Genomic DNA, 144179 nt, shown 5'->3' on the forward strand with positions numbered 1-144179 from the left:
GTCGAGACACAAAATGGCGGACTCTCCGGACTGTTTCGAATGTTGACAGACACCCAAGAGCCAATCAGCTTTCTGCTCGTGCATTTCCGTGGCACCCCGGGTGCGCTTACCGGTACGCGTACCCTAAGCGATCGAAGTGCGCATATAGATATATACATTTTTTTAAAGTTAATTTTCATAAAAACCACTAGAGCGATTTTAACTAAATATAGAAAAGGGCCTACTGCATACCAGCCCCTACCATTTTGCCAAGTTTGGTGTAATTCCGTTCAGCGGTGCGGGCTGTAGCCGTGTCTAATCGTCCTATGGAAAATTGCATGGGGAAAACACGTTTTTGGAACCCCCTTTTTTCTCTGCCCCGCTTGACGAATCCCCCCGAGACTTTCAGGGAAGGAGCGGAGCGTAACGGGCCATCTTCTTTGAGAAATTCACAAAGATTCATCAACCGGCGCCAAAGTTAATCCCAATAGAATGTTGCGGATTTCCTATGGAAAGTAGGTCCTAACTATAACTACCTACTGGCGACCGCCAGTAGGTAATATATAAAAATATATATATATATATATATATTACTTATTGGCGGTCGCCAGTAGGTAGTTATAGTTAGGACTAGGGGTGGGCGTAGTTCGCGAAGTAGCGCTACGCGAAGCTACGCGAAGTGCACTTCGCACTACGCGAACTTCACGTAGCACTACGCGAGCTGCGTAGTAGCATGTTCGCACTGTGCAAGATGCGTTTTCAATGATTGCACAGTGCGGACAAGCATCCGGCACTGTGCAAGCATTGAAAACGCATCTTGCACAGTGCGAGCTGTAGTTTTCTGCTGCTCGAGGAGATTATTACTCGAGCGGCAGCTTTCTCAACGCGAACAGGTAGTTTCTCATTGAGAGCGGTCGCGAGCATGCGCAACCACTCACAATGAGAAACCTGACCTCCTCGCGTTGAGAATCTCGCCGGGATGTCATTTTGCTTGCTCGCGGTCGCGAACATGACGTTCAGGACCGCGAACAAGCAAAAAATGAGCACTGCACTACGCTACGCTGCACTACGCATGTTCGCACTGTGCTACGTGCCGCTCGCGTAGTGCGAAGTTGCAAAAACTTCGCAAACTCCGCGAGCGGAGCGTAGTGCTTCGCCCAGGCCTAGTTAGGACCTATTTTCCATAGGAAATCCGCAACATTCTATTCCCAATACCTTTGGCACCGGTTGACGAATCTTCGCAAAATTATCAAAACTTTTGGCCAGCTCCCGTCCGCTCCTATCCTGAAAGTCTCGTGGTGATTCGTCAAGTGAGGACCGAGAAAAAAGGGGGGTCCCAAAACGTGTTTTCCCCATGCAATTTTCTATAGGAACCTATTGTCCCAGCTACAGCCCGAACTGCTGAACGAAATTACACCAAATTTGGCAAAAAGGTAGCCCTTCGTTCAGAGTTGTGCCTTTTTGTTAAATGGTGTACATCCGTTTAGTCGTTGCTGAGAAAATCAAAATTAAAATCACATATATATCTATGGGCGCGGAGGATCTGCGCACCCTCAGCGCACCCTGCCGAGCACGAGCTGCATGCTAATTGGCTGTCAACACTCCAAATCAGGAAGTGTTGGCAGCCATCTTGTGCCTCAGTAGAACCAAGGCACAAGAAAGCGGAGAAAAAATCGCATAAAATGCAAAAAGGGGGCAGGGTAGAAACACTCTGACCCCCCTAGGCCTGCTTAGGGGGTCCAACAAGGACCCCCTGTGCCCTCAAACAATAAAAAAAAATAATCAGCAAAATCCACGCAGGGAGCGTGGATCCTGCTGATAAAAAAACGAAGCATGGACTCCCGCGCTTCGTAGCTAATTAGCTCCCGGGCGGCCAAATTCAGGGGGCATGCTAAAAAAAAGTGGGGGGGCCCTATCCCCCCACACTGCCCCGGGGACCCCCACCCCCTGGGGCAAAGCATTAATACCCCGGCCCCCCGCAGCCCTGGGACCACCACCCCCCAGGGCTTGTTAATGAAATGTTGGGGGGGGCTCTAACGCCTCCCCAAGCCACAGGGACCGCCACCCCCCTGGGCTCGATTTAATTTTGATTGTAGGAGGGGCACACTGCCCCACCCGCAGCTCCGGGGACCTCCACCCCCGGGGCTGGTTAATGAAATGTTGGGGGGCTCTAATGCCCCCAAGCCCTGGAGACCTCCAACCCTGAGGCTCGAATTAATTTCGATTGCGGTGGGGCACACTGCCCCCCGCAGCCCCAGGGACCACCACCCCTCGGCTTTTTAAAAAAAAAAAAGCCTGTGTGGGGGGGCTCAAGCCCCCCCCACACTTCCCGGGGACCGCCACCTCCCCGGGGCTCTAAGTATTTAGATTGGGTGTCCATGACAGACCGCCCAGCCCCGGGAACCACCCCCCCGGGCTTTGAAAATGTGAGGAGGGGGCCACGCGGACCCCCTCCTGGAGCCTTGTCATGGCCCTATGGAACGCCACCCCCCAGGGCTGGCTCCTTCAGTCTCCCGGGGTGCCCACCCCTGGGACACTGTAGTTTGCTATGGCAGGACGGGAGCCTCATGGTTCCCGCCCTGCCATAGCAAACTTGGTTCGAATTTTGAAAGAGAGAGCAGGTAAACCTGCTCTCTCTTTCAAAATTCAAACCAAATTTCTTTTCCACACGGGGAGCTGCATCTTAGCAGCTCCCCATGTGGAAAAGCAATGCCGGCTCCTGAAGTATGCGGGGAGCTGGCAGGACTGTGGGGGGATTGAGGACCCCGGGGGATGGGGTCATTTGGGCTACAAGTGGCCTGGGAGGGGGGCCACACGGCCCCCCTCCCCAGAATGTAAACATAAAAAAAAGAACACAGGCTGGCCCCGGGGGATGGGGTCCCCGGGGCCATAAAGAACCTAAGGAGGGGGAAAGGTAGCCCCCCTCCAAAAAAATAAAATTAAAACACAATATGGCCATGCCCCGGGGATGCGGTCCCCGGGGCAGATTTTGACCTCGGGAGGGGGGCCACGCGGCCCCCTACCCAAAATTGTGGAAAAAAAATTGGGGGCAGGCCCTGGGAGATGGGGTCCCCAGGGCTAAGAATATTAGGGAAAGAAGGGGGGGCCACACTGCCCCCCTTCTTACAAAAAAGAAAAGGACAGGCATCACACGGGAGGCCACGTCCCCTACTTTAAGCACTCTGCAAATGCACCCCCTGGTGCTTTTGCAGAAGGGGAAAGAATTCCGCTTGAATACTGGGGGTCCTTGGGGGCCAACTAGCTCACCAGGAACCTCCAGTATGCGCCAGGGGGCTGCGTTACAGAGAGGTGCTCTGAGGCCATGCCCCTTTTTAAAATACTCTGCAACGCAGCTCTGTGGCGCTTACTGGAGGTAGCTGGTGGGCTAGTTGCGCCCCAAGGACCCACAGTATTCAAGGGGAGTTAATCCCCCAACTTAAAACGCACCACGGGGCGCGTTTGCACAGTGAGGAAGGGAGGGGGCGGGGCCTAAATTGACATGTGTGCAAACACACCGTGTGGCATGGATTAAGTTGGGGAATTAATTCATCTTCAATCCTGAGGGTCCCTGGGGGACAAGTAGACCACCAGGTACCTCCAGTAAGCACCACAGAGCTGTGATGCCGAGTGTTGTCAAAAGGGGCGTGGCCTCTGAACACCTCTCTTTAATGCAGCTCTCTGGCGCATACTGGAGGTACCTGGTGGGCTAGTTGGCCCCCAGGGACCCTCAGGATTGAGGAGGAATCAATTCTCTAACTTAAAACGCTCCACAGGGTGTGTTTGCGGACATGTCACATCAGGCCATGCCCCCTTCCTTCACCACTGTGCAAACACATCCCTTGGCATATTTTAAGTTGGGTGATTAACTCTCTTTTAATAATGACGGTCTCTGTGGGCCAACTAGCCCAACAGGTATCTCCAGTATGCGCCAGGGAGCTGCGTTGCAGACAGGTGTTCGGAGGCCATGCCCCTTTTTATGCCTCTCTGGAATGCAGCTCTGTGGTGCTTACTGGAGGTACCTAGTGGGCTAGTTTGACCCTAGGGACCCTTAGGATTCAAGGGAACTTAGTCTCTCAACTTAGAACGGCCGCAGGGTGCGTTTACACAGTGGTGAAGGGAGGGGACGGGCCCTGAGGTGGCGTGTGCAAACACGTCCTGTGGCACATTTTAAGTTGGGAAAATAATTCCCCTTCAATCCTGAGGGACCTTGGGGGCCAACTAGCCCACCAGGTGCTTCCAGTAAGCGCCACTGCACTGCGTTGCATTGCAGAGAGGTGGTGCAGGCCGTGCCTCTTTTTACACCTCTCTGCAATGGTGCTTACTGGACATACCTAGTGGGCTAATTTTCCCCTAAGGACCCTCAGAATTCAAGGGGAGTTAATGGCCCAACTTAAAATGGCCACAGGGCGTGTTTACACAGTGGGGAAGGGAGGGGACGGGGCCTGAGGTGACTTGTGCGAACACGCCCTATGGTACGTTTTAAGTTGGGGAAATAATTCCCCTTCAATCCTAAGGGCCCATGGGGGCCAACTAGTCCACCAGGTGCTTCCAGTAAGCGCCACTGCGCTGCGTTGCAGAGAGGTGGTCCAGGCCTTGCCAATTTTCTCTGCAACGCAGCTCTGTGGTGCTAACTAGAGATACCTGATGGGCTAGTTGTACCCAAGGGACACTCAGGATTCAAGGGGACTTTATCCCCCAAATTAAAACGGCCACATGGCGTGTTTGCACACGTCAACTCAGCCCCACTCCCTTCACCAGTGTGCAAACGTGCCCTGTGGCGTGTTTTAAGAGATAGATTTAATCCCCTTGCCCTATTATATACTAGGGGCTTACAGAGGAGGTCATGCTAATAACAGGGGTACCCCAATGCATAGTGTTCCCTAATGTATGTAGGTGTTTTAACGGTATTCTAAGTGTCTTTTAGCATAGCACTGGCTCTAGGACTGGTTAGTCAGAGTCAGTTTCCACCAGTACCCATCTGAAAAAATTGAGGGTACAGGATGATTTTGCAACAAGTCCCCTTTCTGCTCCTCTGTATGTTCTTTCTGCATGTCTTTCTTCTTCCTGCACTTTTCTTCGTGTTTGAGGACTTCTGTTGCTTCGTTCTGCATGCTTTTGCTTTTTTCTGTACATTTTTTCTTCTTTCTTCACATGTCCTACCTTTGTAGGCATAGTTAGAAACTAGCATTTAAAAAACCTTTGAAATTCACAGAAAAAACCAGAGGTTTCAGGCACGTTATAGTTAGGAATTAGCACTTAAAAAACCTTTGAAGTTCACTGAAAAAAACATAGGTTTCAGGGGCGTTATAGTTAGTTGGACATTTCACTCGTACAAAACCATAGAAATTCCCCCGTTATAGTTAGTTCAGCTAACTATAACTCGTGCGCCTGCAATGCACTGCTGATGATGTCACATATTATATCACTCAAAAAATGGTCGGTGACATCACTCATGACATCACTGATGACATCTCAATTGACATCACTGATGGCATCACTGATGACATCATCCAGTGAATGTGTGTTTTTCTGAAAATTAAATATGTTTTATATATGTATATCTCAAGCAAGCAGCCACGGCTGCGAAACGCGTCAGGTGGGTAATTGTGCCGAAATAAATTTCATTTGAAGAGAATGAACATGGGCTACAGCGTGTTGTTTCAAGATTAACAAACAACTGGTTAGTGGATATATATATATATATATATATTCATATACTACGCAAACACAAGGGCTGATGTCTTCAGTTTCATTAGAAAACTTAAGTTAAAAAAACTGTTCACTATAAAAGAAGGGGCAATTAATGAAAATCAAATCATTAGTGGACATCGTAATGATAAACCACTACAAGAAATACAAGCAGGTGATGCTAAAAGCTTATTGACTTTACATGACTTGGCAGGAACGAATAATGAGCAAGTTGAACAAATGGGAGAAGGAACATCTAATACACAAGAGCGACTTGGAGCTATTGATATACAACAAAGGGGTGCAGGAGAAAGCCCCTTTAAACCAAAAAGTGTTTTCATGCCTAGTATGCCAAAGGACGCCATTGACATATTTCACGAATGTACTATTGAAGATCTAAAGAAACTCAATCGAACTGTGCAAAAACAAAATTACAACACAAAGAGAAATTATAATGCGGAACAATATGCCAAGTTGATGAAAAAATTATCGGTAAATCAAGAGATCATAATAAATAAATCGGACAAAGGAGGCAACATTGTCTTATGGCCAAGAAATGATTATCTTAAGGAAGCCATGAGACAGTTGGGGGACACACAATGTTATTCTAAATCTAATGGACTGGAATACAAAAGGGCAAAAGGTGCAATAAAAAACTTCTGTATGAATATAAAAGAAATAGTTTAATATCATTAACAGAATGTACGTTTTTACATGTAGAACACCCAGTAATTCCAGTTCTTTATTTAATACCAAAAGTACATAAGATGGTCGTACCCACGCCGGGCAGACCTATGATTTCCGCAAATAACAGTGTGGCGGAACATGTGTCTCAGTATATAGATTTCTACCTCCAGGATCACGTTAAAAATCTCCCTAGTTATGTGAGAGATACGGGAAATCTTCTAAACAAACTTGGTAGCAATAAATGGAGTAGCGATTGGTGTCTGATTACATTGGACATTGAATCGCTTTACACAAGTATCGAACATGAGACAGGCCTACGTGCAGTTAGTTATTTCTTAGGAACCAGATCTTGTGAATATTATAGTCACAATAAGATGATTTGTGAACTAATTGCGTGGTGTCTGAACAATAACTACTTTTTGTTCAACAAAGAATATTGGAAGCAAGAACGAGGAGTAGCAATGGGATCCTGTTTCTCTCCCAGCTATGCGTGCTTGCACGTTGGCTGGTGGGAGAAACAGGTCCTCGAGAATACACCGAACAAACACAGAATTAAACACTGGCTTCGTTTCATTGACGAGTTTTTTGCTATATGGGAGGGAGATGTAGAGAGTGCAGAAAAATTTGTAGAAAGCTTAAATGTAAACTCCTGCAATCTACACTTCACATCCAACATCAATGTGTCTACTGTAGAGTTTCTTGATGTACGTGTTTTTGTCACTGATGAAAAGTTGGAAACAACTCTGTTTAGAAAAAAAACTGCTGGCAATAGCATTTTGCATGCCAGCAGTAGCCATCCCCGTCATCTTATTGAAAGTATTCCTGTAGGTGAGCTATTAAGGTTAAAACGTATTTGCAGCTCCCAACAGAATTATGAGGTATGTGCAAAATAAATGATGGAAAGATTAAGCAATAGAGGGTATTCTAAAACTACCCTCTTGAGAGCTTGGGATATAACTGAGGGTCGTTCCCGTGGTTCACTATTAGCTGATAAAAACACAGTGGTTACTAATGATAATGAAAGTCCAAGACTCATAACCACATTCAGCAAACAGGAAAGAAAAATTAAAGCCATCATTAAAAAGAATTGGCCGATTGTACTAACCGATGGTGTGCTTGCTAGCAGATTACCAGAATTCCTTCCAATTACTTTCAGACGAGCGAAATCAATGAGAAATAAATTGGTTAGATCGAGCCCGGAAATAAAATCTGACGGGACATGGCTAAAACAGAGGAATGGATTCTTCAAGTGTTCATCTTGCAGAGCATGTAGATTTGGTTAAAAATACACCCACTATATCACCCCATTTTCAAATGGGAGCATAGCCATTAAGGGAAATTATGGATGCCGCACTGAGTACGCGGTATATGTTCTGACGTGCACCTGCGGGCTTCGTTACGTGGGGAGTACGAAGCTGCAGGTGCATGTCAGAATATTGCAGCATCTTAGGGCTATCGTTAATAACGACGCAGCTTACCCAGTGGCAAGACATTTCAGAACAACACACAACAATGATCTGAATTGTCTGTCCTACTTTGATATAAACGCAGTAGCGCCCCTACGTAGAGGTGGGGCCAGGGAAAAACTGCTAAGGAGGCTGGAAACTTAAATGATACTTGAGTTAGACAGCAAAAATCCTAATGGGTTAAACAACACAGAAGATCTGCATCATTATCTATAGGATAATACAAGTCATTTTAAGAGATTGCATGAGAAAATGAAAAACTTTTTAGAAAAACCGAAAATGTAAATATTATATGAATGCATGATACAAGTAATGAGCCCCCTACCCTGTTCAGAAATTGTAATATTATTTTTTTTTAAAATAGAAAGAAAAATTTCAAAAAATCGTAAAAAATTTGTTTTTTTTGGGGGTATGTTTTCTACAAGAGCTAAAATTGTTTCTGCACTTTGAGCACTTTATAAATTCACTAACACTTTAAGCAGTCTCTCAGTTTGTTTTAACAGTGAGCAGCCTATTGCATTTATGCAGTAATATTAACTCTCGCAATATATAATAGACAAATCACTCCAAAGAATTATGGTTGTGCGGCAATATTGCAATTTTGTAAAAACATGTTTTAAATAGATAAGGAAATGTTCATAAAATCGAACTATTTAGCTAACATAGAAAATTTTTATAAATTGTTTTCAAGAAACACCTATATTTATGGTTTTATTAGATTACCTATATTTATATATGAAAAAACTCAATTGATTTGTAATGTTAGGCTAATCTATTCATATGTTATAACATGAGAAAAAATTGAAACAAATTGCACTAATATTTATTGCGTTTTTTTGCACAAAAATTCTTGAGAAGAGTTTGGGGTTAAAGTGCTGTCTTTTAAGGCATTTAAGCCGAATACGAGAGTTCATGTTTACACAAGTATGTTATTTACTGCCCTGAGTTAACTGGAGACGATTCTGTACTAGTATGTCTTCAATGTCCATGCTTAAAAGTATCACGTGATCATGTGCACAGGGGGCGGGCATTTGAAATGAAATTTAAATGTACCCTTTAGCTGCTTTGAACTTTGTGTGAGCAAGAGCACGGCTGTGCTTGAAATGCGTCGCAGCAGAGCGAGGGGAAAATAAATTACCTTCTTGTCCGGTTTCTCGTGGTCCGTCTCCTTCATTTTCCGGGAAGGATTTGTCTTGAAGGATTGTTTGCTACATATATATATATATATACATACATACATTCATACATATATATATATATATTCACTGAAAAAACCATAGGTTTGACATCATTTATAGTTAGCTGGAAATTTTACTCGCATAAAACCAATGAAATTCCCACGTTATAGTTAGTTGGACTCACTATAACTTGCGCGTGCAATGCACTGCTGATGACGTCACATATTACATCACTCATGACATCACTGATGACACCATCCAGTGAATGTGTGTATTTAAAAAAAATAATTATGTGTTATATATGTATATGTAAAAGTTGATGGAAGAATAAATGTTTAAATAAGTGTTTACATGGATGTTTAAAAAAAAATTTGATTGGTTAACTGGCTTATTAAGTGTATCTTAGTGAATACATATATTAGTGAGTAATGTTTAAATATTTAAATATATAGATTAGTGTTTCACTTTGTGTATAAGTGGCTGCATGGGTTGGTGAGTAGCTACATGTGTAGGTATATGGGTTATTAGATGTTTTTCTTAGCATCAGTATGAGTGTTTGTATGGTTTGGTGGGGGTATTACTTAGCACATAGATGCATGAGTGACTGACTCTGTTTGTATGTGTTTTGAAGACAGCATATCTGCAGGACTGTATGGGTGGATGAGTGTATATATGTGTGTGTTAGTGACTGAATGACTGTCTCACTAGTGTCTTTATCAGTAACTACATATGTTTCAATCTAATATATGTGAATATTGATGTATATAAGTGAGTATATGTGAGAGTAAGAAATTGTAAGAGTTCCTGTTTAAATAAGTATGTGTTTCTATAAGTGATTGTTTAAGAGAGTAAGTATGTGTAAGTTTCCTTAGAAGTAAGGTGGTTGTGTGTGTATAGCTGTATATGCAAATAAATGGATGTTCAATAGTTTATTTGCATGTGTGAGTATGTGTGAGAGTATCTTTTGGATGACTGTCGGTGTGTAACAGACTGTATAGGTGTATCACTACATATGATGAGTGAGTATATGTATGAGTGACTATATAGAACTGTTGGTCAATGAGTGGATGTGTATATAGATGGTGGAATTATTGAATTGGCTGTTGTAACTGGTATGGGTATCTCCATTTTTTGAAAATTTAAGTTTCTATTTTTGAATATGTGTTTCAAGGGTTACATTACAGTGAAAAGAGGTCTGTCACTCTGTCACAAGGATGGTGTCATCAGTGATGTCATGAGTGATGTCACTGACCATGTCATGAGTGATGTAATATGTGACGTCATCAGCAGTGCATTGCACGCGCAAGTTATAGTGAGTCCAACTAACTATAACGTGGGAATTTCATTGGTTTTATGCGAGTAAAATTTCCAGCTAACTATAACTGGTGTCAAACCTATGGTTTTTTCAGTGAATTTTATAGGTTTTTTAAATGCTAATTCCTAACTATAACTGATGTGAAACCTATGGTTTTTTCAGTGAATTTCATAGGTTTTTTAAATGCTAATTCCTAACTATAACTGGTGTGAAACCTATGTTTTTTTCAGTGAATTTCATAGGTTTTTTAATAGCAAATATCTATAGGTATGAAATGTAATATTTTTTATAATGAATGTTATATTTTATAATTATGTAATACTATTTTTTTAATGTATATTTTTTTTATTTTTTTGCCCCGGAGCGCTCCCGGGGCGCGTACCGATGTGCTCACCGGTGAGCGCATTATGAAATGTAATATTTTTTATAATGAATTTTATATTTTATAATTATGTAATACTATTTTTTTTATGTATATAAATATATATATATATTTATTTTTTTGCCCCGGAGCGCTCCCGGGGCGAGTACCGATGCGCTCACCGGTGAGCGCATTGTTACGCCGCGCCCCAGGGCGCGTACCGGTGAGCGTCCCGTTAGCGCTATTGCTGCGAACGAAAACAACATCGTGATGTATCGCGTAGCCGCGTAATGCGTCATATGACGCACGGCGTAAGCGCACCCGAGAGCATACGATCGCGCAACTTAAGCGCCGCCGGGCACGCACCGGGGCGCGTAGCGTAAGCGCGTCGGGTCATGTGATCTGAAAATAACACTTTTCATTGGTTCAGATCAGTTTTGGTTTCCAAATGATGAAAGCCCGGATCATGTGACTTGAAAATAACACTTTTCATTGGTTCAGAACAGTTTTATTTTCCAAATGATGAAAGCCCCCACCTTTTTTCCTCATTCTCACTTTGTTCTTTGAGTGAGGAAGACCTGCTTTTTTCTTACAGATATGGCTACAGTAGTATCAGCAGCTGGAGCATCTGCCCCACCACCACCACCATGACCACCACAAGGACCACCAGAAGATTACATTGGTGGCCAAGAAGAAGAGGAGGAGGAGGAGGAAGAGGAAGAAGAGACAAGGCAGTTCCTGCCTGAAGACAATCCCCCATACAAACCAAGAGAGCACTTCATTTGGGAGTTTTACAAAATCCCAAGGGGTTTCAAAAAAGTAAACGCTGCAAAGGTGACTTGTCTCATCTGTGGTGCTGTGCTATCCAGGGGGAACCCTACAAAAAAATATTCCTTTGGGAATCGTACTATGATTCGGCACATGCAGCGTTTACACCCTAATAACTATTCTGCAGCAGAGGTGAGGGAACTCTGCAAAAACCTACCCCAATCATCATCCAGAACCTCAACAACCAAAGAACCCACTCCATCGGGTCCAGAGTCAAGTGAGGTGATTCCAAATATACAAACAAAGTTTGGGGGATACAACATTTTTTGTATATATTGTAACAAAACAATTAGTTATGGTCAGTAAAGCATTACACTAATCAATGTTGCTATGGATAACCACAAATGCCCGAGGAAACCATAATTTTTCCTGATTTTTTTTGTGCTCCAGTTGAGCCATTTTCAATTCCCTGTTTTTTGTTTCTCCCCATAAAAAATACAAAAAAAATATAAAACTGTTCAGAAAAGCCAAAAAAAGTAAAAAATGTTCAAAAAAACAATAAAAAAATATAAAACAACAAAAAGAATTAAAAAAACAGTTCTTTTTAGAACTACCTCTAATTTATGTAAAAAAACTAACATTTTAAAAAAAACTCTGTCATTCTTTTTTCTCCAGGGTACGCGTACCGGTACGTGCACCGGGGCGCGCACCGATGCGCGCTCCCAAAAAAAAAGAAAAAAAAAAGAATGAAGGAGTGAGCATGAGGGAAAGGGACAGAGAGAGTGATGTTAAGAGAAAGAGAGCTAGAGGGAGAAACACAGAGGGACTGTGTATTAGATAGTAAAACAGTGAGGAAGGATTAGAAAAGAGCAGTGACTGTAAGTAAAGAGGGGTAAAAGAGGGTGGATAAAAGTGATTAAAGGTAAGACATGGGGAGTGACAGAGAGAAAGGAGAGAGAGAGTAAAGGAAGGAGTGACTGAAAGGTAGTGAGTGAAGCAGCAAAGAAAGGTAAATGAGGGAGTGTGGGTGAGTTGTAGGGAGTGAGCATGACGAAAGAGTATTGACAGAATGAGGGGAGAGAGACAGCGACGATAAGAGAGACAGAGTGAGCGAACGGAAGTGAGGAACTGTGAGGACAGACGGACTGAGAGAAGCAGTGACAGGAGTGAAGTAAATGATTAAGGGAAATGGAATGAGTGAGGGAGCAAAGGAAGGGAACAGAGGGTAAGGGAAGTAAAGCAGGGGGACTGAAAGAAGTTGAATGTGGGAGGGGAGTTAGGGAAAGGGGAGTAAACATGGAAGATAAGAATAAGTGAGGGAAGCAGAGTAAGGAAACAGGAGTGAGGTAGGGTGAGAGAATAATAGTGAGGTTAAAGCAAAGGGTGATGACAAACTACATTTTTTTAGTCACACTTACCATATAATTAATGTAACTTTAATTACATTTTTTTACTACACTTTGTATCTGTGAAAGAGAGAAGAAAAAATAAGTTATAATTAGTAAAATATATATTTTAAAATAAAAGATACAAATGAAGAGGTTAAAAATCATAACAGTGTATTAAGAAATAAAGTAAAAGTGAAGGACACAGAAAGAGAAATAAAGTAATGTAGAAGGACAAAAAGAGGGAAAAAGAAATAGAAGGAGAGCAAATTACTAAGAGTAAGGCATATAGATTCACTGAAGAGAGGAAGAGAAGAAGAGAGAAATGAACTGAAGGTAAGAAAGATACTAAAAGAATGTGAGTTAGCAAAACTAAATCAGGAAACAAGAGTAAGTAAAAAGATAATGACTGAGAGGGAAAAGAGTCTAATTAAGGATGCATTTAGAAGAATGAGGAATGGAAGATAACTGAGAGTAAGTGAAGGAGAGTCATAGAGTGAAGGGATGAAGGGAGAGAGGATAATATAGAAGGATTGAGGGAAAAGGAGTGAGGAAGTTAGTAGACAAAGAAACTAAGGGAAGGACTGAGTAAAGTGGAGTACAATGAGTGAGGAAAAGAAAATGAGTAAGGGAGCAAAAGAAGGAAAGAGAGGAGAAGAGGACTAAAACAGTGGTACTGAGAGAAAGTGATTCGGTGATGAAAGTAAAGAGAAGAACATTGAAAGATAGGAAATGAGGGGTAGTAATGGAACCGGACTAAAAGAAATGGGGTGAAGAACGATGAGAGAGGAGCAGTGAAGTTGTTGTAAGAGAAATGATAGAAGGTAGATAAACACAAGTGAATATAACACAAGGAGAGTGAGGGACTGAGGACATAGAGGTAGTGAACGGAAAATAGAGAGAAGAGGTAAAAAAAAGGAGCAAACAAAGATAAGCGAGGGAGAGTGGGTGAGTTATAGTGATAAAGTGCAACAATACTGGTGAGTGAGTAAAGAGGAATTACTAAAAGAGCAAAGGAGGAAAAGACGGAAAAGGGAAGTAAAACAGAGAGACTGAAAGCTGAAAAGTGGTGCAATGGAGAGAGGGGATGCAGACAGTTGAAATGGAAATGAGGGGTTTTGAAAGAAGTGCAGTAAAGGAATGGGTGTGAAACAGAGTGAGAGAAAGGAAGTGTGAGTGAGTAAAGAGAGCTAAAAGAGAGAGGAAAAAGGAAAGTGAGTATGAGACAATGGGAATACAATATAAATTACACAATACAAACTATAGAATAATTTATACAACATGTTAGATAGTTTATTTTTGCTGTTCTCAGAACATATTGAATTTCACTAAAACAGTGAGTTCAAACTATTCATCATATGACAGCGGGGAAAAAAACCCACAATCAAAAATATTGTGTTTAAAAAAAACATATAAACTTACAAATCACATATGTACACTAATCTTTGATTCACTTACTTTTCCTCTAGGCCAAATAGTACATCATTAAGGTCCTTTACGTTGGAAGGTACTCTGCTGTTCTCTAAAAATTCCATTTCATCGACTCTCTAGAAAAAAAGCTCCAAGAACATCTGAAATAAGTTTCAATGTTTTCATATACTCCTGTTCAGTCATGACTCTTTGCTCATTCCTTCACCTTTCCTTAAGGCCAAATAGTGTCAGATGTATCAGTATATTTTCAAATTACTTAAAACAAACTCTAAAATTACTGTTTTCCCGACGTTCTGAAAGAAAGGCTCAAACAACATTTTCACAATATTTAAATATTCATAATTCCATCTCTGGCTCTCTCATGTTGAACATTTCCTATAATACTGATATCACTTACTATGCGATCCACTTACCATACCTTTATGAGAACTATAATTTTTATATTATCTTCATCACTTTTACTCACAATATAATTTTAAACAGCAAACTAACTTTTATTAACTGCTCCCGTCTTCATAGGGCAATTACCTTTACTTAAATTTTGGTTCTAAAAACACTAGGTATGAATTTTTTAAGTCAAAAGGCAAACGTTGTTTGAAAGTCAAATGAGTGTCATTACAGTTAGTCCAACCTTTTCGACATTTTAAATAGCATGTGTAATGTCCTGATGTTGTTGAAGGACCGTTATGATAAATAATAGCTACAGTTGCAAAAGTGCTTCCTGATATTGATAACTGAGAAGCCACGAAATTTTTAATAGAAGTTGTCAATATACTTCCATCAGGTCTACATCGTTGGAACATTAAAATGACATACTGACCATATTTTGTATAAATAATGTGGACAGAATTGCAGACTTACATTGGGTACATACCATATTGTGATCAGCTGCTTTAACTAGATTACTAAAAGGCCCTGATTTGCAGTCTGGTAAAGTCAAATATATAAATCTTTCGGTGTCTATTGTAGTACTACTTGATAAACTACAGTTGTCGCAGTCATGCTGCCATTGATAAGAAAGGCTAAAAAGATTTTTTATATCTACACCTTCATCTTCCAATACATCAAATATATACATTAAAAATTCCTGACAATCCTGCTGAATATTCTGTGAAAATTGATTTTGACCAGAACATATGTCTAAAAGATTTCGAATTTCTGAAACACTTTCTATTTTTGCTCTATCACTGCTACATTTCTCAAACACAGAATTCAATAAACAGCAGAATGTTTGATCCCGATTTTCAACAATCTGTTCTTGTAAATTTTGAAGAAAAAAAACAACATTAACCACTACATTAGCATAGCAGTTGACACCAGAACGGTTTTCAAACTGAAATCCAACAACATCTTCAACAGAATCCTTTTTCTTTCTGCTTACAATTACAGTTTCATCTACTTTTTGTCATTTTGCTACTACCTCACTGCGATTATTCTCATTTCTTCTTTTTCGTCCTACCACACGTTTTTCAAACAGAGGATATTGAGGCAAATGTGGAGCATACTCTCTTCTTAACCTATTGTATTATTTAACACAATCTAGATCTGCACCAATCTTTGTTTCATCACACTCAATCAAGTACAATCCTGATAAAGTTCTGACTCGTGATAATGCCACATATGCCATACCCTCTTTAAACACAGAACTTCCAATGTTCACCAAAGCACTATCTACACTTAAACCTTGAGATTTATGAATTGTCCCCGCATATGCCAAACAAACAGGAAACTGTTTTCGGCAAACATATAAGTCTTTCACAAGCAAAAATCTAGCTGAACAACGACAAATTTGTTCTATTTCGTCAATGCCATCAAATTTAATTTTTAAAATTTCAATTCCATCTCTATTTTTGTAATTCACAAAATCAACAACATGACCCATTGCTCCATTTACCAGACCTCTTTCAACATTTAAATTCCTTCTCAAAATGATACGACAATTTAAACATACATTCAGAGTCTTTTCAAAACCAGCAGTTTTGGATATAGTCTTCTCTAATGAATCCAATTTTGATTTCAAATTTTCTGACAAAATAATTGTTGCTCCCATATGCTCTATTTTATCTATAGCTTCCAGTTTCACAATCACTTCATTTTCTAACTTTAACATTTTGTTGTTGAAGATGGAACATTCTTTCAGAGTTGGCATCAAACATATCCCAGATTTGTTCTCGTTAATTTTCTTAAAAATATTCTCTGGAAGAATGTTTTCATTTGGATACAAATTTGAAATTAATCGTGCATGTAAAGCTTCTTTCCCATGCTCACTTACTTTTCCGATTCTTACATCTTGTAGAATATTTTTATAATCTTCATCCTTTGCCTGTCGCATATTTTGAAGTAGTTCTGCATATTTGAAATTTAACCATATATTAACGTTTCCAATGCTTCCTAGGCACTTCCTGGTATCTTCATGCGTGACCATTTTAAACACTGGTTGTCCTTTCACTGTAATCAACTGCAGTAGATCTCCAAAAACAATAATGTGTTTCCCTCCAAATAACACATCATACTCTGTTCTAAGAATTTCTTGCATTTTCAAATGCACAAAAGCAAGCATTAGATTTGAGACCATGGAAACTTCGGAACACGCATCTCCAGATAGCTTGTGGTATTGCAATTTGTTATCATGCTCGACTGGTATCCTCAGTAAACGATGTAAAGTAATCCCTGTAATGTTATGAGCTGCCAGCCCAGTTGGCGCGGTAACAACACAAGACAGCGGTGATTCAGTCCTTTTCTGCAGATAAGTTGCAATTGCTTTAATCAGAAAACTTTTTCCAGTTCCCGCTTCTCCACTCACGTACAGTCGGACAGGCCTAAATGATGTACATGAACACTCTTTTTTCCCATGACTGACTCCATGTTCTATCTGTTCTGTGACTTCGTCATATATCTGTTTCTGCTCAAGGTTTAGTTGTTTCACCAAATCTTCTAAGTTAACTACATCATCTTGAGCTTGTTCCATAGCTCTTTCCACCTCATCCATGGCAGTGGCAGCTTCATTTTGAATAATTGGTCCTCCAAGTGGATCCTGACTCAATGAAGCAGAACTCTGACTGTCTTGAGAACTGTCTCTAGCAATCTCTACAGCAATTGTGGCTTCTTGCTCTATTTCTTTGTTCAACATTTGCAGATAATTTGGAAAAACAGGACATTCTATGGTATCCTTGGTTGCATTAAAAGAATCTTCGTAACAGAGAAAATCTCCAAGTAGTTCCTCTTCTGTACGCCATGGCTTAAAGAGTTGCAAAAGAGCTAAATAGTAAAATTCCCTTTTCTCTGGATTTTCGCAACTCAATTTTCGATGATTAATCAAATGGACTTTTCTCTGCTTCACTAGACATCCTTCACCCCCAATGACAGCATATATTCCATTATTGATATCTTCTCCGATGTTCCTCTTATAAATATAGTTTTGCAGAACTTCATACAAGCAACTGTTCTCAAGATGACTACTTCTATTTGGATAGTATGTATCCAACATGTTTGTCTTCAAAATATCTGTACTGTTTGGTTCTTTCTCCACCAAATACTCAATTTCTTGTACAGATTTCAAAACTCGGTTTCGTGTTGTAGCAAGACCTAGACTTGCCCAAATAATTGTTCTAGACTTGGCGTAGAGATTTGCTGATGATAACCGATCAGAACATTCATATGCTCCAATTTCCTGATACGACAACATCTTCAGACTGAAACTGTATAATTTTTTACTTATACTCTTTTCACGTGAAATGTCCTCCCACATTTCCTTCAGTTCTGTCTTTTCTTTTTTTGTGATGTAAGACGTCACATATCGAGCCACAGCAATAGAGTTGTCAGCAACAAACTGAATATCCATGTTAGCATTCCACATGGACAAAATCACTGGGTTGTAGTCGTTGATGTACTTGGACTCTTCGTTTCTTTTTAAATTGTATGTATTTTTTGGTGATTTTCTCGTCACAGTATGTCGCAGAGAAGACATCAAATTATTTACTCTTCCTTTATAAATCACTGGTCGTGGAATCCCGAAACGACATTTTGTGAAGAACTTGTCCTTGTTTCTGAATTTTCGACGACAGTACTTTCCACAACGATGGGATTGGAAGCGTAAAACTTGTTGCCTTAAACTGTTTTCTTCAGTAGTTTTCGGAACAGCACATGTTGAATACTCTTCAATGAAGCTCATCACTGTCTCATCCGAATCTGTTCCAAATTTGGGTGCATCTTTAATCCACAACAACATATGTATGTGAGGAGCACCTCTCGCTTGATACTCCTTTCTCCAAAAGAAATCCAAAACCTCTCCAAGGGGAGGATTTTTTTTGTTGGTAATAAAAGACATCATAGCTTCAAATCTATGATTGAAATATCTGCATACATTCACTGGATCCAAAGAACACAGTTCTCCAGGAGTTTTGAATTCTATATTTTGTATGTTTGCGTTTGCCTCTTGTAGAAATTGAAGTAAGTCGTCCCATGCATACTCAGCACAGCTAAGAGTGAGGAACCATGTAGGAGTTCCTAAGTTTCTTAGCATACATTTCAATTCCCCATGACGACGGAACCAATACTCGTTTGTTCCACGTTGATATGCCATGAGATTGATTAGCTGAGATTCCAAAATACTGTCTTGCAGATTGACTTTCTCCATGAAGTCCCTCGCCGAAACATTTTGCAGATGTGGTCCACTTTTCAATATATGGTTCACTGCATAAGAAAGCCCAGACAAGTCACTTTCCTACAGTAGATGAAACAAATAAGGAATGCATTGACGAAACCTTGGATCTTCAGCATATAATCTTAAAGTCCGGTATTCAGATGCAGGAATTTGAAGTGGTCGATCGTCATATCGTCCACCTTGACCTGTTGGAAATAACTGTGGAAAACAACGAGCTTCCAAACTTTCTTCCCATACACTAATGGGACTTCCTTTTGCTGCTTTCATTTGAAACAAGTCAATTGCATTCCCCATTACTTCTTTGGAATGCAAAGGATGAACAGTATAATGTTCATATATTTCTTCACTTCTAGACACATCAACTTTTTCAATTTGGCCGGCTGAACAATCACTGTCTTCTTCTGCAACTGTTTCCTCTGCTCCAACACATACATGTTTGTAGTACTCATTGTTTTTGACCAAACACAATGTTGCCTTTTTGACTTTCCTAACATCCACTAAATCTTGCCAGATTTTCTTACTCTTTGTCGGAACCCCATTAACTAGAATAACCAGAGGTTCCTCTTCCACTTTCTCTACACCAATTGTATCAATATTTTTCTTGAAATCTAGAGGCAAATAAACAACTGTTATGTATTAATCCACACGTAAAGTTGTAATAAAAAGGAGTTTATTCGTAAATGAAGAAGCACTCTCAGCATACACCCGGAGGCTCCAGTCGTTGGCAGTAACTGACCTCCAGTGACAGTTTATACAGTCATATATATCTTATAAACAGTAATCAGTAGCGAGACATGTATATTTAATTCACAACATAACACATGGAGAATTCAAAAGGCAATACACGCGCAGGTCGCGCACAATGGACATGCATAGAATGTTATAATGTGTGCGCGTGTAACTGGAATGTAAACGTAGGTGTAAGCGCGTGTATATTTGTATACATAACACACCTTCCTCCTTTATAAAATAATGAAGAAAAAAAAAAACACAAAAAAAAAACAATTTAACTCTTGCCAGATATGTAAGCAACAAAATCTGTTAACCATTTGGGTTTTCTTGTTATTCTTTTAGAAATAGATGCATCATTTTGAATATCAACTTTTTGATTGTTTTGATCGTTGATGTCATTGGTTTGACAAAAAGAACCTGTGGTTAAATTTTGTTCAGTGTAATTTCTGCTTGAACAACTAGGTGTGATAGATGTATTATCACCAACGTCACCTTCATTTAATTCTCCATCCAAAAATGACTTATCAGAATGTTCTGAATCTGGTTCTTTATGATAAACATTTTTTTCTGCCTTAAGAATGGCAATTCTACTGAGATTCCAAACTTTATTGTCTGATAGTCTCACTGAATTCTTTAATATCTCTGTTACCTCAAAAGGACCCAGGAATGAACTCTCTCCTTTTTTGACTTTCCATGTTTTTTTTTACCTTTACTAACATACCAATTTCTACTTTGGGGTCTACTTTTGAGCCAAACTTTCTATCAAAGTATTTTTTATTTGTACAATGAGTGCGAATCAGGTTTTCTTTAACTACATTCAGACAACTTTTGAAGATGTAGAACTAATCAACCATGACGGATTCACAGTAGTTCTGGGAATCCTTCCTCTCATAATTTCAAAAGGAGAATACCCAGTCATGGTATTTACACTTGTTCTGTACATCCATACTTTTTTAAATATTTCAATTTCCCATTTTTTTCATCACCACTGGTAAATTGTATGGCACTCTTGAGGACCCTATTGAATCTCTCTATAGTACCATTTCCTTTGGGATTATATAAGGAAGTGGTGGAATGAGTAATCCCAAGTCTGGTAAAATAATCATTGGCTTTTTTGGAACAAAATTGTACGCCATTATCAGAGATAATTCTAATGGGTAATCCTTCTTCAATAAAAACTCTATCTAGGAAATTTAATACAGAGTCAGTGTCTATTTTGTGTACAATTTTGATAATGGGCCATTTTGAGAAAATGTCAATTGCTGCAATGACATATTTGGATTCATGACCAATGGGACCCATGATATCTATAGCAATAGTTTCCCATGGATTGTCGGGAATGTTGTGTGTACTCATATTAGGTTTAAGAGTCATTAATGATTTATCAGAATTTGCACAAATAACACAATTTCTGATCAATCGTTCAATGAACATGTCCATACCTGGCCACCAAAATAAATTTTTAACTTGTTGTTTGGTTCTGACCATATCACTATGACCTTCGTGGCTCTGTAAAACTATATTTTTTCTTATACCCATGGGTGGAACAATGCGCTCCCCTCTTTTGATGATGTCTTTACTACATGAAAGCTCTGTTCTTATTTCCCAGAAGCTCTTTAGATCAGAATTCAAATATTTTTTTTCTGGCCAATCAGTGTTGATGTAGGTAGCTACATCCATCAAAACTCTATCTTCTTCGAATTTCTTTTTCCACAAAGATTGATCAATCGAAATGGGACCTTCATCGTGAATTAAAGAAATTTGGAAATCATCCCACTCATTATGTAAATCTTCTTGTATGGGCAGTGGCATTCTAGACAAGAAATCTGCAGAAACATTTTCTTTACCAGGTACATATTGTATATTATAAATGAAGTCTTGTAAACGCATGGACATGTGTGCAATGCGAGCTGAGGCTCTTAACATACCTTCTGTAGTGAGAAGTTTAACCAAAGGTTTGTGATCACTCCTTAGAACACATTCTTTACCCCAAACAAAAACTCTGAAATGCTTTAAGGCCCAGATACATGCTAATGTTTCCCTTTCTATTGTGGAATATTTTTCCTCAGCCGGTGTAAGTGCTCTGGAAGCATGTGCAATGACAACCTCTTTTCCCTTATCAGTCTTCTGAGTAAACACAGCACCTAAACCCTTCGAGCTGGCATCAGTAGTAATGATGTTTTGGAGAGAAGGATCAAAGCAGGAAAGTGCATTAGCGGAACAAATAGCATTTTTCACATCACAAAACTCTTTTTCACATTCATTTGTCCAGTCAAAAGCAACTCTGTTTTTGATTAATTGTCTGATATTATACGTTCTACATGAAAATTCAGGCACATACCTGGCGTAGAATTCAGCTAAACCTAAAAAAGATCTTACATCATCCTTAGACTGAGGATGGGGAGCGGATTCAATAGCCTCTAGAAGTGAAGGTTTTGGTTTGATACCATCTTCACATAGTTCATGGCCCAAGTAATTTACAGAATGAACACCAAATTTACATTTTTCATGTTTGATGGTAAGACCATGTGTATTGAGTGCACCTAAAACTTCTTCTAAAGCAGCAATGTGTTTATCTTTGTCATCATTAAACACCAAGATATCATCTTGAAAACAGATGGTACTCTTGCAATCCTTCAAAATATCTTGCATAACTCTCTGAAATATTGCTGCTGCAGATGCTAAACCAAAAGGCATTCTGTTGAATCTGAAGCATCCAAAGGGTGTAATAAATGCAGTTAGGTCCTTACTTTTATCATTTAACTCAATCTGATGATACGCTGCTGATAAATCAATTGTTGAAAAAAACTTTGATCCTCCCACAACAGACAACATTTCTGAAATACGGGGAAGTGGAAATTGATCAATAATAATATTATTGTTGAGATGGCGAAGGTCAATGCAAAGTCTTACCTTGCCATTGGTACGTCTGGCAACAACTATGGGCGAAACCCATTCAGATGATTCTATCTTCTCTATTATGCCTGCTTTGACTAGATTGTCTAATTCACTCTTAACCTCATCTCTAACGGCAAAAGGAATATTCCTAGCCTTGTGTATTTTTGGACAAGCATTTCCTTTTAAACGGATTTCATGTTTAAAGTTAGTTAGTTTCCCAATGTCTTTTGAAAAAACTTTCGGAAACTTATTCAACATCAAGGAAGATATTCCATTCTGTTCATCAATCAACATGACAGGGTTGGGGCTATTAGGATCAAGTACAATGTCGAGTTTACCACAATCAAACCAACTAAGTACTGAAGGACCCTTTTTTGAAACATATAACTTTGCAATACATTTCCTATTCTTAAATCTGAATACTAAGGTTCTGAAACCTAAAATGTCTATCCTTCCTCCAGAATATCCTTCAGGATTGATGTCACTTTTCTCTAAGTGATTACTTAATCTCGGTACAAATAGTTTTTTCCAAACAGATTCACAAACTATAGAATAGGGTGAACCAGAATCAGCATACATGTTGATCTTTACCCCTCCAATAATCATATCACATAGCGGCTTTTTTTAATACTAGTATCACTTACATTTAAAATTGTGGATTCCTTTATGTTTAGTACATAAGAACAGTTGTTGGAATCATCTGTAAAATTTTCATCATCACTATTGTCACTTAATTCAATACATTTTACTTTTTGGTTGGTTTTGTTTCTTCTGCATGCAGAGGTAAAATGCCCTATTAAACCGCAGTTTGTGCATTTTTGCTTTAAACCAGGACAATTTTTGCTATTAGCTAAATGTGATTTGCTGTTGCATCTATAACATTTTAAGTTATTTTTGAAATCTTCAGAATTTCCTTTGGAGGGAAATGTTTGTTTCTTTTTTGTGAAATCTTTATTTTTGTTATCGTATTTATGATTTATCTTGGAAACAATTTCTCTACTAATGGAAACGTCTTTATATTTAACCTGTTGTGCACTCCTACAAGAAAGTTCAGCTTTCCTAACAATGGATATTATGAAATCTAAATTTTCATCACCGTTTATCCACAATCTTTCTTGTATTGTATCATTATTGGAATGTATAACTACTTGATCTCTAATGAGATCCTCTTGTAAGTTACCAAATTTGCAATCTAATGCTAATGTTTTAAGAGAAGAAACAAAATTATCAACAGATTCTTCTTTTAACTGTTTTCTCTGAAAGAATTTATACCTCGAAATCCCTATGCATACTTTAGGGGAGCAGTATTTATCAAAGTCATATATAGCTTTGTCAAAAATATTCATATCACCACTTGCTTGTGAGGTAGGTAATTGATTGAAGGCTTTTAATCCTTCTGGTCCCAAGCAGTGTAAGAAGATGCCTTTCTTTTCTGGAGCTTTCATTTTTCCGTTGGTATCTAATGTCTCAATATAATTTAAAAAATAAGCTTTCCATTCGATCCAGGGCATACACGGAGAGCTACCAGCTGTCCAATAACTTTGTGGTGGTCAAAGGGTGTAACCCTGAGCACACATAATGGTGGAAAATCAATTCAAGATATGCAAAGTATTTATAAAATGTACCTTTTGTAATGAATTATTTTTGTTTTCTAATAAAAAACAGAATTGAATAATAAAGGTTACTTGTAAGTAGAAGGGTTAGTCCAACGACGTTTTGGAAATAAATGAGCGTTTTCTTGTTTCAAGCGATATAGATTCCCAATCGTGTAGTGTTTAAACAGGATTACAGCTTCTTTTTATGTGGGTAATCACCGTTGAAACGGGTGAAATTGAAGTCACCTCTTTAGTTTTAATTGTAAAATGAAGAGTAGCGTCTCAAAAGGAAGTGCAGTTCCCACTTCCGCCTGTTACGTTAATCAATCGCAGGGCGGATGAAAAGTTTCTTCGGCGTAGGAGTGAAGTTGTCGCATAGACGCTCTGCGAGGGAACTGTCACACAGACGCTCTGCAGGGAAGCTGCCGCACAGACACTCAGGAGAAACGAAAAGGTAATCCAGACCTGAGGTTGAACGTTGCTGTATTTGTTGCAGATATTAGGAATCGCTTAAGTTGAACAAGATGCTCTGACGATCGTGTAAAATGAAAATCCAAAACCGATCGTGAAAAACTGAAAAATGCTTCTTCTTTAAAGGGTTTAAAATGCTCATCCATCGTCGCCAAATTTGTTATGTATTAATCCACACGTAAAGTTGTAATAAAAAGGAGTTTATTCGTAAATGAAGAAGCACTCTCAGCATACACCCGGAGGCTCCAGTCGTTGGCAGTAACTGACCTCCAGTGACAGTTTATACAGTCATATATATCTTATAAACAGTAATCAGTAGCGAGACATGTATATTTAATTCACAACATAACACGTGGAGAATTCAAAAGGCAATACACGCGCAGGTCGCGCACAATGGACATGCATAGAATGTTATAATGTGTGCGCGTGTAACTGGAATGTAAACGTAGGTGTAAGCGCGTGTATATTTGTATACATAACAACAACTCTTCCCTTTAATCCTCTCTGTAAATCTGAAGGAGGCAATTTCCCTATCTTAGGCTCCATGCAAACAATTGCCTGAAAAGGATGGACACATTGAATCAAAATAGACTCATATCTATTTAAATCCATCAATTCAGGAGGAATGTCTACCAACTCAAGATTGTTATGAACAGCTCTAGCAGGCATTCTGTTTTGATTTAATTTATTATAACAATATTTACAAATACGCTGATCAGAATGCAAATCAAAAGAATTCTCCACCCACAAATAAGTTGCAAAATCCTTCCACTCATAATTATTTATCTTTTCACTTTTTACGTATAAATCAACTAATCTAGTTTGATGCTTATAATGAGTTCGTCGACAACACTCACAAGTAAAATTAGGCCTTTCACTTGATTTCACCTTAAACCTGGTAATTTCCTGGTCAAACTTTTCTGTACTTGAAATCTGTACATTGTCTTCCACATTACCTTGAATTTCTGTGTCAATTTCTACACTGTCCTCTTTTTCACCAAAATAACAAATCTCAATTTCTTCACAAATCTTCTTCACATTTAATTCAGTTCCATGCAAAAGAGCACTGTTTAATTGTTTAAGCTTAAGTGCTGGACCTTTTGCATAATACAACCTTCTCACTAATTTCCTCATTTTGTTATGATGCACTGCTAACATCCTAAAATGATGAAAAACACTCTGACAGACTTTTCTAGAAAGACAAGCCAGTGAATGCCCTTGCAAACCTGTGTTTTCTCTCACTCTGCAAGGATCTAAGTCTTGCAACCTCTTCATTTTCTGTTTTAGACTTTTCTTACTATATGTACGTAAGAAATTACGAAACAAATCGATTGAATCCTGTCGCACACTACAAATACTACTACACTTCCAAGTCTACACTGGACCCTTAGTACGTCTCCCTAAAACTTCATCAGTTAACACCTCTTCTGCTTCTCTAAGCACAAGTTTCTCTTTTTCAATCGGACAACCGTCTTTCACCTCATATGCTCGACCACTGGTGTCAACTGCATGCACTAAATCATTCTCCTGGAAGTAACTCTCCTCATTAAAAAATGGCTCACAACTTGAACTATGCATCCATTCTCCAGAAAAAACTTTACAAAAATTAGTCCGATTAATTACTCTTTTGCATCTACTGTTTGATTTGAAAACATCAATTGTCTTGTTAAGTGTCCTAATTCTATTGGTTATTAAAATAAATAATTTTTTCTTAAGTTCAAAAGCCTGATCAACAATCTTCTCTATACTTTTCTTTTTCTTATAAAAAACAGCTCTCTGTTTACCTTTTTTAATATTTTTTAACAAATTTAAAACCACCCTATTGCGAAACATTCGTTTACGAATGTCCCTAAATTGGTTTTGCCTTCTATTCCTATATATATTATTCTCTCCTGCTCCAGTAGTAACATTTTTGGGGGGCCTCTCCTTCCTTTTCAAATTTGCTCTCTCCTTCTCTTTATCCACATTCTGACAAACATTTTTTTTTATCTACACATGTTCCGTAAGAAAGACTTAGTTGTCTTACCAGGAGCTTTTTTCCTGTTTTTTGAAGTATTTGTTGTAGAGGAGTACTGTAATTCCGTTGCTGTTTTTGAATTTTTCCGCTTGACATCTTTTCTTCTCCTCTGCATTGAGGGCATATTTCCTTACTATTGAAATCTTGATTTCAATCTGTAGTAAAGAAAAATTATTAACACATTATAGACAACTATTACCAAACAACAAAGCAATGACAATAAGCAAACAATATAAACACTAGTTTACAACATATCTAAGTTTATATTACACCAACTATGTAACTAGGAGTAAGACAGAGAAAAAGAGCTAGAGGAACTAACACAAAAAGACAGAGAGACTCAGACAAAGAAACAGGTTGAGGGAGTAAAAAATAGGAAGGAGTAAGACAGAGAGAGTGTATAATATGTTGTTAGACAGAGAAAGAATGTAATAGGGAGAGGGAGTAAGTCAAAGAAAGGGATAAAGGGAGTAAGTCAGAAAAACGGTGTAACAGGGTGGAAGACAGAGAGAGGGTGTAAGAGAATATAAGACAGAGAGAGGGTGTTAGAAGGTGAGAGGATGTAAAAGAGAGCAAAAGAGAGAGAGGCTGTAAAAGGGAGAGAGAGAGCGTAAGTTTGAGAGAGGGTGTAAGAGGAAGTAAATCAGAGAGAGGATGTAACAAGGAGTATGTCAGACAGAGGGTGTAACACAAACAGAGGAAGGAAATAAAAAAGTCAGAAAGAGGGAGAGAGGCTATAAAATAGACAAATGATGTAATACGGATTAACTCTGGGAGAGAATGTTACAAAGAGAAAGGTTGTAAGACGGAGTAAATCAGGAAGAGGATGTAAGAGAAAGTATGACTTACAAATTGCTGTAAAAAAGAGAGAGAGGGAATAAATTAGAGACAGGGTGTAAGAGAATGTAAGTCAAAGAAAGAGTGTAACAGAGTGTAACACAGAGTCAGGATGTAAAAAGGAATAAGTCAGAGAGAGGGTGTTAGAAGGGGACAGGAGGAAAAATAGAGTAAGTCAGGAAGAGAATATAATAGAGACTAATACATTGTTAATAATCCTTGGTAAAGAAATGTTAGTGCATAAAAGTATTGTATTTTCTAAATGAGTGAGGTTTCACTAGTGTAATCAAATGCTTATACATATGACCTATGCTCTGTTTTTTAAATGTTATTTAAAAAAAGATTTCAGGCACATGAATTGGTTTTACATTATTGACAAGGATTACATAGTATCTACATGATTACAAATATATATTAGCACATTTCACAATCATGTTACCTGTGTTTCCTCAGATTAGTAAGCAGATTGTGCAGATGAGGTGAGGCCTGTCCAGGGGTGCAAAGGAGGTGAGGCCTGTGTCCATGAGTGCAGTGGAGGGGACTGACCTCCTCTGACCCTTGGACAAGCCTTACCTCATCTGTGTCCACTGTACAGGCCTCAATGTAGTGGGTATAATTGATAGTAACTGAGTGCAGATGAGGTGAGGCGTGTCCAGGGGTGTAGATAAGCTGAGACCTGTCTATGGATGCAGATGAGTTGAGATCTATTCAGGGTTGCAGATGAGGTGAGGATTGTCCAGGGGTGCAGAGGAGGTGAGGCCTGTGTTGAAGAGTGTAGTGGAAGAGAGGTCTGTCCAGGGGTACAAAGGAGGTGAGGCCTGTGTCTAAGAGTGCAGTGGGGGATAGGCTTCATGAAGTCTAGTCCACTGCACTCTTAAACACAGGCCTCACCACCTATGCTCCCCAGGAAAGGCCTCTCTCCCACTAGAGTCTTGAACACAGGTGTCACCTCCTCTGTACCTCTGGACAATCCTTAACTCATCTGCAATCCTAAATCGTTTTTTAAAGAGGCCTAAAGGTGACATCATTGTGAAAGGTTCAAAAATATTTATTTAATCACGAAGACACTATTTATTCCTTCTCAAAAATGTAAAAGTCATTTATTTGCCCCCAAATCGTTTTTTAAATAACTTTTTAGAAACAGAGCACAGGTCCTATGTACAAGCATTCAATTTCACTACTGAAACCTCACTATTTCACAAAATACAAATCCTCTATTCTGCAAGTGTTGATACCAAGCATTATCAAGAAACATGACACAAACCAACAAGAAAGAATCTCAATGTGCTTCCTAATCTGAGGTAACACAGGTGACATCATTGTGAAAGGTTCAAATATATTTATGTAATCATGCAGACACTATTTATTCCTTCTCAAATATGTAAAAGCCATTGATTTGCCCCATAATCGTTTTTCAAATAACATTTTAGAAACAGAGCACAGGTCCTATCTACAAGCATTCAATTTCACTACTGAAACCTCACTATTTCACAAAATACAAATCCTCTATCTTGCAAATGTTCATACCAAGCATTATCAAAAAACATGACACAAACCAACAGCAAAGAAGCTCAATGTGCTTCCTAGTATGAGGTAACACAGGTGACATCATTGTGAAAGGTTCAAATTTATTTCTTTAATCATGCAGACACTATTTATTCCTTCTCAAAAATGTAAAAGCCATTGATTTGCCCCAAAATCGTTTTTTAAATAACATTGTAGACACAGAGCGCAGGTCCTTTGTACAAGCATTCAGTGTCTATGAGTGCAGTGGAGAGGACTGACCTCCTCTGACCCTTGGACAAGCCTTACCTCATCTGTGTCCTCTGGACAGGCCTCAGTGTATTGGGTATAATTGATGGTAACTGGGTGCAGATGAGGTGACGCGTGTCCAGGGGTGTAGATAAGCTGAGGCCTGTCTATGGATGCAGATGATTTGAGGTCTATTCAGGGTTGCAGATGAGGTGAGGATTGTCCAGGGGTGCAGAGGAGGTGAGGCCTGTGTTGAAGAGTATAGTGGAAGAGAGGTCTGTCTAGGGGTACAAAGGAGGTGAGGCCTGTGTTTAAGAGTGCAGTGGGGGATAGGCTTCATGAAGTCTAGTCCACTGCACTCTTAGACACAGGCCTCACCACCTATGCTCCCCAGGAAAGGCCTCTCTCCCACTACAGTCTTGACCACAGGCCTCACCTCCTCTGTACCTCTGGACATGCCTCACCTCATCTGCACAATCTACTTCCTAATCTGAGGTAACACAGGTAACATCATTGTGAAAGATTCAAATATATTTATTTAATCATGCAGACACTATTTATTCCTTCTCAAATATGTAAAAGACATTGATTTGCCCCAAAATCGTTTTTCAAATAACATTTTAGAAACAGAGCACAGGTCCTATCTACAAGCATTCAATTTCACTACTGAAACCTCACTATTTCACAAAATACAAATCCTCTATCTGGCATATGTTGATACCAAGCATTATCAAAAAACATGACACAAACCAACCGCAAAGAAGGTCAATGTGCTTCCTAGTATGAGGTAACACAGGTGACATCATTGTGAAAGGTTCAAATTTATTTCTTTAATCATGCAGACACTATTTATTCCTTCTCAAAAATGTAAAAGCCATTCATTTTCCCCCAAATCGTTTTTCACATCACATTTAAGAAACACAGCACAGGTCCTATGTACAAGCATTCCATGTCACTACTGAAACTTCACAATTTCACAAAATACAAATCCTCTATCTTGCAAATGTTGATACCAAGCATTATCAAAAAACATGACACAAACCAACAGCAAAGAAGCTCAATCTGCTTCCTAATCTGAGGTAACACAGGTGACATAATTGTCAAAGGTTCAAATATATCTTTTTTAATCATGCAGACACTATTTAGTCCTTCTCAAAAATGTAAAAGACATTGATTTGCCCCCAAATCGTTTTTCAAATAACATTTTAGAAATAGAGCGCAAGTCCTATGTACTAGCATTCAATTTCACTACTGAAACCTCACTATTTCACAAAATACAAATCCTTTATCTTGCAAATGTTGATACCAAGCATTATCAAAAAACATGACACAAACCAACAGCAAAGAAACTCAATGTTCTTCCTAATCTGAGGTAACACAGGTGACATCATTTTGAAAGGTTCAAATATATTTATTTAATCATGCAGACACTATTTATTCCTTCTCAAAAATCTAAAAGCCATTGATTTGCCCCCAAATCGTTTTTAAATAACATTTTAGAAACAGAGTGCAGGTCCTATGTACAAGCATTCAATTTTACGGTTCCATGATGAAATATCGATTACTAAAACATCGACCTACAAAAATATCGCCACCATATACTTAAACAAGAAATTACACAAATATCGATATTTTTTTATCGACTACTCTAATATCGTTAACAATTATATCGACTACATAAATATCGACTACTACATTATCGACTATCTTTAAAATAACATTACCTTCTACACTAATATCGACTACACAAATATCGACTACCTTTCTACTTATATTAATATACAAAAAATATCGTCATTTTCTTTATAACCTTATATACACATTACCTTTCTATTATTCACTTTTTCATAATAATTAAAAATCAAAATAAGCTTTTCTAACATATATGAATATACACTATGTATGTTTTATTTATATATAATAATAAAAAGATACATTAGTAATATAAAGGATGTATGACGTTACAACGCATACTTTTACAACGCATACCTTTGCAACGAAATTTTTACAACACAAATACTAATACAACGCATGAATTTACAACGCATGTTTTTACAACGCAGGTACCTTTACATCGCATACCATTACAACGTAAGTATTGGTAAGTATATATTAATTTTGTTAATATAAATTAATTGAAAAAAATAAATTGTAAATTAATTTAATATAAATTCATTTCATTTAATTTTATTTTAATTTATATATAATTTTATTTTTTTCTATCCTGTACCCCTGTACCCCAAAAACTCAAAACTGACCCTGAACCCTAAAAATACCCCTTTACCCAAAAACCGAAAACTGACCCTGAACCCTAAAAATACCCCTTTACCCAAAAACTGAAAACTGACCCTGAACCCTAAAAATACCCCTTTACCCAAAAACTGATAACTGACCCTGAAGCCTAAAAATACCCCTTTACCCAAAAACTGAAAACTGACCCTGAACCCTAAAAATACCCCTTTACCCAAAAACTAAAAACTGACCCTGAACACTAAAAATACCCCTTTACCCAAAAACATAAAACTGACCCTGAAGCCTAAAAATAGCCATTTACCCAAAAACTGAAAACTGACCCTGAACCCTAAAAATACCCCTTTACCCAAAAACAGAAAACTGACCCTGAAGCCTGAAAATAGCCCTTTACCCAAAAACTGAAAACTGACCCTGAACCCTAAAAATACCCCTTTACCCAAAAACTGATAACTGACCCTGAAGCCTAAAAATACCCCTTTACCCAAAAACTGAAAACTGACCCTGAACACTAAAAATACCCCTTTACCCAAAAACTGAAAACTGACCCTGAACACCAAAAATACCCCTTTACCCAAAAAATTAAAACTGACCCTGAACCCTAAAAATACCCCTTTACCCAAAAACTGAAAAATGGCCCTGAACCCTAAAAATACCCCTTTACCCAAAAACTAAAAACTGACCCTGAACACTAAAAATACCCCTTTACCCAAAAACATAAAACTGACCCTGAAGCCTAAAAATAGCCCTTTACCCAAAAACTGAAAACTGACCCTGAACCCTAAAAATACCCCTTTACCCAAAAACAGAAAACTGACCCTGAAGCCTAAAAATAGCCCTTTACCCAAAAACTGAAAACTGACCCTGAACCCTAAAAATACCCCTTTACCCAAAAACTGATAACTGACCGTGAAGCCTAAAAATACCCCTTTACCCAAAAACTGAAAACTGACCCTGAACCCTAAAAATACCCCTTTACCCAAAAACTGAAAACTGACCCTGAACCCTAAAAATACCCCTTTACCCAAAAACTGAAAACTGACCCTGAACCCTAAAAATACCCCTTTACCCAAAAACTGAAAACTGACCCTGAACCCTAAAAATACCCCTTTACCCAAAAACTGAAAACTGACCCTGAACCCTAAAAATACCCCTTTACCCAAAAACTAAAAACTGACCCTGAACACTAAAAATACCCCTTTACCCAAAAACATAAAACTGACCCTGAAGCCTAAAAATAGCCCTTTACCCAAAAACTGAAAACTGACCCTGAACCCTAAAAATACCCCTTTACCCAAAAACAGAAAACTGACCCTGAAGCCTAAAAATAGCCCTTTACCCAAAAACTGAAAACTGACCCTGAACCCTAAAAATACCCCTTTACCCAAAAACTGATAACTGACCCTGAAGCCTAAAAATACCCCTTTACCCAAAAACTGATAACTGACCCTGAAGCCTAAAAATACCCCTTTACCCAAAAACTGAAAACTGACCCTGAACCCTAAAAATACCCCTTTACCCAAAAACTGAAAACTGACCCTGAACCCTAAAAATACCCCTTTACCCAAAAACTGAAAACTGACCCTGAACCCTAAAAATACCCCTTTACCCAAAAACTGAAAACTGACCCTGAACCCTAAAAATACCCCTTTACCCAAAAACTGAAAACTGACCCTGAACCCTAAAAATACCCCTTTACCCAAAAACTGAAAACTGACCCTGAACACTAAAAATACCCCTTTACCCAAAAACATAAAACTGACCCTGAAGCCTAAAAATAGCCCTTTACCCAAAAACTGAAAACTGACCCTGAACCCTAAAAATACCCCTTTACCCAAAAACAGAAAACTGACCCTGAAGCCTGAAAATAGCCCTTTACCCAAAAACTGAAAACTGACCCTGAACCCTAAAAATACCCCTTTACCCAAAAACTGATAACTGACCCTGAAGCCTAAAAATACCCCTTTACCAAAAAACTGAAAACTGACCCTGAACCCTAAAAATACCCCTTTACCCAAAAACTGAAAACTGACCCTGAACCCTAAAAATACCCCTTTACCCAAAAACTGAAAACTGACCCTGAACACTAAAAATACCCCTTTACCCAAAAACTGAAAACTGACCCTGAACACCAAAAATACCCCTTTACCCAAAAAATTAAAACTGACCCTGAACCCTAAAAATACCCCTTTACCCAAAAATTAAAACTAACCCTGAACACTAAAAATACCCCTTCAGCCAAAAACGCTAAACTGACCCTGAACCCTAAATATACCCCTTAAAAAACCCAAACATATTACATTTTAAATATAATTATATACTTACAAATACTTACGTTGTAATGGTATGCGTTGTAAAGGTACCTACGTTGTAAAAACATGCGTTGTAAATACATACGTTGTAATGGTTTTAGCGTTGTAAAAGTTAAGTTGTAAAGGTGGTAAACCAATATAAACATTACCAAACACTATCATACACTCTTATCGGATTACTTTAAATAACATTTCACTAATTTTAACATTGTAATAAATATTTACCATTAAAATAAAACACATATAATACATTTTGTAATTAAAATCGAAAACAAATATTGATGCTACAAACTCTTTACAAATTAACGGCTTTCAAATTCAAACTAATGTTCTCAGCCAATGAATTTAAAATATATGTAATTGAACCAATCAAATATAACAATTAATTAACTCACTACTATAAAGACAATTACAGACGTAACTTAATTTACCATTTTTTGGCCAAACTTGGATGAAAACGGTTACTTTGCTGAAAACAAGAGAATACACACCTACTACAACGACTACAACACAGCATACTAAAAATCAAGTAAGTGAAGTCCCATTTCATTAATCATACAAACCTGTCGATAACTAGCTAAACTCCCTAAACTAAAAAGATGGTCTTTTTATTTGTTTAAATATAACTACAACATCCTATCAACAACTACCACAAGATAATAATTAAATGAAATTATGAACTGCCTTATCCATGTGTACTTAGAAAGCTTTTAAATAAATTTAAAAAGTCACAAAGTAAACTTGCTAAAGACTTGATATGTTATTACCTACTAATAGATCCTAATACAATAAATAACACAATTTAACTTTCTTTTACAGATTATAGAAAATTCATCTACCAATCTACAACTAAACTAACAACATCTTCTACTACATTAAGTAAGTATACCCACTGTGTCTATTAATAATCAGAAAGTAAAAACAAACAACTATAAAACGAAATCATTTTTTTGTATTATTCTTTACTACAGAACATTAAAGAGTGAAAATCTACATATAAGAACAGAAAACATATAATTAGCAGGAAAACAACATTGGAAGTAAGTTTTTGCACTTTTTCCTTTTAACGTACACATGTCAAGAAATGTTTATCACTTTTACTTAAAAAAAATATATATGTCTTCACAGATCTACCTTAGACATGGCAACAGGAGCTACTTTTATTACTTCTCAAAAAGGGAAAATAATGCTGAGCTACATGGGTTACACCTACACCCAAGAAAGAATCAAAGGGAATAAAACGTATTGGAAATGTAGTAAATATTGCTCAACTGCATGCTATGGTAGAGCACAGACTGTTGATAACAATGTTGTAAATGTACATGAGCATAACCACCCACCCAATGTAACAGAAGTCGAAGTACGAGAAGCACTGGAGACATTGAGAGAAGCTAGTACAGGCTCACAAGAAACAAGCACCACTATTTTGAAAAATGTTTTAAGCAAGGTGCCAGAACATGTCACAGGACAGTTACCTTCAATACCCAACTTGAAAAGATTAATTGCAAAAACAAAACGAGCTTCTGATCCAACTCCACCAGCACCTAAAACTATTCAAGACATTATAATTTATCCTGAATATACTATTACACACAATGAAGATAAATTCTTAATGTATGATAACCACAGTCATGATAAAAGAATTTTACTTTTTGCAACAAATAGCAATTTGCAAAAACTAAAATCGTGTGAAACCTGGATGATGGACGGAACTTTTAAAGTATGTCCCAAACCTTTCTATCAACTTTACACCATCCATGGTGAGTACCAAGAAACAAATATCCCTTTAATTTATACACTGCTGACAAATAAAACAAATGCTACCTACATAGAAATTTTAACAACTATCAAAGAATTTACTGATAATTACTATCCACAAAGAATAATAATAGACTTTGAAATAGCCATGATTCAAGCTATACTTAAAATATATCCTCACACATCAATACAAGGGTGTTATTATCACTACAACCAAAGTATATGGAGACACTTACAAAAATCTACTTTAAGCATTGAATATTCAACAAACAGTAACTTTGCTTATCAGATTAAAAAGTTAATAGCATTGGCATTTGTACCAACAACAGAAGTTGCTAACTATTACAATTTACTACTTGACAGCCCTTTCTACCGCACCAATGAGACAAAATGAACTCCCTTCTTAGACTATTTTGAAGATACCTGGGTGGGAAGATTACATCGTTCGGGCCACCGCAGACAACCTAAATTCCAAATTCCATGGTGGAATGTGTATGCTAGTACTATGGCACAGAAAGCCAAAACCAACAACGCGGTCGAAGGATGGCATAATGCCTTCCAAGCCACAATAGGAAGAACACAACCCACACTTCATAAACTAATCCAAAGCATCAAAAAAGAGCAAAGCTACCAAGAACTAAGAATGGAGCAATCTCTATCTAAAATCGGCCCTAAACTAAGTAAACAAACATTAAATATGTATGAATACCTACAGCAAAAAGTCAGAATGTACCCAAGTATTGAAGGTATTGAATACTTAGAACTAATAGCAAAATCTATCCTTTAACAAGCAACACATAAAAACATTTCAAACAATAAATAAAACAAACCTTTTTATTTAATGTAGTTACATTATGTCATGTAAAAATAAATGTAATCTATTATAACAAGACATAATAAAACGACATTAAACAAAATTGCACAATATAGCTCAATCCACCCCAATCTAAAATATAATAATAACTTAAGTGTTGTGCAGCTGTAGAATGTGTTCCAAAAAGATGGTTTCAAGACGAATAGAACATAAATAAATCCACATGGTTTAAAAAAATCCCCACAAAATGGAAAAAAACAACTGTTTTATAAGGGTCCCACGTAGCAATCCTCTCGAGAACGGAACCATAAAAAACGAGAAAAATAATGACGATAAAAACGCTCCAAAACCCCGAAAAATCAAGAAATGTAGTTAAACATTTAGCTGTATTTAACCAAAATTACGCGATAAAATCCCTCAGCTCACCAAAACGAACACCTGTAAATAAATACAAACAAAACTCACCCACAATAAATACGAAAGCCACTAAGCCTAAACATAACATATAAAACATAGGAAAACACCTAAATTAATTCATTTACACAATACATAAACCTTAATTTCATAATAAATATCTTACAAAGTACGTTATCAATAAAGACCTTAAATAACACGTATTTTTCACATAAACTGTAAAGTACAACACATACCAACACTTACACAATACAACTAACTCTATAATGTCTTAAAATGTAGTTAAAAATAATGTAAAATAAACTTACATTCACCAACACGAAGCAGCTCCCAACCGCGAGGTTCCGTTTTCTGAATTGACCCAAACAACGATGTAGATAGACAAAAAAGTGAATTTCAAAAATTAAAATGGCAGCACAATAAAAACTAAAATAGGACTAAATCCCCATAATTTAAACAAAAATAGAGATGAATAGCATTATTTTTTCCATGTATTGTAATAAATGTATTATTGTTTGTAAAGAACCTTTTGATTAATGTAAAATATACAATAATATTTGTAATATTATTATATATTAAATAATTATAGTATATTAAAAATATGTTTTTGATAGTTAATTTTTTTTATATGTATAACACTGAACACAATTTTATGTACATACTGTAGAAAAATACAATTACATGTAAATTAATTAACATATTAAATTTTAATTTAAAAATTTAAAATTTAATATACTAATTAATGTAATATAACAATGTATATATGATACAAATTGCAATGTAGAATGTAAACAAATATTTGAAAAAAGTGTATTAAAAAATATGAAAATGTTTGCATCAACAACTGAAAAGTATGAATAAAAAAAGTGTCCAAAACTTTATTACCATTGTACTTAATAAATGTTGACACTTGTGATATATATATACAAATGTACAAAATAATCATAATTGTTTATTATTAAAAAAAATACAACAAAATTATATATCATAATAATTGTAAAATATAAAAAAAAAATTAATTTCTTTTTTTATAAAATATAAAATATGGAACATAACACATAGAAAATACTTAACAGTAAGCAAAAATAAATCACAATTTTAACTCCAATCCTACATAAGTCAGGTAAAGTGCTGGACAGGAAACAATAATATTTGTGATATTATAACACATAAACATCACTATATATATTAATAACCACTCTTATCTATTATACTACAAAATAGACTATTAAATTACAATCACACAATATTTTATTTAGAACATAACAATACCAAATTTTTTAACCAAAATTTAAAATTTCAAAAATCTAAATTTTTTAACAATTTTAAAAAAGTTTTAAAATTTTTAAAAATGTAACCCAAACTTTGTATATTTGTATTTTGACTCATTCTTAGCATATATCATAACAAATACACAAACATAAAATATTACACACTTGACTTATAATAATATAATTTAAAAAATAAATGTAAAATTTCAAATTTCAAATTTGAAATTAAAAATTTCCAAATTTCAAATTTCAATTTTGAAATTTAAATATTGAAATTTCTAATTTCGTATTATTTATAGAATTTATTTTATTAAACACTATATAAAAAAAATAACACTTAATTACCAAATTATTATATAATACATTCAATTTCAAATAAATTAAATAAATTTTAGTATTTCAATTTATAATTTATTTTAATTTAATTAAAATTTTATTAAACATATTTTAATATACTACCCACCCTTATCCCCTATATCACCAACAACCCGCTATTAAATCTTTAAAAAAAAACAATTCAATCAATAATTCAGTAATTTAAATTAAATTGAAAATTTCGCCATTGAAAAAAATTTCATTTTACATTTTTCAAATTTTTTACCATTATGTACATATTATTTACACTACTTTTATAAATTACTACCCACCCTTATCCCCTATAATACCAATAACCCGCTCCTAAAATATTTACTAATATTAAAAAAAAATTACATTTGTATCCCTATAATAATAAAAATAAACATTTAATTAATAATATTTAAACATAAAACAAATTTTTCTACACTTATATTACACATTCAATTATTTTTCGATATTATATTCAACGATATTTCTCTAAACGATATTCTATTCAACGATATTTTATTTTGACGATATTTTTGTCATTCTACAAAAACGATATTTGCAACAACGATATTTACTACAACGATATTTTTTACAGTCGATATTCTTACCTCGATATTTATGCTAGTCGATATTATCCCGTCGATATTCCTGCTTTATACCCAATTTTACTACTGAAACCTCACTATTTCACAGAATACAAATCCTCTATCTTGCAAATGTTGATGCCAAGCATTATCAAAAAACATGACACAAACCAACAGCAAAGAAGCTCAATGTGCTTCCTACTGTGAGTTAACACAGGTGACATCATTGTGAAAGGTTCAAATTTATTTCTTTAATCATGCAGACACTATTTATTCCTTCTCAAAAATGTAAAAGCCATTGATTTGCCCCAAAATCGTTTTTTAAATAACATTGTAGACACAGAGCGCAGGTCCTATGTACAAGCATTCAGTGTCTATGAGTGCAGTGGATAGGACTGACCTCCTCTGACCCTTGGACAAGCCTTACCTCATCTGTGTCCTCTGGACAGGCCTCAATGTATTGGGTATAATTGATGGTAACTGGATGCAGATGAGGTGACGCGTGTCCAGGGGTGTAGATAAGCTAAGGCCTGTCTATGGATGCAGATGAGTTGAGGTCTATTCAGGGTTGCAGATGAGGTTAGGATTGTCCAGGGGTGCAGAGGAGGTGAGGCCTGTGTTGAAGAGTGTAGTGGAAGAGAGGTCTGTCTAGGGTTACAAAGGAGGTGAGGCCTGTGTTTAAGAGTGCAGTGGGGGATAGGCTTCATGAAGTCTAGTCCACTGCACTCTTAGACACAGGCCTCACCACCTATGCTCCCCAGGAAAGGCCTCTCTTCCACTACAGTCTTGACCACAGGCTTCACCTCCTCTGTACCTCTGGACATGCCTCACCTCATCTGCACAATCTACTTCCTAATCTGAGGTAACACAGGTGACATCATTGTGAAAGATTCAAATATATTTATTTAATCATGCAGACACTATTTATTCCTTCTCAAATATGTAAAAGACATTGATTTGCCCCAAAATCATTTTTTCAAATAACATTTTAGAAACAGCGCACCGGTCCTATCTACAAGCATTCAATTTCACTACTGAAACCTCACTATTTCACAAAATACAAATCCTCTATCTTGCAAATGTTGATACCAAGCATTATCAAAAAACATGACACAAACCAACAGCAAAGACGGTCAATGTGCTTCCTAGTATGAGGTATCACAGGTGACATCATTGTGAAAGGTTCAAATTTATTTCTTTAATCATGCAGACACTATTTATTCCTTCTCAAAAATGTAAAAGCCATTCATTTTCCCCCAAATCGTTTTTCACATCACATTTAAGAAACACAGCACAGGTCCTATGTACAAGCATTCCATGTCACTACTGAAACTTCACAATTTCACAAAATACAAATCCTGTATCTTGCAAATGTTGATACCAAGCATTATCAAAAAACATGACACAAACCAACAGCAAAGAAGCTCAATCTGCTTCCTAATCTGAGGTAACACAGGTGACATAATTGTCAAAGGTTCAAATATATCTTTTTTAATCATGCAGACACTATTTAGTCCTTCTCAAAAATGTAAAAGCCATTGATTTGCCCCAAAATCGTTTTTCAAATAACATTTTAGAAACAGAGCGCAAGTCCTATGTACAATCATTCGATTTCACTACTGAAACCTCACTATTTCACAAAATACAAATCCTTTATCTTGCAAATGTTGATACCAAGCATTATCAAAAAACATGACACAAACCAACAGCAAAGAAACTCAATGTTCTTCCTAATCTGAGGTAACACAGGTGACATCATTGTGAAAGGTTCAAATATATTTATTTAATCATGCAGACACTATTTATTCCTTCTCAAAAATCTAAAAGCCATTGATTTGCCCCAAAATCGTTTTTAAATAACATTTTAGAAACAGAGTGCAGGTCCTATGTACAAGCATTCAATTTTACTACTGAAACCTCACTATTTCACAGAATACAAATCCTCTATCTTGCAAATGTTGATGCCAAGCATTATCAAAAAACATGACACAAACCAACAGCAAAGAAGCTCAATGTGCTTCCTACTCTGAGTTAACACAGGTGACATCATTGTGAAAGGTTCAAATGTATTTCTTTAATCATGCAGACACTATTTATTCCTTCTCAAAAATGTAAAAGCCATTGATTTGCCCCAAAATCGTTTTTTAAATAACATTGTAGACACAGAGCGCAGGTCCTATGTACAAGCATTCAGTGTCTATGAGTGCAGTGGATAGGACTGACCTCCTCTGACCCTTGGACAAGCCTTACCTCATCTATGTCCTCTGGACAGGCCTCAATGTATTGGGTATAATTGATGGTAACTGGATGCAGATGAGGTGACGCGTGTCCAGGGGTGTAGATAAGCTGAGGCCTGTCTATGGATGCAGATGAGTTGAGGTCTATTCAGGGTTGCAGATGAGGTGAGGATTGTCCAGGGGTGCAGAGGAGGTGAGGCCTGTGTTGAAGAGTGTAGTGGAAGAGAGGTCTGTCTAGGGGTACAAAGGAGGTGAGGCCTGTGTTTAAGAGTGCAATGGGGGATAGGCTTCATGAAGTCTAGTCCACTGCACTCTTAGACACAGGCCTCACCACCTATGCTCCCCAGGAAAGGCCTCTCTCCCACTACAGTCTTGACCACATGCTTCACCTCCTCTGTACCTCTGGACATGCCTCACCTCATCTGCACAATCTACTTCCTAATCTGAGGTAACACAGGTGACATCATTGTGAAAGATTCAAATATATTTATTTAATCATGCAGACACTATTTATTCCTTCTCAAATATGTAAAAGACATTGATTTGCACCAAAATCGTTTTTCAAATAACATTTTAGAAACAGAGCACAGGTCCTATCTACAAGCATTCAATTTCACTACTGAAACCTCACTATTTCACAAAATACAAATCCTCTATCTTGCAAATGTTGATACCAAGCATTATCAAAAAACATGACACAAACCAACAGCAAAGAAGGTCAATGTGCTTCCTAGTATGAGGTAACACAGGTGACATCATTGTGAAAGGTTCAAATTTATTTCTTTAATCATGCAGACACTATTTATTCCTTCTCAAAAATGTAAAAGCCATTCATTTTCCCCCAAATCGTTTTTCACATCACATTTAAGAAACACAGCACAGGTCCTATGTACAAGCATTCCATGTCACTACTGAAACTTCACAATTTCACAAAATACAAATCCTCTATCTTGCAAATGTTGATACCAAGCATTATCAAAAAACATGACACAAACCAACAGCAAAGAAGCTCAATCTGCTTCCTAATCTGAGGTAACACAGGTGACATAATTGTCAAAGGTTCAAATATATCTTTTTTAATCATGCAGACACTATTTAGTCCTTCTCAACAATGTAAAAGCCATTGATTTGCCACAAAATCGTTTTTCAAATAACATTTTAGAAACAGAGCGCATGTCCTATGTACAAGCATTCAATTTCACTACTGGAACCTCACTATTTCACAAAATACAAATCCTTTATCTTGCAAATGTTGATACCAAGCATTATCAAAAAACATGACACAAACCAACAGAAAAGAAACTCAATGTGCTTCCTAATCTGAGGTAACACAGGTGACATCATTGTGAAAGGTTCAAATACATTTATTTAATCATGCAGGCACTATTTATTCCTTCTCAAAAATCTAAAAGCCATTGATTTGCCCCAAAATCGTTTTTAAATAACATTTTAGAAACAGAGCGCAAGTCCTATGTACAAGCATTCAATTTCACTACTGAAACCTCACTATTTCACAACATACAAATCCTTTATTTTGCAAATGTTGATACCAAGCATTATCAAAAACATGACACAAACCAACAGCAAAGAAACTCAATGTGCTTCCTAATCTGAGGTAACACAGGTGACATCATTGTGAAAGGTTCAAATATATTTATTTAATCATGCAGACACTATTTATTCCCTCTCAAAAATCTAAAAGCCATTGATTTGCCCCAAAATCGTTTTTAAATAACATTTTAGAAACAGAGCGCAGGTCCTATGTACAAGCATTCAATTTTACTACTGAAACATCACTATTTCACAGAATACAAATCCTCTATCTTGCAAATGTTGATGCCAAGCATTATCAAAAAACATGACACAAACCAACAGCAAAGAAGCTCAATGTTCTTCCTACTCTGAGTTAACACAGGTGACATCATTGTGAAAGGTTCAAATTTATTTCTTTAATCATGCAGACACTATTTATTCCTTCTCAAAAATGTAAAAGCCATTGATTAGCCCCAAAATCGTTTTTTAAAGAACATCGTAGACACAGAGCGCAGGTCCTATGTACAAGCATTTAGTGTCTATGAGTGCAGTGGAGAGGACTGACCTCCTCTGACCCTTGGACAAGCCTTACCTCATCTGTGTCCTCTGGACAGGCCTCAATGTATTGGGTATAATTGATGGTAACTTGGTGCAGATGAGGTGACGCGTGTCCAGGGGTGTAGATAAGCTGAGGCCTGTCTATGGATGCAGATGAGTTGAGGTCTATTCAGGGTTGCAGATGAGGTGAGGATTGTCCAGGGGTGCAGAGGAGGTGAGGCCTGTGTTGAAGAGTGTAGTGGAAGAGAGGTCTGTCTAGGGGTACAAAGGAGGTGAGGCCTGTGTTTAAGAGTGCAGTGGGGGATAGGCTTCATGAAGTCTAGTCCACTGCACTCTTAGACACAGGCCTCACCACCTATGCTCCCCAGGAAAGGCCTCTCTCCCACTACAGTCTTGACCACAGGCCTCACCTCCTCTGTACCTCTGGACATGCCTCACCTCATCTGCACAATCTACTTCCTAATCTGAGGTAACACAGGTGACATCATTGTGAAAGATTCAAATATATTTATTTAATCATGCAGACACTATTTATTCCTTCTCAAATATGTAAAAGACATTGCTTTGCCCCAAAATAGTTTTTCAAATAACATTTTAGAAACAGAGCACAGGTCCTATCTATAAGCATTCAATTTCACTACTGAAACCTCACTATTTCACAAAATACAAATCCTCTATCTTGCAAATGTTGATACCAAGCATTATCAAAAAACATGACACAAACCAACAGCAAAGAAGGTCAATGTGCTTCCTAGTATGAGGTAACACAGGTGACATCATTGTGAAAGGTTCAAATTTATTTCTTTAATCATGCAGACACTATTTATTCCTTCTCAAAAATGTAAAAGCCATTCATTTCCCCCCAAATCGTTTTTCACATCACATTTAAGAAACACAGCACAGGTCCTATGTACAAGCATTCCATGTCACTACTGAAACTTCACAATTTCACAAAATACAAATCCTCTATCTTGCAAATGTTGATACCAAGCATTATCAAAAAACATGACACAAACCAACAGCAAAGAAGCTCAATCTGCTTCCTAATCTGAGGTAACACAGGTGACATAATTGTCAAAGGTTCAAATATATCTTTCATGCAGACACTATTTAGTCCTTCTCAAAAATGTAAAAGCCATTGATTTGCCACAAAATCGTTTTTCAAATAACATTTTAGAAACAGAGCGCATGTCCTATGTACAAGCATTCAATTTCACTACTGGAACCTCACTATTTCACAAAATACAAATCCTTTATCTTGCAAATGTTGATACCAAGCATTATCAAAAAACATGACACAAACCAACAGAAAAGAAACTCAATGTGCTTCCTAATCTGAGGTAACACAGGTGACATCATTGTGAAAGGTTCAAATACATTTATTTAATCATGCAGGCACTATTTATTCCTTCTCAAAAATCTAAAAGCCATTGATTTGCCCCAAAATCATTTTTAAATAACATTTTAGAAACAGAGCGCAAGTCCTATGTACAAGCATTCAATTTCACTACTGAAACCTCACTATTTCACAACATACAAATCCTTTATTTTGCAAATGTTGATACCAAGCATTATCAAAAACATGACACAAACCAACAGCAAAGAAACTCAATGTGCTTCCTAATCTGAGGTAACACAGGTGACATCATTGTGAAAGGTTCAAATATATTTATTTAATCATGCAGACACTATTTATTCCCTCTCAAAAATCTAAAAGCCATTGATTTGCCCCAAAATCGTTTTTAAATAACATTTTAGAAACAGAGCGCAGGTCCTATGTACAAGCATTCAATTTTACTACTGAAACATCACTATTTCACAGAATACAAATCCTCTATCTTGCAAATGTTGATGCCAAGCATTATCAAAAAACATGACACAAACCAACAGCAAAGAAGCTCAATGTTCTTCCTACTCTGAGTTAACACAGGTGACATCATTGTGAAAGGTTCAAATTTATTTCTTTAATCATGCAGACACTATTTATTCCTTCTCAAAAATGTAAAAGCCATTGATTAGCCCCAAAATCGTTTTTTAAAGAACATCGTAGACACAGAGCGCAGGTCCTATGTACAAGCATTTAGTGTCTATGAGTGCAGTGGAGAGGACTGACCTCCTCTGACCCTTGGACAAGCCTTACCTCATCTGTGTCCTCTGGACAGGCCTCAATGTATTGGGTATAATTGATGGTAACTTGGTGCAGATGAGGTGACGCGTGTCCAGGGGTGTAGATAAGCTGAGGCCTGTCTATGGATGCAGATGAGTTGAGGTCTATTCAGGGTTGCAGATGAGGTGAGGATTGTCCAGGGGTGCAGAGGAGGTGAGGCCTGTGTTGAAGAGTGTAGTGGAAGAGAGGTCTGTCTAGGGGTACAAAGGAGGTGAGGCCTGTGTTTAAGAGTGCAGTGGGGGATAGGCTTCATGAAGTCTAGTCCACTGCACTCTTAGACACAGGCCTCACCACCTATGCTCCCCAGGAAAGGCCTCTCTCCCACTACAGTCTTGACCACAGGCCTCACCTCCTCTGTACCTCTGGACATGCCTCACCTCATCTGCACAATCTACTTCCTAATCTGAAGTAACACAGGTGACATCATTGTGAAAGATTCAAATATATTTATTTAATCATGCAGACACTATTTATTCCTTCTCAAATATGTAAAAGACATTGCTTTGCCCCAAAATAGTTTTTCAAATAACATTTTAGAAACAGAGCACAGGTCCTATCTACAAGCATTCAATTTCACTACTGAAACCTCACTATTTCACAAAATACAAATCCTCTATCTTGCAAATGTTGATACCAAGCATTATCAAAAAACATGACACAAACCAACAGCAAAGAAGGTCAATGTGCTTCCTAGTATGAGGTAACACAGGTGACATCATTGTGAAAGGTTCAAATTTATTTCTTTAATCATGCAGACACTATTTATTCCTTCTCAAAAATGTAAAAGCCATTCATTTCCCCCCAAATCGTTTTTCACATCACATTTAAGAAACACAGCACAGGTCCTATGTACAAGCATTCCATGTCACTACTGAAACTTCACAATTTCACAAAATACAAATCCTCTATCTTGCAAATGTTGATACCAAGCATTATCAAAAAACATGACACAAACCAACAGCAAAGAAGCTCAATCTGCTTCCTAATCTGAGGTAACACAGGTGACATAATTGTCAAAGGTTCAAATATATCTTTCATGCAGACACTATTTAGTCCTTCTCAAAAATGTAAAAGCCATTGATTTGCCACAAAATCGTTTTTCAAATAACATTTTAGAAACAGAGCGCATGTCCTATGTACAAGCATTCAATTTCACTACTGGAACCTCACTATTTCACAAAATACAAATCCTTTATCTTGCAAATGTTGATACCAAGCATTATCAAAAAACATGACACAAACCAACAGAAAAGAAACTCAATGTGCTTCCTAATCTGAGGTAACACAGGTGACATCATTGTGAAAGGTTCAAATACATTTATTTAATCATGCAGGCACTATTTATTCCTTCTCAAAAATCTAAAAGCCATTGATTTGCCCCAAAATCGTTTTTAAATAACATTTTAGAAACAGAGCGCAAGTCCTATGTACAAGCATTCAATTTCACTACTGAAACCTCACTATTTCACAAAATACAAATCCTTTATTTTGCAAATGTTGATACCAAGCATTATCAAAAACATGACACAAACCAACAGCAAAGAAACTCAATGTGCTTCCTAATCTGAGGTAACACAGGTGACATCATTGTGAAAGGTTCAAATATATTTATTTAATCATGCAGACACTATTTATTCCCTCTCAAAAATCTAAAAGCCATTGATTTGCCCCAAAATCGTTTTTAAATAACATTTTAGAAACAGAGCGCAGGTCCTATGTACAAGCATTCAATTTTACTACTGAAACATCACTATTTCACAGAATACAAATCCTCTATCTTGCAAATGTTGATGCCAAGCATTATCAAAAAACATGACACAAACCAACAGCAAAGAAGCTCAATGTTCTTCCTACTCTGAGTTAACACAGGTGACATCATTGTGAAAGGTTCAAATTTATTTCTTTAATCATGCAGACACTATTTATTCCTTCTCAAAAATGTAAAAGCCATTGATTAGCCCCAAAATCGTTTTTTAAAGAACATCGTAGACACAGAGCGCAGGTCCTATGTACAAGCATTTAGTGTCTATGAGTGCAGTGGAGAGGACTGACCTCCTCTGACCCTTGGACAAGCCTTACCTCATCTGTGTCCTCTGGACAGGCCTCAATGTATTGGGTATAATTGATGGTAACTTGGTGCAGATGAGGTGACGCGTGTCCAGGGGTGTAGATAAGCTGAGGCCTGTCTATGGATGCAGATGAGTTGAGGTCTATTCAGGGTTGCAGATGAGGTGAGGATTGTCCAGGGGTGCAGAGGAGGTGAGGCCTGTGTTGAAGAGTGTAGTGGAAGAGAGGTCTGTCTAGGGGTACAAAGGAGGTGAGGCCTGTGTTTAAGAGTGCAGTGGGGGATAGGCTTCATGAAGTCTAGTCCACTGCACTCTTAGACACAGGCCTCACCACCTATGCTCCCCAGGAAAGGCCTCTCTCCCACTACAGTCTTGACCACAGGCCTCACCTCCTCTGTACCTCTGGACATGCCTCACCTCATCTGCACAATCTACTTCCCAATCTGAGGTAACACAGGTGACATCATTGTGAAAGATTCAAATATATTTATTTAATCATGCAGACACTATTTATTCCTTCTCAAATATGTAAAAGACATTGCTTTGCCCCAAAATAATTTTTCAAATAACATTTTAGAAACAGAGCACAGGTCCTATCTATAAGCATTCAATTTCACTACTGAAACCTCACTATTTCACAAAATACAAATCCTCTATCTTGCAAATGTTGATACCAAGCATTATCAAAAAACATGACACAAACCAACAGCAAAGAAGGTAAATGTGCTTCCTAGTATGAGGTAACACAGGTGACATCATTGTGAAAGGTTCAAATTTATTTCTTTAATCATGCAGACACTATTTATTCCTTCTCAAAAATGTAAAAGCCATTCATTTCCCCCCAAATCGTTTTTCACATCACATTTAAGAAACACAGCACAGGTCCTATGTACAAGCATTTCATGTCACTACTGAAACTTCACAATTTCACAAAATACAAATCCTCTATCTTGCAAATGTTGATACCAAGCATTATCAAAAAACATGATACAAACCAACAGCAAAGAAGCTCAATCTGCTTCCTAATCTGAGGTAACACAGGTGACATAATTGTCAAAGGTTCAAATATATCTTTTTTAATCATGCAGACACTATTTAGTCCTTCTCAAAAATGTAAAAGCCATTGATTTGCCCCAAAATCGTTTTTCAAATAACATTTTAGAAACAGAGCGCAAGTCCTATGTACAAGCATTCAATTTCACTACTGAAACCTCACTATTTCACAAAATACAAATCCTTTATCTTGCAAATGTTGATACCAAGCATTATCAAAAAACATGACACAAACCAACAGCAAAGAAACTCAATGTGCTTCCTAATCTGAGGTAACACAGGTGACATCATTGTGAAAGGTTCAAATACATTTATTTAATCATGCAGACACTATTTATTCCTTCTCAAAAATCTAAAAGCCATTAATTTGCCCCAAAATAGTTTTTAAATAACATTTTAGAAACAGAGCGCAAGTCCTATGTACAAGCATTCAATTTCACTACTGAAACCTCACTATTTCACAAAATACAAATCCTTTATCTTGCAAATGTTGATACCAAGCATTATCAAAAAACATGACACAAACCAACAGCAAAGAAACCCAATGTGCTTCCTAATCTGAGGTAACACAGGTGACATCATTGTGAAAGGTTCAAATATATTTATTTAATCATGCAGACACTATTTATTCCTTCTCAAAAATCTAAAAGCCATTGATTTGCCCCAAAATCGTTTTTAAATACCATTTTACAAACAGAGCGCAGGTCCTATGTACAAGCATTCAATTTTACTACTGAAACCTCACTATTTCACAGAATACAAATCCTCTATCTTGCAAATGTTGATGCCAAGCATTATCAAAAAACGACACAAACCAACAGCAAAGAAGCTCAATGTGCTTCCTACTCTGGGTTAACACAGGTAACATCATTGTGAAAGGGTCAAATTGATTTCTTTAAGCATGCAGACACTATTTATTCCTTCTCAAAAATGTAAAAGCCATTCATTTTCCCCAAAATCATTTTTCACATCACATTTAAGAAACACAGCACAGGTCCTATGTACAAGCATTCCATGTCACTACTGAAACTTCACAATTTTACAAAATACAATTCATCTATGCATTAAAAACTTTTTAGCAAGCATTTTCAAAAAACATGACACAAAGCAACATTAAAAAAACACAATTTGCTTCCAGATCTTCTCCATAGAGTATACAAGTCTCTATCTATATTAAATGAATCCTTACTCACCTTTACAAATGCTTTGGGAGATTGAGAACAGTGTCAGACACACACACCAATATTTCTTTAGCAGAGCAAAAGGTATGTACTCCAGGCACTGCAACCATGAATGGCACATAAAACCTCGAATTCTACAAACATATTCCTCATGGTAACCAATAAAAACTCTTCCCTCTCTATTTTCAAACCAACACCCTTCCCCCCCCTCAGCCCTTTCTACCTGTTACCATAGCAACTCCCTCCTCACTGAGCTCTCAGGTTTAAAAGTTTATTCTACAATGTTGCAAATGAACTTAGCAAGGATGTTTGACCTCTCAAGACACCAGCTTATCCGGTGCAATGTTTCTTTAAATGACTTTTTCTTAACCATTCAAATGACTTCTTTCACAAAACAGAACCATGCACCCTAACTTTCAGTTTTCAACTATCTGAATCCACTAATCATTGCTTCTGATTCAAGAGCACTGAAACTCCACAGTTTTTTTTTGCAAATTCCTACTGTTCCAACTGCCATTTCATTCCTACACTTCATCTGACTGCACCAGAACCTCCTCTCACCATGTATTCTGTCTGGATTATTGGACATAGCTACATCCACTGGGCTCAAAGGTATGCAGCTATCAGAAATTTTCACAACCTTGATTTCCCAAAGGTAGACATCAAGTGGATTGGCCAAAGAGAATTGAGATGTCATCAATTGATACAATTGGTGAAAACCTTTTTGCATCTGCCACACCCTCACCTCATAATTCTGCACTGTGGTGGAAATGACTTAGGCACGTTGACTGGGGTAGGTCTGGATATGCTTTTAAAGGACACCTTTGAGCAATTGATGGCACTTTTTCCTCAAACTGCCTTGGTATTTTCCAATATATGCCAAAGACAGAAATGGAAGTGGTCCAACCAATTTTGTCCACAATTTGAGAAAGCACGGAAACATGTGAATAAATCTGTTTCTGCTTACATGAGAGACTATGGAATGGGTTCAATATACAACAATAACTTGCGTTACAACATGCAAGATATCTACAGAGGAGATGGTGTGAACTTCTCAGATGAGGGTAATAGAATATTCCTCCTGAATTTAAGACTGTGCATTGGAACCTACTTGTAGGTACCTAAATCAGCCACAGAACCCAAAAGCTCTTTTCAGGGCTACCCTACCTCTGATCATTCAAAATGATTATTTTCCTCTAACTTTTTTCACTGTTTTTCACCAAAGTACGCTCCCCAGTACGCTCCCCGGTACGCGTACCGGGTGCTCCCCCGCGAATGATTTAAAAAAAAGTTTTTTTCGCCAATATGGGCCTCCTAAGCCCCCCTCAGAAAACATAGGGGGTGTCTACTGTGTCCCCTTTTACCCATTCCCAACGTTGTTTGTCCTCCATCTTGTGTCTCAAATCTACCGAAACACAAGATGGAGGACTCCCGTTGCGCTGCCGGAAAGCGTACCGGGGCGCGCACCGGTAAGCGCTCCCCAAAAATTTTAAAAGTTAATTTACATAAAAACCACTGGAGACACTTTCACCAAATATAGAATAGACCCTACTACATACCAGTCCCTACCATTTTCCCAAATTTGGTGGAATTCCATTGAGCCATTTGAGCTGTAGCACTGTCTAAATATCCTGAGGTAAATTACATGACAAAAACACATATGAAGTGTTAGAATTTACAACCAATTAAAATGTTACTTTCATTTTCTACTGTTTTTTTCCTGACATTTGATTGGTTATGTACATGAATATAAATGAAACATGAGAGGGAAACACAGCCATTTTGACTACAACTACCTGAGGTACATATTTAAAGAATTTTCTCCATTTATCTTCATCACCTTTTAATAAGGTAAGTTGTTAATTTGTAAGGGGCACTTTAAGTTAATTTGTAAAAATGTTTTCTGATAGTTATTTACTGTCCCTCTGTTATAGTTATAGATTGAGATAGGCTTCTCTGTTATAGTTATAGATTGAGTTAGGCTTCTCTGGTATATTTATGAAATTACTTAGGCTTCTTCACACATACTTTGTTGATATTTTTACTTCCTGCCTGATACCATACACTGCCCAAAGATAACTTCACTGTTAAAAACTCAGAAGTACCTGTCTAAACTTAAACCCAACACTGCCCTAACTCTACTGATATATTTTTTTTAATGCAATTTACAGCAAGAAAATGGAAGGAGAACCAAATATTTCTTTCAAAATTGTTCTGGAGAACAATCCTGAGGAAGACTTTGACTTTATGGCTCAGCCTCTGGACGAAGAGTTAGTTAATTGTGTGGAAGAAATGGAATCATGGACTCAAAATGAGGACATTCCTGATGATATAATGTTGGAAGTTCTTTTAAATTTTGAAAAATCACAGCAATAAATTTGTATTTAATAATTAAAAATTGTTCTAGACATTATTCTTTTTTATAAGTAATTCATGAAATAGTAACAAAATGAATATAATATAAAGTGAGACTTATAGTATACTGTGCAACTTTTTTGTGTTACATAGTAATTTTGCTCAAAGTTACTTCCTTTCTCCCACTATATTATCTCCAATGTGTATTTGACATCTCTTTTTCATCTCCTGCCTCCATGTTGTTTCTGCTTTCCTGACAGACTATGGTATGGATTCCATATACCACAATAACTTCTGTAACAACATGCAAATTATCTACAGAGGAGACGGTGTACACTGAATTTAAGACTCTGTATTGGTACCTACATGCTGGTACTTAAATCACCAACACAACACAACAACCCTATGCAAAGCTACCCTACCTCTAAGCACTTTAAATTATTATTTTACTGTTTCACTGGGTTTTCGCCTTGGTACGCTCCCTGGTACGCTCCCCGGTGCGCGTACCGGGCGCTCCCCCCGCCCTTTTATGGCCCCCACATCAAACCTAGGGGGTCAGGGGGGGTCTACCCTGCCCCCTTATGGTCATTTCCCCTTTTGTTTTTGCCACCTCTTGTGTCTCGATCCTACCAAGACACAAGATGGCGGCCGCTCCGGACTGTTTGGATTGTTGACAGACACCCGAGAGCCAATCAGCTTCCCGCGCGCGAACTCGCGTTACGCGCCGGGTGCGCTCCCCGGTGCGCGTACCGGGGCACGCTTATAGATATATATATTTTTTTAACCTAAATTACTCAAAGTCCTCTGGAGCACATATCTTGAGACATAGCAAAGGCACATCGGGCTACCAGTCCCTACAATTTTGCCAAGTTTGGTGGAAATCCATTCAGCCGTTCGGGCTAAAAGTGAGTCCAACCGCCCTATGGAAATTAACATGGGGAAAACAAGTTTTGGGACCACCCTTTTATCTCCGCCCCCGCTCAACGAATCCCCTCCAAATTTTCAGGGAAGGAGCGGAGCGGAGCTGGCCACCTAATTTGAGAAATGCGCGAAAATCCGTCCCCCGGCGCCAAAGTTATTCCCAATAGAATGTTGCAGATTTCCTATGGAAACTAGGTCCTAACTATAACTACCTACTGGCGACCGCCAGTAGGTAATATATATATATATATATATTTATATATATGTATTTATATATTTGCCTTTCCACCTCCTCGGAAGATGCCGGGACACTGCATGGCGGTGCAATACAGGGTCCGAGGCTTCCCTGTTTTAAATAAAGTTCCACAGTACATACGTACGTTTGGCACTCCTTCCAAAATAACAGCACCATCCAAGAGCTTGCTAAGAGTTTATTTCATTTCCAAGCCGCAAAACAACCCAACGCATTTCGGCGAAACCGCCTTGCTCACGGGTAAAGTAATTGATTTAACCCCTTGAACGCTCATCACGAACTCAGCTCGTCATGAGCCACGGTGCTCGTGTGCTCATGACGAGCTGAGCTCGTCATGACCGTTGGAACGCTCGCACGCTGGGCTAATTCCCCTGCTGTGCGAATGTTTCACACAAACGGGTGTGGTCATGACGCGCTCAGCTTGTCATGAGCACACGACCACCGCACTGGGGTGCTGTGCGTACCCCCCTCCCCCCCAGCACAGCGGGGCAATGAGCCCCGCATGTAAGGGGTTACATTTTGACATATAAACACTTTCAAGATTACGCTCAGTGTGAAAACAAACAGTGACATAAAAAGTGGATTTAATAGTTTCAACATCGTTTCAACTTGGTTTTGTTATATATCGGCCATCTTGAAATGGTGAAATGTGCAAAAATGTCTAACTTCATTAGACATTAATCATAGTCTGTTACAATACGGGTGATTTCACTCCCAATATGTTGCCTAACGCATACTTAGAACAAGATTGCTTATAAATAAAATATTTACAAACCTCGTAAAACTATTGCAATTTCGGATGCGTTTACGTATTAATAAACTATCAGCAACCGAATGGCCATGTCATGCCGAATGCAAATCCTATTCAGTGCACAGACTTAAACAATAAGCCTCATCACAGTAGCATTAAATTGTGGTTACAATGAGACAAAAATAATGTCAATAAATGGAAAAATCATAATAATAACAATACTCGTAATAAGCCACAGCTGCAAGGTAATCTGCAATTGTCAACCTTTGAGTTCATTAAACTGCACAATGTAATTCCCAAGTGGGTGAGTTTTACTACATAATAATATTTGCAATGCATGTTCCTCCAAACTCTGCATATTAACTTCAATTTGTGCAATATAATTCCCAAGTGGGATTTCTAAATAATCGTTCCATTTCAAAAGTGCTCCACCCAAGTGGGTAAATCAACAGATTACATAATAAGTATCTCTCACTCGCCCCCCAGGGCACATAATATAATGTTTCATGTTGATAATTCGCAACAGCTGTGGTATAATACTCCTTCTTACATGTTTTTCTCCATAGTGTCACACCACCTAGAAAAGGGGGAAAAAAACAACAAATACCCAAGTCATGGCTCAGACCAAGTTAGCTCTATTACAAAAACTAATAGTACAAACGAATAGATGTGAATAGTGCAATAAAAACAGTACGGGTGGAATTTCTGCCTGAGTGCTGAGATTCCACTATACACCCAGAAGGGAATCTCTGCCTTCAAGGTGGAATCTCTGCATTCGGGGCGGATCTCTGTCCAGGTGCGGATGTTCCAACCCGTAACTTATCCTTGTGAATACCAAAAAGTAGTCAAGATAGGCTTTTGGTCTAAACTTAGACCAAAAGGCTTGCTTTACCTTTGTGAATTGGGCCCTAAATGTTTAGTTTCATTCAGATTAGAGAATGCACACTCTTCACTCCGACAGACATAAGCCCACTTTAAAGAAATTGGCATGGAGATTATAGATATATATGGGGCCAAGGTGCTTCCTTTGCCGCACTGTAAGTATGTTTGACATGATAGATGTTTCTCATGGACACTTGTAAGATTGTTCTGTGCTAGACACTGTTTATTTAGCATTCTTTAATGGAGTCGGCACCATCAAAAATGGAGGCATATCAGGCATACTGCTTTGAGCATCATATTCAATTGTATCTTCTTCACACACATTACATTTCCAATTATGGGTTCTAATCTAACGTAGGCTCCATCATCAGGAAGGCCCCATCTGTCACCCTCAAAATTGAGTGGCAGAATGTTAAGGAGGACGAATAGGACACCTGCTGATTTTGCATGCACCCATTCAGAGACCTACTCAGACAGTCATGCACCCACTCAGAAAACTACTCAGACACTCACACACACTCACATGCCCACTGAGACACCCACACCCACTGGCACACCCACTCAGACACTAAAACACTTACTCAGAGACTCACTCAGGCACTCTTACAGCCACTGAGACCCACTCAGACACTCTCGCACCCACACACAGACCCACTCAGATACTGTCATACCCAGTAGCAGACCCACTCAGACACTCATGCCCTCCTTCCCAGATCCACTCGGACATTCTCACAGTCACTCAGAGACCTACTCAGACACTCACACACCCACTCACAGACCCACTGAGTCACTCATGCCCCCACTCACATAATGTCACACCCACTCACACACCCACTCAAACACTCTCTCACACACACTGACCCACTCAGACACTCATACACCCACTGGCAGACTCACTCAGACACTCATGCACCCACTCACAGACCCACTCGGTCACTATTGCACCCACTCAGGAACCTCTCAGACACTCACACACCCACTCAGGGACTCACACAGACACTAAGACACCCACTCACACACCCACACATTCACTCTCATACCCACTGAAAGAACCACACACCCACTCATACACCCAGTCACTGAGCATATAACCATCACACACCCATTCACACACTCATATAGCCACTTACACCCACTCTACAACAAATACAACCACTCATACACTCATCCTCTAAGGTTACAGGTTGCAATTACAAAAATATTATTTAAAAAACCTTTGAAATACACTGAAAAACAAAGATATAGAGATGTTATGGTTAGGAAACAACATTAAGAACTTAGAAATTCACTGTAAAAAAGCAAAGGTTATAAATGTTAAAGTTAACAATTAAAATTAAAAATGTTATAGAAATTCACTAAAAAAACAAAGTTTACAGGGATGTTATAGTTAGGAAATTACAAAAACAAATGTAGACATCCACTGAAAAAGATTGAGAACAGAAAGAACACCCTGCTAATAATCAGCGCTCCCAAGGCAGGTAAACTATCTTGTAAATAAAGACCTGAGGCAGCCTCCTCTTTAACCCCTTCGCTGCTGGCCCGTTTCCGCCGCTGTGTGGTAAACAAACGAACAGGGCAGGCCGTGACGAACCCCAGCCGTCATCAGCACACAAGCACCACGGAGCATGACGGCTGGGGTTCGTCACCAGCATGCAAGGGGTTAACACTGAAAAACAAGGATATAGAGATGTTATGGTTAGGAAACAACATTAAAAAACGTAGAAATTCACTGCAAGAAGCAAAGGTTATAAACGTTAAAGTTAACAATTAAAATTAAAAAAGTCATTGAAATTCACTAAAAAAACAAAGTTTACAGGGATGTTATAGTTAGGAAATTTAAAAAACAAATGTAGACATTCACTGAAAAAGATTGAGAACAGAAAGGACACCCTGCTAATAATCAGCGCTCCCAAGGCAGGGAAACTATCTTGTAAATAAAGACCTTAGGCAGCCTCCTCTTTAACTTTGAAATTCAGTAATATAAGGAGAGCCAAGCAAGGCAAATGACATACACCATTCCTTTTTTTATCAAAAATGTAAACTGATGACTCCATTGAATAAATCCTATTGTATGAGTAAACTAAGTCAACCAGTCTCATTGTCTTATTGTGATAGGACATAGAAATATACAGGCCACAGAGATTATCTTTCTTCATAACATCAAACAACCAAATATAAAACAGTATGTTTGGCTTAGAACGTGGCTAATTCTTGGTAGGATCGTGTCAACGTACATTTTGGTGACCAAAGTGCCTTCATCAGGAATGCCACGTATATAACCAAAATATACTATGGGGAAAGATAAACATCCAATAGGTGGGGCAAACACACACTGAGGTTTTGATCCCAGTCATGCTATACGGGACAAAGCTAGTATGTCACAGGATGAATCTAATCGCATCAGACTATAAAGACATCCAACTTCCTGCAAATAAATATGAACAAGTAAAATCTGATATCCAGGACAGTATTCAAGAAAAGACAGAAAATAGGAGGACCGTACTAGGACTGCTGTCCCTCAAGCAGTCCTGTTAATTGTATTCGAGGATACACATACTGTGAACATCTCCTCTTGGACTAGGATCAAACATACTGTTTTGTATTTGGTTGTTTGATTTTGTGAAGAAAGATAATCTCTGTGACCGGTATATTCCTATGTCACATCAGAATAAAATGATGAGACAGGTTGACTTAGTTTACTCATAGAGTAGGATTTGTTCAACGGAGTCATCAATAATCTGTTTTGATTTTAAAATTAAAATTTTTGATAATAAAAAGGAATGGTGTATGTCATTTGCCTTGCTTGGCTCTCCTTATATTACTGAATTTCAAAGTCAAAGAGTAGGCTGCTAAGGTCTTTATTTACAAAATATTCACTGAAAAAATAGAGGTCACAGGGATGTTATAGTTAGGAAATAGAATTTAAAAAAAACCTTAGAAATTCACTGAAAAAAACAAAGTTTACAGCGATGCTATAGTTAGGCTTAGGATGTCCACGTACAAATCCATAGAAATTCAGCAGTTACTTTTATCTGAACTAACTATAACTTATGCCCATGCAATGCACTGCTCATGACCTCACATATTACATCACTCATGACATGGTCAGTGACATCACTGATGACATTACTGATGACATCTCAAATGACATCACAGACAACATCACTGATGACATCATCCACAGAACCACTCACACACCCAATCACAAAGCCACACAACCTCTCATACACCCACTCACATACCCATTCAACCACTCACACAATCATTCACTCATCCATAGAGCAACTCACACATCCACTAATTTACCCATACAGCCACTTACAGCCACTCACTTAACCATACATCTACTAACACACCCTGTTATTTACCCATACAGCCACTTACACATCCACTGACTCACCCATGCATCCTCTCAACAGAACCACTCATACTCCTACATAACCACTTACATACCCATTCACACATCCATAAATGCACTCATGTCTACTCACTCACCCATGCAGCCACTCACATAGACTCTCGCTCTCTAATACAGCCACTTACACACCCACTCAGGTAACCAAACACCCAGTCAGTCACTCATTTACCCATACAGCCACTTACACAGAGTCACTCACCCATACAACCACTCATAGAGCCACTCAGTCACCCATGCAACCACTCATACACCCACTCACCCACCCATATAGAGACTCACACAGTCACCCAACCATACAGCTGCTCACAGAGCCACTCACTCACCCATCCAAACAGTTACTTCACACCCACTTATTCACCCAAACCAATACTCACACACCCAGTAATTCACCCAGTCACTCACACATGGATACACACAGTCACACAACCACTCACATAATATATGTTAAACAATGGAATCACTCATTAGTAGTGCACAAAGTATACTAATTTAACTTTTGCAGCACATTAATATATATGTGTATCACTCAGAAACCTTTAGAAAATACTCACAATCACTAGATAAGGTCATCAGTGATGTCATTTGAGATGTCATCAGTGATGTCATCAGTGTTGTCACCATGTTATGAGTGATGTAATATGTGAGGTCATAAGCAGTTCGTTGTGGGGCGGAAGTTATAGTTAGCTCAGGCAGCTATAACTGCTGAATTTCTGTGGTGTTATATGTGTACAATCTGTGCTTAACTATAAAGTCCATGTAACCTTTGGTTTGTTCAGTGAATATATATAGATATTTATACATAAAAGTTACGTAATGTGGAGTTAAGCGCACTTCCATACAAGCACTTACCACTTACCTTCTTGATATCTTGGTCCTTGATATTTAGCCTATAGTATTATAGTACAATGATATTCTTGAAGAGATATTTTGTCATACAAGCAAAGGTCTAATCTTGACCTGTGGTGGTCTCCACTGGGTAGTTATAGTTAGGTCTTTTTTGGTTTGTTAAAAACTTTGACAGTGTTTAATGAATCTTCACAAACCTTTCCAAAAGAGTGCTCTTTTGTTAAATTTCTTCATAAAAAATTTCAGAGTGATCCGTGAAGCTTAGAAATTCCTAGAAAGTTACTGAAATACCAAAGGTTAAGGTAACCTTATAGTTAGGTGAAGATTTTAGTGACATATTACCCCAATAAATTAACTGGAAAAACCTACAGATTAAAGGGACGTTATAGTTGGTAGTTATAGTTACAGTTAGTAAAACTAGACACTTAACTATTTTGTTCCTTTAAAATGTAGTTTTCTTTCAGTGAATTTATTATGTCTTTTCTTTTAAGATTTAAGAATACTTTAAATGTAGACGTAGCTTTAATGTCCTCTTAAACGTTGTTTTTTTAGTGAATGTAATTTTTTTTACTTAATGTGTTAAAAGGATTATGTTAAGGACATGATTATGTTCTTAATGTAAAGTCTGTTCAAAATATTTGTGCAGAACACAACATTTTTTTAACATTACAACTAATATAGCTGTTTGTAAATAATGTTTGCTATCCTAGAACGAGTAGAACATAAAAATATGTATCTAGGAGGGTGGTGGAAAGTTAAAAGAAAATCGTTAGCTTTGTTTTGGGTCAGCAGATCAACTGCAAGGCCAAATGCCTGACTCTGTAGTCTCCATGTGGTCAAACTACCCCTTTCTGGAACCAGGATAGATCCACAGTCCCGGCAGATTTTTATAAAGGTTGAGTTGCATATATAGGACACATTATGAGTGATATGGAGGTAAGGGGTTCCATAAAAAGTACTAGAAGCAAATATATTTTGAGTTATTTTGTGGTTTCATAACAGTTTTTATACAGTTGTCTGGATTTGCGGTGGTGCCACGATGGCACTGCGATAGCACAGCGTGTCCTATAACATATCAAAAGAACACTTCTGAATGGCTCCAATGTGTCGCCATTGATTCTGGAAGGGAGTTCCTACCCTTCCCAGTCATTTTGGTGCAGTACTCAGGTGGAAACACTTGTAGATCTTGGCCCTTCGATTTTTTTTCCTTTTTAAAACTGTTTGTAGGGAAGTGGGGTAGAAATGGATCCAGAAGAAAGAAGATACGAGAATAAAGAGGAAGAAGAAAATGAGCCACCAAAAAAGAAAGAGTTTGTGTTCTGGAAATGCTTCACTATTCCTTTAGCAGGGAAGAAAGTGGGGGGAAGATTGTCTAGTGCACCATCAGCTTGGCACTTCCAGTATGTGTAAGCAAATGCAGACTGCAGAGAGTAACAAAGTACAAATAACAAGGACAACTAGGGTGCTAGCTAGCATGTCTTCATTAACTTAGCACAACAAGAGAGAGAGAATACTTGTACACCATAGTGAATATTGCCTTACCTATTAATTAGAGGTAATTTATTTAAATTTTTCCACACAAAGGCCTTCATTACGATGTCGGGCGGACTGCCACTGACAAGTCATCAGGCGGTGGTCTGACTACCTGACTACAATGCCTGCGGTCGGAGCACATAGGGCAGGGGAAGGACCACCGCCTCTGACAGGTTCAAAGAGCTCCTCATAGCGGTGGTCAGACTGTAATCCATACAATGGGGGCACTTCTTGCGCAGGCACTGCCGTAGAGATTACAATATCCATTTCCCACAGGCTTTCCATGGCCATCCAACCGCCATGGAAATGCTGTCGGAAAGAGACTTTGGTGGCCCCTAGCAGGGCCTCTGTCCCCTGTGAGCCTCCACCATGTGGCCAGGGGAGCACATGTGGTGTCCCCCCAAATATCCATGTAATGTGTGCCAGACACCACATGGTGCTTGGCACACTGTGCATGGATGTTTATAAACATCCCCTTTTCTATTGTAGTTGTGCAGTGGCCCTTTTCTGTGACACAGCACAAGCCACAATAGAAATAGGGATGTTTCCGACCGCAGTCCTGCCGGTTACATCATAATCTGGCAGGTGGGACTGCTGAGTACTTGTCGGGGTCCCAATCCCGCTGTGATGGCAGTTGGATGACCTCGCCGGACCAGCATCATAATAAGGCCCAAAGTGACTGTTTCGTTTTTACTAGAAAATCGATCAAAAGGAAAAGAAAACTATTTTTTTAAACTGGTGTGCTGTTTATTCTGCCTAAATTCCTTTCAGACAGGTAGGGGATGTGCCATTTGCCTTTTGATTTATGTGAGGCATGTTGGGTAATGGCTGTGACTCTGATCACATCAAAATCGAAAGAGACCTAAGGGACCAGCAATGTACTGCTCCTGTGTCACTACATAATTTTAAACAAGTGTTTTGCACAGAGCATTGTTTACAATTTGTCTTTTATCTTCCTTGATATAGCTACTCCTGCTTGTCCATCTCAGCAGGATATAGCAGCCTTGCTCTGGCAGCAAAAGCCCGAGGCGATACGGACAAAGTACAAGTGGCTGTGGCCCAGGAAGAGTAGGCAGCTACCCAGGGTCCCAGCCAGCCGCCGGCCTCTCCAGCCTGTCAGCAACAATGACAGCATCACAGTCCACTGGCAGCTAACTGTTGTACCACAGCTGCTGCTCCCCAATGTCAGATCACACTTTCCAATGCTGTATCCTGCTGAGGCTGGTGCACATTGAAGGTAGGCAGGCCTAGATGGAGGAGCACCTCAAGAAGCTTCTGGTCCGCTGTGTCTAGTAGTTCGCTCTTCTTTACCCCCTTTCTTAATATTTGTTTTGGTGGGTGGGGCTTGTTGTGGGTGGAGAGGGTGGGAATGATGTTTGTTGGGACTGAGACTTTTGTTTGGACTTACGTTTTTTTCACTGTTGGATACTTTGGACATTGGTTGGGGACTCGGAGATTTGTGTAGGAAGAGGGGTGGGTGAATTGTGGGTGGAAGGGGTAGGTACTATTTTGTTAAAAAGGGAAATAAAGATATATTTTACGTTATTTATGCCTCAAATGTTTTTGAGGGGGGGTTTCTTCGCACTGCTGTCTTTTAGTGCAGCCTGTTTTTAAAATCTGCTTAGTTTATAACAACTAGTTATTTGGTGCCCTGGGCCTTGTCTTACTACTCTCTTAGTCTCTGCAGTCTGCAAAAATATTGACTACTGGGGGGTTGCCATTGCCTACAATGCTCTATAGTTCTCTTACCTGAATAGATAAAGCAAGGGCTACATGGTTCCCGAAGGTGCCACATTATGGTGGTGGTAGAAGTAGCAGGCTAACACATTAACAGTTTAGGATTCAGCACAGAAGTGAGGTCCCACTCCCACCTAGGTGAACTCCAACTGAAGGATTAATCAGAATGATTATTCATTGCAGGCAACTGAATTGAAATAAAAACACAAATCTAGTTGGCTTTATATTATATCATAGCTTTACAAAGAATTGAGACCAGACTACTTCACTACGAAAAATAGTACCTGACAGTGAAAATATATTAAAAAAAATCAAAATAGTAACTTCTTCTGAGCAATGGTGAGCTAGTTTTTTAATTAAAACTAAGGTTACAAAATCTTTGAGTGATGGGCAGTAGACAAAAGTCTGGAGTGGAAATGGTTAAGCGTTTTTGCAACACAAGGTCTGAATGATGATGCTAACAAATTATATTCTTCTATATCTAAATTATAGATCACTTTGTATGCATGGGGCCATTATAAACTACTGTTTAAGTAATAGAGCTGAAGATTCTGCACTGAGTTGGTGTTACATTCACAACATCTGCCCCACCAAGTGTGTGATCAATGTATGGCGTAAATTAAGTTACACCACAATAAATCACACAGCCCAGGGAAAGAAGGTTAGGGGTTTGATGGCGGGTTTGGGGAAAGGTACAACAAAGACCAACACTACACAAAGACAATTTTCATCTGGATGATGAGCAGCCAACCATCATCAATCTGTCATGAAAGAAAATTAATGAATGAGTATGACACAGTTAAGTGAAATGCATTGCAAACAGTCTGTCAGCCCCAGAGACCCAAGTTATTATATTATTTTATATATAAATGTTCTGTCACCTAGGTTTGAAAAATACTAAATACAAATTATGGAGGAGTGCAGTGAACCGACACAGTTCTAAAAAATGATTTGTAAAAGAAAAATGATTGGTGGCGAGGCAAGAAGGCATCCGGTGGCGAGGCAAGATGGCGTCCAGCTAAACATCACCGCTGTGATGCTCCGCCGAGCATCCCCTGATACTCCGGATAAACTAAACATTAAGGTATATAAAGGAGAAATAACGTTTTATGAACAATCGAAAAACCCGACAAGGGAATTCAAAAGCGGCATGCAAAGTATTCAGGAAGAGAGGCGGTTATCCTTCGCATTTACCTGTTTTCTGTGGTCTGACCGCAAGCATCCTCCACTGCGTCCGTGCCTTGAGGACGTGTATTGGGCTCTGACCTCCTGGATGTAAGCAGGTCTGAGCAAGCCCTCCGTGAGGCAATTGAGCGGCAGATCACTCCACAGAGCCGACGCGAGGTGCAGTCAGACGCCGAAACAAAGGATCGGCTCCACAATTCAGCAGAGAGGCAGACCGAACCTTGGCGGTTCCACAAGAGTCGGGCAGATCGTAAAAAGGAGAAACTCCACGGCGATTGCAGGCTACATTTCCTGTCAGGGAACAAGTATGTAAAGGGGGGCCGCGTTGTTAAGCCCAAAATTAACACTGGCAATTTATCTACCACCGCTCAGCTCGGATCGGCCTCAGCGCCTTCCTGACAGAAAAAGCAGGATGCACCTAAGCAGGATGCGCTGAGGCAGGACACGATGGCAGTCAAAGGAAAGGCTGGCGACAAGGTGGGAAAGAAAGATTCTATTGTAAGGCCCCCCAGTGAAAACGTTTCTGCCATCACTAACACTGTTAAGAGAACCCTGGGGCGTTCTGATAAAGAGCCAGATGATTGTCAGCCATTAATTACTGCTAGCTTTGGGACTCTGACGGGAGAAGGAGCTACTATTGTACAGAATAACCCGTCAGGGGGTACCACAAACAGCGCTGTGTCAGCTGCGGCAGGGCTAGAGTCGCAGGCGCCTTTGGCTGTGAAGTCAAGCGGCCTGGTCCTACCTTCCCTACCGGAACACTCCCTTGGGGCGGAAACATCGGATTCCACACAATTGTCTCACGCGGCAGGCAAAGTGCATCAAGAAGATACTCCTAGCACCCCAGAGAATCTGGATCTCTACTATTCTCTTACGGATGAGGCTGTAATGTCGGATGTAAGCATTTCCCTGTCCAGCGAGGAAGAGGAGAGAGGCAACTGGTACAATAGCTCTAACTCGGACCTACAGAAGCATCAGCTTTTGTCTAAAAAGTTACAAAAAAAGAAAGACAGAGATCGCCATCGAAAAGGGCATGACTTTTCAGATAAAGAACCTACCCCTGAGCTGAAATGGGACTACAACGGTACACCTCCATTCATGATTCGTTCCAACTCTGAGGATATCTCGGGGGGAAATCAAACAGTTATCAGCGCTGACGTTGAATTAAAGGAACCACTGGGTGAATGGAGCAAGGAGCCCGCTCTAGCTGATATCTTACACTCTATCAAGAGTTTCCAAGCTGAAGCCAAATCCGACAGTCGCAGGTCCCGCCTGGCGGCAAAAAACCTTCAAGAGGCAGTCAGGAAAGTGGGTAAAACCTGTGCCGAGATCGTTGATCGGATGGCGGCGGTGGAAGAAAGAATGGAGCAACTTGAGAAAGACATCACCTCCCTCCAAACCAAATATGAAGAGCACGAAGAGGCTGTTAAGGACATCATGTGGAAGCTAGAGGAGCAGGAAAATCGCCAGCGACGTACCAACCTCCGCTTCTTAGGAATTCCCGAAGGAATTGAGAAGGACGATCCAAGGAAATTTATGATCACGCTTCTCCTAAATGCATTCCCTGAACTGGAATCTTGGGATTTGGAAAAAGAGGTCCAAAGAGCTCATAGATTCCCTTTGATGGTCAGGAATCGAAACACAGCGCCTCAACAACACCCTCGAGCCATGCTCTTATTCTTTGGGAACTTTCTGCTTCGACAGGCACTTTACGACCTAGCCCGACGCACCAACAAATGATCTTTTGAAGGAGTAACCTTTTTCACCAGACCAGACTTCGCACATGCTACTGTTGAGCGGAGGTGGCAACTGAGGCAACTCTTCGACCCCTTCCAGAAACTAGGTGCAACAGTCTTTCTTAAAAATCCTGCCAGGCTAAATATTGTCCATCAGGGTCGAACCCGCAGTTTTATTTCTGAGATACAGGCCAAACACTATCTAGAAGCAATTTCAAGACACAAGTAATACATGATTTGAGGCAACTGTGAAATGTCTTAAAAAGCTATGTTGTCACGATTCAGACCTCCAAAGGAGATTGAAGACTGTATTGCAGCCTATTCTTCTCTTTGCCTGTCTCCTTCTTCATAGGGGCCCCTCTCCTTTTGTCTTCTATTACTTTTTCTCCTTTGCGAAGTATGTTGACTAGGTGCTATTAGGTTCTCTATCAGCTTTCATTTAATGATGGGGGGTATCTGGGCGAGCTCACCAGGTCCTGTTTGGCGGATGTCACACCCCTGGCCTGACCGGGCCAGGTAACCTCTATAGGTGGTGGTGGGTGGGGGGGGGGGAATTGGGCGGGGGGGAAAGGGAAGGTCAGACAAGTCTTTTTTTATATCAGGGAAAAGGGAAAGCTTAATAACCCAGTTGGATTTTTGACGAGGTTAGGAGTAGAATGGACTGTACCTAAAGAAAATCTTAAGTCAGGAAAATTTTATGTAAGGATGTGTCATCTAGTAAGATGGGGTTGTTAAAAGTTTTGTCTATTAACATTTGCGGGCTAAATGATATTAAAAAGAGGCAGGCTGTTTCGGTAGGTTTACAAACCCTGGGGGCTACTATAGTCTGCATGCAGGAAACCCATATTGAGGGTTCGCAACCACTTCTTTTAAAATCAGTAGGATATAAATTGATCTGTGCCACCTCTCAAGGAGCGCGGATAAGAGGGGTCGCGATCTTAGCTAAAGGAGTAGGATATAACTTCAAGCAGTCTAAAACGGATAAATTTGGAAGATGGGCAATCACAGAGTGTCAGGTCGGGCAAGCACAATCATTGACCATCCGCACAATTTATGGGAGCAATAGCGACGACCCTTCAGTGATAAACCAGATCTCCAATGAACTTACCCACTGGCCATTGCCCTTACTTATCTGTCGGGATTTCAATCTCAATCTTCCCCCTGACTGGTCAATGGGTGACGGCTGGAAGTATTATGGTCGGAAACCTAAAGTCTTCAGGGCTATAAAGCAGGTATGTCAAACGCACGGGCTTGTTGATGTATGGCAAATTTCAAATCCTAATGACCCTGGATACACTTTTTACTCAAACCCACACCACACACATGCTAGGCTTGACCATTTTCTGATATCTAACTCATTGAAATCCATATTACAAGTACAGAAGCTACCTCGAGTTCTCTCGGATCACAATCCTCTGTTATGTACTCCAGGCTTGTCCCAAATGAACCAGTCACAAAGAACTTGGACATTTGAGAAGGCCTTGCTTCTGGAGAAGGATTACTGTAATCATATGAGAGGGTGGATTTCCAACTTTTTAGAGGATAATATTGGGAGCACCTTGGTAGAATTTATGTGGGATGCCCTAAAGGCAGGGATCCGGGGTGAAACAATGCAATATTCACTAAGGGCTAATAAACAGGCTAAAGAGTCTTACAGAGTGCTACAGGAAGTCTTGAAGGGGCGGAAAAAGAACTTATTAGAGCAACCCGAGACTCCTTAACGGTAGAGGAAACTACCCACATTCAATACCAGGTAGCAATTGCCAAGGCAGCTATTATGAATACTTTTACAACCAAAGCGGTTAAAAAAGCCACTGCTCACAGCGAGAAGGTATATGAGGTCAGCGAGCTAGTGGGCCACCAGTTGGCTATACGCATGTGACAACAATCATCGCAGAATCTTATACATGAAATACAGGACCCAGTAGAAGGTCTGGTATCTGACTCGGGAAAGATCAGAGAGGCATTCTGGTGCTTTATAGCACTTTATACACAGAAGAGGGGAAGGAGACTTAGAGAAGATTAATGAATATCTGGATAAAGACGCATTCGATAAGTTCAGCGAGGAAGATCAGGAAGCTTTAGAGGAGGTCCCGAACATAGAGGAACTTATAAAAACAGTGAAAGATCTACCCCTAGGGAAAGCAACTGGATTGGACTCAATCCCCTCGGAATTCTATGTAGCTTTTCTAGACCAGCCTAAAAACATCTTAACAGATCTATATGTGCATATCTTTAGTGGGGGACAGCCCCCAAACTCTTGGTCAAGGGCTAAAATAGTTATCTTCCCAAAAAAATACAAACCTCCGGACCAGATGGGTTCCTACCGTCCAATTACGTAGATAAATGTAGATTGAAAAATATACTCCAAATTAATAGCAAATCGTATTTCACCAGTCTATACTACTATTATAAAGCGACAACTGGGAACCTTTGAGGCGGGTAAACTCGAAAAGTACACCACCAATCACAACACCCAATACAGCGTTGGAAAGGGGAGGTCCAGGAGATGGACATAGGCTATACAGCACCACACCATATACATTTAGGGGGGGAAAGAACGTTAGGGGAAAAGTAGTCCGGGCGTATGCATACAGTGATGTGCACGCGGCATTCCAGAGGCACAATGGCGTGTGGGGGTGGGTTTACGCAAACGCGGCGTTAGGTGTCTGGACAGAGCGCTGGAAGGAGCGCGGGACCGACACAAGCACCCAGCTGATGGAGTGGCGGGGAGGAGCGGCGATGCGGGTCAGTACTGTCGCGCTAAATGTTTGAAAGGAAACCGATGCGTTATGAGGCTGTGGAGTCATTCGCTGCAGCGGGCTGCAGGCTGCACATTTTCCAATAGCTGGAGTGCCCAGCGCGGGGAGGAGCGGCGGGGAGGAGCGGCGATGCTGGTGGGGGAGGAGAGGCGATGCGGGTCAGTACTGTCGCGCTAAATGTTTGAAAGGAAACCCATGCGTTATGAGGATGTGGAGTCAATCGCTGCAGTGGCCTGCAGGCTGCACATTTTCCAATAGCTGGTACACCTGAGCTCCTTCAGGGTGTAACTTGAGGGGACTTGGGTTTCAAAAAGGCATCATTTAAGCCCACGGTGTGAACTTGACAGGCTGTAATCAAACACACACTGTCTGCCCAGGAGGCAGCCCGGCTCCCTCCATCCGATCATATGCACACCGCAGTATGACAGGCAGCTGGGAAATATGTGGGGTTCTCATGGAGCGACTTTAGGATCCGAAGAAGCCAGTGGGCCGTGGTTCACGGAAATCGTAGCTGTGTGTTGTGTGCACGTGTTTTCTGTCACGCAGAACTGGCTGAACTCAATATCCTGAATGGACGTGGTTTGTGACGATGTTTCTGCTCTACTTTCACATAAACTACATTTTGCACAGATTTTAAAATGCGTGATTTTGGTGAGAAGTTTACGATTGGGATTTTTTTGCGGCGAGGCTGGTGAGGGAGGAGCGGCGATGCTGCTGAGTACTCTCGCAAAGCCTACCCGGACAACGTCGGGACGGGCTGCTAGTTATTCATAAAGTCAGATCTAAATTCCAACACGGCTTTGAGCCTGGAAGAGCAACCACAAACCACATCCAGCGAGTAATTTCTCTTCTTGACAGTACTGAGGTGACAGGAGACCCTATGGCATTAATCCTTCTTGATGCCGAGAAGGCCTTTGATAGGGTCTCCTGGCCATTTCTGTGGCTCACAATGTCCCGGGTGGGCTTCAAGCAGGGGTTCATCCAGGCTGTGCAAAAATTATGCATCAACCCCCGGGCCATGGTCATGGTCAATGGCAACCTCTCTAAAGAACTGGTAATATCAAAAGGAACCCAGCAGGGATGCCCATGCTCGCCGTTGCTGTTTGCAATTTACATTGATCCCTTTATACGCAGACTGGAATGCAATGGGGGTATAGCTCCCATATCAACTCAAGGTTACTTAACCAAGACCCTTGCTTATGCCGACGACATTGCCATTGTGACCTCTGATCCAAATATGACTTTGCCCTTCATTGAAGCAGAGGCCAAAGAATATGGGATTGTTGCAGGGTATGCACTTAATCAGGGGAAAACACAAGTGGTCCTGAATAACAAATGCGATATGATAGACCCCCGATTGACGGATAAGGCCACATATCTGGGTATTTGTATCACCTCTAAACTTGAAAACCTAGTTGATTTAAATGTAAAACCCATGCTGGACACAATGCAAAAAGATCTTCGTCGCGTCGATAATTTACATCTATCCCAGATCGGTCGGGCGAATGCACTGAAGATGGTTTACTTTCCAAAAATCCTGTATATGTTCAGAGCAATAAATTTAGAAATCTCAGATCAATGGTTTAAAGTGATGGAGCGTATATTTTCGAGCTTTATTTGGGCATACACACAACCCCGGCGAGCATATCAATTCCTGACTCTTCCCAAAGAAAGAGGAGGACTTGCCCTCCCAAATCTTAAGGTATATTACTGGGCTTCGGTGTTGCTATATAGTCATGAGCTTTTCCAGCTTGGTGGGATGGAGACCACCTTAGGTGAAGATGGGCCTTCTATCCACCAATTAATCCTGGGGGAAAAGAGCACTGGCTATCTCTGGCGATATCTCTACAATAGCTATCATGAAAAAGTATGATTGAAAACACTGTTGGGTGGATTTAAGGCGTGGAAATCCGTGAGGAAATTGTTGGGCATAGGACATCTGTCATTTTACACCCCTCTCCGAAATAACCCTGTCCTCCCAGAAATATTTTGTGATGTCCGTATTAATAGGTGGGACGCAGCCAGTATTACGCATATTGGGTGTCTTTTCTCCACGGAAGGGCTGCATTCTTTTGAGGATTTGAGAGAAAAGTATCAATTGGAATGGAGGGACTTCTTTAAGTATCTCCAAATTAGAGACTTTTTATCACAACGCTCCAGGGGCAACGCTCCTGTTGTCAAAATAGCCACAGCTGATACATTAAGTAATTCTAAAAAATTCACCAATGGGGCGGATGTATTCTCTCTTACTAGCACAACTTCCGGATGACCTCGGAAAAACAGCACAAAAATGGCAGAGTAAAACAACTATTACTCTAGAAGAATTTGATTATGCTTATGGCCTGGCTCAAACTATCCTCATGTCAACTAAACTTCAAACACAGTTTTATAAGACATGTTTCTTCATGTATTACACTCCGGACAGAATAGCTAAATGGGGTAGTGGAAGAGGGACGTGTTGCTTTAGATGTATGTTACCAAAGGCTGACAGTATACACATTTTTTCTTCCTGTTCAGGCCTATCCTCCTTAAAATCAAGCATTGAGAGGTTCTTGTCGGCAGTCTTAAAAACTGAGATAGCGTTGCCCAATGAAGTGGTGTTATTAGGAGCGACAAGTCTCACCAACCGTGGAATTGGGCATGAATTAGTTTTTATTGCAATGGCTGTTCTAAGAATCTGTATTGCTTCAGCATGGCTAGATCCTATGGCTCCATCATTTCAGCAGTGGTTCGCCAGGCTGTTAGCAATTTTTAATCTAGAGATGGCTATATACAAGACAAAAGGCAGGAAACGGCAGATTAGGGGGATAAGAATCTGGTCTCCTTTAATTGAATGGTCGCAAATTCAAAACAACCCCCAGTAGTGTATATTGTTAGGTACTCACAATAAGCTCCTGTAGGAAGACATTGGAAAAAGAGTGCCGGGCTGGGCTTAAACAACTGACGCCCAAAGGGCTTTAATACAGCTGAGTAACGTCTATTTAGGAATTATTTAAGAAGTATTTAGATGTTTCTTATTTTATCTTTTCTCTATTCTTTGAGTCATGTGCTTACCTTTTCTTTGTTTGTTTCTTTTTCTCATGACTTGTTTGACCGGGGGGGGTGGGATGGTGGGGGATTAATTAATTGCTGTAAAACCAAATAAAGATATTTAAAAAAAGTAAAAGAAAAATGATACTGTATTGCCGAATTGGGTGGTGCATCTACATTCTTCTTGAATTGTCCATCAATCTTGGATGTGTACCTGAAGTGGTCTGGTAAGATAAGCATGAGTGTTATGGTGCTTTCACCTTTTGTGCAGGAGAAAAGAAGACCTGTGGATTGTAAAACAGAAATGATATTGTAGAGTCAAAAAGAAGGACAGAAGGTAAGCTTCATGAGGAGTGTACCAAGAAGTATCAGAGGCAGAGCAAGAACATAGTCCTTTGCAATCATTAATTTTATGACTCATGTGTGATCGATTAAGTGAGAACAATTACAAAAACTAACAATGACAGACAAATGGCTGCATGTACCGGCCGAGACTGATCAAACTTACAGCTGTCATGATCATCATCATAATATTTAGCCTAGCTCATGCATAATGTGATGATGTGACATCATCACATGTCTGTCTCTAGTTACCTACAACAACAGGCCCCTCATCCACCCTCATAGTTTCAAATTTGAGCCAGCCAGCCACACCTTCTGGGCTGCATTACATTTCCCAAATCAAATAATCAATGCACCTCTCACCAGTCCACAGAGTTAAGTTTGCCTCTCAAAGTTATCACCATGTTGGTTTCCTTCAAATTGATAACTTCCTTCTTCTGGCGGTTGTTGAGGTAGTCAAGTCCTGAGCCCTTCCATCATCCTCCTGACTCTGAGTTACAAACAGTGGCGGTTTCTCCCCGAGGGCGTCGGGGCTCCGCCCTCGTTCCCAAAGCACTCGATCATATTTTATTTATTTTAAACAAAAAACATTTTCGTTTCTAATTTTGCCTCCGATGCCGTTAGTGTGAACACATGTACTGTCTGCCCGCAGCAGCAGCCGGCCACTCATCAATACTGCTGCCGTGACTGAAAGCGAAGCATGTCACGTGACGTGACTGACTCCCCTTCCTTCCAGAAACCTAAGTATTTGCCGGGCCGACAACCTCACATCCCTGAAGGCTGTGATGTCATCAGCTCGGCAAAGACCTAGCTTCAGGGCCCAGTCTCCACCCCCTGATGGCGTGGAGGGAAAGTTAGCCCCGGGCGTTTTCAGTCCAAGCCCGGTATAGCTAACCCTCCACATCAATCAGGGAGTGGAGACTGTCACCCAGCCCTTTCCCAACTCATTACAGGGTGTGGTGAGACCCACCCTGTGATGAGTTGGGAAAGGGGTGTGGCATGTGGGAAGCCGAGGATTCGAGTCTGCGCAGACTCGACCTCACACTTCCTGCGCGTGTCTGCACTGGTGGTGGAACTTTCTGGAAGCAACTGCGTGACATCAACTGTCCGGGCAGCTAGCTGTTGGACACGGACTCCAGGGATGACTCTGACTCGAGTTGAGTGCCCCAAGACAGTCCATCGACTCGACTGCAGGTTAGTAGGATAGTTATTTTCCCCGTTGTCGCTTCCTCCTTGTTGTAAGTGTGACCCAGAGAAGTGTGACCCAGATTGTCCTGTATAAATTGCTGCTGGGTTGGGAATGTTTACCCATGGGAGTGGGGCTTCGCTACATTATCGCTCTGTTCTTGTTCGTGATTTACAAGCAGTCCAGCATGAAAAGTGCTGCCTGGATGCCAGGAACGCTGAACGCGACTTTTCCTTGTTGTGATCGATGGATTTCAACATAAACTCACTGTTACATCTTGCAAACTCTGCGCTCGAGAGGGTGTGCTAGTATGAGTGTGACGGGAAAGAAAAGTGAAAACTACAGGGTTTCTGTGTGCTGCGCTTGGCCTGTGTGTGTGCATGGATGTCTGTAGGTGTCCGCATGTGTGAATTTATGTGTGCGGTGCTGTACACCTGCATGTGTGCCTGCAACATGCACACCAAATTCGAATTTATATGGCGCGGACATATCTGGGGTGCAACACTGATGGGAGAGGTGTAAAAACTGATTTAGGACAATAGTGCCACTACTGTATACTGGCTTGTCTTGGCTTGGCTGCCTTGTGAAGGGCAGGTGCTGGACCTTGTTTTTTCAGTGTTTTCGGAGCATTGATTTCGGTCAACATAATGGCATCCCGTTTTCAGGCCCCTCAACCAGCCTGCCGGCAGAGGAGCAATGGATGATTTCATGGTTATGCGTTGATTGTAGTTTGTTGATTGTAGTATAATGCAAAGCTGGAAACTGCAGTTAAATGCACAGAACAAATAAATTGTACCTGATTGAAAAGGCGCTAGAAGTACATTGAAGGAGTTGCTGCTATCTTGTTATAAACAGGGCGAGTAGGCTCAGGTGTCTCATGGAGTGAATCGAGTTGCCGGCATTAAAGGACTAACTAAATAATTAACCCACTGCTCTGTTCAGTTGATGGCGATATTAGACATATGCTTTTATTTTTTTCAATTAATTTGGTGCTGTTATCTAGACAAGTAAACCAGGGGAAATATATATTGAATCGCAAGCTTGTGCCTCATGATTTCGGCCATGCCCCTAATTGTGTTGGCCACGCACAATTAACAGGTTTGCCACATCATTTTTAGAGACCCCCCCAGTTTTTTCATCCCACTTAAAGCCCTGCCTCTTCCCCGTACTCTGAGGACATGGTCAAAGGACACGTCACTGCGCCTCCAGTCCGGCTGCCGGAACTCTGCTTCCCTCGATGCGCCTCAAATGCTGCGACCTGCATGCGCTCACTAAGGCATGAGCACTTAGACTTGCTCTGTAAATAGTACTCCACTTTCTTTGATGCAACAAGACACACCCATCAGTGCAAATACCCGCTTGCTGCAATCTATATTTGTCAATATACAATAGTTATATTATATTATAATAGACAATAGTTTGAGGTGGAGGCGGTGGTCCTTCGGGCTCGCGCGCCGAGGTGCCCTCCACCGTCAATTTTACATCCTACCACTTTCAAATGTCACCAGCCGCCACTGGTTACAAATATGTCCAAATCCGTTCTGACTCCTGACCCAAATGAGAGCGATCGACGTGTAGTGCAATGCTGTTCATGAACAAAAAGAGAAACATTAAGCAGTTTTTTGTGTAGATTTGTGTTTGTTAGCTAAACGGACTGATCAAGTCTTTGAGGAGTCTCTAACTAGAATACAAAGCAGTGTGGACCCGGCAAACAAATCTCGCTAAGTGTCAAAGACAAAGGAAAAAATCACCTTCTGGAACAAATGATCACCCATTAGGCCACCAACATTGTAAATCATTACAGATACAATCAAGCGTAGAAATTATAGTTGAACTCCCACCCTCACCGTTTGCCACCCCATGAATCATTTCAACACTCATAATCACTCATATATCACTCATTATTTACCTGTTTCAATTCAAGCATATTGGAACATTGCTGATCCTCTTTGATTCATGAAACAGACATTGGCCAGTCTTGTAAATCAAATATTCTGGAGCAGTCCTGTTAGGGCATGAAAAAAATGATAGGCACAGGATGGAGGTAGGCATTGTCTCTCCAATGCCCTTGAAGGGAATGTGGGAGGCTTCTTCACTGCACACTGGTCCAACTCCAATTCGGCCATACATGAGTCTAAAATGATGGGGCTGCATTAGTCAGTCAGGCACAAACAAAGAAAATAATATAATTAATGTTCCCCTAGCTATATCCTTTTTTCTTGCCAAAGCAGTTCGGCGACAGAAAGTCCTAGGGTGGTGCAGGACTACTCAGTAGTCAGGGAAATAGAGTTAGACCTCAAACGCAGGTGGTTTGGCCAAAAGTGGGTCAGCTATAACCTGACCTAACATGACCTGAGTCTGACCAATCACCCTCATCCTACTCCTGTTGTACTTTAGGTATAGTGCTATTCGGTGGCATAAAGTTCAGATTCATTTTGATCATGGTTATTTTCGCCACATTTTGGGGCAAGAGACTAGTCCTTCTCACTGCAACAACTACACCAGATGCACTGAACACACATTCAGCAGACACACTGGCTACTGGACAAGCCAGCCTGCTGAGCACTGGCCTTTGGCACCTCTTAGCATACGAATATACCAATGGGTTTTGATTAAAAAACTCTATTAGGTCATCCAGATAGGCCTGGACTATCCTCTCAATAGTGATTGGAAACCCCAATCACTATACAATGTAGGGGTTTCCGTGGACAAGGACAGCAGGACGGAGAGGAGAGAGAGGCGATGGCAAGGATGAGGCAGCCCGGAAAGTGTCTTTTTTAAATGGAATTAAATTAGGGAGGTTGGAGGGAAGGGGAGCGGAGCGGAGTTCCACAGAGTTTTTTCCAACTCTGTGGAGCTTCGCATAGCGGCACTATGCCAGCTCCGCCAGGGCCTGCTCTTTGCATGACATATTCATTGATTGGTCTGTACTGCTCAAGCAGACGTTGCAAAAAAATAATAAGTCGATTTCCAATGTGTTGGCACCTCCTGTATGAGGGCTTTAACTGGCATCCTATTTTCACGCTGAATGATCCTCAACTTTAAAAGAATGGCTAAAATGAGTGCAGATTCTTCTGCAGGTAGATAGTAAGTTGCTGACTCAGTCTTCTTTTTTGAGAAAGTCCTGTATAATGATGTTGATGGGGTTTGTCAAACACAGGACCTTGAAATAGCCACCATCTGACATGGCTTTAACTATATTACTGCCATTGTCCATGGCAACAAATCTAATGCTAGGTCCTTTGGGTCACAGCCTTCAAAAACCTTGTTGTTAAAGTCATCCAGGCTGTTTGTAGCTGTATGGGATTTCTCCATGGTAAAAATGGCTACTGTTGCATGATATTGAGCGCCTTCACAAATTTCAGCAGTGCCAACACCTGCAGATATAATATCTCCAACGTAATCAGTGACTTGGCAACTGGTCCACATGTCTGTCATCAGGTGGATAGTGTGACCAGCACCCTACTGCAAAGCTTGTCCAACCAATTCCAGCACATTGTGATGTACGGTTGAAACAGCGACTCTGGCAAAAGAAGGTCCAGCTGGGAACCTTCCATTTTGGGCAGATGGCCACCACAAATTCTGGAAAACCCATTCCTTCCACAAAAGAAATAGGGAGGAGGTCTAGTGCTAACATTTTAGCTAGCTTCCCATTGTACAAATGTGTTGTTGGGTGGTTGCGTTCGTACTGCCCCACCTGCTAAACATGCCAGGAATAGTAGCCTGGATTTTTTACTTTTCTGGTGCCACTGACGCAGGTGACTTCTTGAGAAAAGAAAGTGGTAGACTCAATGTGTGTCTCAGTGGGGACTTACACTGTATTCTCTTGCCTTGGTGTCTTGACCTGACTCTGAGTCTTGTGCCATTGCAATGTGCTGATGTAGGTGATACTACTGCACTGCTGGGGACAGGGCTGATTTGCATAGCGAAAATGTCACCCTCTTCTTCACCTTCATCTTCCACCATGATCGGAGCAGATTCAGATTCCCTGTCCTCACCTCCTTCACCAACAGCACTTTCTGTTTTTTGCTAAGGTGACCCTCCCATTGGATTGCATGATGTTTTCTCAAATGGGTTGTTTGGCCCCCGGTGCCATAGGTTGTACCAAGCTTACCTCAACTAACACTTGCCTTGCATAGGGAGCATATGACAATGTTCGCCTCCTGCTGGCTAACCGTACAGAAGTCCTAAATTGGGAGAACCATATTCTGACACTGGTGCCACTGCCAATGTCCGAAGAAGTGGCGGTAGGTGGGTGTTTTAATATTTTCCTCTCTGCACTGCCTACTTCGACTTAGGTGGTTGTGTATGCAGGTCACAGAGGCAGTGTAAATATGGAAGCTGGTGGTGGTGGTATCTGTGCCACATCCCGCAGAGCAGGTTGAGATAGCATAGCATCGGTGTCCTCTGGTGCTGGGCTAACATCCATGATGACTTAGTCATCATCATCCTCCTCTTCTTCATTCATAACTCTAAGGCTTTCAGGAAGATTCCTTTTCCCTTGCATCTCCTGGTGTGTCTCAGACTGAGGCAAGTGTAGGGAGAGGAGTTGGCCTAATTGCTAGGGCAGTCAACCTTGAATCTGGGGTACTGGGTTCGAGTCTCGGCAATGACGCTGAGCATCCTGTGATTCTGGGCAAATCACCTAATCTCCCCGTGCCTAACAAAAATGAATGTGTCCTCATGTAATGCAACTGGTGCTATGTAAAGTGCTCTGATACCCGATTCAGGTTAAATTCACACTATATAAAACTCTGTAAAATAAATTAAAAAAAATAAAGTAAGTGTAGACTTGATTATCAGAAAGGGTGCTTGGAGAAGAAGATGGTGGAGTACCCTTCCTTTTTCTTGCTAGAGGTCTGGGAGACAATGGATCTTCTGAAAGAGGGGCTGATTCTACTTCCTCAGCATTAAGCTCAATCTACTGATGTGATCCAACTTCAGGAGGAACTACTATTGCTGGCTGCTGCTGTCGGTATCCACTTAGCTGACTTTCCGGCATGGATTGAGTAATATTTTGCGAAAGAGATAACTCCAATTCAATGTCACTTCTCGTCTGCGTTGCCGTGATTAGAGTATCTGCCTCTATGCCAGACATCGGCTTGTGCCTATTTTTGGGTGGGGCCGTTGATGCTGGAGTGCTGCTCCCAGCTTGCTTCCCAGAGGCCGGTGCAGCAGTCACACGACGTTGAAAACACGGAAGGTACAGAAGGTCTCAGAAATACAGAGGGAGAGAGAAGAAAATAGCAAATCTCTCTATTGGGACCTAATAGTGTCCTCTTTACATGCCCAGAATACACAGTTAATCTGGAAACAGCCAAGAAAACAAAAACAAGAGAAGATACACAAGGAGAGGAAAAAGATACCCATCAGCCCACTCATAAGTGGAATCTCGTCATCTGGGTATATGTTGGTAAATGGTGTCCTCTAGGGTCTGCCTTGGAAACAATCCATAGGACTGCCTAGTGATGGACCCAGAACATTTCACCAACAGATGACAGTATACAATAACAACATTGGTGGGTAGCAATTCCTTACATGCTATCAGCATACTGTTTTTAACCATACCACTTTGATGGTCAGCCCTAATAAAGTATTTCATGACATCATCGTAGGTATTTTTAGAATCACTTGGATTATTTTCCTTTTCTTCTTCCTTTTCTTTGAGCACTGCAACCTCAACCCCTCCCGCTCATATACTGTCATCTGTTGGTGAAATGTTCTGGGTCCATCACTAGGCAGTCCTATGGATTGTTTCCAAGGCAGACCCTAGAGGACACCATTTACCAACATATACCCAGATGACGAGATTCCACTTATGAGTGGGCTGATGGGTATCTTTTTCCTCTCCTTGTGTATCTTCTCTTGTTTTTGTTTTCTTGGCTGTTTCCAGATTAACTGTGTATTCTGGGCATGTAAAGAGGACACTATTAGGTCCCAATAGAGAGATTTGCTATTTTCTTCTCTCTCCCTCTGTATTTCTGAGACCTTCTGTACCTTCCGTGTGTTTTAGTGTCTAGTTGGGGGACTAGGTACCAGTAGGTCTATAATAATTTTTTCCCCTCGGACCCCCCCTTAACCGTTTATCTCTCTGTCACACGACGTTGCCCAAAAAAGGTCTGGGGCAAAATACCAGTAGTGGTAAGCTCCGTCTTATCACTGGCCACATTCTCGGTAGCACCTTTCTTTAGGGCAATCTTAAAGCTGTCAGTTGTCAGTGGCACTTAGCTTCACAAGCTGAAGAGATATGAGTACTGACGTCACGTGTTGTGTGGTCACGCATCATGTACGCAGACCTTCTATCTGGCAGTACCGTGGGTGATGTTTCTTTAAGTACACCTACAAGCAAACAAGCAAGAAAGATATTAGTGAAATGTGGCATTGTTGCAGTTTGAATTAGTAGTACAAACTGTATTATTTAGTGTGGTTACCTAAGTTATAAATAATTCACAACAATACAGTATATCCATTCAAAAGTAAAACCAAACCAACATAAGGTTTCATTTGCAATCAGGACAACATACAGATGTAGCTGTTTGTATATGTGCATCAAGGTGGGATGTGGCACTCAGGCAGGTGCAGGTGACAATGAAATAATCCTTTGAAAATTAATTCTGCTGTGCGGCTGTGCACCTATGGCTAATGAATGTTAGGAAAATGTGAAACAGAAAATTAAAAAAAATGTAAATAAAAAAAACAAAAAATATTTTAACAAAAAAAAATTACATTAAAAAAGTAAAAAATGTATTTAAAAAATGGAAAAACATTTTAAATTAAATTAAAAAATGGTATAAATATATTATCAAAAAAAATTAATTGCTGATGTACTAGGGGATTACCATGATAAACCCATTGGGATTCAGGAGACAAGGAGTGGTGCAGGTGAAAAAGGCAAAATAAAGTATATAATAATATAAAACACTGTTCATACAATACAGTTTCTATGAGCATTGAGCATCAACTAGGCCTCAAGCATATTATTAAACTTATATCAGGGAAAACGGAGCTCAAACAAAAAGGCTTAAGCATCTACATATAAAATGGCTTTGAAAACTGAAAAAAGATGGTTGCACAAAATGGCCACATGGCCAAACAACAAGCAAGGAGGCATGGAAAACAAAGAACATTTGCAGGCCTATGGCAACAGCACAGTGGCTGGCAGCACAAAATGTCCCCAGCCACATGGTCAAACAACAACAACCAGCAAAAAGGTATGGCCACAACCAAGAAACCATGCAGGCCTATGGTAAAAAGCACACTGGCTGGTAGTGGCTACACAAAATGGCCATCAGCCACATGGTCAAACAACAAGGAAGGAGGCATGGAAATCAAAGAACACATGCAGGCCTATGGACACTGACTATACAAAAAGCTTCCGTCCACATGGCCTGGGGATCAAAGACAAATGGAGGACTACAGCAAACATACTCAGACACTGGCCAGACAAAGCAGGCATGTTAACACAGGAGAAAACAGCATTCATTCAGCAATGCCAAAAACAAAATTTAACTGGGCTATAAAAGTTTACAACAACACACATCCTTCAAAGGCATCAAATATATTATCCCAGTAATACACTGTATGCTGAAAAGCATGCGAAATACCCCCAAAAAACACATTTTGTAATTTAACCCAATGTCATTTATGGTCTAAATGATGTTTCAATCCAACAGACACCACAGAAACAGTTGTTTCATGCACCCAGGACTAGTACTGGATGTACTGGCTGAAAGGCCCATTTGCAGACTAGGCCACATACGGAATTAAATTAATATTGCACATTTATTTACAAATCCTGAATTTCTTTTACTAAAGTGTGCAACATCTTTCCTTTGCAAAAGAAGAAAAATGACATGCAAAAAAATAACTAGGCTGCAACTGAAACTGCAAGCCCCCCACTGCCATACATTTTAAAAATCGAATAAAAGTACAAATAAATCCTGGTGCATGCCCTCAATAAAACAGATAGCACTTCTATACCGTTTTTGAACTTACTTGTGATATCACAAAAACAAAGTCATCAAATCCAATGGTATATGCAGCAGACAAACAGAGTGATCCTTCTAGCTCCAAATCTAAATGAGTAGGGACCAGGAGGTGGACAAAGTACTGGGAGAAGCCTGCTGGGCAGGAACAGGAAGTAGGAGCCTCTGGGTCACTTCCTCCTTGTTAAAAGAAATTAAAATAAAAAGGGCTCCTCGCACACAAAAAACAACACGACTGGTCCATTTGTGAAGTTTATTAACTCCAAATTGTCTTTTGAGGAGATTTAGCTGCTTCTCCAGATAGCAGCTGCAGTCGCTCGCACTCGATCGCACTCGCCTACATCACAAAAGAAGAGTCAGAAGTTGCTGGCACGGTCTAAAGCTGCATTAGTGCCCACAAAATCTCACAAGCGACTAGCAAATCTCGTGAGTGCTCGCGAGCGCCCAGCAAGTCTCGTCATGCTCCCCACACATGTTACAATACGTGACAAGTGCATCAATGGAAATACAAGTTCTGCTTTGCGGCAGAGTGCAGAGTTTATAGTTAACTCCATGCTTGCCGAATTCAGCTAACTCTGCGAGCGGTGTGTAATTTTACTCCCAAGTCTAGTGTAGATATTGGCATTTGAGTCCAACCACCATGCAGTCCTCTACCTCCAGTGTTCTCTGGGAACAGGCACTGGATGCAGGACCAAATACTTTGCTGGTAGGTCACCCCACAAGCCACTTACTTTTGATACGGTCTGCTGCCAGTGTTGCCCTAATCATCTAGCTCCTTTCCCTGACATAGTGACCATGATATCCTTAGAGCATTTTTCATCACTTCACTGAGCCCAAACAGATTTGCACTTCTCTTCAGAAAAGTGTATAAATAGAATACATTTTTGTCATTTATTCCAAATATTCAGCAAGCGTGTTCCTTGTCTTCTGTGATTAGCTTGTCCAAAAGTGTTTTTTCATTGTTTGCTGACATTTGCGGTCTAGAATTTTAAATGGAAATCAAACTACCAGACATCAGTAATTAAAAAGATCATCACTACATTAGCCTGGTAGGTCAACTTGACAGCTCTTGTTTGCTTTAGCTGGAGTTAGAATTCTGAAATTAAAGATTGCCTCACCAATACCAAACCAACCAGCTGCTACCATATGATTTAATTATTTGGCGGGAGGCACACAGATAGGAGAGTGCTAGCCCACTATAACCTGGCACAAATCTTCCCAGGTTGGGCATGGCGTTTGACCTCATTTTGTTGCCAGCATGCTTGAGCCAATACTGAATGAACATGGTCTTTGGACAAACGTATTGTTTTTGAAAGTTTAAAGCAGGCTGGCCAGAAGAGCCAACATCATACCCTATGCATTTTTGTTGTTGTTGCAAGCAACATCAGAATTTACCACTATAAGCTACTTGGTACAGGGCACGGCCTTTTGAGCAATGCATACATTTGCCTGTGCAGAGATTGGGCTAGGATTATTGTTAGGATAGGCTAGGTCGACCTTAATTCCTTATCAAACTTAGTGCGCTTTTAAACCAAATATTCATTGCCAGCTGGTCTGTTTGCTGTAATGTAATTGCAATTATAAATTGTAAATCTATTTATATTGAGCTTACAACTCCTGATGAGACAATGAAGCCCTTTTTGAGTGAGTACCACACTGCTCAGGAACCCAAGATTAGTAGTTACGGGGTTAGTAATTTTTTTTTCTTGTGCATTCGTTGTGTTAGGATTGTGCTCTTGATTTCTTGTTTGTTTGCTAGAGTCTAAGGTAGGAATAAAATGATAGGAGTGGATTTGAGACGGGGAAGTAGTGAGTCATTGAGTGGAGCATCGTTAAGTGGAGGTGCATAGAGTGGAGGGGTGCAGAGTGGAGGGGTGCAGAGTGGAGTGTTGTAGAGTGGAGCGTCATAGAGAGGGGTGCTGCAGAGTAGAGTGGCGTAGGCTAGTGTAGAGTGAACTAGAGTGGAGTATCATAGAATGTCATAGAGTGGAGAGTTGTGGGGTGGAGGGGCGTAGAGTGGAGTGTTGTACAGTGGAGTGTCCTAGAGAGGGAAGTGTCATGGAGTGGAGGAAAGTGAAGAAGAGTTGTAGAGTGAAGTGGTGTTGAGTGGAATGGAGCGGCATTAAGTGGAGGCATGTACAGTGGAGTGGTGTAGAGTGGAGTATCATAGAGTGAAGTGGAGTGTCATAGAATGAAGTGGCATACAGTGTCATAGAGTAGACTAGTGTATTGTATTGTAATTGTAATTGCATTTATATAGCGCTTACTACCCCTGACGAGGCGTCGAAGCGCTTTTTCGGCGGGTAGCACGCTACTCCGGGACCCACAGAGGATTAGTGTTGAATTAGTATAGTGAAACATGCAAGTACATTTTAAGTGGTGGATAGGTTAGTCAGTTATTTGGATTTGGAATTATAGCAGAAGGATAGATGAAATATGAGGTAATTTCAGTGGTGTATATTAGTCTGTTACTTGGAGTGAGAAGGATAGCGGATGGATAAAAGGAGAAGAAAGATTTACATTCATATAGCACTTGTTACCCCTGATGGGTGTTGAAGAGCTTTTTGGCGAGTAGCACGCCACTCCGGAACCCATAAAGGATTAGTGTTGAAAATTAGTATAGTATAAATATGAAGTAATTTGAGTAGTAGATATGTTATTCAGTTATTTGGGCAGTATATTAGTATAGTTGAATATGGAACATGGAATTTGAGAAGTGAACATGTTAGTCTGTTAATTTTTATAGAAAAAAAGGATAGTGGAGGGATAAAAGAGTGAAGGGTTTTTTTTATGAGAAAAAGGGCAGCATTTCTGTCCCTAGTCCCGATCAGTCTCGAACAGGCCCAAACAGGCAACTACCCTTGTCCTCTCCACCCTTAGCCTCGACACCCGGGCTGAGACGCCCTAAGCCTGGCCTTTTTTGTAGCCCTAGTAATCAGGTGACCCCTTCAGCCAATGGGAACCCTAGCCCTAACATTATCCAATCACAACATTAGCCCTAACTTCTAGAACCAATAGGAGACCAGGACCTTGCAGCCAATCTTAACCCTAGTCAGTTCAAAAACCCTGATCTCTACGTCCAGTAAAGGCCCTAGCCCTACCACTAGTCCCAATCCAAGTCCAAGCAGCCAATGGTACAGGTAGCCCTAGTCCCTACTTCCAATAGCAAGCCTAACCCTACTCTTAGTCCCACACCTGGTCCAACAACCAATCACACCAGAAGCACTAAATAGCTACTTCCAATTGAAGGTCTAACCCTAGCCCTAGTCCCACCCTACTCCCAACAACCAATAACATAGGAAGCCCTAGTCCCTACTTCCTATAGAAATCCAAACCCTAGCCCTAGTCCCAACCCTGCAATGATTGAATCACAGACCGAGAAACCAGTCAGAACCCTCAAATACCCAACCAATGAGAACATTAACCCTAACCCAATAGAAACACCAGATACAACCACCAATCAGTGTACACATGTGCCAACCACCAGCACACCATATAAGGTCCCAGCAACCTCAGACACGGTTTGCTGGCCAGGGAGTTGGAAGCTGCTTGCTCCTGTTCAGAATCTCCTAGGAGACAGACAGGCTCAATCCACAACTTTGGACTTCAGCAGGTAAAGGCTTCACTAACTCGAAATCTAACAATACTGTTTGAATAAAGCTTTACTCCCCCTGCTGGCCAAAAAACGAAGTGCACAGGCCCCAGTAAATACAGCTCACAGAAGCACTCTCTGATGTAGAAAATCCCTGTAGCTAGGGGGGGGGGGCAGGGGGGCTGGCCTCACTGGCTTGTGAACACAAAATGGTGGCGGGGGTGCACTGTTTGAGCACACAGGCCTAAGCACAGAGCAAAGGAGAAATTTGGAGGGAAAACAGATTTGTCACCAAGGAATTAGAGGGACAAACTACAGAGGTTGGACTGCAAATCCCACAATTCAACACACTAAATGAAGGCAATCATGGGCAGGGAAAACCACACATTTAAAACACAACACAGGTGATAAAATATGCAATTACAGGCAGGATAAAACTACAATTTTTAACTGTAACAACCACAGGCATAGACAGTAAACACAGAAAGTGAAAATCGTTTTTTAAACAACTTTTTGTCTTGGGAAGAGACAGCACTAGTCTGTCTCCTTACCACTTCCCGGACTCTGCTCCAAGCAATCTGGGGCACATGTGGGCTGCAACTCACAAGATGGAGGAGAATGATTTGGGGTGCACCCAGCAAGGCCTTCAGGGGCCTGGGCAGGTGTGAGAGGAGGGCTCAGACTTGCCTGGTAGCTGAATAGCCAATGGTCTGCTGGCCTGGGAGGAGTAGGAGTAGGAGTAGGAGTGAATAGAGTGATAGAAAGACATAGAGTGGAGTGGCATAGAGTATCATAAAATGGAGAAGAGTGGAGTAAAGACGAGAGTCTTGGAGTGGAGGGGTGTAGAGTGGAGGGACATATTTGTTGGGCAGCAAATGGTATTTTCCACCTTTCTATTGATTGTTCGTGCTTTCCCCCGAATACTGAACAACCACAAGGACATTTTTTCAACCAGGCCTGAGGACTTCACTGAAGCTTGCAGACATAAAACAGGACATGGAGGAAAATGTAGTCACTTGTGAAAAACTGAATAAATGTCCATTTATATCAAATAAAATGTATGCAGATATCATGAACTTTTCTGCCAAATTAAGGCAATGGAACAGAATGAGTACAATAAGACTAAACTAAAACACAGTCACAAATAACGAGGCTCTGTAGGCATAAAACATTGTGTCATTCCGTCCAACATTTTTTGTAGCTCATACAAAAACGTTTACATGAGTTAACTGAGAAATGTTGTGTTAGGAGGCTACTCCTAATACTTTGCCCACTTGAAAATCCTGAATAAAAATTCAGAAGATCCAAGAAAAGATAATTATATTTTTCTTTACGACGTTTTGTGCAGATTCATCAAAGTATGCTCAGGTTAATAGCAAAACAAAATGGTATTTGTTCTATGGACTAACCAATCTAGCCATTCCCGTGGATCTGTATGATATAGTACACAAGTATACTGTGCTCGGTATATTTGAAATGAGTACTCTTAAATTGTCCACTGTGCTTGACTGTTCCAATGCACGAATGCCATTTAATATGGTGTTGGAAATACGCAGGAGCACATACAACTAATTGCACATTTGGATCTAAAAAACTACATCTTCTGAAGACGCGATTCTTAATACGTACCAAGTCTAACAAAACATTTGTATTTGGTTTTTAATGTGCAGAACATCTAGGGAATGAAGTGTGTCTCACAAATGACGTGCAGTACAAAGCAGTGACCCACAAGTTAAAACACTTCTACTGAGAGAATTAGGCTTGGCCACGGATAATCAAATTATTATGCTCTATGGTTTAATCAGTGAGGCTTTTACTACAAGAATGTGACAAGGAAAATCACCATCTGTACAGGCGCAGCAGAATTAATTAACATTTAGTTTCTAAATTAGGACCTTAAAAGATTGATAGTATGCTCGGTGCCTTTATGAAGCAGAAGATAATGTGCGTGAAATGCACACATTAAATGAAAAAAATGGGCTCCTCGCTGAAGGTAGTTTTCTACGTAAAAGCCTGTAAAATGTAAATTGAAACAACCTAGCATTATCTCGTCCTATTCAGGCAAATACATACTCACATAAGCTTTGGTGATCGACGTCTATGTCCACAACCTTAAATAGAGTGATTTCACGTCCTAGCCTTTTCATGTCCTTGATGATAAGGTAGTGCTTGTTGCAAACACCTTTTCCTCTCAATATAAAATCACGTTTCTGGTGGTTCAAATGTGTTTCAAGAATGTTTGTGCATAATGGTTTGGAGGCCTTTTGCTGAAGTAGTGGCATGCTCAGTTGTTTTTTGTCCTGCTGTCATTTTGTGCTGCATTACTGCAACGTGATTTTGTTGTGTTTTGCTGTGGTTACGTGTTCCTTTCTGGTTTGACTGTTTTGTTGTGCTGTGTGACATTATAATTGTGCTAATATGTTGCTTTTTTGATTTGTTTTATTTTTAACTTTGGAGATATTTACAAATGCTACTATATTTTCAGCCAAAAGCAGCACAACTCTAAAGTTTCTGTGTGAAGCAACAATTTTCCACAATTTACCACTGCCTAAGGTTGTAAAATAGCTCTGGTCCAGTTTGTTAAATGCAGTCGTGATTGGCATGTACTGAGCAGTCGCGGCCCGTGGAGGGAGTTCGGTGGGGCAGGGAGGCGGTGCGGGGGAGGGGCAGGGTGGAGGGTGGTAATCAACGGAATATTGATAATTGCAGGTAAGTAAACAATTTAATTAATAAAATGAATTTCGTAGCGCGCGCTGCATCGGATTTTATTAAATTGTTTTTTAAATTGTTTACTTACCTGCAATTATCCATATTCCGTTGTTTACCACCCTCCACCCTGCCCCTCCCCCGCACCGCCTCCCTGCCCCACCGAACTCCCTTCACGGGCCGTGGCTGGTACTGAGGGCGGTGAACGGGTGGCAGAGAAAAAATAAATAAATGAAGTAAAATACGCTTACTTTCCTGCACGACTTCCTCCTCGACAGGGCCGGCTTTAGCGCTGGTCACGCCCTGTGCGACAATGTTTGTTGGCACCCCCCATGGGCGCCCCCAGACTCCCTCGCTACTACCCTTTAACAGTACCCCCTCAAGCCTCCATAACCACTCTTTCTCTCAGATATATTTAATAGCGCCACCTATACCATTGTAGGGTGTCAGAGCACTTTGCATCACAAACACTACACAGAGACAAACAATCATAGGTGTGTACATCAGTATATAGAACATTTTACATAATACAGAGGATTACAAGGTGTAGGAGTTCAGGAGTCACATGTCATCCATACTAGTAGACAGTATAGTTTATGAGTGCTTGGTCTGGAGAAGCACAGACTGAATTTAAAGCCTAACCCCAAGGTTGGCTGTTACATTTAATAATAATGCTTTTTTTAACCGAAATGAACCCTTTTTGAAACATTAGAATAATGAAAGATGGAGGAAAACATCATAATGCTCTAATCTATACCTTGCAGTTTGCTTGCAGCTCTATGATGACAGTTATTAGTTCACTGTTCCATGTTAGGATTTGAACATCTACACTGCTAGTAACAAAAGAATCTCTCTCACAAAAGCACTGACCTATTTAAACTATATGCCCTTTGTTATCTGCATGGTACACATTCTTTGCAGCAGACACATTAACCTTCTGTGCTACCATAAAATGTGTTAAAACTTCCACTAGACAAAACTCCTCTCTCCAGGAAGAACATTAATCACCGAGTTATCTTGACATTTCATTTTTGTATGAAAATTGCAGAGGCCAGCAATGCAGCAGCAGGTGCTTTCAAAACCATAAAATACTTCCAAACAGGCGCCTCCTCGAAGAGTCAGCACCTGGTGCGGATGCACCGCTCACACCACCCTAGATCCTGCTCCTCGATCAGTCTTCTCTCCTCTAGTCAGGCTCCCAACTCCCAAGCCAATCCAGGCATTGCTCTCATGCTTTTAACCAGCATGAGAGAAGTGTCAGGATTGGAGGGAGCGGCCTATCTCAGTGCTCTTAAGAGCACTGGAGGCCTGTGCTTTCTCTAACCTACCTGTCTAAGACAGCTAGGTTAGAGAAGTTTAAAATGTGCATGTCTGACTGGCTGTCGCAAGACAGCTGACCAAAGGGACATGCGCACTTTAAATATAAGTGCACTGCTCCCTGTTGCCACTCAACAGCCATGGCCCCACCCCGTCTTGATGCTCAGTTCGATACCGGTTCGTTGCTGAAAAATAAAATAGCAAAAAGTAAACTTTATTGCAATTTTATTTTTCAGCTTTGGCTTAGGGCTTTTCTCTGTGGGGCGATGCTCCTCCACTCAAATGGAGGAGCCGCCCCTGGTGAACTGTTTAAGACACCCGTCAGCTCACAACATCTTCACTAGTGCTATTTTATGTCCTTGAAGATATGTTATTGTAGTGTTTGATGCAAACACCTTAAACCAACATATTATGAAAGAAGAATTTTGTAGTTGGTATTGTATGATAGGAATGTTTCTGCATATTTGTTGTATGGTATTTTGTTGTGGTGATGATGAGATCTTTAGTTTCTTTGTGCTGCTCTATTTCTGAGAAGCTTTATTACAATTTGTTATCTTTTACTGTGGTTACTGAGCTGCATTAATTTTTGTTGTGCTAAGTTGTGTGTCACCTGTGGTGTTTTGTTGTTTTGTGTGCGTTACGTTTTGTCATTTACTTGAAATGCCAAGAAATGCTTCGAAAAGTCCCCAAAGAAAAAGATTTTCTAACAAGTACACAATTGCCACTCAAAGCTGGTAAAATGATGCTGCTCTATTCAGACACTGATCAGGCCAAACCCGTGGCAGAGAGGCGCCTTAGATTGTCACCACTAAATTTTGAGGGAGATTCCCTATATTGCTGGTTATTTTCTTCTCTATTCCTAGAAGGTACGTTCCTACTGCAACAATGTCCTGATGTTTGCCTGACATAAATTAGATGGTTGTGTGGCAATCAGATTTCCTTCCTGTACTTTCCCCATGATTCCTTTCCATATGTAGGTGTTAGATCTGGGGGTTTCTATTTGCCTGAGGTAGGTACCCTAGTCCAAATAGGGACCCTTGCTTCTGGTGTGGTAAAGGAGGGACACACTCTTAGATAACCCCAGCTCACCTTCCGGTAGCTTGGCATGAGCAGCCAGGCTTATCTCCAAGGCAATGTGTAAAGTATTTACAACAACACTCCCAGTAACACAGTGATAATACCACAAATGGACACCACGCTGATTTAGGAAAATAGCGATTTCTTTATCAAGAAGAAATACGATGAGACCAAACGACAAAAATATCCAGCATATGCGTATTCATATTATTTCACTGGGCCGGTTATTAGGCCAACAATTCTTGCGGTATTGATGAGTAGTTCACGATGATCTAATGCAGTCCTAATGCATTGCTATGCAGTTCGTAATGTAGAAATAAGACAGTCCTTAATGCAAGTACTAATGTGGTCCGTAAAGCAAGTAATAATGCAGTCCGTAATGCAAGTACTAATGCGATCGTAAAAGCAAGTAATAATGCAGTTTGTAGTGCAAGTACTAATGCGGATCGTAAAAACAATCCGGCATCGATCGTGGTGCTAGTGAAGGTCTCTATGCCACTCTTGGCTGACTCGCCATCAGCGACTGCCAAAATAAGCCCCCAATACTGTTATGAAGGAAACAAAGTGCAGCTTCACAATCCGACCCCGGTATTGTCACTTCTCGGTGAATATGGGCCGCAGTACTGACTTGAGCGGAGGGTCGTGCTGCAAAGATGGGAAAGGCTGAGAGCGATAGCACGTACTCCGCCCCAGGCGGCGACACATGCACGCACGCTGAGTGTTACCTGAGGGGTGCAGTCTCTCTCTCCTTGTGGCTTGGGCGTCATGCTGTGCGGCTTCGGGTTGTTGGTGGCTGCTCCTCGCAGTGAGAGTAAGGCTACCAGGTGACGGCCTCGCAGCTGATCAGCTCCCGGCGCGACTCCGTTGATCTTGGGCAAATGACCTCGGACCCACAATGGTGAAGGTTCACAGGTCTCTCCTTGGCAAAGGCAGGCTCAGGCTGGCGGTGGTGATTTCTCATGGCTCCCCCTTGGGATGACGATCTAGCCCGATGGTGCTAACGATCACAGCACTTCTGTTCACGCTGTTGATCGAAGCAGAGCGCAAGACTGCTCGGAGGCATATGGCCACAGGGAAATTCTCATGAAGGTCTCAGGCTGCAAAAAATACATGCACACAGCATCGCTGAGACACACTTGATGTTCCGGAGTTTCCACAACAAGGAGCCAGCTCATCTCAGGCCGTTGGATACAAGTAACTTCTGGACCCAGCACATAGCAAAGTCCTTTCAAGCAGGGGGACACAGCACACTGCAAAGTCCCATGTCCTCGCCTTAATCAAATCTGCAAACTGCAGGCCAGCCCCAGAACACAAAGCAAGGGCAGTCCTTCTCTTCAGTCTCTTCAACTATTCTTCTTTGGCAGAGGTTCCTCTTGATCACAAAGTAGTTTCAATCCTTTTTCAGGCTTGAGTTGAGGGGTTTCAGCTCTCACATTTATATCCCTAAATGCATTTGAAGCCTTTGTGTTCAGGGGGCTTTGAGCCCAGTTCAAACCAGTTCTGGGTTTCTTCCTGCCAGTGCAGACCTTCTTTCTTTGATAGTGAGGGTCTGGGCCTCAGACACTCCGCAGGAGGTGGAGCCATTCTTTTGTGGCAGCAGCCCTCTTCGCGTCAAAGGGGCTACTCCTCTCACCACACCAAATGCAGGCCAGCCTGTTGCTGTCTCACCTACTCCTCCCTGGTATAAGGATACTTCCCAGACCCTGTCACATCCAAACCCAGGCAGTCAATACACAACCAGGCGGAGGCACACAGGATGGTTAGGACAAGAAACCAGCCACTTCTAAAAGCATGGTTTCTAAACACAAAATTCAAGAACCATCTTCACAAAAAGAAGTGTTATTAAATTCTGAGTTCAGGCACACTAAACTCCATCACTCCATCTTATGCCTATGGTAAGATATGCTGGAAACATGTGACACAGCATTCCCTATTCTGTCCTATGGGCAAAAAGGCCTTGCAACAGTGAAAAATGAATTAGGCAGTATTTCACTGTCAGACATGGTGCACACCTCAGTACATGTCCTACCTTTCACATACACTGCACCCTGCCCAGGGGGGTACCTTGGGTCTACTATAGAGGTGTCTGATGTGCATAAAAAGGGAAGGGTAAGGTCTGGCAAGTGGGTGCACTTGTCAGGACAACAAGGCAGTTAACAAACTGCGCACAGGCACTGCAGTGGCAGGCCTGAGATCTCTTTTTAGGGCTACTTGTGTGGGTGGCACAGTTAGTGCTGCAGGCCCACTAGTAGCATTTGCATTACCAGCCCTGGCACACATAGTGCACTTTACTAGGGTCTTTAATAGTATGACAAACATACCAATTATGGACAACCAATTACCATAACACTTTTAACAGGGAGCACTTGCACTTTGACACTGATCAGCAGTGGCAAAGTGCCCAAAGCATCTGAGCCAGCAAAACTAAATCCATCACAGCATCAAAAATAGAGGAGGTATAGGCAAAAAGTCAGGGGTAACCACACCAAGAAATGGCAGGTCTAACAGTAGGCATATATTTTCAATTCATTTTCATACACAGGCTTCTCTTCTGATCGCCTACTGTAATGATTTGTAACTTTAGGAATGCTGCAGCATTTTGTTTGCTATTTTTTGTTTCTCAATATGTCTTTTTTCCTCTCTTACCTTCCATATTTCTTGTCTTGGCATCTGAAGGATTCCTTACCAGATATTAATTTCTTTTGGGGATAGCAGATGCTGCTTGGTCATTTGAGGGGGTTTCTGGCACCTATGCTGGATCTCATTACTTTTGCACATCCATGTTAAAGAGGTATGTGAGTGAAATGAACGCTGCCACGGATGGATAGTGAGGCACCTATGTAGTTGTTCATCTGAACATATAATGTTTTCATATGTCAATAATTAAAGTCCGCAGTTATCTGAGTCTTTTCTCAGCAACGCAATATGCTGAAAAAAAGTCATGCATATAGTGTATATCATAAGGATGCGTGATCGCTGCAAGCTTGACACGCCGCCAAAGATCCGTAAAGAAGTCCTTTTTGTGTCCTGCTTAATGAATTTGTTGACTGTCGACCCCACAAACTACTTTAGAGAAACACATAAAGCAACTCTATATTGATTACTGGGAGATCTTTCGGTCTTCCAGATTGGTAAACAGGGCAAATTGAGCATATTATGGTATTTCGGTACGACGCCTGGACCAAATGTGGTACCACTGAATCTGTTAATAAAGTTGATTGACTGCATTTCTACGGATGGACACTCGCAACTTGTTGGAAATGAGGTGGGCAGGAGTGTAACCTGTTCACAAACATTTTCAGTAACACATAATTTACATGTGGTGTGCTTGTCTGATCCCATGGGTCAGGCAGCCTTCCTACGGCAATATTAACTTTTATGAGCTTTTTAAACTTTACATTTCTACATGTCCTCATTTTAAATACCATGCGCACTTCTTTGTGAGCTGCAAGGCCTACATAGTGGTGACATAATTATATTTAAAAGGGTGGTTTTCTCCCGTCAAAAGGTTTTATTTTGACAAGTCGGATTGCAGTTTGAAACTGCTTCAGCCGGGCTACAGCTTGAGGCATTGAATCATGTTTGTCTTCTCACACTAGTGGATGGCACAGTAGTGCTTTATTCCACAGTTAACAATCAATCAATCAATCAAAACACTTGTAAAGCGCACCACTTACCCGCGAGGGTCCCAAGGCGCATGTGGGGGAGTGCTGCTACTGCCTGAAAAACCAGGTCTTGAGGAGTCTTCTGAAGGTCATCAGGTCTTGGGTCTGCCGTAGGGGGACGGGGAGGGTGTTCCAGGTCTTGGTGGCGATGTGGGAGAACGATCTGCTGCGGGAGGTTGCCTTTGGATGCGGGGGACTGTGGCAAGGTGAGGTCGGCGGAGCGAAGCTGGCGGGTGGGGGTGTAGAAGCTGAGCCGCCTGTTGAGGTAAGCTGGTCTGGTGTAGTGACGTGCCTTGTGCGCCTGGGTGAGGAGCTTGAAGGTTATCATTTTGCTGACGGGGAGCCAGTGCAGGTCTCTCAGGTGGGGTGTGATGTGGCTGCAGCAAGGGATTCCGAGGATCAGGCGTGCGGAGGCTTTCTGAATGAGTTGAAGTCTTTTCAGGAGTTTCGTCATGGCTCCTGCGTAACCATTAACTTTCTACGTCATGAAGGTATTTTGGGGCACCATACTCTGTGGGTTAAATAAGGCAATTAGGGTTTAGACAATTTTTACATGTTTTAGGGGTCACAGCACATGCAATGGGTCTTGTTAGCAGTGTCCTAGTGCTGAGAGTAAAACACACAGCAGCACCAGTCCACAAAAATGGGGTGACTATGCCAAGAAGGCACTTTCTTACATGAGCCAGTTTTCATGGTGCAATGTGTGCCTCTTTTAACCCCAACAATACGAATTTTAATATCCGAGGGAGAGTAGGTTGAGGAAATACCACCTGTGGGAAAGTGTTTTTTTTTGCATGACTTAACCCGCTTTTGCATGATGTTGATGTGACTTCGACCTGTATGTGTGCTGGGGTCCAGCCAACCAGGGCCCACCACCTTATCTCTTTGCCCATAAAATGTACCATAATTGACAGAGCTTCTGGTTCTCCTGTAAGTCCCTAGTTAATGGTACCCCTGGTGTCTAGGGCCTGAGGCCAGAAAGTCCTCTAGGAACCCCTCACTCCGACAAGGCAGCACTACTAGTGGAGGCTGTGTGGCTAGGTGCAGGGCAAACCAAAGAGTCGACATGGCACCCAGCATGGTGCACCATACCTCCCTGCAGTGCTTTGAAATATAGGTAAGTCACCCCTCTTAAAGGCCTTACTAGCCCTAAGGCAGGGACACTGTGTCTTGGGTGAGGCCCCCCACATGAGCAGGGGTGCCCCTACAATGTCCAGCCAATACTGGAGCACTGGTCCCAGTGATGGATTTATTAATACATTCACACTGGAGATCCTTCTGCAGTATCCTCTGAAACCTACTGACCACTGGTGTGGTTCATGTCTAGTTGTAGCCAGCCTGCCATCACCAGACATGTTTCTGGACCCCTGGGTAGAGAGCCAGAGATCTCCAGATTCAGAGACAATGCATATTTTGGGCAGAGATGGTCACACCTTCCCCCTGCAGGATCTGCTATGGTAGAGAAAGGAGCTTCAAAGCCCTGACACCTTGGAACCCTGGCCCCAGCCTCCACTATTTGAAACAGATGGCAACCCCCAAGTCTTGCCCCACTTTTGCTTAGAGGACTGGCAGGACAAATAAGTAAAGTAGGAGGTGTGCCTACCTCCCCTGTACCACTCCTCGGGAGGAACAGGCGAGGTAGACCCTACCTTTCACTATCAGCCATCTTGAAGATGGGGATGGCAGCCTATTATGAGACACGGTAAGCCCGCCCCCCATGTGGGGTGAACATAAAGAGGGTGTACACACAAAAAAGAAGCTATAGCAGCACACCTCCCCCAACTAAATGAATTTCTCATATCCAAAAACAGTACTGGACATATGTTAAATAGATTCCATATACTAGTCAGTATCTACAACAAAAGGATGATACAGTTAGACACACAATTTACGTAACATTCAAAATAATCAGATAAGGTCATACGTAGTAATTCCTTGTCAGCACGCGATTAGCTACAAGGCCTACATAGTGGTGACATAATTATATTTAAAAGGGAGGTTTTCTCCCGTCAAAAGGATTTATTTTGACAGGTCGGATTGCAGTTAGAAACTGCTTTAGCCAGGCTACAGCTTGAGTCATTGAATCATGTTTGTCTTCTCACATTAGTGGATGGCACAGTAGTGACACGTATTTCATCTGTACTCAGACTTTTTCAAGGCTGGAATGACAGATGTATTACAATCAATGTGCTATACAATATTGTGATATATTAATAATGCCATAATACAAAAAAATTAAAATAACCTATCAGAAAAGTGTGAATATAGTCAATCTAATACAATGATGGAAGATAAAAATATACCCTATTGTTACAAACATTGCTAATTTCATAAAAAATGACTCAAACTAACACAACACCTGAACCTATATGAGAAGAGATCAAAAAGATACCCAGTGCAATAAACGTAATGAATGAAAACCAGAAAGACAGAGTGCTAAGGACCCTCGAGCCAAAATAGTGATATCCTCCATAAACACCCTAATACCCAGTGAATAGATCTAGCGTTCGTAAGGTAAAAACAATCACCCATCAAAAATGGGGATGTTGGCAAAATTTGATCAGGAAACGAGTCCGTTCCCGCAGTGCGTCTGATAGTGTAATCAACGTCCAAAGGAAAATGTTGTCATCTATGATGATATAATGTGTATAGGGAGTTACCCTTTCTGGCAGGAAAAGGATTGGGTCAACAATCTAACAAAAAGAGGGTTCCTCCTCCTGGGAGTAAATAATGCTTAAGATCCCAACTGGGGGATGATTTGCAATAAAGGAATGGGTTGCAGTGTTACGCTGATTACCAAATTTACAACTCAATATGTATGGACCATAAAGATATCATTAAAACCATGAGGCATACTTGTTAGTTAAAACATTTTCATACATTTATTAGAATAAGTAGTCTTAGGTAGTAGTATGTACAAATCATATACACAATTTTATTCACACATTTAGAAAAGGTTATTCAAGGAATAATTAAAAAACATTTAAAACTTCACTAATTTGGTACTTAAACATAAACATTACATAATCATATTCATAAAACAAAAAATTGTTACAAGAACGAAATTGTCGACGCGGCGTTTCGGTGCTTTTTTTTCTATTCTGCACCTTCTTCAAGGACTCGTTCACAGCTTAATATTTTCTAGAAAACATATCATAATACATATCGTTAGGTCCAGATTTTTTCACAGTTGCACTTAGATTTATATCGCATGTTTAAACTGTTTTCCCTCTATTTGGTAACCCCGAACACTTTGCAACCCCAGATCGTACGTTACTATATTCTCATATCTTTAGCGAGAGTATAGTGGATTATTGTCATCACTAGTCTAGTGTTCATGTCTTGGTTTTATTTTCATGACATGAATAGGCAAACGATTAGCTTTTCGTGCCACAAAGATTATTATTATTATTTTTTGTTGTTGATTTTTTTATATATTATTGTTAGTATTCTAGGCCATTATATTCAATATTATTCTTTACAGCCCATCATTGTCTTTAACTTACCCAGGTTTAGTCTTTCCTGGTTTCGTTGTTATAGGTATTTCTGAGCACGTATCCCTCTGCTCATGTTGCTTTCATTCTTTACTACTATAGGAAAGATATGTCTAGTTTTAAATTAGCTCTATTTATTCAGGGAGTGTTGTATTTACGAGGAGAAGTCATGTGTAACTCTACCTTGTTTCTGTGATGTGTTGAAAAACTTTCCTCGGGTTTTGAAGAAAATGGACCAACTTCAATCCTATTGCAAGGATACATTTATATTATAAAGGTGGTCTCTTTGTTAGTAAATTACATACATTCCGATTTGTCAGAGATTTATTATTTTTATTTATCTAACATTCTCTCCATCTCTAATCGGTTTTGCTATTTCAAATTAGCCAGGTTAAAAATCATCACAGTTAAGTTATAATTTCTCTAAGGTGAAGATTCACTTTTGTGTTGCATGTGATTGTCCCTCACCCGCATCTCTAGTTTTTCAAAGAGTTATTTAAAAATTATTAAAAAATATTTTAAAAGATATCTTATTCTCAAGCTTACCGATCCTATTTCCTTGATCGTTGTAGTAGAAGGGGGGACGCCTCTGGGATCTACCTTATGCTATTCCGTCCACCACTTTCACTGCAGGGCAAATGATATTGCTGGTTGGTTTTTAATTTATATAAGATTCCTGTCTACACAGAGGTAAGGAAACCATGACTTAATATCATCCCTTAGAGTGAGGCTAGTAAAAACAAATCATATATAAATTAAAAACCAACCAGCAATATCATTTGCCCTGCAGTGAAAGTGGTGGACAGAATAGCATAAGGTAGCTCCCAGAGGCGTCCCCCCTACTACTACAACGATCAAGGAAATAGGATCGGTAAGCTTGAGAATAAGATATCGTTTTAAATATTTTTAAATAATTTTTCAATTACTCTTTGAAAAACCAGAGATGCGGGTGAGGGACAATCACATGCAACACAAAAGTGAATCTTCACCTTAGAGAAATTATAACTTAACTGTGATGATTTTTAACCTGGCTAATTTGAAATAGCAAAACCGATTAGAGATGGAGAGAATGTTAGATAAATAAAAATAATAAATCTCTGACAAATCGGAATGTATGTAATTTACTAACAAAGAGACCACCTTTATAATATAAATGTATCCTTGCAATAGGATTGAAGTTGGTCCATTTTCTTCAAAACCCGAGGAAAGTTTTTCAACACATCACAGAAACAAGGTAGAGTTACACATGACTTCTCCTCGTAAATACAACACTCCCTAAATAAATAGAGCTAATTTAAAACTAGACATATCTTTCCTATAGTAGTAAAGAATGAAAGCAACATGAGCAGAGGGATATGTGCTCAGAAATACCTATAACATCGAAACCAGGAAAGACTAAACTTGGGTAAGTTAAAGACAACGATGGGTTGTAAAGAATAATATTGAATATAATGGCCTAGAATAATAACAATAATATATAAAAAAAATAAAAAATCTTTGTGGCACGAAAAGCTAATCGTTTGCCTATTCATGTCATGAAAATAAAACCAAGACATTAACACTAGACTAGTGATGACAATAATCCACTATACTCTCGCTAAAGATATGAGAATATAGTAACGTACGATCTGGGGTTGCAAAGTGTTCGGGGTTACCAAATAGAGGGAAAACAGTTTAAACATGCGATATAAATCTAAGTGAAACTGTGAAAAAATCTGGACCTAACGATATGTATTATGATATGTTTTCTAGAAAATATTAAGCTGTGAACGAGTCCTTGAAGAAGGTGCAGAATAGAAAAAAAAGCACTGAAACGCCGCGTCGACAATTTCGTTCTTGTAACAATTTTTTGTTTTATGAATATGATTATGTAATGTTTATGTTTAAGTACCAAATTAGTGAAGTTTTAAATGTTTTTTAATTATTCCTTGAATAACCTTTTTTAAATGTGTGAATAAAACTGTGTATATGATTTGTACATACTACTACCTAAGAGTAGTTATTCTAATAAATGTATGAAAATGTTTTAACTAACAAGTATGCCTCATGGTTTTAATGATATCTTTATGGTCCATACATATTGAGTTGTAAATTTGGTAATCAGCGTAACACTGCAACCCATTCCTTTATTGCAAATCATCCCCCAGTTAGGATCTTAAGCATTATTTACTCCCAGGAGAAGGAACCCTCTTTTTGTTAGATCTATGATGATATATACTGCACACAAGAGGAAGGATTCAAAAATAAAATCAGATCAACAAATATTCCACAAGATAATGCACGAGGAACAAGGACACCATAGACTACACGTATAGCAAGCCATTGTGAGAAAGATTGACCAATTGTCTGCCCCCACCCGAATAGAAGAATCTGTAGCGCGTGGCAATGGGAACGATTATTAACATAGTCCCTCGCACCGCATAGCTCACCCCGGCTTAGCTGACACCGAATGTTAACACCCCGACATTCAAAAAGGAAATATCACAGTTCATGTACTATCAAATACTCATAATCCATGCACAAAAAACAAGGAGGCAAATGATGGCTCAATTACCCTTAAATAAAAATCCCAACAACAAGAACAACGTCATACTGGTGTATTAAATGAAAGAAATTAAACTTGAGCAATGTGGAGCGTAGGAAAATCCCTTATTACACCATCATAGGTAATAATTCCATGGTAGCAGCAAGACACTCACCAAGAAATATAAAATACGAAAGGAAACGACATGTGGAGCGTAAGAAAATCACTTTTTACACCATTATAGGTAACGATTCTATGATAGCATCAAGACACTCACCAAGAAATATAAAAAACGATGAGATACAACACCCAACGGAATGACAAGTCCAATAGCGGAGCTGTGTACTGCTCCGGTGATGACCTAAATCATGACAAAGATATATATAACCTTGTGTTAAAACTGTATTATCAGGCATCCAGAATATAAATACTTGATCCCTGTTAATCACTCACCCCAAGGTGTTACCAATATGTAGTCAGTATGGTCAACAGAATAAGTGTTATTTCTTACGTTCCGAGTATAACTTCTATCTCTTGGACACCATGAGGCACAATCCTGGTAAGTATGTGACCTACAGACCAAGACACATCAGTGAGTAAAACCACCCCATATAGAATTATACGTAAATTGTCGGTACAATGTATCTTGAATACACACACCTCAAGATAAGAGTGTCCTGCCAGCAAACACGCGTGTCGATGTTCGTTCTGTAGAAAAACAAAACGCCAATCACCATCTTGTATTTAACTTGTGCCGCAATAAAGTCACATGATGGGAAACACATGACTAAAGCGTCACTCAAACCCATAGATACAGCCGTACCTTGCGTAACTCGGCCGCCATATTGCTACATGCACATGGATACACAAAAACCCTCAGTATAAACCCCAAACTAAAGAGTAGTCAAAAGTATACAAGTGACTCATAAAAACCCGTACACCCAACTGTACTTCGAAATAAATGTACCACTGCGTGATGTAATGGACTTCATTCCTGTATTCGCTCAAAAAATGTATAATAGCATCCTACCAGCCGTAATGTAGTTCACATGATTACCTATGTATCAAAGAGAATCATGAACAAATAATAATTGCCTAATGGGTGCTCAATGTGCATTGCTCATAATGTAAAAAAACACATGAAGCTGAAAGAGTGTGATGGGTGGGTTACATCCCATGTCAACTAATAAATAAAGAGGGTGTAGGCACCCTACCAATAAGCGGCCATTTGCTACTACATGGCCTCCCCTAAAACACCCCTAAATGTAGTATTTAGGAGTCTCCCAGAGACCCAGACTTCAGATTCAACGGACCAAAAGAGGATGATGGAAGAAGACCGCTGGCAGACCAGGAACTGAGACCGGCAACAGCAAAGAAACCGGCGAACCCTGCCAGCTGCAACCAAGACTCAACAACTGGGCCAGCTGTTCTTCCTGAGAACTGCAAGGCCTTCAAGAAACCCCTGAGTCCTTCAAATCTTCACTGACTGCCAAAGGATCTCCCTTTGTACTATAGGCTCTAGTCCCCCGTGACCGCCATTGAAGAACCACATTGGTTGAGGACTGGCATTTGTTTTGAATCGACTCACTACTATAAAGGAACTTGCAGCATGTCTCCATCACCTTGAGGGATCCTATCACAACAGAGACTAACGTTGGCAACAGCCCCACTCCTGAGAGCCTGGATCCTCCCGCTGGTGGCTCCAATGTAGGAAGCAGCAACCTTGGCATGACTGCTTGTCCTTCGCAATGGTCTGCTCTGAAGCCCACCTGTGGTCTTACCACTGCCGGTGAACTCAGACATCCAACACCCAAGGCTCCTGGTACTCCTGCTGTACCTGAACCCTGGGCACTCAATGACCTTCATCTTGCTGGTGTAGAAGAACACCAACCACTCCAGTTAGTTTGGTCATCTGAAACTCTTCGGCGGAGTCCTCATTCGAGCGATTGCAATGTAAATGTAGTATACTTGTAAAGCGCACAGCTGCCCCAGCTGTGTTGGCGGTACTCCACGAACCAGGCCTGCACCTTCATATGAGCAACCGGGGCTGCAACTGCCGGGTTGGTGGTGCTCCCATAGACCTACAGTGACTGACTGCTGCCAGCAACTGCCACAGTGACTGCATAGCTCCACCCTACACCCTATACACACATTAAATTAAACTTTAGCAGGAACATATTTGTGTTTATTTTAGCAGATTCATAATATTCTATTTTAATGTGTTGCATTGTCAATGACCTAGATTAACATGGATTGGGAGATAAGAGGACAGATGTGATCTGCTGTATGAAATAAAATGTAGGGGTTTAGTTGGCTACATATTCAGGCCTTTTGTCTATATATGCATTTTATAATACTGTACTGAAACAGGGGGTAAAAAAACAGCCCAGAGAAGGGGCTAGAGAAAGCCAAGACTTTTGGCAAAATCAGTCAAGACGTCAGTTGTTACCAAACCTATAACCAGAGGTACCCAAGTAGACACACCACAGAGAGACAAGTGATTGTTGGTGAGACTCAAGAAATCTTTACAGGTGGATTCCCTTCAAAAGTCTTGTGATGATCAATGTTCTCATTTGGTCATCCAAAGAGTTGGGATGGTCTGTCTTTTGATCATTGAGACCATATCCATACCCAACACTACAAAGTTTCAATGGGTCAAGCCCACAATCACTGTGTTGACCATGAGAATATTCGAGTCATATGGGAAACATGTGCAGTGCAAAAAAGAAGGAAGATAGTAGTGAATAATAAAATAGAGTGTGGAGACAAAAAGAAAGAACCTTTAATTGAGTTATTGTCTCAGCCTCTAATTAAAATCAAGAACAGTGCAAAAGGGGGCAGTTTTAAACAAATAAATAACTGCCAAGGGGGCTAACATGTTTCAGCCAATAGGGAAAGAGTACCCACGGCTTTCTTCAGGGCCTCTGTTCTACAATAGATTGCTACTGCTGTAAGTGATGCAAATAAACATAAATTAATCAAAGATTTAAAGGATACAAATGAACATATTCCTCCGTGTCTACCAGTGTGTCTCACATCTATAAAAACAAAAAAAATGAAATCTCAGTTAGTGTTCCACTTTGTAACTCATATAATATTGGATGATTTGAATAATTTTACTCACCCAGTATCACCGGGGATCAGACCTCACCTCTCCTGGACCATGCTCAGGAAGTAGGAGGCCCCGCTCTGTGAAGGCAAGATGTGGAATAAATGAAGCCAAAAACCAGCCCAATTGAGCGCCTAGTTCTGTGCTTCCCATGTGTAAACCTTACCAACTAACCACCTTAACGCATACACATATATATACACCCGTTAAAAATCAGCTACAGCTCAGAAGACTGTCCCAATCTTCACTCTAACCTTAACGTACAGACTACTCCAAGTGGGTGAAAAGCATGAAACAGCCCAATATTACGAGCCTTAAACACACTCCTGGAGTTAGCCCAATTTAATCTTCTCCTTCCAGAAGACATCTATAAACAACACCCTCCTTTTTAGGACCTGCGTGATCACTGACCTGTCCGTCGTTGCCTCTGGCAATACCCGAGTCAAGGGGGAGGCAAGGACAGGTCAGAAAAAACACAGTTTTATTCAAGCAATGTCCTATGGGGGCGTGGTTAAATCAAGAACGAAGCCCAGTGTCAACAGATCGATCAGGCTACACCTCAGACTTCTTAACACAACTAAACTCTTATCGTTATCCAAATACCTTGATTCCTTGATTCCAGGGATACAATGTTAATCAAGCGGGAGAACAAGGTTAATGCATACTTCCGCTGCTCGCGTCGGAAATCTCGCGAGTTTAATTGGAACTACAGGATGATGTCATGTCCCCCTTAGCTGTAGTTCATAAAGTAGCGCACACAAACCGCTCAACCCTTGGCAACCAAGCGGATACTACTATGTCTATTTCAGGCCGCACAGTTCGTTCAAGCCTCTATCAATCACAATGCTTCCCCAAGATAGTAATGGGAAGGATCGTAAATCTGTGGATAGACGTTAGTCTCGCGAGAAGATAACAGAACTACAGAGTGATGTCTCTCGCTTTGAGGTTGTAGTTCAGAAGAAAATGTTGTAGTTCAAAAAAAGATCTTTGTAGTTCAAAAAAATATAAAAAATCAAAGAAATCTCGGGAACACTTCAAAGCCGCTAGCGAGGACCACCACTCACTCATCATTCAGGCATAGCAACCGTGGGGAGATTGTCAAGCAGATCCCAGACAGTCACCAGTGTAGCCGATAGATCAAAAGACTCATCACCCCGGCAAATAATGGATAACAAATCAAATTAGTTCCTCCTCGCGACGTGACACACAATGAGGGGCAAGCCAGGCGGGTGCTGGAACGAATTGCTACCCTGGTTGGTGTATATACTATCACTTTGTTCCTAAGTAGGGGCCTGCTGTACTGTGTACGGCAGTTCCAAAACCCATACTATCTCCATGGAGACTGGCAATTACCATTAGGGTCAAAATCTCATACTATGAACAGTAGATGTAAACCCTATATATTCATCATAAGGAGCTGTGAGAGGATCTTATGAATAGCACAAATGGATTAGGGCAATGCTATAAGAAAAATTTGCAGTAAACACCTAATATATTCTAAATGTGTATACAAACAAGCCATGATCGAACAGATGGCAGTAATCTTAGACCCACAAGATCCCTATGTCCGTCTATGTCATGATTAAAAATGTCCTACAAACTGGTCCACTGTATATCATCATCCAAGCCTTTGGAATTAGTGGATAGTTTGTAAATCCATCTTTGTACCTTGACGAACAGATACTTCAATACATCAACCATGTGTGATGGTATGAATGGTTTATCAAGGACTGTCCATACAAAGTCCTCTTCTGCATGTTTCTGGTCAACAAAGTGCCTGGTAAGTTTAGTTATCACTTTCTAACACCTAAAGGCACTTTTATGTTCAAGCATCCTCAGGCGTACCTTGTGGGTATGGATAAACAATAGAGAGAGCGAGGGTTTTTAGGGGCGCGTCCTGTCCCCAAGTGTAGTATGAAGAATCAATATGGACTAGCCCACTATATGCTTAGAATATGTGCTGATATTCTAGGTCACTTGTAACTACGGCATTGTGGCTGGACCCATTAGGTCTTGTTAATAAACCACTCACACACCAACCTGGTTGGTGTCATGCTTCATCATCCGGGTCCAACCAGGCATCCGAGTGCCGCCTGGTTGTGCTTCCACGCCTGACTACAGCGGAGCGGGTGTCGTGCAATCGTGTGATGAGGTTGAAGGTGAGTGTTAAAATATACCTCTTGGAATCCTTATCTAATGTTTTATTCTTGGCGGCCCAGGGTATCAGTTAAAAATATGTGGTGCAACTACAAATAGTAAAAATATTGCTATGAGTTGCTTATGTGTTGCGGTCTACATGTTTCAGTCCCTTAAACGATTGGGTGGGACTTTCGTGAGGACCAGGAGAAGGGTGAAGTGAGTGGCAAAAGTGGTGCCAAGAGTGATTATCTCCTACACACGCGCTAAGGTGTGTGGAAAAAGTGAAAATTAAAAGCTGTGTCTATTTACTTACAGACACTTGCTGCTTGCGAGAAAAAAAATCCTGTAGGAGAAAAGAACAAATACAAAACATACATATTATGAGCATTGTGCATTATCAAATGGAGCCCACTTGGAGATTTTTTCTGTCATGTGTCATGCACGATAGTACCTAGCGGCGGTACTGGTGACGGATGCTCACAGGAGCGTGGCATGCACGCAAAGATTTGTAGCATGCCTGTGCTCGGAGCTTATCGTCGGGTATGGAGATCAGCTTAGTGGCGTGCCCAAGGAGCGGTGTGCTACATAGCAATTTGTTACAAGGCTAACCCCGTGGTGTATGGGGGGCCCTGGCGAGGCTATTGTAAAAAAGCTGTTTATTGAAAACGATATGGCTTCCAAGTTGGCTTATTTTGTAGTGAGGAAACACAGAAAAGTCCCTACAGGAGTCACAGAGTGATCTCAAATGCACAAAGGTGCCCTGTTTTTAGCAACAATACCAATCTCACAATGGACCAGAACCTCCAAATATTAAAAAACATAAAGATATAAACACAACTTATATGTGACTAGAGATCACACATTAACAAAAAAGTACATATATTAAAATTAGTAAACAGAGAGAAAGTTTTATAACAATTTGTGCAAATATGTATTTATTCAACAATGTTACCGTTCATTAATAATCACAAAGACTGGCAAAATCCATACATTTATGAAAAGTTCATGTTAAAAAACAACATCATAAAAAAACATATACGGCTATGATTAAAATGTTCATCAGAACAGGGGTCGACGCAGCGTTTCGGTTGAAAATATCAATTAAAAACCTTCTTCAGGACCAGTTCTATAAGGAAACACACAATTACTATTTAATATATACAATACAATTTATGCACATAAACATCCTCTGTTACTCTAGCTACTATTTTAAACACTATTGACTGCTGAATCAATCTAACTCGAAGCACATTATGAGTTTTACATTTAGTCTTACGGCAAGTTGATTTAACAATAAACATCTTATTGGTAGGTTACTATTATTGGTATTGTCGAAAAAACTAGAAAACGATTTATAAAAGGGGGCACTGGATGACGATCAGGATTTTATGACTCTGACGTTATATTATAATCTTTGTAGGAACCTACTCTGTGCATAAAGTCAAGCCCCAAAAGCATATTACCTGAGGTTTGTTAATTCCTCGGAGTTAATTAAGTAAAGGAGACAAAGAAACCCGTTGAATGATCAGGGTTGTGCAGACTCCAGACTTATAGAAATTTTTTATATAGACGAGTCTGAAACAGCAGGTACCCTGTGTTAATAAAATGTTTAACCTTCTCACCCAATCGTCTTTAAAGAATATAATATAGTAAGGTACCTTCACACAGTTGTGTTTATGATCACGCTTTTGTAATAGGAGCCACCGATGTCTACTCGTGTATTTACTAGCGAATTGCTGAAGGAAAAACCAAATAGATGGAGTTTTTGCCCTATTGTCATAGAGATTATTAATTCTCTTCACTCTATAGTTAGCAAATGGATACAATTACCAAACTTTAATCAATGGCAAATCAATGTAGTCTTGGCCCTTTTAATTGGCTTTTCTTATCGATTGTGCTAGTATGGGGGTTGTCCTCCCACTATAAGATAAGAGAACGGAATTGAGATGACAGTATTTCCCGTTTTTATAAACAGAAGGTACCTTGTGTTAATAAAATGTTTAACCTTCTCACCTAATCGTCTTTAAAGAATATAATATAATAAGGTACCTTCACACAGTTGTGTTCATGATCACGCTTTTGTAATAGGAGCCACCGATGTCCACTCGTGTATTTACTAGCGAATTGCTGAAGGAAAAACCAAATAGATGGAGTTTTTGCCCTATTGTCATAGAGATTATTAATTCTCTTCACTCTATAGTAAGCAAATGGATACAATTACCAAACTTTAATCAATGGCAAATCGATGTAGTCTAGGCCCTTTTAATTGCCTTTTCTTATCGATTGTGCTATTATGGGGGTTGTCCTCCCACTATAAGATAAGAGAACGGAATTGAGATGACAGTATTTCCCGTTTTTTTAAACACATTTTTGCGCATGGAGGTAGTAACGAAACCAATTATTATGGTTTATTTTTTATATAAATGTAAGACTCGTGAATCTATCAGTAAGATAGGTAAAGCATGTCTATATGCTTACTCTATATCGTTTATAGCTAAAACCGCTTACGTGCAATTGGCTTGTATTTATTTCACGGTCAGGAGTTTATAACTAAATTACAAGGACCATCTTAGGATCTAGGCTACTGCTGACTTGATCTAAACAGACTTAGTTATGCCTTATAGCCGTATCGAAAAAACGAGAAAACAAGACCCATTCTCGATGTGCGCCTTACCTTGCCATATAGAGTCGGCCTCCCGGCTCCTATTACGGCAACGTTACGGGGGTTCTGTGCTCATCAAATGTTCGTGCAGGCGCCAACTAGTGTCTTATATGCAAGATCGAGTATCATTGGGTGTTGAGAACGGCATTCTGATAGGGTCGGCACAGATCACGTGGTCTAATGTTTCAAAACACGTAACTTTATATCGTAATACACCAAACATTGAACAGTACACTATTGGTATTAATCGTACATGATACATAGTCATGTGTTAGCGGGTCAAGATAAAAGTAGATCACCAATGAGCTTTTTCGGGGTACTAGTGAATTTTTTACAGCCACATCTAAACTACATCAATATTATTCGTCACATGATTTGGAATTATCGGGTGGGTTCAGGGATCACAATTAATTTAATAAAAGGTAAGACTACATGACAAAAATAAATATTTCATGTAGTACTAATTATATGTTATGTTAAACTATGCGTTCCCAGTCTTCTCTAGTATTGAGGCCTGTGCGGACACTGTTGAATCTAGACATGTAAAACTGTTCGCGTCTTTTCCTTTTTTGACTCAAGTCACCACCTCTGGCATTAATAGTTATTGTTTCTAGACAGCACCATCGCAGATCTTTAGCATCATGTTTTGCTGTCCTCCAATGTTCGGTCAGTGGCGCGCCTCTTTTATCAGTACGTAAGGCAGATTTATGTTCATTTATCCGAATACGGACCTCTCTGGATGTTTCGCCAATGTAAATAGGATTACACGGACAACTGATGAGATAAATTACGTTTTTGGTTCGGCAGTTCATAAACCTACTGGGTTTAATGACTACATCTTTTATATTGATAGTATTGCCACAGATAATGTCCTTACAGTTACCACAACCCGAACAGGGGAATGTTCCAGTTGGTAAAGGGGCATTGTCTATGCAAGACTGGTTGTTAATTTGCACTTCCTTGTATGTATGTACAAGGCTGTTGCGGATGGTACGATTTCTCCGAAAGGAGAACATGGGTTTGGGTAGTCTATTTTGTTGTTTATCATTGATCAGATGCCAATTCCTATTTATTATATTCTTTAGTTTGTTACTTACTGGATTATAATTGGTCACAAAAATGTTAGACTGGGGAGTGACGTCCTTTTTCTCTCTAATAGTAAGTAAGCTTTCTCTATCATAGTATTTTGCACGTTTATATGCATGTCTCACTAGCCGTTTAGGATAGCCACGTTCAAGGAATTTGGATTTTAAGGCCACTGCGTGTTTGTCAAAATCCTGAAGTGTTGTACAATTTCTTTTCAGTCTTAGAAACTGGCCAAAGGGAATGTTGTTGATCTGACTGGGGGGATGGTTACTATCATACCGGAGCATAGTATTCCTGTCAGTAGGTTTTATAAAAATCTCTACACTCAGGTAACCATCCGTGTGTTTAATAATTAAGTCAAGAAATTCGCAACTTTGAATATCTATATGGGAAGTGAAATTTAGATTATCATCGCCAAGATTTAACCAGGCGATGAACTCCCTAAGAGTATCTATAGGGCCGTTCCAAATAAAGAAAACATCGTCGATGTAACGGTTCCACATCGAGATGTTCTCATAGAATGGTGACATAGGGTTGTATATATGTTGTTCTTCGAATTGTGATACATAAAGACAGGCCAGGCTTGGAGCACAGGTAGCCCCCATGCTGATGCCTATGGTCTGTCTGTATAGCTCTTTATTGAATAAAAACAAATTGTTTTTGAGTACCACAGTGACACAGTCTATGATGAATAATTCGTGAGCAGTGTGGTCTCTATCTTCAGTATTAATCATGGATTTAATCATTTCTATTGTGGCATTTTGGGGTATATTCGTATATAACGCCTCAATATCCAGTGTGACTAAAACCTGGGTATATGGATTAAACTCAAGGCCTTCTATTTTTTGGATAATAGCTGATGTATCCTTAATATATGCCTTTTGAGTGACCACTAAGGGTTGCAAGAAAACATCAGCATATTTACTTAGTGGTTCGGTCAGTGAACCTATGCTTGACACAATGTGCCTCATGGGGGGATTGGTGATATTTTGTTTGACTTTTACCCAGCTGGTTAGCTGAGGAGGCAGTAGTTAAGTACGCATCTTTCAACACATCAATATACATCTACACACATACGGCCTTCATTTCATTAACATTAACACAATGGAAGGTATAAAAACACTTAGCTATACGAATGACCAGTTTAATAAGATTATAAATGGTCCCCTTGTTAAAAACATCTCAACAGTTTGCCTAGATAAATCAGACGAAGAACAGTGGCGCACATTGTGGAACCTCAAGAAAAAGTTAGTCAGAGCCGAATTACATGCTGAATTCTTGGTTGAATATTGTAAGAATGGGATAATACCCAAAGGTCTGCAGGTTGTAAATGAACCAGGCATTTTCATAAATAATAGAAAGTTCATCGAAAACTGAACACTGGTGGCAAATCGGTGTAGCCGTGATTGGATACTCCTGATAATTGAGACAGCCCACGAAGTCTTAGTGATCGAACGCAAAGAAATAGAAGATTTAGAAGCTCAACTCAACGACAATACAGCACTTGTAGAGGCTAAACAAAAGTTAGAGGAAATAGAAAAGGACATCTCAGGTTATACCGACTATCTAATAAATAAAAAAAGTAATAAATTGCGCAAAGACATCGCGAATTACAACCCTGAATATGTCTATCCATACCTCCAGAAAGATTTTTATGACAGACCCAAGGAGAACTACCCACAGCGTAAACAATGGCATAATCAACCCCGCAATTTTCCCAAGAAAAAAGTTAGGTTCTTCGACACCTCATATACTAGTTCCGACTCAGAGGGAGAACAACATACCGATAGCAGGAACACAAAAGAGAGAGAAACAGCAACAGGTTCCAACCAAGATGGGCTCTCTTTTTTGGAGCAGTGCCAACAAAACTTTGGACCCCCGAGAGGAAAAGGGAGGGGACGTGGGAATTACAACGCTACACCTCAATTCCTACGACGTCCTCACACAAGGAGTCAGAAATATTGGGACTGAATGGCCCGAAGAAAGCACCAATAATCAATCTTTCTAAACACACACTTACAAATCACGAAATCACACTTTTAGAAAAAGGCTTAGTGTTTGCTGTTTCTTCCAAAATTGATAGATAATCACTAGAAAGAGACCTTCAAAGTTTTTTTAGGAAGATCAGATTAGCTAGTTTTTTTGAAGTTAAAGAAAGGCAGTCTAGACAGAATAAATCCGGTCTCAAGAAAAAATCTTCTTGGACCCCTAACATCAATATGGTATCTAGAGATATAGAAGCATTTGAACATAGCGTGGATAAGAGTGTGGATGATTTATTAAAACATAAACATTGGATCAACCACAACTTGAGTAAAGATGAGGCGACAGCGCTACAGACACTGCAAAACAATGCCGACTTGACAATCAAACCGGCCGACAAGGGGGGAGGTATTGTCGTGATGGACACCCTCGACTATAATAACAGGATGCAATGTTTATTACAAAACCAAGACCACTATAAACCAGCAAATACAAATAAGTGGGCATCTCTTAAATCCTGTATTGATACCCTTTTGAAACAAGCCAAGGATGACGATGTCATTTGCGACGAGGAGTATGCATTCCTTAATAACCAGAACCCTACCATCCCGGCCCTATATGGACTTCCGAAAGTCCACAAGGATATCACCAATCCCCCCATGAGGCCCATTGTGTCAAGCATAGGTTCACTGACCAAACCACTAAGTAAATATGCTGATGTTTTCTTACAACCCTTAGTGGTCACTCAAAAGGCATATATTAAGGATACATCAGCTATTATCCAAAAACTAGAAGGCCTTGAGTTTAATTCAGATACCCAGGTTTTAGTCACACTGGATATTGAGGCGTTATATACGAATATACCCCAAAATGCCACAATAGAAATTATTAAATCCATGATTAATACTGAAGATAGAGACCACACTGCTCACAAATTATTCATCATAGACTGTGTCACTGTGGTACTCAAAAACAATTTGTTTTTATTCAATAAAGAGCTATACAGACAGACCAAAGGCACCAGCATGGGGGCTACCTGTGCTCCAAGCCTGGCCTGTCTTTATGCGTCACAATTCGAAGACCAACATATATACAACCCTATGTCGCCTTTCTATGAGAACATCTCGATGTGGTACCGTTACATCGACGATGTTTTCTTTATTTGGAACGGCCCTATGAATATTCTTAGGGAGTTCATCACCTGGTTAAATCTTGGCGATGACAATCTAAATTTCACTTCCCATATAGATATTCAAAGTTGTGAATTTCTTGACTTAATTATTAAACACACGGATGGTTACCTGAGTGTAGAGCTTTTTATAAAACCTACAGACAGGAATACTATGCTCCGGTATGATAGTAACCATCCCCCCAGTCAGGTCAACAACATTCCCTTTGGCCAGTTTCTAAGACTGAAAAGAAATTGTACAACACTTCAGGATTTTGACAAACATGCAGTGGCCTTAAAATCCAAATTCATTGAACGTGGCTATCCTAAACGGCTAGTGAGACATGCATATAAACGTGCAAAATACTATGATAGAGAAAGCTTACTTACTATTAGAGAGAAAAAGGACGTCACTCCCCAGTCTATCATTTTTGTGACCAATTATAATCCAGTAAGTAACAAACCAAAGAATATAATAAATAGGAATTGGCATCTGATCAATGATAAACAACAAAATAGACTACCCAAACCCATGTTCTCCTTTCGGAGAAATCGTACCATCCGCAACAGCCTTGTACATACATACAAGGAAGTGCAAATTAACAACCAGCCTTGCATAGACAATGCCCCTTTACCAACTGGAACATTCCCCTGTTCGGGTTGTGGTAACTGTAAGGACATTATCCGTGGCAATACTATCAATATAAAAGATGTAGTCATTAAACCCAGTAGGTTTATGAACTGCCGAACCAAAAACGTAATTTATCTCATCACTTGTCCGTGTAATCTTATTTACATTGGCGAAACATCCAGAGAGGTCCGTATTCGGATAAATGAACATAAATCTGCCTTACGTACTGATAAAAGAGGCGCGCCACTGACCGAACATTGGAGGACAGCAAAACATGATGCTAAAGATCTGCGATGGTGCTGTCTAGAAACAATAACCATTAATGCCAGAGGTGGTGACTTGAATCAAAAAAGGAAAAGACGCGAACAGTTTTACATGTCTAGATTCAACAGTGTCCGCACAGGCCTCAATACTGGAGAAGATTGGGAACGCATAGTTTAACATAACATATAATTAGTACTACGTGAAATATTTATTTTTGTCATGTAGTCTTACCTTTTATTAAATTAATTGTGATCCCTGAACCCACCCGATAATTCCAAATCATGTGATGAATAATATTGGTGTAGTTTAGATGTGGCTGTAAAAAATTCACTAGTACCCTGAATAAGCTCATTGGTGATCTACTTTTATCTTGACCCGCGAACACATGACTATGTATCGTGTACTATTGATACCAATAGTGTACTGTTCACTGTTTTGTGTATTACGATATAAAGTTACGTGTTTTGAAACATTAGACCACGTGATCTGTGCCGACCCTATCAGAATGCCGTTCTCAACACCCAATGATACTCGATCTTGCATATAAGACACTAGTTGGCGCCTGCACGAACATTTGATGAGCACAGAACCCCCGTAACGTTGCCGTAATAGGAGCAGGGAGGCCGACTCTATTTGGCAAGGTATGGCGCACATCGAGAATGGGTCTCGTTTTCTCGTTTTTCGGTACGGCTATAACTCGTAACTAAGTCTGTTTAGATCAAGTCAGCAGTAGCCTAGATCCTAAGATGGTCCTTGTAATTTAGTTATAAACTCCTGACCGTGAAAAAAATACAATCCAATTGCACGTAAGTGGGTTTTAGCTATAAACGATATAGAGTAAGCATATAGACATGCTTTACCTATCTTACTGATAGATTCACGAGTCTTTCATTTATATACAAAATAAACCATAATAATTGGTTTCGTTACTACCTCCATGCGCAAAAACGTGTTTAAAAAAACGGGAAATACTGTCATCTCAATTCCGTTCTCTTATCTTATAGTGGGAGGACAACCCCCATACTAGCACAATCGATAAGAAAAGCCAATTAAAAGGGCCAAGACTACATCGATTTGCCATTGATTAAAGTTTGGTAAGTGTATCCATTTGCTAACTATAGAGTGAAGAGAATTAATAATCTCTATGACAATAGGGCAAAAACTCCATCTATTTGGTTTTTCCTTCAGCAATTCGCTAGTAAATACACGAGTGGACATCAGTGGCTCCTATTACAAAAGCGTGATCATGAACACAACTGTGTGAAGGTACCTTATTATATTATATTATTTAAAGACGATTAGGTGAGAAGGTTAAACATTTTATTAACACAAGGTACCTTCTGTTTAAAAAAACGGGAAATACTGTCATCTCAATTCCGTTCTCTTATCTTATAGTGGGAGGACAACCCCCATACTAGCACAATCGATAAGAAAAGCCAATTAAAAGGGCCAAGACTACATCGATTTGCCATTGATTAAAGTTTGGTAAGTGTATCCATTTGCTAACTATAGAGTGAAGAGAATTAATAATCTCTATGACAATAGGGCAAAAACTCCATCTATTTGGTTTTTCCTTCAGCAATTCGCTAGTAAATACACGAGTGGACATCGGTGGCTCCTATTACAAAAGTGTGATCATGTACACAACTGTGTGAAGGTACCTTATTATATTATATTCTTTAAAGACGATTAGGTGAGAAGGTTAAACATTTTATTAACACCAGGTACCTTCTGTTTCAGACTCGTCTATATAAAAATTTTCTATAAGTCTGGAGTCTGCACAACCCTGATCATTCAACGGGTTTCTTTGTCTCCTTTACTTAATTAACTCCGAGGAATTAACAAACCTCAGGTTATATGCTTTTGGGGCTTGACTTTATGCACAGAGTAGGTTCCTACAAAGATTATAATATAACGTCAGAGTCATAAAATCCTGATCGTCATCCAGTGCCCCCTTTTATAAATCGTTTTCTAGTTTTTTCGACAATACCAATAATAGTAACCTACCAATAAGATGTTTATGGTTAAATCAACTTGCCGTAAGACTAAATGTAAAACTCATAATGTGCTTCGAGTTAGATTGATTCAGCAGTCAATAGTGTTTAAAATAGTAGCTAGAGTAACAGAGGATGTTTATGTGCATAAATTGTATTGTACATATTAAATAGTAATTGTGTGTTTCCTTATAGAACTGGTCCTGAAGAAGGTTTTTAATTGATATTTTCAACCGAAACGCTGCGTCGACCCCTGTTCTGATGAACATTTTAATCATTGCCGTATATGTTTTTTTATGATGTTGTTTTTTAACATGAACTTTTCATAAATGTATGGATTTTGCCAGTCTTTGTGATTATGAATGAATGGTAACATTGTTGAATAAATACATATTTGCACAAATTGTTATAAAACTTTCTCTCTGTTTACTAATTTTAATATATGTACTTTTTTGTTAATGTGTGATCTCTAGTCACATAAAAGTTGTGTTTATATCTTTATGTTTTTTAATATTTGGAGGTTCTGGTCCATTGTGAGATTGGTATTGTTGCTAAAAACAGGGCACCTTTGTGCATTTGAGATCACTCTGTGACTCCTGTAGGGACTTTTCTGTGTTTTCTCCCAAATATTCCCCTTGTCCCAGACTCATAATAGAAGGGGGCCTCCTTTATTTTTGTTTGTCATTTTGTAGTGAGACAATACAAACATATAAAAATTACGTATTTCTTTTAAAAGGGTGCACCTGCACAGGCTAGAATACACAGTGGGAAGAACAAACATATAGAAATTACGTAATGGAAAGATTGCGCCAATAATTACTTCGCTATAGCATTCTGCTCCAGTGTTTCGGGGCGCGGGGGAGAGGCACTCCCGGTGCCTCTCTGTGGGAGTTTAGGAGAGAAAAGGTGAGAATCTGCTTAGGGACAAATGATCGGGTGTGCCAGAGTATAGCTGGAGGGGAGGCAAGACCTTACTTGGTTTAGGAGAATCCTCTGTGAGTAACCTAGTTCGGGTACCTCAGCTTCCCGGCTGGTGGATGTCTGCCGGTGGCGTCTGGTTTAAGTACAGGCTCGGCGTGTTGTGTTTCCAGGTATCGGCAATAGTTGCCATGTCATTGGGAGCCTGTGCGCATGTGTGCGCATGCGCAGAAAGGGGGTGGGGGTCCGTTGCGAGTGCGGCCATATTGGGAAGGGTTCTAGAGTCTACTTGTAAGAGCAGGTTAATGATAAACTCAGCTAGGTGGTAAGACTTGACGCCAGGTATGGGCATAAGGGCTGTGTACAGCTCATTGGTATAAATGCAGGCTCAGCGTTTGGAGTTTCTGGTTGTCTGCAGTAGTAGCCGTGTCGTAGGGAGCCCTGGCGCATGTGCGAGCATGCGCAGGGGGGTCCGATACGGAAATGGGATGCGGCCATTTTTGACTGGGTTCTGGATTCTATGTGTCAATGCAGGTTAATGTTAAACTGAGCTTTATGAGCAGAATGAGAATACTGGTCTTAGAAATAAATCCACATTCACTCCGCCCATCCATGCGATACCATCACAGATTTTCACGTTTGAGAAAGCGGTGAGTGATGAAATAGATAAACTATGAAACACTGATAAGAGCAATGTCTTCAAGAACCTTTCCAAACTTGAACATCAAGCTTTACGGTCTCTAGCAGATGACTCTGCAATCACGATAAAGCCAGCCGATAAGGGCTGCTCTATCGTGATCCAGAACACCAGCGATTATAGATCTGAGTGTCTTCGGCAACTCCGTGATAGATCATCTTATGTACCCCTACCAGCTGACCCCACTGAGAATTTGAGCAATCAGATTAAGATCTTGGTAGAAGAAGTGCTGAGTGAAGGATGGATTACGAACCACAATGCACAATTTCTGCAAACCAAACATCCTTCGGTACCCTATTTTTATACGCTGCTGAAGGTGCATAAAGCCCAGAGACCACCTCCCGGTAGACCAACAATATTGGGTCTAGGTTCCCTTCTAGAACCTTTGTCAGCTTTTGTTGATAATTTTTTGAGACCTATCATACACACTATGCCCACATACTTACAAGGCACGAAAGATGTGTTGCGAGTCATACCAGAGATAAAGTACAACAGAGAGACAGATTATTTAGTTTCCTTCGACGTCGAGTCGCTGTACACCTCGATACCCCAGGATGAGACTTTAGATACCATCATGTCCATCCTGGGGGAGACTGAACTGAACTCAATCACACTGGTTCAGTTCATTATGTCATTGGCAAGACTCGCTATGAAAGAAAACCTCTTTAAATTTGAGCAAACTACCCATCTCCAAGTGTCCGGGACTAGTATGGGCAGTATTTTTGCGCCGAGCCTGGCAAACCTCTATGTGCACACATTTGAGCAACACCATGTCCTGACACCCACTAACCCCTTCTTTCTATCCATCAAATGGTGGAAAAGATATATTGACAACATTTTAGTCGTTTGGAGAGCGGATATCGAATCGATTGCACAATTTCATCAGTGGCTCAATACGAGGAATCGTTATCTGAGGTTCACGGTGGAGGTTAACAAGGAACGACTCTCCTTTTTGGATCTCTCGATCTATGCCACTGAAACCGGACTAGAGAGTGAACTGTTCCAGAAACCTATGGCCAAGAACTCCCTTTTACTGTATGAAAGTCAGCACCCCAAAGCCCTCCGCGATAATTTGCCCTATGGGCAATTTCTCCGCGTCCGGAGGAACTGCTCCACAAAAGAAACTTATGCCAAGCATGCAGAGGGGTTGTCACAGCAATTACAGGCTAGACACTATCCTAAGAACCTGATTAAACGCCCTTTAAGCGGGTGAACAATAGCAATCGAGAGGCACTACTCGATTTCCCCGTGGAAAAACCTCCTCTAACCCGCCTCACCTTTGTGAGTACTTTCAATGTCAAGTCTAATTTGATCCAAAAGATTTTTCGACGCCATTGGCACATCCTAAACAGCAGTAATGACAAGATCGAACCTCCTTTGTTCATGTTCAAGCGATCAAGCAGCCTATGTGATCGCTTAGTCCATACTCGACCCAGAGAGACCCCTAAGAGAACGGTGGGCACATTATGGGACCTTCCAGCAGTGATAGGTCACCATCCTTGTGGTAGCTGTTCAGTCTGACAACTAACACCACACAAATAGACATAGGTACAGATAGACCTTGGGAGCAACAACAGTTTACCAACTGTAATAGCTCACATGTTATCTACATGTTAACCTGCCCTTGTACCAAAAAGTATGTGAATATGACTACCCGCAAGGTACGCTTGAGGATGCTTGAACATAAAAGTGCCTTTAGGTGTAAGAAAGTGAGAACTAAACTTACCAGGCACTTTGTTGAACAGAATAATGCAGAAGAGGACTTTGTATGGACAGTTCTTGATAAACCATTCATACCATCACACATGGTTGATGTATTGAAGTATCTGTTCGTCAAGGAACAAAGATGGATTTACAAACTATCCACTAATTCCAAAGGCTTGAATGATGATATACCGTGGACCAGTCTGTAGGACATTTTTAATCATGACATAGACGGACATAGGGATCTTGTGGGTCTAAGATTACTACCATCTGTTCGATCATGGCTTGTTTGTATAAACATTTAGAATATATTAGGTGTTTACTGCAAATATTTCTTATAACATTTCCCTAATCCATTTGTGCTATTGATAGGATCCTCTCACAGCTCCTTATGATGAATATATAGGGTTTACATATACTGTTCATAGTATAAGATGTTGACCCTAATGGTAATTGCCAGTCTCCATGGAGATAGTATGGGTTTTGGAACTGCCGTACACAGTACAGCAGGCCCCTACTTAGGAACCAAGTGATAGTATATACACCAACCAGGGTAGCAATTCGTTCCAGCACCTGCCTGGCTTGCCCCTCATTGTGTGTCACGTCGCGAAGAGGAACTCATTTGATTTGTTATCCATTATTTGCCGGGGTGATGAGTCTTTATATCTATCGGCTACACTGGTGACTGTCTGGGATCTGCTTGACAATCTCCCCACGGTTGCCTGAGTGATGAGTGAGTGGTGGTCCTCGCTAGCGGCTTGGAAGTGTTCCCGAGATTTGTTTGATTTTTTATATTTTTTTGAACTTCAAAGATCTTGTTTTGAAGTACAAAATTTTCTTCTCAACTACAACCTCGAAGCGAGTGACATCACTCTGTAGTTCTGTTATCTTCTTGCGAGACTACCGTCTATCCACAGATTTACGATCCTTCCAATTACTACTTGGGGAAGCATTGTGATTGATAGAGGCTTGAACGAACTGTGCGGCCTGAAATACACACAGTAGTATCCGCTTGGTTGCCAAGGGTTGAGCGGTTTGTGTGCGCTACTTTATGAACTACAGCTAAGGGGGACATGAAATCATCCTGGAGTTCCAATTAAACTCACGAAATTGGGCTGGTTTTTGGCTTCATGTATTCCACATCTTGCCTTCACAGAGCGGGGCCTCCTACTTACTGAGCATGGTCCAGGAGAGGTGAGGTTTGATCCCGGTCATACTGGGTGAGTAAAATTATTCAAATCATCCAATATTATATGAGTTACAAAGTGGAACACTAACTGAGATTTCAATTTTTTTGTTTTTATAGATGTGAGACAGACTGGTAGACACGGAGGAATATGTTCATTTGTATCCTTTAAATCTTTGATTAATTTATGTTTATTTGCATCACTTACAGCAGTAGCAATCTATTGTAGAACAGACGCCCTGAAGAAAGCTGTGGGTACTCTTTCCCTATTGGCTGAAACATGTTGGCCCCCTTGGCAGTTATTAATTTGTTTAAAACTGCCCCCTGTTGCACTGTTCTTGATTTTAATTAGAGGCTGAGACAATCACTCAATTAAAGGTTCTTTCTTTTTGTCTCTGCACTCTATTTTATTATTCACTACTATCTTCCTTCTTTTTTGCACTGCACATGTTTCCCATATGACTTGATTATTCTCATGGTCAACACAATGATTGTGGGCTTGACTCAGTGAAACTTTGTAGTGTTGGGTATGGATATGGTCTCAATGACCAAGAGACAGACCATCCCAACTCTTTGGATGACCAAATGAGAACATTGATCATAACATGACTTTTGATGGGAATCCACCTGTAAAGATTTCTTGAGTCTCACCAACAATCACTTGTCTCTCTGTGGTGTGTCTACTTGGGTACCTCTGGTTATAGGTTTGGTAATAACTGACATCTTGACTGATTTTGTCAACAGTCTTGGCTTTCTCTAGCCCCTTCTTTGGGCTGTTTTGTAGACCCCCAGTTTCAGTACAGTATTATATTAGTTGGTTGGGGGATGCAAACCTGGGAAGGTCTCTAAATATCCCTAGGATCCTTCTTTTCCCTATGGTGTTTTTCTGGCTATATATGCATTTTGTCTATATATGCATGCGTATTATTCATAATTTGTGAAACTGCCAACAGGCAACCTCACGACGTGGAAGTTAGTCTATCTACATGTTTATATATGGTGTTTTTCTTAGTATTTTTCTCTTACTTTATGTACACTTGATTTTTTCTTTTTTCTTAGGATGTACAATGTATATGTGGTGATTGGGTATATATTATAGGTAAATAGTCTTCTTTGTCTTTGTTTGTGCCGAACCTATTTGATAGGTCAACTTTCCATGGAATTCATGGAAATTGAAATGTGTTTTTTAAATTTTTATTCATGCTTGTCAGTATAATTATGTTTGTGAACTGTCTGATTAGTTTGTTAAATCATGGCATGCGGATTAATCTATATATATATATATAAAAACGAATGCGTCTGTCTGTCTGTCTGTCTGTTTGTCCTTTATGCATTAGTACACCATTCATCCAATCGCCATGAAACTTCTGGTATAAATTTGTTTTAAACACCAGCCCCCCAGGGCCCTCATAATCTTTCGAATACTGATGTATGCACCAGACGGAAAAACAACAAATCGTGTATCCACAAGCACTTGAATAAATAAATAGAATTAAAACACCATTCATCCGATCGCCATGAAACTTTGGGAAGTTGTTGAGTACACTCCTGCGAAGGTTTCTGTCATAAATTGTTTTTAAAACGAATGTATGTCTGTCTGTCTGTCTGTCTGTTTGCCCTTTATGCATTACTACACCATTCATCCGATCGCCATGAAACTTTGGGAAGTTGTTGAGTACACTCCCGCGAAGGTTTCTGGTATAAATTTGTTTTAAATACCAGCCCCCCAGTGTCCTCATATTCTTTCGAATACTGATGTACGCACATGGCGGAAAAACAAAAAATCGTGTATCCACAAGCACTCGAATAAATAAATAGAATTAAAACAGCATTCATCCGATCGCCAGGAAACTTTGGGAAGTTGTTGAGTACACTCCCACGAAGGTTTCTGGAATAAATATTTTTTAGATATCGGCGCCCCAGGGCCCTCACAATCTTTCGAATTCTGATGTACGCACAAGACGGAAAAACAAAAAATCGTGTATCCACAAGCACTCGAATAAATAAATAAAATTAAAACAGCATTCGTCCGATCGCCAGAAAACGTTGGGAACTTGTTGAGTACACTCCCGCGAAGGTTTCTGCCATAAATATTTTTTAGATATCGGCCCCTAAGGGCCCTCATAATCTTTCGAATACTGATGTACGCACAAGACGGAAAAACAAAAAATTGTGTATCCACAAGCACTCGAATAAATAAATAGAATTAAAACAGCATTCATCCGATCGCCATGAAACTTTGGGAAGTTTTGAGTACACTCCCGCGAAGGTTTCTGGCATAATCTTTTTTTAATATTGGCTCCCCAGGGCCCTCATAATCTTTCCATTACTGATGTACGCACCAGACGAAAAAACAAAAAAATCGTGTATCTATAAGCACTCGAATAAATGAATAGAATTAAAACGACACTTTGAAATGTTTTCCATATTAAAATGAATAAGTTTCAATAAAAATGACACAATGTAAATTGAATGTTATCATAATGAGTTTCCTTGAATTTCCTTTCTTCAGAGATCGCAGCAACGCGACGGGTAAGCTAGTGTTGTATAAATGTGTTTATATATGTAGTCTTATGTGATTATTTACAGCCCAGATGAAGTTCGTCTGTCACATTGAACGATACGTGTTGGCTGGATTGTAACCTATATATATTATTGATAAAAGAAAATGTTGGAATAATTAAATTGGATGTAGACTTCTTTTCTGGTGCACCTTCCTTTTGTGAAAAAAAATCATCAATGTAAATGGGCAGCCAAACAGACTGACCCCTGCAAGTGTATTAAAGCCAGTGAAGCATTTTCTGCACTTCATGTTTTTATTTTAATCCTTTTCTTATTTGCCCCATTTGCTTGATCTGGCCGGTCCATCACCTGGTTGGATTTGTTCTGTGTCTTTACTTTTAAATGGTACATCCATGCTTATTATTAGTGCTTTTCTCTTTTTAGAGCTGTTCATGAACTTTGTATGGTGTTTAGTCAGTAGCCCTGGTTTTTGCACCACAGTACGTTTACAACGGCTCTGCTGGTACCCAGTGATCCTACTTGAGATTGCAATCATACAGTGGGGACACTGATGAAATGTATTATTATGTATAGTACTGAATACTATGTGTTTTATTGTGTATTATGATGTTTGTGTGTGCTTTTCATGTAATTTAATTTAACTTATAAATACTCGCTCTGGGGAGCCTAACTATACATTGGTGCCTAGTCGTGTGATCAGGAGACTTTCGTTTTTTCCTTTTTTGTAACTTCCTTTTTTTGAAACTTGAGAGTTCATTTTTATAAACAGAAATGTTGTTTCTCACTTGTAACTTTCACTTCAGACAATGATTTACGGTCCTTTTCAGTAGTTGATCACAAAACATTGTTTTTTCCATCCACAGGAGCATGCAGTGACCTAATCTCAACCACCTGGTCTCACTTATTCAATTAAGGTCACAGAGCAAGCTATAAAAACTGCGTCCCTCCAGGCCACCTTCAACATTTGGTTGGACAGATGCATGCAGGACCACTCCAAAGGGCAGTTTAAAGCCAAGTAAGTGCAAATGACAGAGAGTACAGAATTACCCCTTAATGGTTTAGTTTTCAATTTAAAAATGATTATGGATTTGCTGCCTTACTTATTTAATTTTCCCTCCAGACTTAAACCCCTGTCCTACATTTCTGCACACCATGATGCAAATGAAATGCATATTTAAGGTAACAGTACATTTGTTTTTATGAACAATTAATCCTCCCTCCTGTTCTGGGTTTATAAAACAACTTAGTATTGTCATTTGAGATGTTCAAATTACTAAGAGAAGTTTTGTCCCCTAGTTCTGAGGCATGTTTGCCAAAATTGAACGCAGGGAGGATTTATCTATACACTATCATTAATATTTGACAGAGAGAGCGCTATGCTTTACCTCACAGTTCTCTATACACATTTGCTAAGAGTGAGAGCAAGGCAGTGTCCCTGTTCCCCCTGGCTATGTCTTCCTTTCACTAATGTATATCTATGGGAAGATAACCACGCCGTCACTGGCGACATCGTTACCCACGTTGTTTTTAGTGTCCGATTGGGTGAATTCGGAAATTGCCAATGTTACTTTTATCATGCATTTAATTATCCTTTGTTTCCCTCACAGATATAACCCTAAAGACTGAACCTATAACCACGTTCCGTCTGGAGCAAAGTTTGCTCACTGACGAAGACAGGTGAGTGCTTCCATTCACTAATAACACACTATCCGGGAAGCCCTGAAGTATAAAGCCTTCGTATATATTTCTGTGGTCCAGATGAAGCCCATAGACTTGTAGGGGTTGTTTCCGGCTGATACACGTTGACCCGACCACTAGGTGTCGTGGACCAGTGACTCATCCACTAAACACCGGTTTTGGTTTTTAGTCTTATCCCTATCCTACTCTTTTTACCCAAAAAAGATTCACCTAATGGATAGGAGATGTGTTTAATCCACTCTCCACTGTCAACATCTAGACAGTCTCCCTCTGGTGGAGGTTTAGATGTCACTTGTAGAACGGGATACTCAGGAGGCAAGAAAAGATGATGACGCTATCCACTGGACCACACAAAGCAGAGATTACATATCCCGCAGTCTGTGAACATGTGTTTGAGGGTCTCCTAGACAAAAAGTTCTGAGACTCTGGTATTGAGACATATGTGGTTCATTCCCTCACTTTCTGATAGACAATATGATGAAGTACACCAAGACAGTGTGAGTGAAATGTGTCATTATTTGTGCAAAGGTATCCTTCATTAGGATTTCCAGTCCTGCCACAGTCAGTGTGTCTAGGCCATTTCCACCACAGTGCACAATCATGCAGTTGGGGTTGGTAATCCACAGTACTTTTACACAGTGCTTTTTAACCAAAGGCAGCTATTGATGCCACTTCAACCCTCTCTGGCCAATCCATGCAATGTCCACATTAGGCAAAACCAAGTCCCTGACAATTCCACTCTTTCTAGCAGGCTCTCAAGCCCAAAACACAAACTTGTGGCCCATAATCCACACTTTAATCATTTAGAGGTGAAGCAGTAGTGGAGACAGGAGAAGGCTGAAGCTTAATGAGACAGTTTTCAAAATGAAAAGCAGTTAAAATGGAGGTATAAAATGTATTTGATTGCATGCAGTAAATATGGAGGTGAATAAAATTAGGTAGTGTCTTGAAAGGGTAAGCAAATAGATCTGTGATTGGCTCTGGTAAAAATAAAAGAATGTAACACATACTTGGATATGCTTTTTTATTCTTTACAGTAAACCACACTTGCTCCAGCTCATTTTGTAACTAATATGGTCTTTCAAGAATGTGCTGCAAACATCTGACCAACTGGTTCTAGTGGGATGCTTTTAAGACTGTGCTAGAAGTGCATTGGGGGAAGGGTGTTAAAGAGAGAGTTGCCTGTTTTTAGAAATTAGAGATGTTTAGACTCATTGATGCATAATATGGGTTTGATATTCCAGCGAGAGCTTGCTAATAAAGTGTACAGTAGTTTTAAAGTCATACATCTACCAAGCTAAGTATGCTTTTAAACTCCCATATTTGTTTCGCAAATTTGGCACAACGATCGCAAATAAGTTGTGAATATGCACAAATACCCTACCATATTGAGTTTCTTAATAAAAGTGCACGAAAGGGGTAACACATACTAACCATTCAGAAGTGGAGTTACAAAACTAATATATGATAGATATATTTTTATTTGCTGCCTTCAACAGTATCAGAGAGTGCAAACTTGAAAAGGATGCCATTAATAGTTGCTTTCTATGAGAGTGATGTGCCATTATTATGCTTAGTTTTCACATTTCCTGAGAGTATTGAATGTCTCCAATAAGACCCCAAAACACTATTTCTCCAATAAACTCAATTTTCAGGTATGTGAATTACATTTAATTTTGAGGATAAAAATTGATTGAAAAGCTGTATGTGTATGAGAGGTTGTTCAACGGGAGTATGAAACATAGGAATAAGTATTGAAACTTTATGAGATGATCTATGAGTGGTGGTGTGAGTATTTTTATATATTTATTATTAAGTGAATAAGATGCTTTGTGAGTGTGTAACAGTTTGTCTGAGGTGCTGACTAGATAGGTGAGAAGGTGGCTCACAATACGTTGCCCTGGAACTGCATATTGCACATGTGCTGTTTAACTGCAGGTTCTAACTGCTAGTAACAAACTGCTTGCTAAGGGTTACAGGTATACTTAACAATGTATTAGAAGATCTGCGCAGTTTTACAAGTGTATACATGATCTGCTGCTCACAGATAAAGTTTTTCTTAAAAGTCTTTGAATTGTAGTCCTATTTTTTCCATTTTAAAAAGGACTACATATCTCAGAAGTGAAGGGAAACAACATGGACCGTAGGTGTATATAAAGCATGAACCTGTGAAACCTGACAGCTATGTATTAGATACCCTTTAGGGTAGGTGTTGGTATATTATGGGGCAGGTTTGTATGTGCTTAGATGATAAGACATGCCCTTTAAACTAATACTGAGACACATGTGTAGTATGCGAGTGTTAGGCATAGTTAAATATACGTGAAATATTTGTGAAAAGTGTTGCATCGAAGGGGTGAAACAGCAATGCAACACTTTTCAGTGCATCATCCTTGCGACATCATGGATGTGCTGTATTTACTGTATGGCGCTCCATGTCGTAAGATAATATCAACTAAAAAAGGAGAATGAGTACATGAAATGAACAGAAAAAAAGCATGCAAAAAAACCAGAGTTTAACCAGGAGACAGGGGCAGTTTAAGGTAATCAGAGTTAGATTGTCTGCATTAGAGTAATTCAGAATCTAATAAGAACTTTGAAGAGGGAAAAAAAGAAGAGAAGCAGTCAGAGAAAAGGAACGTGTTGAGGGTGTAGTCGATAAGGCATTTGCTCTCAGGAGGAAGCTATTTATTTTGATTCTAAAAAGAATGAAGACACAGGATAAAAAGTGTTATGGATGAGGAGAAGACGCCAAAAGAAAAGACTTGTCAAGAGAGCTAACTTTTGCAAAATTTTCAGCGGTGAATAGAGACATACTTTTAGTATTGAGCCCTTCTTTCATGAAGGAAGCTACTTCCAAGATAACACATTAGGCCATTAAGTTGAAGAATCTGGACGATGTTATAAGATGAGGGATGGTAGTCCTATTCCAAAAGAAAGTGATGGTTGCTAGAAATTTAGAGGAAGTGATAGCGAAAGAGGGAAATCATAGACATGCTCCTGTATAAAAGAGGAACTGTAGCACTATTTGTACTGTTAGGCAGCAATCTATTGATCTATTGAGACATTTGTTTTCTTGCAGAGGTTTGAAACAGAAAATATGTTTGTTTTAAGGATTAGTTCCATGAAAAGTAAGAACGTTTACTAATTTACAGGGTCACTCACTAGCATGCCTATTAAAAAAGAGTGTGCCAAAGCACTTTCATCTTTTCACAATGTTAGCGGTACACCACTCAAAAATGCAAACTTTAGTTCGCAGCCTTTACAATATACAAAACTCCGGCCCTATATTTAGGAGAAACTTACATGGTACAGTTACAGAGGAAGAAAAGGTTTGTGATGATGTCCAATTTTGCTTCTTTGGGCCAGAAGAGAAGTGCAAGGAAAATGAAGACTTGAGGCCCCATTAGGATGACGGGCGGAAAACCACCCCGGCCGCCATGGAGGCGGGTAACAACCGCCCGCCGGGAACGTGGAGAAACCGGCGGTCAAATTAGGAACAACCGCCAAAACAAATCGACTGCCACGGTTGGAAACGCAGCGGAAAAGCTACAACCCACAGCAAGCATAGCGGAGACACCGCACGGGAAATTAGACCGCACAGGAAATTAGTATATCCCCGATGGTCCCGCGGTACGATCCACTGTTTCCGGCCACCAATGTCGCATACAGGAGTGAATGTGAGAGACAGCGGCAGAGCTGCAGCATAGCTACCGCAGAGGACGATACATGAAAAAAATGGCGGTCCGAAGCAAAAACACCGCCGCAATGCCAAAAATTCCACAAACCAAAGCAGCCATGCCCCTCATATGCACAAAACACAAACAAATGAAAAGGGAAAAGGTCAAACTGAAACAAACAATTCCGAGGACAACCCCCACAACACACCTGACAGCACAATCCCATGTGGACAAACCCACACAGCTGTGTATAAAACCAGCCCCTTTACTGACCACAATCCTTTGTAACACTCCAGAAGAGAAGGACATACACCAGATATGACAGGAGAGGCAAGAAAACACACGATGGCATCACAGAAAATGCCCAAATTCACAGAGAGTGAGTAGACAGTCATGGTAAATGAGATAGTCAGAGTGGAACCACAACTGTTTGGTAGCCTGGTCCAACAGACACCATTAGCCACAAGGGCTCAAATGTGGCAAAGGATAGTACGAAGGGTCAATGCAGTAGGGTCCACCCCGCGATCCAAGAATGAGATCATGAAGTGGTTGCATGATCTCAAGAGGGTTGTCAAAGAGAGGAGGAGCAAGAACTGGGAGCTGGCTAACCGGACTGGCAGCGGCCCTCCCATCCCACAAAATACATTCACACTATGGGAGGAGAAGGTGCTTGCCATACTGCATCCTGGGAGTCTCACAGGAGAATCCGGGGGAGTGGAGGCTGGTAAGAACAAACAAATGTCAACCAACACACTATGTACTGTTTTGCACATCCAAAAACACACACAACAGCAGACAAATCCCATCCATCTGCACCACACAACCACAAAAACCTGTCTCACAGCTCCAACAAACACCCACTCCCATGTACCCTAAACGTAGCTTGCAATATAACCATGGGAGCATGAGCACAGTCAGCCTGCACTACTACTCCCACCATGACCCCTGTCCCACACCGCAGCAAGATGGAGCCCTCCCTCCCTCCCACAAGCACTGTAAAGCCGTTGCATTGTCCACCAAGCAAACTAATAGGTAGGTAGCCATCTTCTCTGGGAGGCCTGTATGTGGGAGGGAGGCCTGCACTACTACTCCCACCATGCCTCCTGTCCCACACCCCAGCAGCATGGAGCCATCACTTCCTCCCACAAGCACTGTGAAGCCATTGCATTGTTCACCCTCACCTTACAGGTAGGTAGCCATCTTCTCTGGGAGGCCTGTATGTGGGAGGGAGGCCTGCACTACTACTCCCACCATGCCCCCTGTCCCACACCCCAGCAAGATGGAGCCCTCCCCCACACCACCCAGGAGCATATGGAAGCCATTGCATTGTTCACCCTCACCTTACAGGTAGGTAGCCATCTTGCTTGGGAGGCCTGTATGTGGGAGGGAGGCCTGTACTCCTACTCCCACCACGCCCCCTGCCCCACACCCCAGCAGCATGGAGCCCACCCTCCCACAAGCACTGTGAAGCCATTGCATTGTTCACCAAATGAACTAACATGTAGGTAGCCATCTTCTCTGGGAGGCCTGTATGTGGGAGGGAGGCCCAAACTACTACTCCCACAATGCCCCCTGTCCTACACTCTAGCAAGATGGAGCCCTTCCCCCACACCACCCAGGAGCACTGTGAAGCCATTGCATTGTTCACCCTCACCTTACAGGTAGGTAGCCATCTTCTCTGGGGGGCCTGTATGTGGGAGAGAGGCCTGCACTACTACTCCACCATTCCCCCTGTCTCACACCCCAGCTGCATGGAGCCCTCCCTGCTTCCCACAAGCACTGTGAAGCCATTGCATTGTTCACCAAACGAACTAACAGGTAGGCAGCCAACTTCTCTGGGAGGCCTGTATGTGGGAGGGAGGTCTGCAGTACTACTCCCACCATGCCCCCAGGCCCACACCCCAGCAAAGATGAAGCCCTCCCCCCACACCACCCAGGAGCACATGGAAGCCATTGCATTGTTGACCATCACCTTACAGATAGGTAGCCATTTTCTCTGGGAGGCCTGTATGTGGGAGGGAGGCCTGCACTACTACTCCCACCATTCCCCCTGTCCCACACCCCAGCAGTATGAAGCCTTCCCTCCCTCCCACAAGCACTGTGAAGCCATTGCATTGTTCACCCTCACCTTATAGGTAGGTAGCCATTTTCTCTGGGAGGTCTGTATGTGGGTGGGAGGCCTGCACTACTACTCCCACCATGCCCCCTGTCCCACACCCCAGCAGCATGGAGCCCTCCCCCACACACCACCCAGGAGCACATGAAAGCCATTGCATTGTTCACCCTCACCTTACAGGTAGGTAGCCATCTTGCTTGGGAGGCCTGTATGTTGGAGGGAGGCCTGCATCACTACCCACACCACCAATTGCATGCAATGCATCGATACCTGAGATGTATGAGTAATTTATGTACCTCTGCATCATGTAATGAGGCACAGTATTGCACTTACAAAAAGTAGTGATGATTATTGTGTAGTGTACAGACAGTGGATGACACACAGCTAACAGAAATCTTGCACAGTGCACAACACTGACCATTCCCCATCTAATCCACAGGTGACCAAGAACTCACTGCGGAGGACGACAACAACGACCAGCAGAGCCAGTCTCCACCCCGGTACATGGACTCTTGGATGTAGACTCCCAGGATTCTCTGGATGATGAGCTCCAGGCCGGCCCACCTGGTGTGCCAGGGAGCAACAGGTCCCTGGCCCCCATCCTCCCCACCACCACGTCTGCTGCAACAACAACTGCACAGCAGACCCCTGCAGTTACGGCCTGTGCCTCCACCACCGCCACCACCACCACCAGTGCCACCTGCAGCACCCTCCCTGTCCCAGAGGATGACCAGCCGACACCAACAACTGTGGACAACAGGGAAAGTGTGCGTGGACCCTCAGTGGCGAGGCAACAGGTCCGTGGCAGCAGGGCAGCACCCCTAGATCTCAGGAGGTTGGTATACCATCCCTGGACCACTTCACCAGAGTCACCGGTGTCTACGATCAGATCCAGGGACAAAGTGGCCGGTCTGAAGAACTAATACGTGAGCTCATCCTGCTGATGAGGTCCATCGACACACGCATGGGACAAATAAGGACCTCATGGGCCAGCAAGTGGTGTTACTGAGGGACAGGCCTGCGTCCCAAACAACACCTCCGCCCCCTTGTTTTGTGCTGCAGGATGACAGTGCACCATCCTTCCCTGCGGCCACAGAGAGGGGTGAGTCTTCAGACGCCGCTGGACATGCAGCAGGGCCCCCCCACCCAAGCAATCAAGGGGCCGTCCAAGGAAGAGCCTGGGAGTCTCTGGAGGCAAAGCACCAGCCAAATGCCAATCACGGAGCCAGCCCTGATGGCAACACTCTTCCCCACTGCATTGACTGTTTGGACTGTCCTTCCCCATACTGCCTTGTGAATGGCACCTGTCTGTTGGACTGGGTCACCACATCGATGTGGTGTCTACTCTTACATCTCATTTACCATGACTGTCAACTCACTACTACATCACCACCTTCATGTAAATCTGCCCGCACCCCTCACATGTCCACTATGTAAATAAAATACCTTACACACTTCAATTGGTTCAGCTTCATCTTTAGTTCAATATTTACAGTGTTCAAAATGTCCATAATGTATCCAAAAGATGTACAGTATGTAGGCATGGATAATTTCAAGGCACCTAGGGAGACACAACAGAACAACAGTTACTGGTGTGAGTGTGGCATCAGAGACAGTACACTACACCAACCATCTGCATGAGTCTACAGGCAGAAAACACAATGTGCAACAAGTGTCAACAAACTGAGTCCTGCGTATGTTCACAGATTACATGTCACTGACACATTTCCACACAAAGGTGACTTTACATGTGCCTGTCTGTACCATCTGCACATAGCCCTTCACAACCACAACAATCACACCATAGTACAAGTTGTACCTCGTCACCCACCTTCAAGTGAAATAGCGGATGATGAGCTGTTGACGCATGCCAACTCCTTCCTCCTTTCCACTGTCCTCATCACTGGATTCAGGTCCTTGGGCAGGCGGGGGCCTTGGGTCCTTGTCATCATCCAGGAGCAGGAGAATCGCCTTGTGAATGGCCATGTTGTGGAGCATATAGCATGCCACAACGATCTTACAGACCTTCCCAGGCGAGTATGACAGTGCAACTCCAGTCCTGTCAAGGCAGCGGAATCTTGACTTGAGCAGGGCAAACATCCGCTCAATGACACAACGGGTCCTGCCATGGGCCTCATTGTACCTCATATCAGCCGGGGTCCTTGGATTACGTAGGGGGCTCAGCAGCCATGGACGGCTGGGTAATGCAGAGTCACCTAGGAATGACAAACACACATTGCAATGTTGCACAGGCAGAGGGCAGCAGGTCACACACACAGTACGCCATATTACTAGGCATACTCACCCACAATCCAAGCACGCTCTGGAAGCAGATTTGCCATCATCCGGGGCCCAATGCTGTTCCTCAGAATGTACAAGTCATGGGCCAAGCCGGGGAATCTGGCACACACATGCGAAATGGTCATGTCTGCCAGGCACATCACCTGCACATTGATCGAGTGATAATGTTTTCGATTCCAAAAAATGTGTTCACTCGCCTGTGGTGGCACCAGACCGACATGTGTGCAATCAATGGCACCAACAACATGGGGGATGTTCCCAAGCGGATAGAAGTCTCCCTTCACAATGGCCAATTCTGCTCCCCTGGAGAAATGTATGTACCTGTCCTTATAGATCATCTTGGCTGCAATAACATCCCTCAGCACCAGGCTGAACATGGGTTGAGACATCCCTGCAGCGCTGGCCATGGTCTCCCAAAAAGAACCAGTTGCGAAAAAATGGAGGGCTGCCATCACTTTGTACATTGGTGTGAAAGCTGTTGGGTAGTGGCGACGAGGCTGCAGGTTGGGTTGCAACAGATCACAAACGGTCTTCAGGGTGGGTCTGTTGAGGCAGAATTTGCGAATAATCGCAACATTCTCCATGTCCTCCAGCAGAGTCAAGTGATGTAGGAAATTAGGCCTCCTCCTAGTTGAGATGAAAATGGACACATGTCAATGACAACCATCATGAGATGGCCACAGCACATCCCGATGTCACGGAAAAACAAAGACTGCCCTGAGAAATGTGTGACACACCAGGTTACATGGGTGGACGTTTGAGCCACACAGAGGGCACACCTCTCCATTTACCATACACAAGTGCCTCAAACAACACATAGGTAAATGTGAATGCAGATACCAAACCTCACATTTCACATATGCACGCCTTGCAGTGTACCATCCAGCCAATGTGTTTAAAATGAACATGACTGTCTCATACTCATCTGCTGTACCTGTCACACCTCAATGCATCATGTAAACTTGGCACACATCCACAACACAATGATCACAGTAGTCCGCAATCTGTCAATTGTGCGTATGAGCAGATATAAAAGCACAAGTAAGTAACAACATCATACAGTGAGACAAGCCTCGTCACGGTCATCACTGACCCACAACACATTGATTAGTGCACACATTGTTGAGGCTACTTCAACACTGTCACGCATCATCAACCATCAAATGCACAATTGACATGGCAGGGACTACAGACCAATGTACGTCACACATACCCAACTATGGCACGTGTGGGCTAAGCATGTGCGAATTTTGCGAATCAGCGGTTTGCGAATTCGCGCGAAATCGCAAAAAAATCCACAGATTTTTTTGCGATTTTGCACCATACCTAACTGGAGTACTTTCTACTGGCTAATCAGTAAGTGCTACCTCGTTGGGTAAATGTATAGTGCTTTTCCTGCACTACAGCTGCCTAAAGTGCCAGAAGAGTTGTCTCCAGTGACCATGTGTGCGTTACTATGCCACCGCGCTGAAGGATGCAGGGGTCCCTTAAGTGAGCTGTCCACATTAGTGGGTAAATGGCGGGAAGACGGTGCACACGCTAGTGTGTGGGCGGGGTCAAACGGGCGAAGCTTCCATGCGAGTTCACATGCCTATTGTGTGCATAAAAAGTCAGAGACCGATCAGAGCAGCAGATGAGGAGAAAGAAGCTCCAGTGACCATGAGTGTGTTACTATGCCATCGCGCCAAAGGGCGCAGGGGTCCCTTGAGTGAGCTGTCCACATTAGTGGGTAAATGGCGGGAAGACGGTGCACACCGCTAGTGTGTGAGTGGGGTCAAACGGGCGAAGCTTCCATGCGAGTTCACATGCCTCTTGTGTGCATAAAAAGTCAGAGACCGATCAGAGCAGCAGATGGGGAGAAAGAAGCTCCAGTGACCATGTGTGTGTTACTATGCCATCGCGCCGAAGGGTGCATGGGTCCCTTGAGTGAGCTGTACACATTAGTAGGTAAATGGCGGGAAGACGGAGCACACGCTAGTGTGTGGGCAGGGTCAAATGGGCGAAGCTTCCATGCGAGTTCACATGCCTCTTGTGTGCATAAAAAGTCAGAGACCGAGCAGAGCAGCAGATGGGGATAAAGAAGCTCCAGTGACCATGTGTGTGTTACTATGCCATCGTGCCGAAGGGCGCAGGGGTCCCTTGAGTGAGCTGTCCACATTAGTGGGTAAATGGTGGGAAGACGGTGCACATGCTAGTGTGTGGGCGGGGTCAAACGGGCGAAGCTTCCATGCGATTTCACATGCCTCTTGTGTGCATAAAAAGTCAGAGACCGATCAGAGCAGCAGATGGGGAGAAAGAAGCTCCAGTGACCATGTGTGTGTTACTATGCCATCACGCCGAAGGGCGCAGGGGTCCCTTGAGTGAGCTGTCCACATTAGTGGGTAAATGGCGGGAAGACGGTGCACACGCTAGTGTGTGGGCGGGGTCAAACGGGCGAAGCTTCCATGCGAGTTCACATGCCTCTTGTGTGCATAAAAAGTCAGAGACCGATCAGAGCAGCAGAGGCGGAGAAAGAAGCTCCAGTGACCATGTGTGTGTTACTATGCCTTCGCGCCGAAGGGAGCAGGGGACCCTTGAGTGAGCAGTCCACATTAGTGGGTAAATGGCGGGAAGACAGTGCACACACTAGTGTGTGGACGGGGTCAAACGGGCGAAGCTTCCATGCGAGTTCACATGCCTCTTGTGTGCATAAAAAGTCAGAGACCGATCAGAGCAGCAGATGGGGAGAAAGAAGCTCCAGTGACCATGTGTGTGTTACTATGCCATCGCGCCGAAGGGCGCAGGGGTCCTTTGAGTGAGCTGTCCACATTAGTGGGTAAATGGCGGGAAGACGGTGCACACCGCTAGTGTTTGGGCGGGGCCAAATGGGCGAAGCTTCCATGCGAGTTCACATGTCTCTTGTGTGTATAAAAGGTCAGAGACCGATCAGAGCAGCAGATGGGGAGAATGAAGCTTCAGTGATTTTTTGGGGCTGATTATGGAGGTACTGAATTTGACCTTCAACTCGGGCACCTGCTTTATCTTTAAATGCTTCCTGTTCATGGAGCCTCGTTGTCTACTTGTAACTATTCTCTGACCCTGCTTCGAGGGTCAGAGAATAGTTGCAAATAGGCAACGAGGCACCGCTCAGGAAGCACTTACAGGTTTACAGCAGGTGCCCAAGTTGAAGTTAATTTCTTTGTAACCATTCTGTAAATGGTTACAAAGAAATTAGCTTCAACTTGGGCACCTGCTGTAACCCTGTAAGTGCTTCCTCAGCAAAATTCGTCCCACTCGCGAATTCGCGGATTTTGCCGCGATTTTCCACCCATACTCTAGTGTGGGCACCTGTGGATTCAATGGAATAATGGCAATGTGTGGACTATGATGTGCCCTTCACCATGTTGCCACTGTGTATGTTTTCAACAGTTCCTGATGGACATTGCCATTGCATGCCAGCCTACTCGCAGTAGCTTACCCCTGGCCCCGGCGGTGTGTCACCAGCACCACCCCTTACACAACTGCGGTGGTCATTGGCATGGAGACATGGGAAGATGGCGGTGGGCATGCTCCGCCACCCTACTCGCAGTAGCTACCGCCTGGCCCCGGCGGTGTGTCACCAGCACCACCCCTTACACAACTGCGGTGGTCATTGGCATGGAGACATGGGAAGATGGCGGTCGGCATGCTCCACCACCCTACTCGCGGTAGCTACCGCCTGGCCCCGGCGGTGCATCACTGCCATGGAGCATTGCCTACAGCCAATGGGAGCGATGATTGCGGTGGCATGAGGCAGTTTTGAAAATCACGGAAGGCGTGCTCCACTGCGCGGAGATGGTCATTGGATGCTTTTGAACAATGCACCATCGTGGTAGCGCACCCGGGCCCCTGCGGTGCATCACCGCCATGGAGCATTGCCTACAGCCAATGGGAGCGATGATTGCGGTGGCATGATGCAGTTTTGAAAATCGTGGAAGGCGTGCTCAGCTACCGCGGAGGCGGTCATTGGATGCTTTTGAAAGAGCCAGACCTGGACAACCAATTGTAGCAGCTTGGCACATAAGAAACGACCCCAGGGGGCTATAAATCTGTCGAAGTGATCCTCATATTTCCACTGCTCACAGAGCCTGCTGCATGGGACCTTCTCCTGCTGCTGCCTACAGTGCCTGCTGCCTGGGACCCTCTCCTGCTGCTGCCTACAGAGGCTGCTGCCTGGGACCTTCTCCTGCTGCTGCCCACAGAGCCTGCTGCCTGGGACCCTCTCCTGCTGCTTCCCACAGAGCCTGCTGCCTGGGACCCTCTCCTGCTGCTGCCTACAGAGCCTGCTGCCTGGGACCCTCTCCTGCTGCTGCCCACAGAGCCTGCTGCATGAGACCCTCTCCTGCTGCTGCCTACAGAGCCTGCTGCCTGGGACCCTCTCCTGCTGCTGCCACACCAGGTGTTCCATGTCCAAAAGGATGGCAAGGACAGAGAAGATCCGTGCCAGTCCATTCACAAGCGAGGAGCTGGAGGTCCTGGTGTACGAGGTGCTCGCACAGTACCCAAGGCTGTATGGTGCCCCCAATGTTGTGGTAAGTCATCGTAAAGGGAGGCGTAGGGTAGGAGGGGCAGACATGTAGTTGTAATGCTGCAGTATATGCCTGAGGGTGTGGAGTTGTGTCATGTACTGACAAACATGCTGTCTCCAGGGCGAAGGAGTGTGTGTGTCCCAATGTCACGGTTTTCCCTGCCTGCAGTTGTATGTCTGAGTGGAGTGTGTTACATTGTCAGCCATACAGAGCCACAGGAAGTTGGACATGCAGGTGCCAGGACAATAATTACTCGGCTGATTGTCTCTGTGTGCCCCTGTTGCCTGATTCAGTGTGAACCCAGAGGCTATGCCCAGTGCCCGCACACCAAGACAAGATCACATCCCTGCACTTATTATGCCCTTACTCTTGTTCATACACACTGGAATAGAAATATGCACCATGTCATCCCTGTATGATTGCACATGACCACACTTGTGTAGATGGATATTTTGTTGGTGAGTCCATGTACCCCGATGCCACACACATAACATAGCGGTTCAAAAGGGGGTGGTGATGGACAGAGCATATGAACCAATCAAACACTCACTCCCAGTCAAAGGATCTGGGTTTAATCCAACACCATTCTTTAGCCCACTTTGCCACCCCAGTTCAGACATTGCCATATGCAAACACACATAACATACACATATGTACACAGGACATGCTCATTGAATGCTGCCTAATCATGCACACAGTCATTCTACGCACGGACACAGCTCGATATGTGATGTGTGTAGTGGCCAGACATGCATAGGACTGGAGATGTGTGCAAGCCACAGAGGGGGTTCAGTACAGTCATCCTCCATGTGTGTGAGATTATCAGGCACCCTGTACGCCCTCATAAATGCATTCAATCAGATCTGCTTGGCCCATGCAGAGTGCCCTTGTGAGGTGTACCCCTGTTTGGGATGGAGGGAGATTACATTTGGTAATGAACCTGTGTATTGTAACTGTACTGATAGATATTGGTACATGACACTGTGTCACTGATCATTTCCCCTTCTTTTTTCCCATGCCTGCAGCTCAAGGTACACCAGCGTAAGGCCGTGTGGAGGGCCATTGCAGCTAAGGTGTGAGCCCTGGGGGTATTTAACCGATGACGCACCCACTGCCACAAGAGGTGGGACGACATCAGCTGGCTGGCAAAGAATGTGGCAGAGATGACCTTGGGGTTGCTACCACACACTGTGCATTTGGCACGGCACAGCATGACACCACTGATGGGCCACATCTTGGCTGTGACTCATCCTGAGCTGGATGCACGTCTGAAGGAGTATCGGCAGCTATGCAGGGGTGATTATTTGGAGAGGGTGAATTTGGCTGGGAGCAGATGCATGTGTACAGGGCCTGTGGCTGCGAGGGCCCATGTGATGTTCGTGGGGTGGAGCAGGGCTGTGTCATGAGAGTGGCTGCTAGGATGGGTGCCAGTGTCATGCATTGGCAAAACTGGCCTTACAAAGCTGATCCTACCTGCTGTGCATTCCCATAGCCAGAGGTGTTAGTATCTACACGGTCATTCAGCATTGGGATAGTGTGGGCAATCTATTAGGGGATGAACAGCAGTGTCCACTATCTGAGTGTGACTTCATGTATGCCTACTTTGTATGCACCATGATCATTGAGGCCCACACATCTGACAGCAATGTGCCCAAGAGTACCACATGGTGTTTGTTATGGGCTACTTGCCATTGTGGACTGTCAGGTCCTAATAGGTGTGTGTGTTGTCCCCTCCTGTTCCCTCAAGGTCTGTCAGTGGTAATAAGTGGTGTCCCCACATCATGTCCCTAGGTGTTGGCAGAGCAAGTTGTGTGGCTGGTAGACTTTATCCACGGGCAGGGTCTTGTGCTGTGTGGCCTTAACATTGAAGGAACCAAAATATCATACTAATGGACTATACTCGCCAATAGCCCATATATCTCAATCATAAATAATTAATCAGTCGGCAATGGAGAAGGTTCAATCGTTTATTCTGCAAATACAAGCCCTGACTGGGGAGCCTCAGTCTACACGACTCTCCGAGGTGTGCAGAGGAGACTGACAACATGCAAACGGTACAAAGCATATACGTTACACACACACCATGATGTTACCTTACTAGGAAAGATACAACTTGTCAGTGTGCCAGCAGGAAGACCCATATAAGGCACAATTGATTGCTAGGAGCTAGGCCTAAGCTATTCCGGGGGCAGGTCAGTAAGGTGCCTCCCTTTCTATCTGTAGCTCGAGGAGTGCAAGAACGGGATCTGCTAGAATGTGCGCATCCCACAAGAAGGGCAGGTGTGACCTTGGGTTTCCCTGAGCTACAAACTAGCGAGTAGGGCAGGCAGCTAGGTCTGCCATCATGGTTTCGCGCAGAAGGCTTAATCACGTGATTTCAGGGAAACAGTACTTGAAACAGAGAAACGAAACAAAATGGCTCCGGTCACACCAATAGGTTTGAGCAGACTGAAAGTGAATAGTTCCTAACTAAAGTAAAGTAAAGTAAAGTCCACATTTGTAAAGCGCACAATCACCCGTAAGGGTCTCTAGGCGCTGGGGGCCGTCGGGAAGATTAAGCGAGCTATTGCCCAGAGTCACATGGTGCTGGGCTGACCTGCCGCCGGAGCCGGGGATCGAACAGTGGTCCCCAGATTCCAGCGTCAGTCGCCCTGGCCGCGGCGCCACACCTCTCCAACTACAATAATACATGTGAATGACACAATGCTAACGTGTGGTTATAAGGTTATATTGTATATATTAGGCCAATAACATGTATTCATCGAATTTATATCCCATCAGATGGCCCTTTTGGCCTACTATAGCCAATATAACTAGATTTATTCCACAAACACTCCCTCATCGATCTGCATCAGATCTGAAACCTCCTTCTGAATCATCTGTCGTTCGTTTTTGGCCTGACGGGAGATTTTCAAGGCAGACGTTATTCTAGCCGCACAAAAAGAACAGCAAGCCGGGCCACAATGGAGACATAGGCAACAAGTAAATATGACTCCAAAGGCTCCCGCAAGTATCATGAATATCTTCCAACCCCAGGTAGATAAAAGACCCCAGAACCATCCACTAAGGGACCAAGTACCATTATCGACATGTGCTTCAATGGCTAACCGGTGTAACTTCTGAATTGCAAGGTGTATAGGCATGGGCGGATTTCACGGATCCACGATCCGCGAATTTTGCGGATTTGCGTATTGTTGATCCGCAAAATCCGCGGATTTGCGGATTTTTTTTTTGCGGATTGCGCTCGTGAAAGTCAAGGATGCAAAGGCATCTATCCAGCATCACAGCTGATTTTCGATGGTAGATTTAGGGAGAAAGCACACCTGCCCAGCCTCGACAATGCTCACCATTGTTTTTGGGCTGATGACTGCGTCACTGAATTTGAGCTTCAACTGTCCATCATAGTGGGTAAATGGCGGGAAGACGGTTCACACCGCAAGTGTGTGGGCGGGGCCAAATGAGCGGGGATGCCATGCGAGCACACATGCCTCTGGTGTGTATAAAAGGTCAGAGACCGATCAGAGCAGCAGATGAAGAGAAAGAAGCTCCTGGTCACAGGAACAGCCAGGGGATTGCGCTCGTGAAAGTCAAGGATGCAAAGGCCTCTATCCAGCATCACAGCTGATTTTCGACGGTAGATTTGGGAAGAAAGCACACCTGCCCAGCCTCGACAATGCTCATGATTGTTTTTGGGCTGATGAATGCGTCACTGAATTTGAGCTTCAACTAGGGCACATGCTTTATTGATATCTGTAAGTGCACAGTATATATAATGCAAAAAAGGCCCTTCCTGTTGAGGTTTAATTTTTGTGACAGGACCATCGTGCCAGAATGAACCCTGCCCTTCATATCCTGTAACTATTTTAGGATGGCGCCGGCAAGCTACCAGCGCCATCCTGAAATAGTTACTAATTTAGCTTCAACAGGAAACACTAATAGATAAAATAAAGCAGGTGCTCGAGCACCAGCTTTATTTTATCTATTTGTGCTTCCTGTTGAAGCTAACTTAGTAACTATTTTAGGATGGCGCTGGCAGTTTGCCGGCGCCATCCTAAAATAGTTACAACTTCTTCAAGCTTGAAGGCTTGAACTTTGGCCCCCCGGATCCGCCGCTCGCGGATTTGCGGATTTTTGGTATATTCGCGGGAGTTCGCGGATTGCGAATTTACCGAAAATCCGCAAAATCCGCGAGCGGAACGGATTTTGTGCTCACCCTTAAAGGTGTATGGTAGGGGCCGAATCAGGGATGAAAACACAACAAGAGCTCCCGATCACGCGGCAGGCTCCTCCCCTATCTGCGAGGATGACGTCAAGAACCATTTGGTTCTGAAGCGAAACAAGCCTCGTAGCCTGAAGCTGAACAGTAATATTTGTTAGAATCCCAGTAGTGGTCTGAACCACATTTTCCACTATTCTTGTCAGGCGTATTATACTCCGGCTATTGAAAATCGGTCCCCAAAAAGGGGTGAGGCCTTTAGCAAAGACTTCAAACTGTTGCAAGGAGGTGTCAGTCTGATCAGAACTATCAGTATCGAAACTCCTAATACTCCGGTTAGATTCTATCTCTCTTCTGACTAGTTGATGCGTCTTATGATAATCAGATGGGGCAATATAAACTGGGTGGTAAAGGAATGAAAGGTAACACCGCCCAGTCCATCCCCGGGAAAGCCACGTATATGCGTTTTCACCGCACACGAAGTATACATTATGGGGAGTAATCACGGGAGGGGTGCTGTATGTCTGCAAGGTGTAAGTGTAATTACATCTACTGCTTCCTACCTTAATGTGACCTCGTCCCTGTATGCAAAAGGGGGAAGTACCATTTATAATGGGAATTGGCAAAGCTTTGTCATTTGTTCCATTTCGTTCTTTAAAGTGCTGAAAATACATGGTGGCGTTGAAAAGTTCAAAATCCTGCATTTCCTCTTGTAACCAAGTAGCATTTCTATATTCAGTGTATACATTCATGCAAGCATTTGGGTCCAAGGACCCCTCTCCTCCGTTTCCTTCAGCATCAAATCCTTGGTGCTGCTCTATATACTTCAGAATGGCCTCATAGTCTTTTTCGGTATATATCTTAGGTTCAGCTACATAGTGAGAATACATTAGTGACAATAATTGGAACCAGGCTGCACAGCTAGCTAAGTAGGACAAGGGTAGGGAAATGAATAGTTCATGCTGATGCATTACTGACGGGAGTAACCCACAGACCCAACAATTCATCTTGTTGGTCGTGCTATGGGTCTGATGTAACATTTCGATAAAAACGTTTTTCAAATAAGTTTCTCTGTGTCTAGCCTTATGTGGAGGTAAGGAATAAAAGAGGTGTTCCTCCGGGGCAGGGGTAGTTCCTAGCAGTTTCTGTACAGGGTGCTGGAATTCTAAATACACAAATACACACATCCGTTGAGGGGCAAGTGGTCGTTCATCCTCCATAGCAAATCAGGCAAAAGGAAACATCCTCTCTATAAGTCCAAAGTCTAACTCGGTTCCTCTCTAAAAGTCCAAATCTAATCTTTGTATCCACAAAGCACGCACACCACCAGAGGGTTCTTCTTTCCACTGAGGGATCTTCTCCCTGTGTCCGTTAGAGTCTCACAGGCAGACTCCTATCGTTCATCAAAAAGAACCAACTTTTATATCTCAGTAGTACGACAGCGGCCCTTAACTCAGTCTTTCTTTCTGAACAGAGCTATTTCACACAATGTTCCAAGCTCTCAATGAGTTCAGTCCAGTGTCTCGCTCAGTATCCCAGTAGTTCTATCCGATGTTTCTTAACTCAAGTCTCTGTCTAACTCCTACCATTGGAAGCTGGGGTACCGCGCTGTTTTCGGGGCCGCAGGTCGTATTTACAATGGCCAGGTTGCTCCTGGTCAGAAAATAATTCTGCTGCCTGGGCATCTGATGCATTCAAGACCTGTGGTGCCCTGGGAGAACCAGCTTCCGCTGGTTGAGCTGTCGCACTTTCAACTGCGGGCAACACCTCACTCGGTTGCCCTATCTCCTGGGCATCTGAAAAGGGCACAAAACTTTGAAACAGCTCTCTTTCCTGGCTCGGAACTCCTTCTCGGTTCTGTAGATCAAATGGCAGAGGCAACGGAAGGCGTTTTAGATGAGTGACATGGATCCAGTGCTTTCTTCCATACACTTTCACCGCTGTTCTGGTTACCAAGAGGATCTGGTAGGGCTCTGATCACCTTGGCTCCAGACTCGATTTCCGTTGGTAATTCTTCATCATTACCCACTGGCCGGGTTCTAGTCGATGTCCAGGACCCTCCGGTAGTGGCTGCAATGTGTCCGATACCTGTTGATGAATAGAACGCAAATCTTTAGTCAAAGCGTACAGGTAGTCTGTCATCAAAGGGTAATCAATATCCCTAAAGGATCGGGGTCTGGGGACTCCCCACACATTGGCGGGGTGGCCAAAGATCACCTCATAAGGGGACAATCCAGTTCTAGTGTGCAAGGTTGTTCTCAGGGACAGCAGCGCCAATGGGAGTGCATCGGGCCAATTTAATCCAGTATTCTCACAGATTTTAGCCATTTTTAATTTCAGAATGCCGTTATATTTTTCGACCAGTCCAGCTGACTGAGGATGTCTGGCGGCATGGAACTTTTGTTTTATCTGCAGTCCTTCACACACACTCTGTACTAATAGAGCATTAAAATGCGGCCCGTTGTCAGACCAGATGACACGGGGCAAGCAATATCGGGGCAAGTACTCTTTAATCAGGGCTTTGGCAGTTGCACCTGTAGTGGCTTCTTTAGTGGGATAGGCTTCAACCCATTTATTAAAACCGCATACCACCACTAATACATACTTCAGATTATTCACTCTTTCCATCTGGATGTAATCAATTTGTATTACCTCAAAAGGCAAAGACGGTGGGGCAAAATTTCCACTCAAAACAGATTCTCTCCCTCTAGGATTATGACGTAAACACACCGGGCAGTATTTTAATATATGTGCTACAGTTTTGGGAATGTTTGGGTTGTTCCATACTGGGTCTAACACAGCACAAATACCTTTCGCGCCTATGTGGGCCGGACCATGGGCCATTGTCACTACAGCATATGCCAGTGCATTGGGCAGTAACCATCGCTGTTTTTCTGATAGGTCTATCCAACAATCATTCTTATCTAGTTTTCCTACTTCCTGTTCCCATCTCTGTACTTCATCTATTGTTGCTTCCTTCTGTAGTTCTCTCACACTTTCAATAGTATTATCAAACAGGGATGTTTCTGCTACCCACCGGGCCGATGTGCTAGGGAACATGGTGTTCTTTCTGGTCTGGGCTGTCTCTTTCGCTACTGAATCAGCAAAAGCGTTTCCCTTTCCAGTAGAATCAATGACTTTCTTGTGGGCGCTACACTTGATAATGGCCACTTTCTCCGGTAATGTCAAAGCAAATAACAATCGGTCAATTAAAGGGTCATGCTGAATTTTCTGGCCATGTGTGGTAAAGAAACCCCTCTCCCTCCACAGCCTCCCAAAGCTATGGGCCACGCCAAAGGCGTACTGGCTGTCCATAAAAATGTTCACTCTCAGCCCTTCACTCAATTCGCATGCTCTTAACAAGGCTATTAGTTCAGCTGCCTGGGCTGAGTGATGAGAAATCCTTGTGGTCTCCACCACAGTCTTTAAGGTCGTAACAGCGTATGCAGCTGTCGCAGTACCATCTGGTAACTTAAAACAAGAGCCATCCACATACAACTCCCCTTGGGGTTCAGGAAGAGGTGTGTCAGTAAGATCTACACGCCCCTTTGTTTCCTCTTCTGTTCTAAATATACAGTCATGGACATCGTCCTTTTCATCATCTGAAGGGAGAGGCAGTAACGTGGCTGGGTTCAAAGTGGCACATCTTTTAATTGTAATATGGGGGGCAAACAAAGTTAGCTCATACCCTGTCAATCTGGCACTCATGAGGTGCTGGGTCTTGGTTCTATTCAAAAGGATATCCACAGCATGCGGTACCATGACTGTGAGATCTATATTCAGGACTATTCCTTCTGATTGCCGCAGTGGCCCTCAGGCAACTCGGGAGGGCTCGTGCAACAGTATCCAGAACTGATGAAAAGAATTCACATGGTCTTTGCTTTCCGCCAAAACCCTGTGTTAACACTGAAAGCAAACAACCGTCCACCTCGTGCACATAAAGTGAAAAAGGCTTTCGGTAATCTGGAGTACCCAAGACAGGTGCAGAACAAAGAGCAGACTTTAAAGAATCAAAGGCTTCTTGACTTTCATCCGTCCAGGGTAGGGGTTCATGCACATCTTTGGTTGTCAAATACAACAAGGGTTTAGAGAGGAGTGAATAGTTAGGAATCCACTGGTGACAGTAAGAGGTTATGCCAAGAAAAGCACGAACATCACATTGAGTACGAGGTACAGACATGTTAGTTATCACAGATATTCGCTCTGGAGTCAATCGCCTCCCCGCTTTCGACAGTAAGTGGCCAAAGTAGGTCACTTCCTATCGACAATATTGGAATTTAGAAAGGGACACTTTATTACCCTTCTCAGCCAAATGTTTCAACAATTTAACCGTGGCCTCCTTACAGCCTTCCTCCGTATCGGAGGCCACCAAGATGTCGTCCACATACTGGATGATCGTATTCCCCGCGGGCAAAATTAATTCATCGAGGACTGCTTTCAAGGCTTGGCTGTAAATGTTAGGACTCTCTGTGTAGCCTTGAGGTACACGTGTAA

The sequence above is a fragment of the Lissotriton helveticus genome, chromosome 8, assembly GCF_964261635.1.
Source record: "Lissotriton helveticus chromosome 8, aLisHel1.1, whole genome shotgun sequence".
NCBI classification, from domain to species: Eukaryota; Metazoa; Chordata; class Amphibia; order Caudata; family Salamandridae; genus Lissotriton; species Lissotriton helveticus.